The sequence below is a fragment of the Eretmochelys imbricata genome, chromosome 8 (assembly GCF_965152235.1).
Source record: "Eretmochelys imbricata isolate rEreImb1 chromosome 8, rEreImb1.hap1, whole genome shotgun sequence".
Lineage (NCBI taxonomy): Eukaryota > Metazoa > Chordata > Testudines > Cheloniidae > Eretmochelys > Eretmochelys imbricata.
The window spans coordinates 25,269,682-25,413,860 of NC_135579.1; positions in this window are offsets into that span (position 1 = coordinate 25,269,682).

Consider the following 144,179-nt stretch of genomic DNA (forward strand, 5'->3'; position numbering starts at 1 on the left):
CTGAAGTCAATGGATATATTTAGAAGAAGTGTATTTTGATTTTGTTTAATCTTTATTTTATTGTGTTTTTATTGAGTTTAGTTAACAGGAACTGTCCCTTTAAGAGCAGAGTGGACATTTGATTGTATTTTCCAGATGCAATGCACAGGAGATGACTCCTGTGTGTCCACCATTGTAAGCTCTAGAAAGGTCAGAACTTGATTCAACAGACTTATTTTTCAAGAAAGCAATCCTTATTCTTGAAAGAGTAACATTAGTGTTTATTAGGGAATTGGGTGCCTTATGCATTGCTAATGAGCCATAGAGCCATTTAGCCCTGGTCTACACTAGGACTTTAAGTCGAATTTAGCAGCGTTAAATCGATGTAAACCTGCACCCGTCCACACGATGAAGACCTTTTTTTCGACTTAAAGGGCTCTTAAAATCGATTTCCTTACTCCACCCCTGACAAGTGGATTAGCACTTAAATCAGCCTTGCCGGGTCGAATTTGGGGTACTGTGGATACAATTCGACGGTATTGGCCTCCAGGACCTATCCCAGAATGCTCCATTGTGACTGCTCTGGACAGCACTCTCAACTCAGATGCACTGGCCAGGTAGACAGGAGAAGAACCGCAAACTTTTGAATCTCATTTCCAGAGACTGCGGGAACTGTGGGATAGCTACCCACAGTGCAACACTCCGGAAGTCGACACTTGCCTCAGTACTGTGGAAGCACTCCGCCGAGTTAATGCACTTAATGCACTTAGAGCATTTTGTGTGGGGACACACACACTCGAATATATAAAAACGATTTCTAAAAACCCGACTTCTATAAATTCAACCTAATTTCGTAGTATAGACATACCCTTAGATTTACCTTTGGATAATCACTTTGATTCAGCTCAGTTTAGCGGGAATAAAAAAGTTGTTCCCATCTAATGGATGTTTGGTAGCCCTCATGTGGGATAAATTTGGCAGATATAATTTCCAGCACAAACACTGTTATAACTAAGCAAATATATTTTTCAATTCTCTAGTAATTCTTGGGGGGGAGGGAATCAAGAAAAATATTTTTGACTTGAACTGAAAATGCATTTTTTCCAAATTTTTAGTGAATCAGAAAGTTGAAAATGTTTCTGTTTTTGGATCAATTGAAATGTTTCATTTGAAACTAATGATGTAATTTCCATTTTGGACTGATTATTTTTTTTAATGTTTGAAATTACTTTTCATTTAAAAATTTCCTTTAGTTTTATTTCTAAACTCAAAAATCAAAATGTTTCTTTCGGAACTGTCAGAACAATATGGTTTGATTCTGTTTGTTTGTTTGTTTGTCTTTTTTCCTAACTGAAACAATTCAGCAAAATTGACAAGAATTCACGCAGAATTTCATTGCTGCCAAATCTGCATTTTTCACCCAAAAAGAAGAGTACACAAATTTTTGCCCACCTGTACTCTTTGCACCTTACTTTGCACTAATTAGAAGACTTACCAGGTAGGCCAAGTACTTCATGCTCCATGGAAACTTCATTAGCCCTGTTACTTCCCCAGCTAAAGGTCAAGGCATCCTAGCCAGGCAAACTGTATATGGGAAATTGGCCCTACTTCTGTCCTGTAACTAAACAGAAGATTTTAATCACAAGAGTTGTTAAGTCAATACCTTTCACCAACACTGAATCTACATCTTTTTATAATTTGAAGTCTATAGTTATTTCCAATTTATTTGCTTATGCAAATTAACTCATTAAATAATTTGTACAGAATATCTGCTATGTTGCTGTACAAACCCTGGCAGCTGTGCTCTGAGACCTGTGGGCTAGTGGTTGTCCAGAATGGAGTTGTTAATATCCAGTCACAGAAAGCATCGGAACCAACTTTGTTTATTTTTCATATTGTTTATACATATTTGTACACTTATTTCTTTGCTGCAGGTGCCCCTTTACACATTTTTAAAAAGCATAGGCTACTCCAGAAATCCCACTTCAATTAACAGGTATAATAATTCAGCAGCCTAAAACTTGTTTCAAATCTTTATGATCTCCCACTAGAGGCTTCCCAATGATCCAGTCCTTCACAGCTAGGGAAAACAAATGGGTTTAGCAATGTGCCTTGAAGTCTGATGGATTAGGACTTGTTCAGATCAAGGATAAGTGAATGCCAAAGCTGATGTAGAATACCTATTCTACCTAGAGTCTTATACCACCCTTGTCACCATTGTATCTGAGTACCGTCCAGTAGTGTATTAAGTGATGTGACCAACACCTGTTATTTGTAGTGCATTTTCTCTCTCATCGTGCCAATGCCCCCTCTCACTCTTATAAAAGAGGGACTTCAGCTCAGGAGCCACCCTCCCCACACCGCACAACCCTTTAAACAGTAACAAGTGTCCCATTCAGTATGCCATGCATTTGTTCTGCTTTTTTCCATTTCTTTTGCCCTTGTCACCCATATTGTTTTTATGTTTTTCAGTAATTGTTCAAATTGAAATGCGGTGTGATAAAGTGTCATTTTGGGACAGACTTTCACAAGAACATACCCATGGTTTGCACACGTGCAAACTCTTATGCACAAACACCCATATCTAGATGTGTGAACAAACTAAAGGGTGCACATGGGCATTGAGTTTATATGCCCAGTAATTTAAGGTTGCACAAAAATTCATGTGTATTTTTCCTAATCTGGGTTTAATATTTCAGAAACCAAAGACTGACCACTGGCAATGATCATTACATTATGTTTATGTGCATTGTATTATACAGGATGCTTTACCATTATTCAGGTATATAACTGGTGTTCTGTGATTTTTCTACAACAAGGCACTCGGTTTGACTAACTGGTGAATTCTCTATCCAGGTCAATCAATTTGTGATAATCCCTCTGTTGAGATGAAACCAATATTTTATCTACCAATTTTATCTTTTTTCAGAACATGAAAAAAGTCAGAGTAAAGACTATAAAAGAGCAAGTCTGCTTCAAGATGGTGATCATAAGATAATCACACTCTAGGGGGTTGAGATTCTTGAATTCACTTCACAGTTCCTGAGCTATAACTTCTACAGCAGTAATTATTTTGTGATAATTAGATCCCAACAAGACTTATTCCTTAAATGTTTACAATATCTAAACATGCCAAATCATAACCCAGTTAGTATCTTATTCACAGAATGTTAATGTCTGTCCCAATATTTTCTGGCTCAAGTGCACTAAATTCAATCTTTTGTGATTTATTACTGGTTCAGACAATACAAAAGACCAAGAATTGTTTTACAATTCCTACATACAGTTGGAAAAAGAAAAGGAGTACTTGTGGCACCTTAGAGACTAACCAATTTATCTGAGCATAAGCTTTCGTTAAAAATCTGTAGCTCACGAAAGCTTATGCTCAGATAAATTGGTTAGTGTCTAAGGTGCCACAAGTACTCCTTTTCTTTTTGTGAATACAGACTAACACGGTTGCTACTCTAAACAGTTGGAAAAGCTCCCTTATATGCCCCCTGAAGTTACAATGGATATTGTTTTTCACATTGTGGACTAAGCTTGTATGTAGTGATGTGTAACACATAGTAAAAGGGACTGACATAGTGAAGACTGGATCAATGCTAACATTTTTACTGTCTCTGGTTTCTCCCCATGCTCTCCCATGCTGTTTGGTATTGTTAGAACACCACCTATATTGAAAGGCAGCAGCTGCACCTGTATTTTGCAAAACAGAAATTATTTAAATGACAATCATTCATAAATACTGAAGCAAATGAATACCTAAAGATCATAGAATCATAGAATCTTAGAATATCAGGGTTGGTAGGGACCTCAGGAGGTCATCTAGTCCAACCCCCTGCTCAAGGCAGGACCAATCCCCTATTAAATCATCCCAGCCAGGGCTTTGATAACATTCTTCAATTTACCTTGGCCACAGGCAACATTTTCTACCTGAGTCTAACATCTAACTTCCCATAATGATAGATAATACCTCTCTCTCCTGTAATATAAAGACAGCAACCCTGACCTCAACTCAGGATGTGGTACCATTAGTCTTTCTCAAAGTACTTCTCCTGGCAAGAGCCAAACCTCTGAAGAGTCTTTCAATAAACAACTCTTGTTCAGTTGACATATTAGACAGAGATATTTAGTGTACAAGCCTCATCAATGTCTCTACAAGCATATTAGGAGGTAAGCTATTGCCAGTGTGATAGTGTACTAACATGCCCATAGTGTACAACAAGAACTGTGCAAATGAAGAGTTTTTATGGTTTATTGGTCATTGTAAAAAAAGTTTGAGTCCAACTGAAAATGATTTTTTTTTATTTTGGGCTAATTGAAATGTTGAAAAAATTAATTTAAGGTGAAATGAAATGCTTTGTTTCAATGTTGATCACTTTAAACGTTTTTTTTTTTAAATAAAATTAAAGGAAAAATTGAAGGGAAAAGTTAATTCTAACTGAAAAATTGAAACATTTCAATTTTTCTGAAGGTGTGAGGTTATTTTTAACCAAAACAATTTAGCAAAACTGACATGATTTGTAAAACATTTCCGTGTCACAGAATCTAATCCTTTCACTGAAAAAGAATTTTGCCTCCCCAATTTTTCTCTTGCCTCTTTTACTGCCATCTGTTAAATTAAGAACACTGCACTGTCATTGCTCCACAATTCTCTCTCTGCACAGTCCCATGCGCACTACACACACAAATAGAGATAACAGAAGAGGATTTAAACAGCATAATCCTGATGGCATCAGTGGAAGCATCCATACAACTGCCAAATACCATTGTTATTATTGGGTGCAGAAAATACACTTGTGTTTGTAATGCAAAATATACTTTGCAAAAATCTTACATTGCAGCTTAAAATGCACCACCCAGCGACCTTTCTGGAAACCCACACTGAAGACTTCCTGCAGTAGGCCTTTTATTTTAAGGAACTGCTTCAAGTACCCAGAGTGGTTCTTTACTTTAAAGCAACAGGAGCTTGTTTGAATTTAAGTTACATAACACAGAAACCAGAGCCTGCTGTATTCAGTGGCCTGCTGCTATCTGATCTAGAGCCTGTAGTCCAGAACCCTGCCTTCTAAAATGGAGGATGACTCTTGGTCTCTGCAGTCAGATGCTATATCTTTACATAACATAACAAGTTTGTTTTGCCCTTGATGTCAGTAAGAACTTCGCCATTCACGTAAATGAGAGCAGGATCAGACCCTTGTTGTCCAGGAAATCAGGAGTTGCCTATGTGCACTGAAGTTTGCATGTGCCCAAGAAATCTTACATTCCTCCTTTCGTTACAAACATCCTTGCTTCTGGCCAATGATTATATTCCTTATGGATTCATCCTCAAATGGCCACTTTCTGAACAAGAAGGCAAAACTCCAAAATAAGTGTTTTGGGGGAAGTTAGGCGAGAGGGAGGATTTGCCATCTTATTCCATTCATTCTCCTAGGCAGATGGTCTTACTGAGTAAAGGATAGGGTCAATATATATGAAAGTCATTGTATATCATAAATCATTTTTACTAATGGTTTGAAAGAACAAGTTGAAGAATATGAAACTAACAAGATGTACTGAGTCTTTAAATCTTCTCATCTGAAGACAGCAACAAAATAATGTAGTTTTCTTTCTTTCTTTCTTTTTTTAGTAGTAGGTTTTAAATATATATGATTTAACTATAGCAAGCATAATGGGAAGCTTTCTTATCTTTGAAAATCTGTTTGCATTTCAGATGCTTCCTTTTGAAAACAAGCACTGTGCTATAAATGGCAGATGATCACTATTCAATTCTTTGCGAAAGAAATTTCCATGTAGCTCAGTTATGTGCGCTGAAATAGTGCCAAAGGACTTCACTATTCATAGACCAACAACCTCCTTCCTCAATCTGAGATCTTCATTTCTGTTCCCCAACATTTTTCTTCCTTAACACCTTAACTGCAGGCTGACTTATGCATTTTTCCCATCTGCCTCAGCTAACCTGAAAGTTCAATTCTTAGTTGAAACCTAAATGCAGATAACAAGACATTTTCATTATGACATGAAGTAATTACATACTGTACCTGCATAAAAGCTACATACATCTGTACATTTAATGTAGTATTTTGCTTCAGTGGAAGCTCTGGGTGGCCAACCCCTCTGAAAATCAGACCACTTCCTTAGACACCTATTTCAGTGCTGGGATGCCTTACTTTAAACTCTCAAATTTGAAAATGTTCATCTTAACCTCACTTGTATTTAGCTACCTGTCTGCAAAATGGGCACACTCCTCCCCCTTGGCAAAGTAGTTTGAAATCTACATCTCAAAAGCAGATTTCAGAGTAGCAGCCGTGTTAGTCTGAATCCACAAAAAGAACAGGAGTACTTGTGGCACCTTAGAGACTAACAAATTTATTTGAGCATAAGCTTTCATGGGCTACAGCCCACTTCATCAGATGCATAGAATGGAACATATAGTAAGAAGATATATATATACATACAGAGACGTAGCCATACCAACTGTAAGAGGCTAATTAATTAAGATGACCTATTATCAGCAGGAGAAAAAAAAAAACTTTTGTAGTGATAATCACGATGGCCCATTTAGACAGTTGACAAGAAGGTGTGAGGATACTTAACATGGGAATAGATTCAATATGTGTAATGACCCAGTCACTCCCAGTCTCTATTCAAACCCAAGTTAATGGTATCTAGTTTGCATATTAATTCAAATATGAAATTTAATCTATTTTGTTCAAATAAATTTGTTAGTCTCTAAGGTGCCACAAGTACTCCTGTTTTATCTCAAAAGCAGTATTGTAATGTTCCTTTTCCATCCAAGCAAATGGTATCATAGTCTTTCTGCATGAATTCTAGCTTGCTTATTGACTCCCAAAAGTACTGAAAGCTGAAAATGTTCTCAGATGCTGGATGACATCCAATCTGTACACATCCTGTAAAAATTGGAAGCACCATGCATGAAACACCTTTAATTAAGCATCATCAGATTCTTGTTTGTGATCTTTAATAATTCAGCATGTCAAGAAGGGTTAACTGAACTTCCTCCCATCCCTTCTATAGTCTATGTTCTGGTGGTGTCAACTTCACTATAACAGTTATCAATGAAATATGCATAAAGATCTCCTTGCTGGTAGCTCCATACAGCTTCGCCTTTAGTTATCATTCCAACCATCAGACAAAAAAAAAAGGCAACTGGAGATTTTGAAATCAGGCATAATCCTTAGGTCAGAGAAAAATCCATATAGCAGTGAGAGAAAAGTTACCTGAGCAGCCTTCTGATTTTAATAAGAACCTTAAGACACATTTTTAGAAGAAAAATGCAAACTCAAAATAGCCAAAGATTTCAGGCAAATGAGTACAGTTGGCTACCTTAAAGTGGCAGCTAAAATTCCATAATATACCCATGTTGCAGGAGGATAGAATAAAACTAGAAAGAACTAGTAAATCGTTTGAAAGATTCTGGCAAAAAATCCCATATCAGTTAACATGTTTTCCTGGTTCCTAAGACTCTAAAGGAGTATGACTGCACTGCAGCTAAAGCGAGGAGGATGTTGTCCAGGCTTGCTGGAGGAAGACAGTAGTGCTTTATTTGGGAGCAGGAAGGGGAACAAGATCAAACTGCTGCAAGAATTCGGGTGTTGGTCAGCTTTGAAGCACTGATTAACCCCCTGGGAATGCAACAACAGAAGGCTTTAAAGGTGCAAGCCCTGGTGTTTGAACCTGCTGTGGGCATTGCATGAGTCAGTCCTATTTAGGGGGGTTGGGAAGGAATTTTTCCCTCATCACCATATTGGCTTTGGTAGAGTGGGTTTTTTTCGCCTTCCCCACAGTGGGTGCCAGGGAAGACCTATTATGGTGGGCACAAAAGGTGGTAGGATATATGTCGCAACTTATTTTCAAGTGTGGGGCAGATGTCCTGTGAGGTACTCCATAGGGAAGGCAACCAGTGACCAGATAAATGGCCTAGTAAAGGTCTTAAAAAGGAGATGCTGGTTAAAGGAACAGAACGCTGTGGGGTTTGGGGCTCCTATGCTTGGAACGGCAGGGAGCCAACCCCCATTTTTATAGCCCATCTTACCCCTCCTAGGAGATGGGGTGGATGGTAAGGTCCCAGCAATGGATTTGCTGGAGGGACTTGGATGGAAAAATAAGGGCAGCTGGTAAAAGCCCCCTGGGTAATTATGGAATAAACATGGGGTTACCTGTCCTGTACACTTTTATCTGCTGGGTAGTCCCAGACATCTAATAATAAGTTGCAGCTTGATTAAATCCAAATCAAGTGTCTCCTGTCCTTCTTTCGGTATAGCCGGACAACATTGCTGATGAGAAACCTCTTAAATTCAAATATGTAAATGTTCAATATTCCAGAGTGTAAACTCCCCAGGGGTGTTTATAAATATACCACAGGAACTGGGAGAAATTCTAACCGATCATATATTCAGGGTATGCCATCACATCACCACAACCCTAAGTTCGGAGGGATTCCTCCTGAGCCAGCATGGAAGTTCTTTCACCGTTTAGGGCAGTAAACTCAATCCCTTTCAAGACCCATGTGTGGTCGTGGCACCACTTGGTCTATCTTCCTAACCAGTGGGTAGAGCCTCTCATCTCCTGGTGGTAGCTGGGCAAAGGCTCCAGTCTCAGTGCTATTGAGGAGATTTTGTGCCACACCTCTCAGAAGCATAGTACAGAGTTCACAGCCTAGAAAAGAGGGTTTAAGGGAGCTGTGAGCCACCTTTGAAACCTCCTGATTCTGAGCAGAACTTGGGGAGGTATCCACAAGATTCCATACGTAGCCCAACAGGGTTGAGTTCCAGCTGATTCTGAGGGGCAGCACTGCCTGGATTCACAATTCCCACAGCATTATGTGCTGAGGCCCTGACTCCTCCTATGTACAACACATGTCACAATATAGTTCCCCCACCAGGGTTTCCCCTGGGTAAACACCAGCATCATATATTGCTAATGGTTTTGTATGTATTGGAAAGGATCTCAGGAAGGGTTAAAGGTATGAGTGTGGAGCGAAAGGTTTCTTTGCAAGTGGCGAAAGGCCAAAGGGGGAGGAAAGGAGAAAGGAACGGGTTAACTTGATGTTCCAGCTAAACCCAAAGCTAAGCAGCTGACTCCAGCCCAAGGCCATTGCACACTCTGCTACCTGCCAAGAAAGATGGGGAGAGTCCAACCCTCCCCCCGCCCCCGACCAGCAGTGAGAAAGGAGAGTTGCTGAACAAAATTGCAGGGGCTGCAAAAAGAGTGAAACGATGAAGGTCAGTGAGTGAAAAACAACTGTCTCATGGCCATGAAGCCGGTATGTTTTGGGAAAGCTGAGGAAGCTGCGAAAAGCCGGTTCGGACTGATACAAAAAGCACGAGGGACAAAGGCCCATGAATGGAACCCCAACCCCACCCCCACCCCCAAAGAACCAAGGGCTTAAGAATCCTCCCAAGAGCCATGGCAGGTCGGAGATCAACAGCGGACCCTGGACAACCCGTGCACGGGACAAGAACTCCTGTCCACCCTTCCCCCTCTTCTTCTTATGTTACACCTAGGCTTGGCCAGCCACAGGTAGTGCAGGTGTGAGTATGAAAGTGGGTTAGGGCTTGGGGACCTAACGCTTTCTTCCTTCCTCTGAGTGATGTGCAGAACCCCCAGCACTCTCAGCTCTTATTTTATTATTTTATCAATAAAGCTTTAAAACTCAGTTACTTGGTGTGCTCCGTTATCTCCTCCCATAATGATCCTGCTGCCTCAGCTTGATCACCTTATGCCTCAGGCAGATTGGTAACAGAAATCCGTCACACACACTCCGCTGGCCCAGGACCCTACCCTGGATATTTCCCCTACGCTAGGGGCAACCATAAACTGTCTTGAGCAAAACCTGCACTAGGAGGAATTCTCCTTTGTCCAGATCCAGGGCTCTAATGGAGTTTTTACGCTGCTGTAATAGTGTAAAAGGGCTGTTCCATAGGAGAGAATCCCTCCCACCATCTTCACCTTTTGTTAGGACCTTTCCCCCATTCCAGTTCTTAGTGGGCTGTTCTGGGTAGAACATTCTCCTTTTGTCTCCTGAAGATCGGCCATATATATATATATCCAAAGTCCACCTCTTTTTTTCCCATTCCTCTAGAGCCCATGATTGTCTCCAGTATACGTTTTTGAGGCACATCTGAACGTTATTCCTTCCAGAACACCTTACTCAGTAAGTCACTCTATATAGAAAGCTTGTAGTTCCCCATTACAGGGAGATTAAAAAGTTGTCTGTTCTGGCATAGCCTTCTGTCACATCTAATGCTTAACATCAGGCTTTCTTACAGATAAGTTACATCGCTGCAGGAACAGTCCCCTGAGATTTGCCCATCTCCCTGCATGATGTCTTTACTGCACAGCTAAGTCGGGGGTTTAAAGTGCTTTAGCAGAGTTTAAGAAAACTGAATACATGTGGTGAATGATAATCTGTGTTACGCTTTCCTACCTATGTATAGAAATCAACACCATTGAAATGCAGACCCCTCTGAGGCAGATGTTTAACAGGGCACAGCAGCACTACACAATAGTTCAGGAGAGGAGATAAAAGATGAATACTGTATCCCACTGAAAGTGCAGGAGGAATTTAAAGAGGCAGAAAAAGTAATAACCTAAACTGGAATTAAGCCTAGACATCAGCACAAATATGTTTACTCTTGAAAAAAAAACAACCTCACAGCATACATGGCCAATTTGCTAGTGCAAATTACTCAGTTGCCTTGCATAATTGTTACAGTCGCACAAGTAAATTAGGGGATTTGTTACCCTGCATCTCATGTTGTCAATTACACCAGTGCAAAATGAGTGCAAAGTGGGTATAAAACACTACTGGCTCTGAATGGTAGTATTTTACACCCACTAGAGAATCAGACCCTAGTCTCCAGACAGTTTGAAACTTTAGGCCTCATGCTACAAATAGTTCCCCCCAAAAGACAGTGCCTTTTAACACCATGCTGGGATATTGGTTCAGTACTGACTGGAAGAACAGATTCTGATCACTTAATAGATAAGGTGATCACTGCCTGCTGTATTTGCCATATCTGTTAAAAATTTAAATTACATAAATATTTACCACCTGAAGAAAATATTTTCAGAAAATATTCCATGCATGTGATACTGAATAGCTTCTGGTCTTTTCTGGGTATTTTCTTGGATATATCAGAGTCTATATCCACTAATGGCCAAACTGCCACCAAGTCTATAGTACTAGAAACCAGCTGTTTTCTTACTGTTTTCTTTTAAAATTGAGCCTGTAAATTGTGTAGTTTCTTCAGGCAACTTATATACAAGAAAAAAGTGGCTAGAAAATGAAATTATATCAGATGCTTGCAATATGAGTGCTTGTAAAAGAAATGGGCAAAACAAACTCAATTTATTGCAGTTGACATGATAAGCATAAACCTTGTACAATATAATTATAATCATAGCAGGCAACTGGTGAGCTTTAAAATTATTTCAGAAATGGACAAAAATAGAAGGTCCAGACTGATGTTTTCATAATCTTTTACAACCAGAGTAGAGCATTTTCAAAGATTATTCTGTTTCACATCACTAAAGCTATACTTAAAAAATGATGCTATTCAGCAGGTAGGTCATATTTTTTTTTGTTAGAGGAATTTATCATTCTAATGGATCCTCATAGCTGAATAATGAACTGTGTAAGAGAGAGGAAAACTATTCTTGTGTCTTCTTGAAGTAGCCACAGCAAAACACAAAAAGGCATGGGAAATATGGGGATGGAAGCAAACAGGTCTGCTAACTTTTTGGGTATTGATAAATTGTGTCAAAGGTTATGTATTTGAAGTCCCAGGGAAGTTTAAAACAAGTCGCATGTTGACCAATTCCCAGAGCATGACTGACATCATCCTCAAAGGAGATCACTTAGCTACATTCCTGACAAGTCAGAAAAGTGGATACCAAAGCAAATGGGAACAAATGGATAGTCCCTGGAACAAATGATATGGAAAAAACACCATGTTGCTGTTAGAAGAAAAGGAGTACTTGTGGCACCTTAGAGACTAACCAATTTATTTGAGCATGAGCTTCCGTGAGCTACAGCTCACTTCATCGGATGCATACCGTGGAAACTGCAGAAGACATTATATACACACAGAGACCATGAAACAATACCTCCTCCCACCCCACTGTCCTGCTGGTAACAGCTTATCTAAAGTGATCATCAAGTTGGGCCATTTCCAGCACAAATCCAGGTTTTCTCACCCTCCGCCCCTCCCCACACAAACTCACTCTCCTGCTGGTAATAGCCCATCCAAAGTGACCACTCTCTTCACAATGTGTATGATAATCAAGGTGGGCCATTTCCTGCACAAATCCAGGTTCTCTCACTCCCTCACCCCCCTCCAAAAACCACACACACAAACTCACTCTCCTGCTGGTAATAGCTTATCCAAAGTGACCACTCTCCCTACAATGTGCATGATAATCAAGGTGGGCCATTTCCAGCACAAATCCAGGTTTTCTCACCCACCCCCACCCCCATACACACACAAACTCACTCTCCTGCTGGTAATAGCCTATCTAAAGTGATCATCAAGTTGGGCCATTTCCAGCACAAATCCAGGTTTTCTCACCCTCCGCCCCCGCACAGACAAACTCACTCTCCTGCTGGTACTAGCCCATCCAAAGTGACCACTCTCTTCACAATGTGTATGATAATCAAGGTGGGCCATTTCCTGCACAAATCCAGGTTCTCTCACCCCTCTCCAAAAACCACACACACAAACTCACTCTCCTGCTGGTAATAACTTATCCAAAGTGACCACTCTCCCTACAATGTGCATGATAATCAAGGTGGGCCATTTCCAGCACAAATCCAGGTTCTCTCACCCCCCCACCCCTATACACACACAAACTCACTCTCCTGCTGTTGCTGTTGTGTGGCACTGTTGTAGATTAAAAAGTGTTAACTTAACGCTAAGTTGCCCAGGGCCTGCTAGGTTACAGAAAGTGATAGTAAAACTTTCTGAGACTGGTTAGAACCAGCCAAAGGAAGAATGTATAAACAAGTTAGAGAAGTTTCCAGAGAACTGTAGAAAAGCATGTGAACACTGTGGTTGCCAAGACAATGCAGCAGAGTATAAAAGACAGACTGTGAGGAGAAGTGTCCGTTTGTGAGTCAGATGGGGAGGAAAAGTTTTGGACTTTGCTGACGCTGTAAGACTGCTGAAACTCTGTCAAGCCACCATCAGGATCCATTGATACAGACCCCAAGGACTCATACTGGTGTCTGGCCAGCTCTGTTGTGGGACTTTGCTACTAGTTGCTTGCTTGTGTATTCCATAAACTTTGCTTAATCAGAAAGTAGAAGGCTCTTGTCTGATTTCTGGTGTGCCCCATTTCATTCATAAAATTCAGTCAACAGCACCACAAAATACCATCTTCTCTATGTAGCCATTCCAGTGATAGTAATGTAGTGCACACACACACACACATTCTTTACAATATAAATCCACTGCTATCTACCGTATGCTTCCCCAAACTGAAGACCCCAAACCTTTGTCTCCTCAGATGAGCAATGGAGAGCTTAATTAAAAGGAAAGAAGAAATTAAAAATGAAGGGGTCATCACAACATATTAAATGTCAATGTTGATCCCAAAACAATCAGAAAAATGTCCAAATTCTTAGATGGTGTAAATTGGCATAGTTCTATTGGCTACACTAATGGATTTGATCCAGAATAGGTGTAAAAATTAGAGGTTGCCCCATTTTGGTTTTGTGGCCCATACAAAGCAATGAAATGCCTCAACCTTTCTTGAGCCAGTAGAAATTAAATCAATAAATAGTAGACAAACAAATTGTGATTCAAGCCAAAATGGAGAGTGAAAAGTGTGAATTAACTGCAGCCTAATAGGAGAAAAGGGAAATAGAAGAACAAATGTTAGTTCTGTATTCACTGACAGTTCAACTTGGGGCAGCAGAACTTACAGCTCACCATAGACAGCCCACATTTTTAATGTGTATGGGGCCCAACTGTGCACACTTGAAAATACCATCTCCCACTTGTAAAAGCTGCAGCCGATACAGGAGTCTCACTGCTGAACATGCAGAAAAAGATAACATGGAAAGCATAGTAAAATAACATTTCTGTAGGGACAGTAATGGACTAAATGAACTATCCTAGCCAGGGACCTAGACACAGAGAAAGATGATCACAGCAGCAGCGTGATTTAAGAAAAAACTAATACACTTTTTCCCAACCAGAGTCACCCACATGTTATTGTTAAAACATGTTATGGATTGGAAGCACATTAAATAGAATGAACTGATCCAAATGAAAAATATTGTCACCACTCCCACTCACCCAGGTAAAAATATTGCAGACATTTGAAAAACTGTCAGATACAATTCAGCACAACCTAAATGAAAACTAAAAGGGCTGGTGAGTGAGAGTCTTTCACTGACTAACTGGCAGTCTCTCAAGACAGCATTTTCCTATCTTTGTGGCTCTCCCACCAAAGTGAAAGATATCCATATATGGTTTGCTTTGAAGAAGGATGTTGTTAAAAGTCTCATTTTTTTCCCCCTTGCTATGAATTGTTTCAGAGTTAGCTGAGACATGGGCTCTGGGGATCAGACAAATATTTAATGTTGGATCCCCTGCCAGTTAGTTCAGGGCATTTGAGATTATAAAAGGGAGCTTCAGACGGGGTGGCATGGTCGCTGCATTATGACCATGCAGCTGAATAATCATCTACCCTTCCCATGCATTTATGGCTGGTGAAGATTATTCCGCTGTCATCACAATCAATTTTTTGCAGCATCCAGCATCTCCTGCCTCCTCCTTCAGCAAGAGGTGACTTCTTGTACCTCTTCCATGAATTAATAACAACGATAGGTTCAAGCAAAAATGCCAAGATGACTTCTCTTTCTTTCCCCGCTTACTGACTTTGTACACAGATTCTATGTTACATGACATGGTTCAGACAGATTAAGAGAGCAGGAATCATGAATCAATGAATGGGCAACTTTTCATTCTTTTGCATGTCACAGTCATGACATTAGTATTCTTAAAGGTGATATCCAAACTGCAGTAGGATATATTGTGCTTCAACAACTGAACAGCCCTATTCAGCACAGAGAATTTTGTCAGTCACAGATAATGACCCAGTATGAAGTCTGCATAAAGTTGCCCGGGTATAGTCTGATCATAATTACCTGAGCAGAAAGATAGAGCATTCTTCTGAAAAACAGACTTCTCCACATTTTCTTGAGTCAACACAGACACAAAGCAAGTTCCCATTCCTCATTGATATTCTCTGACCATCAGACAGACTCATTCAGACTGTCTGGGCAAGTGACTCCTTAGTGAAGTGAGTCACAGTTTTGGGAGTAGAATATGATTTGGTGATTTTTTGTATTGTGTGTATAAATTCCATAAGAATATATGGAATTAGGGAATACATCTTTGGGAGAATTTATGCAGATGCTTATACTGGAACCCCAAAGATTTTCCCTCTGTGCTCCCTTGTGGTCTCTGGAATTTTTATTTCTTCAGACCTCTGCCCCTCTCTGCACCCTTATTCTCCCATTTCTTGAGCACTTTTTATTTCATCTGAGAATCAGTATCTGATTTTATTTTCTGTGCCCTTCCTTGTGGCTGTAGAACATACATTTAATTTGTCCAGAACTTGATGAGCACTGGTTCCCTCTATTCATAGCATCTTTAGCTTCTTCGGTTCATTGTAACGTCACCATCAGACTTGGCCTCTTTATTTGTTTATTTCATTTCAGATAGGGAAAACTGAGTGGGCTGTTTACTTTGCTTGCTTGTATAACCGATTTTCTCAGCTATGTAAACAGCACCAAGACTGCTGCTCATCAGTAGACAGACATTTTGCTCGGAAGCACCCATAAGAATGACATAGCAGCATTACTATGCATTCTCTCTTTTCCTTGCTGTATCTCTTGGTGGCTATAGATTTGCTATTCTTTCTTCCTTTCTGTTTCTAAGCTATGTGGTCAGGAGCATTTCTGTTATTCAACATTATTTCTTTTACACACAGGCGAAACCTTATATTTCTGAACCTTTTTTCAGATTATGGCAAAAAAACAAAAAAGGAAAATAATACAGTTTCCTAACAGAGAAAGTGACAGCTCTGTATGACTCAACCTGGACCATTATCCACTGGGAGTTAATTTTCACTGAATTAATTTCCTTGCAGGCACTGTTTCTGACAATGGACAGGAGGAGAATGGTGGCATAGAAAAGAAAGGACAGGAAAATCTGGATTAGAGTAATAGAGATTACACATGGAAGAGACTAATTTAATTCATTCCCCTGCTAATTCAGGGAAAATGCAATGCTCCAAAAGGGTCAGTGCCCAGCTCATAACTCATTCAGGGTTTGCAACAAAAGCTCACAAGTGAAGTTCAGACCTGGTTAAAACAGCAGCTGAGGAATCCTAAAGAGAGGGAAGGTGTCTAGGGAAATGCCAGAGTGCTGGGAACTAAAGGTTCTGTGTTACCTGGAGAGTTTGGGGAACTGTCCAGTAGAAAGCTGCGGCACAAATGTTCTATAGCAGTGGAGGGCAGTAGAAATTCGGTTCAGATGAATAAGGAGAAAGGCTCAAGGAGAGAAGGGGCGAGAAGACATTCATGTGCTTATCTCTGACACCTAAAGTCGTGTTTCCGTCTTTCCAAACAACCAGGGCACCAAAAAGAGTCCAGGAAAGAGAGTGTCTGGCTGAGTTTAGTGTGTAAGGAATCAGTTACAGTGTACCAGTCTCTCAGCATTATACATGTCAAAAAATTGCCCAGTGGATGAGTGCACTCCAGATTCCAAACCAAAGATGCGAAGTTTCCCTACTCCACAAGGCAGTTAGATCTGCTTCCCTACTAACATATTGTGGACATTTTCCTGCCTTACCACCAATGCAGGGCTGAAAATCTAGAAATACTATACTATACTGGGTAATACCATAATGGTTCTATTTTTAATCCTTATCTATTATCATTAATAAAGAATGCTGATCATCTATACGGTATCATAAAAGTATCATGCGCATTGTAAACAAAACAACAGGTATCATCCCTGTTACTAACAGCATGCAGTCTTGAGTTAGCTCAGTTAGTTAGGGTATATTTCACAATAATGGGAGAAGGGTCTATAAGTGCAATATCTAAGAGAGATATGCTTTCTGCTTTGTTGAACTCTTCCCGAAAGAAGCAGATTATTAGTTTACTACTAATATCTCTAGGGCGGAACAATACCATATTTTGATTTAGTTTCTCCTGTTACATGGGAATCTTCAGACTCAGACCAGTGATTTCCTTACACCTTTTGTTTCTTGGGGGCTGCAGGAAGCAGCATGGGCTGAGGGATGTTCTGGCCACTGCTTCCCGCTGCCTCCATTTGCCTGGAGCAGTGAACCGCAGCCAGTGGAAACTGCGATCAACCAAACCTGCGGACGCGGCAGGTAAACAAATCGGCCCGGCCCACCAGGGGGCTTACCCTGGCGGGCCGCATGCCAAAGGTTGCTGATCCCTGCTCTAATGACATATTAACTGAGTTTTTCATTAATAGGATCCCAGTCTAGATATTGAGAGTGCTATTTGGCCTAATGATCTGGGTTTAAAGCACAGTTGCCAACTTTCATGTGGCAAATAAGCACCCCAACTTTCACAATAAGCCAAAACTCAAGCAAATCCCATTTCAAACCAAGGCCAAAACAAGCCAGTCCCTAAGAACCCCAACACTGTATGTAATTAGATCCCCACGGCGTGCAGTCTGGGTCCTGTGGTGGACCCATTTGCACCCTGACTCTTTCTCCCCCATGCACCTGCTTGCCCCTTGCCTCCCCTTGACCCTGCTTGCCCCTTGACCCTGCTTTCTGGGAGCTGATCAAAAAAAAAGAAGAAGCAACAAGCTACAACAAGCAACAAGCTACAAGCCAAACAAGCAACAAGCTACAAGCCAAAAACTAACTAACAAGCAACTCACAAGTCAATTAAGCCAAAAACAAGCCCAATTTCTGTGTTTTTTTCGCAGGTTAGGCATGTCTGGTTTGAAGAGATCATGATGTGTAAGGTGGAGAGGATGTAAGATATAAAAGCTCAATACAACAAATATTTCTGTGACTTTTACAGCTTTTTTTTTATCCTCTCCTCATTAAAAAACCTCTTTCATGAACCCAATTAAAAGTATATCATCTGGTTCACCGGAGAGGTTCCTGTGCCTGGTTATTGCTTCTTGGGGGAAATGGATATTTTTGCTTGTGGCAAATCTAGGGCTAGATTCTGCATTGCTTCCCCCGTCACTCTGGAGTCCTTTGCTTTGGGACCACAGCTCGGGCCAGAGCAGGGCCACAGCACAGTGGGGAGCATTCTGCCTCAGTATACTGGCTGGTGAAAACTGTACACCTCCTGAATTCAGACAGCAGCAGCAGGTAAAATTGTGGCAGCCTGAGGAAAGAATGAGGATGTAGTTTTCAGATTGACAGCCCTGGAGACTCAAATCCTCTAGTCATGCATGCAATAGGTACAATATGGTCAATTGGCTTTCCCGCACTGTCCCAAAATATGTCTTAATCGTGTTGTAAGGGATGCATGTAGTTCAATCCACATTTACAGTTCTTTACCTTCTATATTGGACTGCTGAGACTGACAAGGTGGCCACTGTCCACTGGGAAACAGTGGACACTTAGAAGACTAAGTGACAGATCATTAGATAGTGTAAATCAGCACAGCTATGTTAGTAAAAATGGAGTTGAACCAATTTATTATCAGTGAAGTATCTGACCCTAATTCTGTATTTGTTTGTGAGGTTTGCTACTCTTGGTTCTGGCCAATAACATGAGGCTTCCCTCAGAAAGCAAGTGTCAAGTGAAATCTGTCTTTTCTAATGTGCCAGGTTGATCCCTGGTGTTGTTCAGTGGAAACAAGCCAGCAAAGTTTAGTGGCACATGGTCTTAGAGTTCCTCCTTACTGCTGGCCTCAATACTGTGCTGAGGAGTGGGGGGAATAGAATTGTTGGAGCAGCTTCCATCAAAACTGCTCATAAAGACAAATGACAGAAAGAAAGGCTACCATAGTATCAAAGCTGGCAAAGTTTTACTGCAGGAATTAATAAATAAATAAAATAACACTAATGGGCAAGTGACTGAAAGGCAGTAGCTTATAAGCTGTTGGTTGTATCAAAAAGTTCCAATTTCACACTCTGACACCTCACATTACTGAAGAGAAAGATATAAGCTGGTGCACTGACCAGAAGAAAGTAAAACATGAGTGATTCCCCCTCTCTCCCTTCCCCCAACTTGTTGTTAGGAAAGATAACATCAGAACAGTGGGAACTTGCATTAAAATAGAGATAGAATGACATCTACTGGCTGTCATAAATTGGCTTTTGGGGCAGCTGGAAATGTTCTTTATCTTTAAAATAAAAATGCTACACCAACCAGCCCCTCATCATCAATGGGAATTATCTGTGCATGGTAAGGGAAGAACAGAATTTATAGGTTTCTTAAAAAAAGACAGAAGGCAAGTCAATCTTTAATTGATTAACCATGTAACCAGAAGTACGCACATAAATATCTTAAAAACTTGTCTGGATCTTTATTTATTTATACTTGTGAATAGGTAACCACTCTCTTAACTGCTGTTAGATAAAACAAACCAGCCTGATGTGATTCTGCATAGCACACAGGTACCCAGAGCACATTTTGCTAGAATAAATCACAGAAGGAAAGAAATTTTTTTCCTCACAAAAGAAGTGAAGTTAAGAGGCTTACTTTGACTTCAGAATATTTGCTGCATTGCATTGCAAAAGCAATCCTTAATGTTTTCCCTGAATGAATTTAGTGCATTAACATTAATTTGCTTTACATAAAAGACCTACTAATGTCTCCAACTTCAAATGAGTTTGGTTTGAGACTCCAGAATATAGAATATTTGTGTATTTAAAGCTAAATGCACTGAGCCTCTGAAATCTACCAATGAATCAACAGGAGGAAATGCAGTAAACAGCTAACAATAGGGGATTCGATTAGTTAAAATCCTACAGCCTTTAAGTTACAGCAAAGTTGTCATTATACAATAAAATAAAGAGTGAAATGATCTAAACAATGTATAGCCTACTGTATGCAATCTAATTAAATAATTAATTGAAACATTTAAAACATTTAAGAACTGATTATATCTTATAGAACATCTTTCATCCAAAAACACTTAATATATCTACACATACGTTACACCCACCACTAAAATACCGCCACCACTTGAGAGAAACACCTAGCAACACTCTGCAAGAATATCAGACAGAAAATTAATCTTGCCCACATGCTCAGGGTTCAGCTGATCGCTATATTTGGGGTTGGGAAGGAATTTTCCTCCAGGGCAGATTAGAAGAGGCCCTGGGGTCTTTGTGCCTTCCTCTGCAGCATGGGGCACGGGTCACTTGCTGGAAGACTCTCTGCACCTTGAGGTCTTTAAACCATGATTTGAGGACTTCAATCGCTCAGACATAGGTGAGAGGTTTATTGCAGGAGTCGGTGGGTGAGATTCTGTGGCCTGCATTGTGCAGAAGGTCAGACTAGATGATCATAATGGTCCCTTCTGACCTTAATGTCTATGAAGAATAGATCACCTTGAATTGTGTCATCGGTCCTGAACTCAGTCAGACAGAAGAGCACCACCAAATGAATTTTAAGTAGATTACCTTGAAAAATAACTGAGCATCAGGGTTATTTAAATAAAAGCTGAAGATAAGACAATATTTTTAGAAATCTAAGTGTAATGTTATTCATTTTCAAACAGTATGCGGAATATGAAGTGAAGGACATGATGTGCCACTTTGTTTTTATAGAAACAAATTTCTGATTTACATCTTCCAAAAGATTACATAATCTTGGATTACCTGACTGTGATCTTATTTTAATAACCGTAAGTAATTATTGTATAATCTTTGGTTTCAGAGTAACAGCCGTGTTAGTCTGTATTCGCAAAAAGAAAAGGAGTACTTGTGGCACCTTAGAGACTAACCAATTTATTTGAGCATGAGCTTTCGTGAGCTACAGCTCACTTCATCAGATGCATACCGTGGAAACTGCAGCAGACTTTATATATACACAGAGAATATGAAACAATACCTCCTCCCACCCCACTGTCCTGCTGGTAATAGCTTATCTAAAGTAATCTTCAGGTTAGGCCATTTCCAGCACAAATCCAGGTTTTCTCACCGTCCACCCCCCCACACAAATTCACTCTCCTGCTGGTGATAGCCCATCCAAAGTGACAACTCTTTACACAATGTGCATGATAATGAAGTTAGGCCATTTCCTGCACAAATCCAGGTTCTCTCACTCCCTCACTGATAATGAAGTTAGGCCATTTCCTGCACAAATCCAGGTTCTCTCACTCCCTATTTAAACGCAACATAAGCCTGATTTCACTGCTGATTTCTTAGTTTGCATCCATCAGGTTCTATAGTATCTTTTGCCTACACTAGATACCCAGATACTAGATATCTTTGGTCTACACTACACAGTTAGGCCCTGGCTCTCAGTATACAGGTAGGGGCACACCCAGCTGTAGTTACAAGCAGGCTTTCTGACCAGCCCCTGCATGGGAAGGTTACTGCCAGCTCCTCAGGCATGCACCCCCTTTAGAATATAAACCCAGAATTAGACCATCTTGCACTGCACAGGGAACAGTGTAAGCTCATACAATTCGCCCCCACTTTCAACAACCTTTTGCCCCTGAGTTATGATTCTCACACACTTCACTCCAACTCACTGGTTTAGATAAAGAAAAACAAGTTTATTAACTACAAAAGATAGATTTGAAGTGATTATAAGTGATAGCAAACAGCTCAAAGCATATTACCTAGCAAATAAACAAAAACTGAAAACTAAGCTTAATATACTAAATAAATTGGATAAGAATAGCAGATTCACATCCTAAGAGATGATACAAACAGGTTGCAGATTCTTAAGGGGCAAGTTGCACTTGCTTTACAGCTTGGAATCCCCAGGTGTTTCATTCACAGGCTAAAAATCCCTTTAGCCTGGGTCCATCATTTCCCCAAGTTTAGTCTTAGTTCCTCAGGCGTTTCCGTGAGTCTCCTTGGGTAGGGAGTGAAGGACACCAGATGATGTCACTCCCTGCCTTATATAGCTTTTGCATATGGCGGGAACCCTTTATTCCTAAAGTTTGGTTCCCAGACCAGTCTGTGGAAAAATATTGACATCCCAAGATGGAGTCTAGAAACATGTGGTCTCACCACATGTCCTTCTAGAGTTATAGCAGCCATTACTTGTCTGTGGCGTTCTCAGGAAGGATCCCCAAATGAGAGAGAAATAAGCTTCTCCTAAGACCTATTGTTTTTTCCTAATGGCCCATTGCCCGGAATAGGCCCTTCCCCACCCATTATCTAGGCTGAAAGCATCTTGTCTTGTGGGCATTATACAGGTGTAACTACATTTGAAATACAGATACATAGGCAATATTCAGAACTTCAGATACAAAAATGATACATGCATACAAATAAAATAATCACATTCAGAAAATCATAACTTTTCCAATGACACCTCACATGACTTATCTTGCATAAAATACATCATAATTATACCACAATCATATCATAATAATATCACTATGAAGAATATGGGGTACAGTGTCACAGAGAGAATGGGGAACATATGAAGCCCCTGCTAGCTCTTTATGACAGCCACCACCTCAAGCAACTCTGCAATTGTCCATAGATCGAAGAACTAGTTAATGTCACCAATGAATGCCTTACAGCATAACAATACCCCCATCTCATCTCTGCTTATCCACTCAATAGAGTTTAACATGTTGACACCCTGAATGATTTTTTTCCCAGACAGAATTTAGAATAATGGTGTGTGTGTGTGTGTGGGAGGGGGGAGAATAGGGAGTATGGGGAGAAGGTATGAGGGCACACAGAGCCCCTAGCATGAGAGGAAAGTGGGAATGGGGGGAACTCTAGCATGGGCGGAGGGAGAAAAAATGAAATGGGGGTAATTTGGGGTCACACAGAGCCACTGCCATGAAGGGAAATGGGGTACCCTGCAATGGGGAAAAGGGAATGGGGGTCACACATAACCCCTGTCATGGGGGAAGCACATTGAAGAGGTTTGGGGGAATCCCTGAAATGGAGAGGGCTGGGAGGTGGCACAAGAGAGCTTGTGGGAGGTTACAGAGGAATGGAAGGAGCCCCTGGTGTGTGTAATAAGCTCAGCCTGCACAAGCTACAAAGTGTGTGACTCCCCCACCCCCACCCCAGGAAAGGTGAAACATTTATTTTATAATATTAAAACTGGCAGGTTATATCCAGATTATTTATCTAAAAATTCCCCTAAAAAGAGAGACAGCCTGAAAATACCACAGCTTCCTGTAAGTGAAATTGTGGCATTTCAGACTGATTCAATAGTGTACACAATGTGGAGCCGCTCAGCATCAGGGAAACACAATTCTCTCTTAGTAACCCACTGCTCTGCAGCCTACTGCTTAACCAGTTCACTTGACCTGCTCTGTGGGCCAGTGCAAAAGAGGGGCTGGGCAAAGAAGAAGACAAGTCTGAATACTTCCCATCACTCTAGGGTGACCAGATGTCCCGATTTTATATGGACAGTCCTGATTTTGGGGCCTTTTTCTTATATAGGCTCCTATTACCCCCACCCATCCCGATTTGTCACACTTGCTATCTGGTCACCCTACATCACTCTCTATCCAATCAGGGCTGATACATGTCTCAGGGGCACACTAAGGGTGCAATCCGTGTGCTCCTGAAAGTGCTGGGACTGTAAATGTAAGCTGCTCTTATACAAGTTATGCTCTTTGCATATTTCTTCTATCCCCACATCTGCATTATGGCTAGTTATACTTTGGCCCAAAGCAATTCTTTCTCTTCATTAACACAACAACAAAACAATGTCATAGAGGTATTTAGTTTTTACCTCTTTAATAGTTGTGTGAAACAGTCGGTTTTCCCCTGACCACACCATCAACATGGACTCAGTGACTGATCAGTGCTCCTCTCCCTTTGCATCTCAGGCACTAGGGAGGAGATGGAACAAGAAGACAACAGCGTGACAGCCTTCAGTTCCACTGACTAGGGATGTGTGCAAAAAGATCAGCTTGAATCCCTGAGTCACCCAGCAACCAGGTGAAGAGCCCCTCCCAGCTACCAGGACTTAGTAAGCGACAAATAGTGAGGTCTACAAATGACAGATTAAATGTTTGACTCTACTACAGAATCTCTACACTCATGATGTTAAGGGTTCATGGTTCCCTATGAACATAGCCCCATATGTGACCTTAATAAAGTATACAGTTCATAAAAATCTTAAGGTTCAAACTGTATCTGATTGCATACATCACAATTAGTAATTCATGCTAACTATAAGGGACATCACTTTTTATGTTTTTTGAATTGTGGATATAAAATAAAATGGTTTGATTCATCTAATACAGTTTAGAGCATGGTGACATAATTTACACACTATTTTTAATTCATTTTTTAAAAAGTAAATTCATAATGGGTAAAATTTTAGTTACAGTTTCAGAGTATATACATCTGGTGTTGCCATGACAACTCATTAGACACAACTGTCAGGGTTATTGAAATACAACCGTCTGCTTAAACTATTCCATAAAATCATGCCCTAAGATCGCCCGACTAGTATTTTTTCTCTCATATAATTGTGTCCTATATGCCCATAAACCTGATGAGTGTTAGGGTAACTGAAATCGAAGTAATTGATTTTACAATAAACTTGTCATGAAAAGTTTAATCCAATTTAGGGCAGCAGGGTTTAAATGTTTTGTCTATTCAACAATCTCTTAGCTGGAATAATAAGGTTATGTAAAATAATACGATAGATTATATGACCTGCACAGCTGTGTAATAAAAATGCTAGATGATACAGTGGATATATGTCCCCTGGGTTCGAATCTCACTTCAAGCAACAAATAAGAAAAGGAGTACTTGTGGCACCTTAGAGACTAACCAATTTATTTGAGCATAAGCTTTCATGAGCTACAGCTGTTACAGCTGTAGCTCATGAAAGCTTATGCTCAAATAAATTGGTTAGTCTCTAAGGTGCCACAAGTACTCCTTTTCTTTTTGCGAATACAGACTAACACGGCTGTTACTCTGAAACCAACAAATAAGAGTGATTTTGCTGGGCTCACCTTATGCCCTATTTCTCCAGATCACACAAAAACCCCAAACATTTCTTAGGTGATAGCTGCCATTTTGGCTGACACACCAGGGACCTAGGAACCTTAAGAGCAGAAAGCATGAGGTTCCTGAGCTAAAGAGCACAGGCTTTGTACATTAGCCTCTGCATACTGGCACATAGCAGTACCTGCAACACACACTCACCAGTGGCTTTTATTAAGGCATTCCCTCTGGCTAAGTCGAGACAATCCATTACTACACTATTTTACCTTCTCTGGCCAAGATTTTCAAAGTCCTGATCCTGCAATTGATTCTATGCATGCAGACTCCACAGAGAGCTCCAGTGAACGTATTTGATGGCCAGAGCCTTATATCTCAGTGACAATTACAAATCAAGGACAGATGGAATAAAATTGGTTAATCTATTTTTATATCCTGAACACATCAGAATGTGTGAGGGACGTAGCGTTGAAAGAATGGTTTGTTTTTTCTTTGCTCTTACTCAGAAATGACAGACCAGATGTTGATGATTTAAAACAAAACAAAACACTTCTGGATGAGGTGAGGCATGATGAATTCCAGGGATAGAGGACTTTATGGACAGGTTATGGACATGTAGAAATTGCATTCACAATCTTACCTACCATGATCCTTGATAACCCAATGGACAAGCAAAAATCAGTTGTCTTGTAGACATGGAATCTTTAACTAGGAGGTTAAACAAAATTGTAATGGAAACATTGGGATACCCTAAAGTGGTCATTTAAGACAAGAAGTTGTCTGTTGGAAGTAATTCTTAGTGCAGGATTTGCTGGAAGTTTTTCACTGTATCATTATAATCAAGTGAATAAAATCTGGTCAAATTTCTTGCTCTCACATCATTTCCCATTCAATGTTACATCAAGCCCTATTACTATGTTCTCACAAATCAATGCCAGAATAATTTATAGCAACATAGGACAAAAGATAACTTCCTGCGGTTTGCCCAAATGTCGTCATGCCATCATTGAAATATCTCATTTCAATTTCAAGTATACAATATGTGCATTTCCAAGCATGACTAATGGAATTGACCACTGAGCAGTGTTGGGATTTTTTAGTGAGTTTCTGAAGATCTCTTTCTGTAGAACACAATGGAACTTTTTTGCAGAATTCCTCAGATCTCTCCATTCATCGGAACACTTTTCAAAATCTTCACTGCATTTCCCTAATGACACTTCATAAAACCCTATGATTCTTTTTGAAGCTGATTGGTGTTCTCTACTTCAATGACCCTTTTCATAATTTATTTCATTATTAGCATATATATCAAATCTCACAGCATACTTGAGGGATTCAAGGTTTCTCAGACTCAATGAATGTTTAATATTGGCTCTCTCATAGGTAAAAATCAAGACACCTGTGAGATGCTTTTTTGCTTGCAGCAAAATTTGCAACCTATTTATTTCTCCATTGAGCCTTATCAGTTGGGAAAGATGCATGATACATTTTTCCATCCCTTTTAATTTAAGAATTGCTATGAGCATTATAATCTTATATTGAAATAAACACTGCTTAAACAAAGAAAATACCTTTACAGCAACTGTGGTTGTCAACCCACATAACAGCCAAGGGGAGATGAATAATAAAGCTCATAAGCACTGAGGTATAAATAATGAAATGATTGTCATCATGGTCTGATATGGATTATTATATCATATTGTGTAACTTTAAATGCGACACAAAATACTTTGAATATTAGTTCACCTCTCAATATTATCTCAACTGCTAGAAGAAAATTACTTTTTCTTGACCTTCTACTATGGGCAAACCTTTCATGTATCATTCATTGATCTGGTGAATGTATAACTTTATACAGGATAGGGGATGTACCCACAAAGACAGAAATCCTAAATGATTTCTAACTGAAGAAACCTTTCTTCAATAAAAAAAGATTAACTATAATGCATTCCTATTCTTTGTTCAAAAATATGAATGGAAACCGGACATCTAAAGGAGAAAATCTGCAACAGTGTGTGGATTTCAGTTAATATATTTTTTTAAAAATGCAAAAAACTATGTTCTCAATATAAAACTTACTGTTCACAGTAAGTATATAGTATTTGTAAAATTCTATATTTTATATTGCCAGTGTCAATAAAATAGAAAAAAAATGAGAAAAAATGGCTTATACTATATACACCTGCCCCTCTAAAAGCTTTTAAGCTATCTGACCCATCTCATCACTAACAAAATCTGTGAGTTAAATCACTATTAAATTTTTATTTTAATGCAGCCCCTATTTGAATTTTGTTTTAAAGGTAACAGGAGTACATTTATTTTGCCTTGTCTTTTCTAAGAGCTATTTTCTAGAGCTATTTCCTGTGAATCACCTGGCCATTTATGTGCAATGCACACACCAAAGAAAGTATTACTTTATATCAATAGGCCTTTGTTATAATACATCTAAAATCAAACAATGAAGCCCTTTGTCAAATTATACACATTCATTCATTCTCTGCAATAACAAACATGAGTATTTCATTTCCCATAGGGCCTCCAGGGATGGTAAATCTAAGTTATGGTTTCACCTGATGAAGCATCCCTACCTCTTTGTGCCTCCAATCTGTTTCCTTACTCTGCCCGATAAGTGGGCAAATATTGACATCGGTTTGATATCTTCTCCTAGAGAAATCTTGGCATTTGTATTTGCAGTAGAAAGGATGATTCAAGAGCAGGAGACTCAATCAACCTTCTCAACTATGTTTTTAAAATTGGCAGTCATTAAGGTGTAGAGGAAAATCATCCACACTGTTTGAGCGCCCCAGGGGCATTGCAGTCTCATTTTTTCCCTCCAAATTGACACAGGAAGAGAGTCAAGATGAGAGCAATCCAATAAAATCTTTTCTACCTCAGATTCAGAACATGTCATTCATCTTTGGCCCAACCACCCATCTGTCACGAAGAGGACATCCCTCCAAATGCAGCCTTTCCTTTGGTGAACACCATTCTTAAAGAGCTGTTGAGTCGATTCTCCTGATATATTTTGGGCCATGCACTATTTTTATGGTTAGCATCCAGAGGGACATATTTGAGGTACAACCAATAGTCAAATCCTCATATTACTCAAATGAAGGGTGCTGATGCTGCTAATCAGTTACTCAAGTTGCTGTTTCTGCTTTCAGGCCAACTAAAATTTCATGAATAAGCTATTTTCTCCTCCGTCAGGAAAAACTGTCATGATTACAGAAAAATTGCTCTTCTCCTGTGAAACAAGGTTTTGTATGATCTGTTTCCAAGAGCTGAACCAAAGCTCACAGGATCAAAAAGTTTAGTAGAGTGGAACAGTTAAGTCTTCTATGTGCTGTGCTGGTGCTCTCTCTCTTTGGTAATATGTTGCATAATTACATCTGGAATTTATACTTCGACATAGCACCAATGCAAGTTTCAAAATAAAACAAAGTGTAATGTACTGCTGAATGTCAGACAAAAGGGAGCTTAACTATGTTCCCATGATATATATTTGAAATGTGAGATATTGCAATCCAGGCCATTTTGCTCCTGCAGTGCTGTAAATTCACAGCTAGCAACTTTTATGAGGATCCTCATAAACACTTGCCTGGCCTCTCATGTTTTCTGGCAGTATTGCGCTGCTTTTTCTCTCCCCACATCATGGAAATCAATTCTCCCAAGGCTCACACCAGATGGCATTTTTTATGTTCACTGTGATTACAAAGTATGGCTATGACATCTTAGATAAGGACCCAATCTTGTGAGGTATTGAGCATAGCAGAGGCAGTAGCAGAGCTAATAGAAGGGTTGGGGAGGGAGGCAGACTGCCCCCCCACCAACAGCCTTTAGGAATATGTGTGGTGTCTTTTCAAACATACTATACAATCGACAAAAGGAAGTGAATGACACAAATTGTCATATGAGGTAGAAAGCAAGCCTAGCCTGTACTCACCTGGCGGTGGTGGCTCCTGTCGCATGTCCATCTTGGTGCATGGGATCACATGGCACTATAACCCCATGCACCATGTCACAATGCCACTCTCTCAAATTTTGGTGGGGTGTCCTCTTCGTGACAGATGGGTGGTTGGGCCAAAGATGAATGACATGTTCTGAATCTGAGGTAGAAAAGATTTTATTGGATTGCTCTCATCTTGACTCTCTTCCTGTGTCAATTCCAATGGCCACAAACTGTCAATTTGTTGGAATGTGTGGTCCATCCCTAGATGGAGGCATCTGGTAGAAATGCTCTGCCTACTTGACAGCTGAGAATTGCCCCTGTAAAGGTGATCCTTTGTGTAGGTAGCTGAAGAGTTTTTCCATGTTCATCATGAGTCCGAATGTCTCGAAGCAGGAACATGTGCAATATATGTTCTTTGACAGGCCTTTTTGTGATGATGGTTTCTTCAAGCCAATCGTCTAAATAAGAGTAAACAAACATACCTTGGCATTTTAAGCGAGCTGCTAAACTGGATGGGTACTCTGTAAACACCCAGAGGGTAGTAGATAGGCCAAAGCATAAGGCTTTGCACTGGAAATGATCTCGTCCAGAAAGAAAATTAAGGTACTCGTCTGGGTCTGAAAGAGTTATGTAAAGATGAATTTTTCAGGGTGAGACCTGAAAACCAATCTTGGGTAGATAGGGAAGGTATGAGGGATGCCAAGGTGAATATACATAAGCTGAATTTTCTGGTAAATGTGTTGAGCTTCCACAGATCTAACATGGAATGAAGCCTTCCACCTTTCTTCAGTATCAGCATATATCTGGAATAGAAACTTTGTCCTCTGAATTTCCATGATACCTCTCCTATGGCTCCTCCTTCCAACAGAGAGTTAATATCTGATCTCAGAAGGTTTTCATGACCTTGAAGAAAGGTGAATGATGTGGGGAGGGTTGGAGAGAGGAATGGAATTGAATTGGATGGCCTAACTATCTTTCATTATCTTCAGAATTTATTTGTCTGAAGTGATGGTACTCCAGGTGTTGACATAATGGGAAAGTCAGTCTCCAAAGGATGAGGATGTGGGGTGGCTGAAAATTGGTCCATAGCTCCCAATCTTCACATCAGACTCAAGGCCTAGCATTTGGTTTTGATGAAGAAGCTGATAGTTGCTTCCTTTTCATTTTGGGCATAATACGCTTTCTCCTCTGTTGTTGGTCATAATACTCTTTTTTCTCGTTGGAAATGATGCGTTTTTGAAAAACAGGAGGAAGGAGAGGCAGAAGGATAAAACTGTTTGTGGTATCTAAAGACAAAGATCTTGCTGCCAGTCTTGTGCCTTTCATTTTCTTGAGAATTTTGTCAGTCTTAATACTGAACGACCAATTCAGTGTAGCTCTTCTACTTTCAGTTTATATTCAGGTGACAGAGTAGATGATTAAAGCCAAACATATCTACATAACAGGATTGCTCACATGATCACTCAAAAGATGCTAAAGATGCTCATAGAGAATGTTTAGTCACTATTTGATCTTCTGTTATCAAGGCATTGGCCAGCTTCCTTTGTTCCTTGGAAAACATTGGCAAAGATGGCCATTTTATCCCATAAATGGGATTGATAAAATGACATCACCACTTGGACATTTGCTGCTCTGATACCAAGTAATGCAGATGATAAAATGCTCCTTATTATTACACCCATCTTTTTCTCCCTACCTATCAGAAGACTTAAAATGTACTTACCTTCTCTGCAGACAACCATAAAAGATACACAATCTTTTCATCGACATTATCTAGATAGATTAGATAGCACAAAGAGAAAAGTATAAATAAGCAACTATTCAACCCCTGTAAGGGTTAGATTACACTTCTCTAGAGGCATGACTGCCTCCACAGCATGTTTTACACACATTTTAGATGCAAATATCTGAAGGGATGAAACTTAGGGCTATATACACACATTTACATTCCCTGGACCTAGCATCCAGATGGACTGTTCAGTTTGGTAAAGCAGGTCAATTCCTATTCAGTTAAGATTCCATGTCCCACCTTCCTTACATGAGGTACTGCTTATCAAACTATCCCATGAGTGGGAATATGTAGAGGATACTCAAATGAAAGTTACAGATATGTAACCAGAGTTCTGTGAGATGGACACTCCTTTTCTACCTTCCCCTCTTCTCAAAGTCTTAATGAAATCTCAGACCTAAGGAGGCAGTGGAGGAATGGAGGCAGCCAGGGCACCACACTCACTATTATAGCTTCACTCTTAGATCATTCTGGAACAGAGAAGGGAGGGTTAGGAGGGGTGTGTCAGAGTTCCAACAGGTACTGCTATGAGAAGTTTCCTCTGTCAGAGCTGCATCTATCAGCATACCCCATGATTGTGAATAGGCAGAGTCCATCTTAAAGAACTCTGGTTACAGGTAATTACTTTAATTACTTAATTAATTAATTACTTTAATTAATCTGCATTTGCTAGTGAAGTGATCTGGAAACATAAAGGCCATCTCCTCAGTTGGTTTAAAGGGGCATAGGTCCAGTGACTTGAAAGGAACTACACCGATTTGCCCCAGTTAAAGATCTAGCCCTATATGTAAAAGTCAACCTTTTACTTCAGTGAAAGTATAGTGAGGCCAACATTGAAGACTTTTGAAAATCCCACCTTACATGTCCAATTCAGATAAATTGCCTGAAAATTCAATATTTATCTGAAGTTAATGCAAACTACTTGATTTGAAATAAGGCTGGAAATCTCACAAGATCAACCTTACCTGCACTTCCTGGATGAGATGAGCCAAAATTACCACACGAATAGTAGTTTACATGTTATTTCTTTACTTCCTCTTCTGTTTCCTGCCCAGCCCATGAAATGTATTTGCAAATAAAAAAGCTAATTATGTATTATTTGTATAAAGTGTTCACTGTGCACTGTACTGTGAAACAATTGCTGAACACTTGTTTGTGCCCTACAGAGGCTAGCATCTCATGTAATAAACTGGTTCAATGCAGTAGAACACACTATGGAACACAGACTGTGGAGTGTAGGCTTTACATCTGGGGTGCTTCATAGGACAATATACTAAAAGTCCTCAAACATTGTTTAAAGAGGTAGGGCTGACAAAGATGTGTAGTCACAATGAGAGTTCTGAATGAAAGTTTCAATCAGTTTTTAAGTTATCTTAATCTGTTCACCCATCACTTGTCACAAAACTACTGTTTGCAAATTTCTAAAAATCCTGCTGCATTGTCTTCGTATTTTCAAAACTTTCAGACCCCTAGGATGAAAAAAATTGCTCCAGTTTTCTAAAGGCCTTTAATAAAATATTCCATTTACAGAAGATGTAAATCAAGTGCTTCCATGTTTGGCAGACAGAACAATAAAGTAAACATTCTTTAGTCCTACAATTACCACTGCTTCAATTTTCCTGACAGTATTCATCTGCACTCACTGCAGTAACTTAAGCCAATGACAAGTGATTTTTTTCCAGCTAGTGGACATTTGGAAGTCTCACGGTCTGAAATTGTGATGCTTTTGGCATTCTTGACTGAAGAGTGAATGAATTGGTTACTTTTATGACATAGCAGTTGACAATGCATTGCTCACACAGATGCTATAGACTGTTCCATTTCCCGTGCTCTGGAATATTATGACCTGCTATATTCAATAGCTATTTGAGAAGATGATTTCAGAGATCTTGGGTCTGTGGCACTGAGCAGGGGTGGACATGGCACTTTCTGTAATGTGACAAAAATTATTATAGATTAATCTAAAATGTCCTTTCCATTTAATTCCAGGCCATTCTTTGGCTCGCTAAAAAACATCCTGTTCTGAGGCAACAGACTTAAATGATTTGATTCTGCTGTTCCCATTGGACTTCCATGGTACAGGATACTGCCAGGCCTCTCAAATGTCCCTCATTTCAAGAAATATCACTTCATTTTAGTCCCAAAGTTACTTGTTCTACTGTTAAACTTATTTAAAATAGAAATAAAGAATCGTGAAGTGGGGGCTTTAGAAAGTTATTTACAATAGTGGAAGGAATACCACAGTGTTTATGTTTCCTTCAAGACTAATTTTCTTGTGCAATGTAACCTGGGTCTGTCACACATTATTACATCCCACATTTGGGTTTTGGTAGATTAAGAAGTATGAATCAGGCCCCTGAAGATGACCTCTAAAGCCAACATGAGCATGTATTTATTGAAAGCCCCCATTATATATGGTGCATATTTTTTCTTTGCAGGAAATGTATTGGTACTTCCTGATTTACTAAATATGTCCCATAATGCATCATTCTACAATGTAATAGATAGCAGAAGTCCCATATAAAATAACATTCTGGAGCTAGAAATGAAAAGGAGTATTGTAACAAACTAAATCTGACTTGGGTTGGGAAGAAAAAACTATGTATTTTTAAGTCATGCTACTTGGGTAGTTGTTCATATAATTTATAACAGGGATCGGCAACCTTTGGCACGCGGCCCACCAGGGTAAGCCCCCTCACGGGCCGGGCCAGTTTGTTTACCTGCTGCATCTGCAGTTCAGCCAATCGCAGCTCCCACTGGCTGTGGTTTGCTGCTCCAAGCCAAGATGGGGGCCGCAGGAAGCGGCAGTCAGCATATCCCTCGGCCCGCGCTGCTTCCCGCAGCCCCCATTGGCCTGGTACAGCGAACCACGGCCAGTGGGAGCTGCAATCGGCTGAACCTGTGGACATGGCAGGTAAACAAACCAGCCCAGCCCGCCAGGGGGCTTACTGTGGTGGGCCGCGGACCAAAGGTTGTCGATCCCTACTTTATAACAACTTTCACAGTGCATCAAGGTGAGAAGGCAGTGTATATACATAAAACTTTAAACAGAGTACTCATTTCAGGTGTGATTTTTTGTTTACAATATTATTCTTTGGCTGTAGAGAAATGCAATCTGGATCCTATGTTTAAGCTACCTTTTAAAAAAAAATCTAATTTCTGTAATTCACAACTATCTCTTTTCTTTCTCCTTACAAGCAGATGGTTCCCTTTGAACTTATATGGTGTCTATCATCTGAGAATACTAAAGCAATTTACAAAGGGTGGTAGTTAATATCTCAAATCTACAAATGGAACAACTGAAGGACAGACATATTTCTCCTCTTATTCATAGTGGTTTTACACTAGTGTAACTTCATTGACTTTAGTGGAGTTATACCTCATTCACACCAGTGTAAGTCAAGTGTTTTACCCAAACTTACCAGAAAGTCATTGGCAGAGTCAAGAAGATGACCCATTGTATCTCATTTCCAGTTCCATATTCCAACAGCTAAAGTAAACTGTTTCCCTCATTATAGGCACATTAAGCTTTTATAGTCTTGCTAGACAGGGGCTGAAGTGAATGTAATCATTACAAAGTAAGTCTGCTGGCAAGCTGAACTCTTGCAAATCATCCACACTCCCCTTTTAGGATTACTGAGTAACAGTGCTGTACACTTGATTGTTGATGACATTTTCCAACAGCAATATCAAAGAGCGTCCAGTTTCCATGATTCCCCATAGCTGTCAGGATGTCACCTATTTTAAGTGACATTCTATTCAAAAATTTAACTCAAACTCGATATACAAAAAAAAAGAAAATGTATATCTCTGTTTTTGCCTTGAGACCCGTCTGTAATAGAAAAACAATGCGACTTCCATATAATGTGATGTACTCAGGAGAGTACAGAGTCTTATATTCCTAAACTATGGTTGTTTAAGGCACAGCACAATAATGATAACATGAATTTTTAATGATTTTGAGGTCTATTCTGTTCATTGTTTTATTAAATCTAGAGAGATTCATAATGCAAAATAAGTAAAACAAAAAGCACACCCCTTTACATATAAATTCTTCTAACAGTATTAGACTTCTGAAGAGACTGCCCTCTTTTATGTATTTTTAAATTATATACAGCTGTTCTGTCTGTCTCCCTCAATGTCTTATCTTCCCTCTCTTCAGGCAGATGTTGCTTCTCTTCATTAGGCAACTTGAGGCAGAGGAGTACCATGACCGTGGGTCCTAAAGTGTCTGTACCACTTATTAAAGTGCTAATGAGAACTGCAAGGGGATGTCGTCTGTACTAGTTGAAAATATTCTGATTTGATTCAGTTGGGATGGAATCCAGATTCATGCCAAATCTAAGTAGTTTCCAAGGGATCACCAGACCATAATAGGTCTCACCATGCAAAGTGCTGATGCCTCCCATTAGGAGCTAAGCACCCTCGAATCCCTTTTGACTACTGTGACCCAGAAGGCATTCTGCACTTCTCATGATAAGGTCCATATCAGAATGTAGGGTTTATGTATACAGGATTACTTTGTTCAGGCCATCTATCTTCAGAGACTAGAGAAGGTTGTGGTATTTTGTTTCCTCCATTTACCTTCTTTTAAGATAAACTTTTCCTTAATTTTTGTGATCACCAAAGTCAGCAACACTACATCATCCCACAATGTGTTCTGAAGCAACACAACATAAAATAACTGTTCTGTTTTTCTTCTCTGCCAGGTGACAAATTACTTCCACTGGAGCTGTTGTTATGGACAGATCATCTGTTTTGAAGCTTCCTAAACAATGTGTCAACACTTTAAAGATGTGAACAACCCATTCCTATTCTACGTGCAGTGGGTGGAGGAAAGAGCCAGTTGATAATTTTCCCTTTGACCTGCCATTTCTAGAATTTACTACTCTTAATGCCTGGATACTTCTAAAGTTATTTCTCCTGACCCAGCATTTCTAGAATCTATGCCTCCAGTCAGACACAGTATGTATATATCAAAGGGGCAGACTGTGCAATGAGGAAAAATCCATCTGTTCAGATTATTTTTCCATCCTTATCTTCACTGTTGGGGTGCTCTTGTTTTTCTAAATGATTCAACTTTTCCTCACACTTTTTAATCTTGTTAAATAAATTTTAAGTTCTTTAAAACAAGTAAAAGACCTGAGAGAATGATTCAAAATAGCCAGAAAATACATGAACTGAAGGTGACAGCTAAAATCCTTCAAAAATAAATATAGGGTATCCTATAATAATTAAGATATGAGACATTTTGTGCTTGGTTAATTTAACCTCATTTAAAAATTTGTAATTATTGATCACTGTCCAAAATGAATTTAAATAATTTTCTCAAATATTTCAGAGGATTAGAGACTTGTTGAACAATTTCCTAACTCTTTTGGTTTTGAACTAGAGAAGTCTGACGTTATTAAATATTCCTGTTTAGTAGATGATTTGAGCCCCAAACTATCAACAATAAACTTGATTAATACTTTTGTTTGCTTATTTTCTTAAATACAACTGGTACCAACACTAATCACTTAATCATAATCATGGCTATTTATCTGGGTGCTCTAACTGGGCACTTCCATACTTCACATGTTTGTATTTCTTTTAAGTTTAACTTCTCTGAATTTCCTGGGATTATAGTGCTTGGATTCTGGGTAATCGCAACATCCCTGTAATATATTTTACCCTAAATTGCTGATAAATATTCTCAACCTTAATTCCGTCTTAATTTTGTTTGTTTGGGACTATATATTTGATAAAAGAGCAGATCTTCTAAGCACTTTCAGTAATTTATACTTGCCAAATATGTAAGACTGTACACATGGATAAGTGATTCCACATGCAATTACCCTTTGTCATCTGCAGCTAAATATTTTGCCACTTTATGCTTACTCATGCATATTTTGTGGGTACAACTTATGTGTCTATTTGTGAACATTGGTTCCAAAAAATAAGGAAAATATTATATATAGTGCTTACCAAACTTTCATTATACAAATTATACACTGACAAATGTGTTACATTTAAAATGTTTCAATAAATTATATCTAATCTATTAATAATTAATGATTCATAAATGTCTGGTGGTTTAGTTAACATATTCTGGATGGGTAATACATTTTATTAAACGGACAAGACCAGAGCCTCAAATGGTGTATATTAGCATAGCTCCATTGTAACTTCAATGGAGCCATGCTGATTTACACCAGCAAAAAGAACATATATTTAGAAAATATATATTTCCCTCTTATCAGGTCATCTATTCACATATCTTCATGATCACTTTTTAAAACCTTTCCACTTCTTTTTTTCAATCAAATATAAACATCCATATTAGCACTGAAAGTTAAAAGAACTGTCTGAATTTACTCGATTCAAAAGAACACATTCATTTTGTCAAGCATTTGATGGGTAAGCTGGAGTGAGTTGTTTACTTCAGAAGATGAGCTGAACATAGTTTTTGTTACTCCTGATTTGACCATGAAAATTTAAGCTGACAGCTTTAAACCTATAGGCATCCAAGTCCTTCTTCATCAAACTAGCATTGACTTGTTCTTTGAATCTTTAAGATTGATATGAAGTAAACTATTTTAGTACCATTTTTAGAAATACTGTTTCAGATCATGAAACTGAGAGGCCTCAACTTTTATTTTACAAACCTAAGTAGAATCCGAACATACCCTTTGATGGCAAAGTCCATCTGTGGAGAAGGGAGCGAATTTATGGGGCCAATTCAGTGAGCTGAAATTTAGAGCACCCAGCTAATCATTTTAGGCACTATTCACCAACCTATGAAGAGAACAATGAGAGCACCTCTCTCCCACTCCCCCTCCCCCAAGCATTCAGATGTCCCCGCCTCCACAGGGAAATCCCACATATAGTGATGCATCTGCAGACGATCAGGGCAGCCAATCCAAATACAGTGTGACTGCCACAACATACAACTGGAAGAAGGATATTCTTGGGCTAAGGCAATGGTACTCAGGAAATCTAGTGTTGAGTCGCAGCTGTGCCATAGACTTTCTGTGTGATCTTGAGCAAGTCATTTAAAAGTATGTCTACACTGCACCTGGGAGAGAGCCTCCCAGCCCAGGCAGAGAGACTTGAGCTAGCCCAGTAAAAATAACACTGTGGATATTGTGGCTCGGGCCAAAGCTTGGGCTTTCAAGCCTAAATGGTTGGTTGGGCTTGAGAACCTGAGCTCCAGACTAAGCTACATTATCCACATTGCTATTTTTAGTATGCTAGCTTGAGCCCCGCTAGCACAAGTCTGTCTTGCAGGGCTGAGAGGCTCGCTTTTCAGCACCAGTATAGACAAGCCCTTACTCTCTCAGTGCCACAGGTTCCCACCTGTAAAATGGGGATATTGTGAAGTTAAGCTGATAAATGATTCTGAGGTATTCAGATACTACATTAAAAGGTCCATGTAGGTTCAGGTGCTGTGCACAGAGCAGTTTCTGTGATATGGGAGAAATGATGTTTATGCTCTTTTAGGTAACCACTTTGGCCAAACTACACCTCTGTTTGCTTTTTGGTATTCACGGATATGTAACATGTGCTATCATTGGTTTGTGTAAAGTTTATGTTTTTGGCCAGAATTAGAGGGAAATAATTTCAGGTGTATAGATGGATAAATGCAGTCTGCCTACATACAATCATCTATATTTATGTTCATATTCCAATATGGCGCTCAAGCCAGAATTTGGTCCTTCATATTGAGGCTCAGAACAGAGGAGCACCTTAGCTATTCAGTTACTGTGGAACCTTGCAGAAAGTTCAAGTTACTGGGCAAATGCAAATGTAGAACATTAATTTCATATTTTACATTCATGAATCTCTTGAAAAAGCTACAATATATTTTCCTTTAAAACATTTATTTTAGAACACTTGGATGTGGCATTTTGAAAAGTCACTAAAAAGATTTTGTGCTAATCAAAATATACAATAAAATCCACTTCTGTATATAGGATCCAGTGCATTAAAGGATCTATTGATCTTGTAAAGTAATTTTACTGATAGTTACTGATACCCTTTGGTTTGTTAGCTTGTTTTTTCAGGGAAAATAGTGATGTGGATTTTTTTTTACCACCAGAACTTTACAGATTTTTACATTACCCTAACTCCTAAGGAGCTGAGATAGTTTAACAGACAAAACCTAGAAAACTGTAAGCTCACACTGTTTAGACTAACAGTTATAGCTCTGACAGTTTCCTCTTTTTTTCCCCAGAGCATGCATTTGTATTTTGAGATTTTGATAAATAAGGAGAAAAATCTCAATATTCTTTCTATCCAGATGGTCATGATACTAGAACAACCCAGTGCCCTACTTAGTTTAAATAGAATTTTTCCAAGGATTATATAAACTTAAGAAGCAATATTATGGAAGAAACTTAACAATATACAGTACGTATTAAATCAGATTTTATATTAAGAATCCATGTGCTTTCATCCAAGTTGATAGAAAGACGATATGGATTTTTTTCTCTCTCTTTTGGTCCATTACCATAATCTTAGCAGGTAGAATGTCCTTTGAGAGGAAAATTAAAGTTTGGGGAATACAGAGCATTATTAAATAAAGTACATTGAAACTGAAGAGGACATAAACGTAAGTGAATCTTTCCAAGGCAGAAAACAGTTTAGAGAAAACAGTATTCTACTACAGAGAAACATTGTATTTGCTGTCAGGGGTCCGATCTATCCATAAGAAGTTTTTATCCTCATTATAAAAAGGCTTTAATACCAGTTCTTTCCATATCATAATGTTTAGATGTAGTAACACAGGCCCTGACACTAAGTCTGGATCCACTATTGCAGACCTCTTGTGGCCATGTGGCCTCTCCATTGATTTCAGTGGAATTGTGACTTGTGCCGGCAGAGCTGGGCATGCTCACTACAGGTCTGAATTTGCATGGATGTACTAGTAAATATTGATTCTGTTTAGTGAGCTATTAACAAAGACATAGAAAGAAATAAAATATAGGTTAAAAATAAATTTGTCGTCAGAAGTTCAGCTGCGTGTGTGTATGTGTGTGTGTGTATGCTTTCCCAGCTCTGGCACAGCAGACCTCGAGCAAACTGCCCAACAACCACAAGATCCATTAAGGTACGAAGGCACCAGCCATGTTTATTGTTGGCAAAGCACGGTACTAGTATCCCACAGACTCTACCGGACCACTAATACATTATCTGTCTGTAACAACGGACGCAGCTCAGTGAATGGTGAGACTTTCCAATTCTCCCTACTCCAGAGAGAGACACTCCTTCTAAGATACCTGTTTATACCCCAATAGAAACAAGTTACGTATTGCCCCTCTGATGTAGTTAGGTGCCACCTTCTGACGTAGCTAACCACCACCCATTACCTTATACCTGTTGGTTCGATCAAAACATTTTTATCAATCATGCTGTCATCCTGACCTTATTTTTAGGATGGGTCAGTGTGTTCTCGTTACCTTTGAGGGGTGTGTTTGTACCATACTTGGTTTTGGGGTGTTCTGGTACCATCCTTCTGGAATGTGTTTGCGTGAGTGTCCTGGTACCTAGCCTTTCTTAGGAATGTGTGCATTTTTGCAATACCAGCCCTGTTCTTGCCAGATTCTGTGAGCAGGGCCTGTCTCTGGCTCTGTCAAGGTTCCTCCCCCACTCTGAACTCTAGGGTACAGATGTGGGGACCTGCATGAAAAACCTCCTAAGCTTATCTTTACCAGCTTAGGTCAAAACTTCCCCAAGGTACAAAATATTCCACCCGTTGTCCTTGGATTGGCCTCTACCACCACCAAACTAATACTGGTTACTGGGGAAGAGCTGTTTGGACGCATCTTTCCCCCCAAAATAATTCCCAAAACCTTGCACCCCACTTCCTGGACAAGGTTTGGTAAAAAGCCTCACCAATTTGCCTAGGTGACTACAGACCCAGACCCTTGGATCTTAAGAACAATGAACAATCCTCCCAACACTTGCACCCCCCCTTTCCTGGGAAATGTTGGATAAAAAGCCTCACCAATTTGCATAGGTGACCACAGACCCAAACCCTTGGATCTGAGAACAATGAAAAAGCATTCAGTTTTCTTACAAGAAGACTTTTAATAAAAATAGAAGTAAATAGAAATAAAGAAATCCCCCCTGTAAAATCAGGATGGTAGATATCTTACAGGGTAATTAGATTCAAAAACATAGAGAACCCCTCTAGGCAAAACCTTAAGTTACAAAAAAGATACACAGACAGAAATAGTTATTCTATTCAGCACAATTCTTTTCTCAGCCATTTAAAGAAATCATAATCTAACACATACCTAGCTAGTTTACTTACTAAAAGTTCTAAGACTCCATTCCTGGTCTATCCCCGACAAAGACAGACTATAGACAGACACACAGACCCTTTGTTTCTCTCCTTCCTCCCAGCTTTTGTCTCCTCATTGGTCATTTTGGTCAGATGCCAGCGAGGTTACCTTTAGCTTCTTAACCCTTTACAGGTGAGAGGAGCTTTCAAAGGGGTTTACCCTTCCCTTTATATTTATGACAGGCTCACAGCCTGATTTTACTTTATATCAGCAAAGCTTTGACCACTACTTTAGCCCAGGCCTCAGGCCTCATACCAGGCCTCTGATACAAGGCCTTATGTTTCAGGCTCTGTTCCCACTACAAAAACAAGCTAAAAAAAATCTGTTGGTCCAAATATTGATAAACAATACAATAGTGTATTATTTCATGTAGCTTCAGATATTTTGGTGGTGAGCTATAAGTAGCTGGCTAGCTAGTTACTTTCAAACAAACAAATGGCCATGCAGATATGTGAACCACTGGATACACTTCCTTTGATCAAGACGCTGAACTTGTAGTGAGACTAAAGACCCAATTCTAATAGGATCTTCAGTATTCTATCTTGTCATTCAGGGGCACTTTATTATAGATACTTCTAAGAACAGTAATTTTCCATGATATTTGACAGTAGTATAAAATGTTAAATGTTTTGAAGTGTAATCACAAGTTGAGAATTTATTTTTTTTTCCCATTGAACTTAGGTCTTTACTGCCCTCAACAGTAGCAATGCTGTACATGAAGCCATGTGTTGCCTTCCATTAACATACAGCAGAATCACTTCAAACCTTGGGCCTCCGATTAGCACCCCTTCAAATCCAGCTCTGAATGTATTATTGCTCAAATTTCACTTTGCTGATTTTTACAAATAGTTTCACGGGAAGGAACTTGATTGTGCAATAATTCCTTAAGCATCTCTCGAGTGCTTTGCTGCCGTGACATTTTAACATATTTATTCAGCTATGTAGAATGTTTGCTCAGCAGTCGCCTTGTTTGCAGGCATTTGCACACTGTTTAAAGTTCCTTTAAACCCTTTCTGGCATGAAGAACGTGATTCTAGAACTTGATTTTAAGGAAGCTAAAAGTGCTAGTTTATGCTGCTGCGGTAATGCATCTGGCTCCTTGCTGTTTGAATTATTGACTTAACAGTGCAGTACCTGCTCCAAGAACTGAAAGGCTTGGACACTGGACTAGTCTGAAGGGAGGAAAGGCCATATTGTACTTAACAATGACCATTGAGTCAGCTCCATTTTACCTGTTAACAAGTTTCTAGCCTTGGAACATTCAGCTAAAAATTCATTATGATTTTCTTTCTGCATCGCTGGTTTCTTGGGGTTAATTGTTTAATATTATCAAAGCTTTAACACTTTTTTAAAAAGCAAAAAACCCACCACCATCACCATACTATTCTCCCTATCTCCTGGAGATTTTCCCCTACAGTACAAATCTTGTGTTTCTGGTCATTGTTTTTGGATAAGGACTATGCATGACTTACATATCCAAAAAGGATGATATTTTAATTTCAGACACTGGAAAATGTGCTATTTTAATATGTACCACCAATTTCTCCTTTGTATATGCACAGTTAAACTTTATTATAACAATAGTGTTCAGGTATTTGAAAACTGCTTATGCATAGAATTCAAGAAAAACATTGACGTGTCAAGAATAATTAGGCATAGTTGTACTACAACTATTTTCATCACTACTATGTATACAGCACTATAGATGAATGTGATTTCAGAATTTACCCCAAGGATTCATAATACATAACAGTACTGATGCCATGACAACGCGATAGCCAGTTTGGCAGTGAACTTCTATGCAGACTTGCAGCACCCTGCTACTCAACTACTTAGCTTATGGATCCAATCCTATAAGACTGACATCTGTGGGAATTTGCCAATGGCTTCAATAGGATGAGGCTCGAGCCCTATGAGCAAATATTAATACAAGCCTAATCTCGTTTCCATTTAAATCAATGGCAAAACAATGCAACAGTTACAGAATATAAACAGATACTACTGTGTGTGACTAAAACCTTCGAACATATTCCAAGTGTGAAACAGTAAATGTCGCTAGAGGTGACATTCCAATGCATTTTAACTTACTAGCCAGTCTAGTATCCTTTCCTTTTGAGGAAAGTGGATGATAAGAGCACTGAGAACCTTGTAGTTTATAAGTTAGGATGCCTTCTTCATTGATTCCTGCCATATTCTTTTTCAGAAGTTAAGTGCCGACGACCAGAAGAATGGTATCTGGCGATATTCTTTTTATCTGAACATTCTTGTTCCAAGTTCTTGGCCTCTTGTTTTTCAGTCTATTATCTACATGCTGCCAGTGAGTGAGGTAATCCATCAGCACTGTATTAACGTTTATTTCTATGTAGATGACACACTGATTTAATCTCAGCATAGCCCTTCAGCTATTGGTGTGCTGCCCGCTTATCTTGCTGACACTGAAAGATGGATGTGGCACAGGTTTATATTGAATTAAAAATCACTTTTCAAGATTTGAAATGAGGGGACTGCAGTGGACAAAGCTAATTCCCCAATGGCATCAGCACTGCATTGTTCTTCTTTGCTTTATAAATGTATGTACCCAGTTATTATACCAAAGAGTATGGGAATGAATCCCTGTAGTCCTTACTCCAGTAAAATTCCAACTGACATCAGCAGAATAAGATCAGTAGGATCTGGCCTATCTGGAATACAGTGGGCATGTACATACCTGTTTATATAACACTTGCCCCAATTTCATTTCCATTATTGAAAAACAATACCTAAATTCCCCAAGCAATACATATCTGCTCACACACTGCCAAGCAATGCCACTGCTGAAAGCAATTACTCTGGGATATGGTACTGCCAGCTGGGCTAGATAATAGCACTAACACCATCATTTACAGTCAAAAATACTAAATAATGCAAAATCATGCTATCTAACTCAGAGGTCATGTATGGCAAAACTATTTTATGCTTGCCTTTGTACAAGGCACAAAAACATCTTCCTAATAGGATTCCTAATGCTGAATCAAAACACCACAAAAGCCTAGGTACCCTCAGGAAGAGACCTGTTTCAAAAAAGAAGAAAAAATGTCATGAAAAAAGGTTTAATACCTAGTACCTAGGTATTTCAGTAATTGATAGATCACAATGAAACACACGAAGGGCCAGATTCTGCTCCCCCCCTCACCCCAAAAATGGCTTTGTGCTGCTCTGGTGGCAGAAAGTATCTTTAAAGCAAACTTAATTAGCTGCTTTGGGCTTTTTCTCTTATAGAGGAATTCAAATGGTATATAGCTGCAGCAGTTAAGGTGTTGCTGATTCATCAGCTGGTGGAGACGGAAGAAGCAAGGACCTGCTTTCTCTTCACCAACTTTGGGGTAATGTGTACCCATGAAGGGCAAATGGAGGGAGCAGTCCCTGTGTTCTTCTGAATGCAAGGACAGCAACTTTGGTTGGCCCTTATGTGAAAAAGTCAGTGCACATTTCTCCCATCACCCCTTGAATCCATTGACTATTTGGCCCTGGATGTCCACATGATATGTATAAAGGTATTATTACTTTATTATTATTATTATTTGTATTACAGTAGCTTCCAGGAGCCCTAGTCATGGATCAGGACCCCATTGTATTAGGCACTGTACAAACACAGAACAAAAAAGACAGTCTCTGCCCCATGGAGCTTATGGTGTAAATATAAGAGAAGAGACAAGAGATGGATACAGACAGACAGGAGTACAAGTGAATAACGAGACAATACTGGTCAGCATGACAGACAGTGGTCTCTTTCCCCCACATTCCAACTATTGTTAAGATTTTTATTAGGCATCAAAGCAAAGGAGCGGAAAATGAGGAACTTTTGGATGTTTGTAGGAAGTGCCTACCATGTGTGTGCGGCAGGATAGGAGAAAGCACAGAGGGGCATGTTTGAAAATGTAACAAGTCCGCACCGGCATCCTAGGCTAACTGGGGGTGAGCATTGAAAGCTTGATAGCAAATGAGAGATTATATGTGGTTGGGCATTGAGTGCAAAGGGCCTTGGAAGTGAATATAAGCGTCTTCAGTTTGATGAAATAGAGAAGAAGGGGAAGCCAATGAAGGAATGCAAAGAGAGAGGTGTCATGGTCAAAGCAATGGGGTAGGCAACATTAATTTAGCAGTAGCATTCTGGATCGATAGGAACAGGACAAGCTTGCATTTGTCAAGGCCAGAAAGAAGGATTTTGCAGTAACTGAGAGGTGAGATGAGAACATGGCTGACAGTTTTAGCTGTGTGGATGGAAAGGAAAAGTCATATCATAGTACTGCTATGCAGAAGTAAGACAAGATTTAGACACAGTCTGGATGTATGGACCTAGAGAAAGGTGCAAGTGAAAGATGATGGCCAGGTTACTGGTATGCATGACAGGCAGGATGGAGGTGTCCACAGTAATCAAGAAAGGAGATATCAGAAATAGTTTGGGGGCAGAAAGATAAAGAGCACTGTTTTAACTGTATTTACCTCAAGCTGGTGGTTAGCATCCACAAAGAGATGTCAGAGAGACAAGCTGAGATTTAAGGTTGGCCAGAAGGAGACAAGTCTGAAATAGAGAGATCAAGTGGTGACCTGCCAGAATAGAGATGGAATTTGACTTTGCAATTGCAAATGAAATTGCCCAAAGGTAAGATATAGAGGAAGAAGAGATGGGACCAAGGAGAGAGCCCTGTGGAATTCCAACAGAAAACTGAAAAGCAGATGAGGTTACTTGGGGGTATATATCTATGATCTACATGTATGTAGAAATATCAAGAATAGGCTCTAATATGACTGCATGTTCACATATTTGCAATATGCCTGTTGATAATGTGCATTACATTTCCCCTATTGGTAATTAATGCCCTAGAGGCATCTGTTTCACTGGAAAGATACATAAACCATGAAAAGATTAAATCTAATTATCATTATTTCAATTTCTGGGGCAAGGCTTTTTCATAAATAATTATGTCTTAGTGTAAAACTGGCAGGCTTTAAACAGTTGCCCTATCATTCATAATAATGAGTAGAATAATAAGCCACAAGCCAAACTTTCACATGCTTTCATTAGCTACAGAAGGCTAATTAGGACTTTAACCAGAAATGCCACTAAGCATCATGTGCACTGAGGTAATTACAGCATTGAGGATATTAAGAAAGTGAAAGATACATTATCCTACCAAAAGAGCTCCAAATCCGGGAATGGCATGATGTTGACAAATTCACTTTCCACAAAATCATCCTCCCTTTAAATGAATTTAAAGCATATAATCATGTGTTGAGAAATCATGTCAAGCAACTTAAATCTAGATGTTGAAAAAGGACAAATTGGGCCTGATTCTCCTCTCACTTAACACAGTGTGAACAGGATTAAGAACAATGAATTCAGATCAGTTATAGTCATGGAAAACTAGTGTAGTTGAGATCTGGGTCAAGGTCACTGTCTGAAGGCTGACCAAGTCTGATCTTGCTTACATGGAAGTCAGCAATATTTTTGCCATTATCTATAATAAGAGTTCATTCATTCATTCATTATCAAAATGTTGACTTCCACCTGCGATCACCAATGACACCAGCCTTCATCACCCTCTTGTTAAATTTTCAAACAAGCACATTCATGTTTTGTCTCATGCTATCCTCCATGCAAGGAGGAGCATCTTCAAGTCCACTTTACTGGCCTTCTTCAAATCCCTTCTTAAAACTACCCTTTGCCTTAATGACAACAGTTAGGCAGCAGGTATGCTAAAATCACCGCTTAGAATGCTGCCCACTATTGTGTCGTTGACTCCTTATGTTCCTCCATCTGTCTGTATGCATCTGTTCTGCCACCTTTACTGGGGTTAGGCTGGAATCTCACCATTGACCATTTTTGCTGCTGGTTAATTGTAAATGTGGTTGTAAGTAGTAGTTGAGGAGGGTTTAACCCTTCCACATTTAATTGACTGAAGTGGTGGTGTCCACTTGAATCAAATTTACTGTGAAGCGTCCACATCCCTGCTATGTCAATGCCTAAACCATTAATAGCTTTTAGCAAGGTATTTCCTGTCAAGAGTTGTAATGTAGTGGACAGTACAGAGAGGGATGTGGAAAAATAGTAAACATATTATCAGGAGAGATCAAGCCAAATAGCTACCAAAGAGCATTTTAACAAGCTGAATTATTGGGCTTATAGATCCTAAGCCTCTTACATCCTAAAAAAAGAATCAGTTCAAACCATATCTTTTTACCTGTGACTTTAATGCTATGTCAGTGGTGGTGCCCTATAGCTGTTCATAAGCAATTGTTCTAGATTTGCTATTTTATTGTGAATGCAGTTGAACTCAGCAGCAGCTCAAAGTATTCTGCAAAACAAGAAAATGAAAGAAAACTAATAAATGTGGCTTTCACCTCAGCTTAATAAATGATGAAGTCTCCCAGTCACAAATCACCACAACGTAAATTCTACCCCCAAATAAAAAAGCTCCTAACTGGGGTGGCTCATGCAATTCAATATCGTCTATTCATCTAACACTGTTCACTTTGCTGTGCTTTATAATTTAGTAAATTAGCAATGAGGTTTGATCTAAGTGCATTACACATGCTGTTAGGTATAATAATGCACATGGTACGCTTCATTTAAACTATCAGTTACACCCATTACTATTAATTTAATTTTACCTTTTGTTATTGATTGCATTTATTTATTTTCACTGGGTTTTCACTGGGATAAATTAATCCCACAGACAACCTTTCTGTGAAATCACCAGTTAGAAATTTTCAGTCAAGCAGCATGTATTGGACTCTTGGACATGTTTTCTATGGAAGCACACAAATCATTTTCTTTATGAGGGCAGACAGAGCCGAACTGAAGGGCTGATACAACATATGTGAAATCTTCTGAGTGGCTCACAAAATTTTATCCTAGTGCCCATTCAATTTACTAGATATATTATATATATAGTTGCACTACATTTAAGAAAGTAATGGTAGAATATTGTGGGCCAGTTAAAGATGTTCTGAAAGGCAGTATGTTCCAGTGGATAGAATGCTGGTTTTAGGTTCTGACTCTGCCTGGGATCTGGTTTTGTGAATCTGTCTGAGTATGTACTGATCACTCATTAGCATGTGTTTCTTCCATGCCCTGCTGAACAAATCTCAGTGGAGTTCATATTTCATCATCCTCCACATTCATGTTTATGTCTTGTACTCATAGTGGAAATATGTACTTGCAGTTTCTGTGAAATGTATGCCACTGGTACAGTACATGAATGAGGATGTATCTGTTCAACACATGTAGCTTGTTTTCAAGTGCATGATATGTCCTGAGGAAACAGTGTGCCCCTGATAGATTCCAGGTTATAGTTCTGAAAGGTCTTTAGTTTGTCAGTCATAGTAGGCTCTCTCCTTTGGTTGTCTCTCTTCCTTTTGGTCTGTTACTTCTTCCACCACTGGAGGATGTAGCAATGCTGGGGCTACTGGTACCAAGATATTTGCATTTCTTGACATCAAATGTTTATGGGGATGCTATTAGTGCCTTCTGTGGGATTTTTCTCCCCTCAAAGATGGCTTTCTACACATTTTCTTTGCCTATTGCTGCCTTCTTGAATAGAGTCTTAGCAGTTTTAACTGTTGATTCAGCTGTTCCATTTAACTGGCCTTGTTATGGTGACAATGTAGTATAATTTACCATTCCCAGGTAAATTGCACAAAAACACTGCAAGAAACTAGGGTCTGTTGTCTTAAACTATTGTTTGGGATATCATTCTTGCTGAAATGCTTCATTGCTTTGTCTGTGATCAGAGCTGTGGTAGTGTGACAGCTCATCTAGTTCCCAGAAGTCTGAAAAGCAGTTTACAAATAATGAGATAGTTTGTGAAGTTTGTAATGAAAAGCTCCATTCCTACTAAAGTTATGTATTTCATTATCTCTTTTAGCTGCTTCGTCTGCATTTCCCTACATGTATCACAGCTTCTCACCAGGTCTTTGATATCTTTGGCCATGTTTGGCCAGTATACGGTGTCCTCGCTTTCTAGAGAAATGCTTCTATTCCAAAATGGCTGTGATGTATTCTTGAGAGCATTTCCACTCTCAAAGATCTGTATATTAGGATTCCACTGCCTTTACATGTGATGCTATCTTACATGCTCCTCTCATCTCAACAGTTCCACTATTCTTGGGAGGCAAATGTGGTTTTTCCCTTGGTGTCTAGCCATCCTGACAGAATGATGGAGGTGAACTCTTAAATGTCTTTGTCTTATATAGTCTGGATTCTTTCCTACCCCTGCCTTGAAACTGAAATGTAACTGGCTTGGTTCATGCTTTCTATGATTTCTGTATTTGCCAGGTTAAGGAGACCATATTCTTGTTCGGTTGCCATATTTTCATGCTGCAAGGCTGCTCTGGATAAGAAGTCAGCTATGTACATCTTAATGCCTTTCTTGTAGTGTACATGTAAGTTGTAGAGTTGCAGTTTCAGTAGCATGCACTGAAGGTGTCTTGTGTGGCCACTGTTCCCTGCAAGTCCTGTTAGTACAGCACTGATATTCTTCTGCTACAGGTTTAATCTCAAATGGCATTCTCAACCCTCTGTACCTACCTGCTAGTGTCCAAAATATGGTGAAGCCTTTCTTTATCCACTAGCATTTACCAATATCTGTCTTTGGCATTAAGTACTGAGAATATTTTTGCTTTGGCAAGTCAAGTAATACTTTTTTCAGTTGGTAGTGAGTTCTTTTTAGTGCTTTGTTTGATATGCTTGGATCTGTGCAAATGCACAGCTTGACCAGGCTTTGCAATAGCTACCATGCTGCGTATCTAACTTGTGGGCTCTGAGACATTAATAATGATGCCTTCTTTTTCCATTTGCTTTATTGTTCCTATTATTTTTTTTCAATGCAATGGGGTACTTTGTGAAGCAGGTTCTTTACTGGCCAAATTGTTTATTTCCAGCTGTAACAGGACTGGACATCCTAGTCCATCAGAAGCATCATGGTAATCTTTTAGGAGCTTTGCTTCAGTCTATTCTGCGCTCTAGATAGGGTTTTTTTTGTTTTTGTTTTGCTTGTGTGTCTATTGTTTGAATCATTTGTCTCAGGTTTAGTATCATTAGGTTCATGTATTTGCTTGTTTTAGCTGAAAACAATGACTTCTGCATTACTTGTACTACCTAAAATTTCAGCCCATATACTTTTTCTTGGTATTCTGCTTGTAACTTAGATTGTCCTAGTGGTATTATGATTCATGTCATCATATACTTTAATTTGGCTTTGTTTGTTTACAATTTCACTTTCTTCTCTTGTGTAATACTGAGGAAACCTTTGTAGTCTAACACATTCACTGATGTTCCAAGTCTATTTCATATTCAATTTCCTGTTTGTTTGTGTGCTGTTTCCTTGTCTTTGCATCTGGTGCTAGTCTGAGCTTTACAAGCCATTTATTTTTGCTGTTTTGCACTGCATTAATCTCATATACATGCAAAAAAACCCTCCTCTTTGGAGCAAGGACCATCTTTCTATTCAGTGTTTATATAACAGCTAACACTATGGGTCCTGATCCATGATGAGGGCTCCTAGGTGCTATGTTAATAGAAATACAAATAATAATAGTATCTCGTTCTCTGAGTCATTGCTTGCTTTCTTGATATGTTGCTTTTCTTGTCTGCAAGCTTTGGCATAATGATTTTGCTTGCCAAAATCATTTCATATGAACCCAAATGCTCGGTATTTTGCATTATCATTTTTCTCCACAGTATCCACAGGCCTTCTTTTGTATTTTGTCTCCTCTGTTTTGTATTTGTGCATTTACTTTTACACAAATGTTGGTGTATTTTTCCTTGTATTTTCATGCTTCCCCTGTGCTGCTTGCTGAACTCTGTCTGCTCCACCTATTCTCTTTCATTTACATGTGAGTTTGTTCAATAGCTTTGCACATCTATAGTTCTTTGTAGATTTAATGTGGGCTCGGAGTATTCTCCTTCAAACTCTTGCATCTTTCTTCCCTATTACTAACCTATCATGAAGCAGTTCATCTTTTAAGATTTGATAATTGCATCAGTCAGCCACTTTGCACAGCTTGACAATATACTGATCACTAGTTTCTCCAGATTTTTGGTTAATCTTGTTGAAAAAATTGATATGACATTTCTTGTGGGTTAAAAATGTTTTTTGGAGCACTTCTAGGATTTTACATGGGTCCTCCCAGTCTGCTGCTGACATATGCGGATCCTGCTGCAGCCTTTCCCCATTACAAATAATAGTGTGACTGCTCATATTTTGTTTTCCTTTTATTCAGTTTTATTGTTTTTTCCCCTTTCCCAAAAATGTCCACTTGTTGAACACATCCCCTTTCCTGCCATCCATTGGCACGGGACACAAATCTGATTTCTGTTTTCTCTTTATTTGTTTTCCCCTCCACTATCTTAGTTTCTGTTTTGACACACCTGGGAGCTGATTCATTTCTGACACCATGTTCTGTTTGCAAGCATAAAGAGACAAAGCCAAGACACTGTGACATGCAGGCCTTATTCATTATTCTACGTACACTGTCCTCTCTCACCAAGAAAGAACAGTTCTCTAAGTTCCTACACATAATCATACTATTGCACCCCTTATCATAACAATCAGGACCTCTGCTGGGGAGAAAACCCAGCTGACTGGCAGTTCCAGAAAAAAATGCTGGCCCATCAGGCAAATACCTAGTCCAATAGCCTAACCTAAGCATCAAGACAGAGCTACAGCAGAAAATTAGGGATGGGTAAACCTCAAAAGTTAGAGAGTTCAGATATGAATTCTTATGAAAATGAAAGTATGGAGGCTTCGCCAAAGCTTATATCAACTATTGGGACCTCTTATGTTTGCTAATTGGGCTGATCCTCTTCTAACATTGGGCTTTCTATTTCAGATTCCAGCTGGATATAATTACAGAACGTCTTTCATTTTTGCACACCCATTTGTAGCACTTTGCAAGCACCTAAAGCGAGAAACAGTGCTTAAGTATTTCAAAAACTTTTAAATGGGGAAGACTGGAGACTTTTATATAAGACACTTCACCCAACCCTAAGTAAAATGCACATTTAATGTAATTACAAATACTGCTGGCACGTTATGAAGAAACAGCTGGCTTTGTCAAAAAGGGGACAAACTTAATTCTGCATAACCTCCTCAATCTAAAAAAAAAATACACAAAATGACATCTTCCAGTATTCCACTCCCATTTTTCTCCCTCTTCCTCTATTCCTGATTCATTCCTCTCCACCTCCTTCGCTCTTTTCTCATCTTCCTGTCTGTCTGTCTCCTTTCATTTTCTCTTCCTTCTTTCTCCATTCACCTCTCTTCTTTTTCCTCCCTTTTGAAGTTGGATGCCATCATTAAGAACACAGGCTCACCTCTTGTATTGAATTCTGCCATTAGTTCCAATCTGGGTTTGGGTTAGATAAATATTATAAATTATATTTAACCTAACAGAAAAAAATATCTGACAAATCATAACCCCCTGAAAAACTGCATTTACTAGGGACACTGCAGATTATTCTAATTCCATAAATGAGATGATGGTTTTTTAATTTCTTATCTTTTATTGAGAACTTATCTTCACTTAATTTAAATAATAGCTGTAGAGGGGAGACAGTATTTTATTGCATATCAACCCTTGTGCAATATTTCAGTCACATATTTGGCACTATGTTTAGGGGGCACTGCCTCAGCTTAAAATCCCACTCACTTAAACAATGCTAACAGAGGTAAACTAAACCACTGTAGACAAAACTCCGCCAGATCAGCAAAGTTCAGATCCTCCATTGAACCCCGGCAAAACTGCGGGGGCTGGAATCAGAATCAGTATGCCAATTTAGACCCATTCTTATAGAGGAAAGCAAAATGTATACATAGAACTTTGTGTTCTAGTGTGGTAGGAAGAATGAGAACCAATTTGCCACAGTCCATTTAGCTTTATGAAACAGACAACTGCATACAGTGCAGAGGAGTTCAGAAAAAATATTTTTTCACATACAAGAATCAAAAATAAAAGAAGACAGTGTTCGGTTCTGGCAGAAAGCCTCAACATTAAAACTATACATCATTTCATGTATTCAAAACTTGTTTTAATAATCCTCTTGTCATCTACTTCAGTGCTATCTGTATTATTAATTGGATGGAAAAGGCCCTGTGCCATAGGACACGGCTGCTTTCTTTCACCATAATGCATACCTATAACAGAGAGCTTTGGATTTTTCATATCATGGACTCTAATGGGCTATTTAAAAGGGAGCCAAGTCAAGCCTGACGTGTATAAATTGATCTAGGTACCTTAAATATTGTCCAGCATATTAAAGTTCACCTTTAAGATTTCAGGGGTGTTATTATATTATTGCTTTAAATCTGTGTTTGCTGTATCCCTAAACTTGTGTGAGGGTGAGAGTGTGGTGGCTATGGAGTGACTCATGGTAAACCAGTGAGTATACCCATTTGTTTACAATGGGTCATACAAACACAGTATAGAATATTTTGAGGACTGGGGGGAGAGGGGGAGTTCTTTATAGTTAAAGTTTCATTTTAAAAAATGTCACAGAGAATATGAGAAGAGATTAGGGGGCAAAAATAACCAGTGCAAGGGGGGAAAGACTGATTCTGAAAAGTCTGCAAAGATGAATAAACCTTAGCATTTTACTCATGAAAAATGTTGCAAAATATTGTACATTTGTAATGGCTCTACTGATGTGATAATGCAATTGGAAGAGCTATAACATGTGCAAATACCACAGTGCTTCATAACCAAATAGTCTTATCCAATTTGAGTGAACCCTTGGAGCCCTCAAAGTCAATGGAAGTTTTGCCCTTGGCTTAGGGCAAACTAAGATTTTATCTTTAGTGTTTGCTACAAATAACCTGTTCACAGAGACTCACAGCTAATATCCTACCATGGTGTAATCACCCTACATTGGAGAAACAAGAGACAAGCTGTACCCCTTAACAAAAGAGGAATCTGAAAAGCAAGCAGAAAATAGAATATAATTGCAAGTGAATGTACTCTTAGCAGATGGCATATTGTCAGAGTTTGAGGTGAAAAAGAAAATTCTGTCCTGAACTAAAAACTGGTTAAGAAAGAGAAAACAGAGTTGAGGAAGAAGTGGTCAGTTTTCACTATGGGAGATTGTCAAGTGTCATTTAACATTTAATTATCTGAAATCTTTGCTTCTATCCAAATCAGCACAGAGCCCCAGTTTGTCTGTATAAGTACGCTACAAAAAGTGTGACATCTTATACTGATTTTTAAGTTCCCGTTTAGTCACATTTATTTAGAGCATCTTTAATCACTTACTAGAGAGGATGACTCTTTTGTATGCCAATGTAACATGTTTTGTCAAACTGCAATTATGATCAATTAAGAAACAGTGTTATCACGAATTCTCTCACAACTTAATTTGAACTAGGTGCCATTAAAAAATCATTAGGTTTCCAATTCACCTTCAAAATTGTTACTTGACACTTAAATCCTTTTATATTTCTTTTGAAATAGTTGCAAAAGCCTTCTTCAAAACCTCATTTCCAGTATATCATTTTTCACATTGGCATGGTATCAAAATATCTGATTTTACATTTTCAATTACATATTAAAACTTTAAAATTCACATGGTTTACAGTGAGGCAGTGAGTATCATTCTGGGTATTGTCAAACTGACACCTTTCTAGGGCAATAGATTCATTTTAGAAGAAAATAAATACATGAATAAAAGAAACACACTGAGTGTAAACCAATCAGACTTAGCTTTACATAACCCCCTTTTTTTTTTTTGCTTCTATAGGACAGTTAACTTCAGTGAGTGGAAAAGCTCTAGGATGCAATGACTCTTCGTATTGAGACTCACTAAGCAAGCAGTGTAAAGTCTCACAGGTAACCCAGTCCTTTGTAAACATGTCCCTTAATATTAGATTTTTCTCTAGCAGAAGACAGGGAAAGAGTATGTTCTAGTATCATTGATAGTATTTAAACTATTTGGTTTTTACAAGAGCCAGTACAAGTGAATCTGGAAATACACCCTCCATCTCAGCATCTAGGGATGTTGGGGAGAAACTATTGCTGGTTGATTTTCTTTTTTTATCCAGAGAATCATAGCACTGAGACTGCTAGTGACACACAGACACACCTCCCTCTTGCATAGTCCTTGTCAGTACAAACTTGTGGTCTCCACCATGAGAAACCCTTGTGTACTCATCTTCCCCGAAACCACTTCCCCAAGACATTCACCATAGGCTGCTCTCCCATGTATGATTCTTCCCATGATCACTCTACTTTCTATGATCACCCCTTTCCCCAGGAGGACTGTCCCCTTCGATATATCCAGCCTCGAGATACTTCTAACCGTGAAGAGAATCTCAATGGACAACTGTCCACCTGCAGAACATTGTACCCAGCTAGCCTGCTGGACTCCCTCTGTGAGTTAGAGGTTGATCTTTTATCCAATCTTCCCACTAAAATATAAAATGAGGCCTTCCATGAAGCAACCCCCACTCTGCCATCCACTAAAGAAGGGAACTGAGGGTTTAGCATAATCCAGTCTTTCCCTCTTTCTGAAAATTAAGAGAGACCCCATCTTGATCCCACCCTCTTGAAGGTTAGAAGCAGCAGATAGGAAGAGTAGACAGTGAAAGATCCCCTATTGATCCTGCCCTTGCTTCCCCACAGATATGGAGAAAAGGGGGATTGCATGATTATAGCTAATTCTCCTTCCACTAGGGAAGAGACCTTAAAAGGGCACTCACACTTGGCAAGCTCCTGCTCCACCTGTGGAGAAGAGAGGGTGGAGAAACGTCTTTTCTTTCTCTTCTGCACAAGAAGTGGACCCTTTAGCTTTTATCCTCAGGGTTTGGCAATCCTCATTTTCCTAAGGAAGCCCACATAATAGAAATGCACAGGTAGATAGTAACTTGAATACAGACTAGGTTAAAGAAAAGGAAGAAAATACTTTAGTTTAATTTGATTGTTTTCCCTTTGCAGAACTATTTTTTCAGTCATCAGAAAAGCACCACTGCACACTAGTTATTAAGCTATTGCTATTTTATTAACCACTTTCTGAATCAGGTTGACTCTGTCTGACCAAAAGAAAAGGTTTTAGTTAAATAAGGTATTAGCTGGGTGCTAATTCTTCATGTCTGTATTAGGGAAAGTTTTCTGAAGAGAGCTAACAGGTGCTATTGAAGAGATACCAATGCATTATGGCAAAAGTGATGCAGATTCAGATTATGTGTCTTTGCTTCCTCTGTACTTGACTAAACTCTGGATGTGAATGAGATCACACGGATTTAATCCCGACAAGAGAGAGTGGACTGGGAGAAGGATGGTGAGTGTTTTAGTGAGATTTCAGCTCCTAGTACTGCGATCTGTCTGCTCTTCATTCAAGTCATTCACACTTGGATGGATTTTGCATCTTGATCTGTTGCTGGTGTCTCAAGTGGCACTAGTGGCCAAACGCATTGCCTATGTCTAGTTGGATGTTTCAAATCCAGGCCTTGTGATGGTAGTCCCAGAGTTTGTTTTTTTCTACATCAGATTAAGGCAACTTCACACAAATCGACACATAGGCTACATATTCAGAAGCCACAGCGGATGCACAGTGTGGCTGTTTACCTATCAGGATTGTTATTGATGCATTTCAAAGGAATTAGAGTATTTCATGTTTAATCCAAATTTCAAAATTTGTAAAGTACCAAGGCAAGGTGGCAAATATCTGCCCCACCTTGAAGTCTCTAAATAACCCTTTCCATAATCCCTCTTCATAGCTCCACCTGCCTCCTCATGTCCAGGGCTCACTTCTCTCAAATGTGGGGAGAATCAGGTAATGAGAAGGTAAATGCTGGTACTACTTTTCAGTCTTCAGGTCTGCCCTTTTGTCTCCTCTGAAATAATCCAGTCATATGAGCCCTTCCAGAGATCCAGGGCCAAAGGATCATTCAGCTGAGCAAGTCAAGTTAGAAAGTAATTTATCAAGTACTAAAAGAATGTGACAAAAGCTCAACAAAGCTCAACTAACCTTAACCATAACCCTAAACCCTTCATTCATTACCCTAGGTGTTTTAAACAATTTCCACAGTAGAAATCCACAGTTAGAAATCCTCCTGCCATCTCTGTGCTGTAACCATAAAGTAGTTCTTTGCCTGAATATCAAGTCTGAATACCAAGGCACAGAGCGAGGGTGTGCATGAGAGGCAGATGGGACATCAAGGAAGGGTAGGATCTTTGCATTCAACCCCCTCCCATGCAAATATGCAAGCAGAAAATACTAGCGTTTCTGGTTATTGTGCAAATCCAACATTCATTCTGGCTCTTATTTGGGAAGTGGTCACCAGAATCTTAGAATTTCTGTCTTCACTCTGGGAAATCAGGGAGGGTGGACATAGAGTGGATTCAGAGAAATGCTGGGTCTGTCATTGCCAAACAGCAGAATATCCTTAGCCAGTTTGGGCTGAAACAGTCTGCATAAATATGTTTATTATGGTTTTGTCTACTGCAGGGGATCCAGAGAAATAGAGTAGAAGTGGACACCAAGGTGAAATGGTCTGAATTTGTCAATCAGGCACCATATAACTTGCTTATATAGCAGTTGATAAGGGATGCAACCAAAGTGGCTGGTGTGGTGCTCCCTGACCTTCAAGTGATGGTATTTTCTAAACCCCAGAGTTCAAAAATTAGAAACCAAAACAAATAAACTCACAAAATTGATTTCTCACCCCAAGCTGTTCCCAGTGTAAGCACCACCAGCCTGGACTCATGCATTACTCACTAACTGATCCTAGCTATATTGTGTCTTGAAAAGAGCAATAAATAGACAGGACAATCCTCCCAAAGTAATACTGGATGATGTTATATTCCCTGTTTTTCAATGGGGAACATTGACCTCACGTCCAGCACCTTGTCTTAGACCAAACACTTTCAGAGACCTACCTACCTGAATGGTTATATAAATAACTACTTATCAGTATAGTATTTGAGAACCTACACTTTGTAATTTTTTGCCAAGACTACAGCCAACAATGACCCTACCTATTAAAGGCCTTGGGGACAGAGCACTTCATGGCAGAGAGAATGTTTTTACTGGTGTGGCCACCCTCTGCCCTATTTTATGACCGGCATGAGTGTTTGGGTCAGATGTTTACTAATCTGTTTGTTCTGATACCTGTTATGATTTCCCCCCGCAAAATACTTCTCCAGTTCCCTGGTTGACACTTATAATGCATCTCAGAGGCCTCTGTCTGTCTTCTCAGATTAACTTGAGCTAGCTGCTAAAACATGACTGACAAAACTGATATTTCCTACTTGCAAAATGATTCAAGCCAAGTCAGCTGTTCATGATCCAAACTATTTCAGTGTCTGCTGTGCAGTAAATTTTCCACACAGCAAGTCTATCAAATATCACAGATAGTACTTTTAAATGTACTTGTTAAAATAAGTATCTAGAAAATAGATCCAATTTATTTCTGCAGATCTCATCTCATCTTCATTTATATTAAGGTAACACCGAGGAGGCCTTCAACTAGGATTAACACCCCACTGTCACATTCACCCTACAAAAGCATAGTAAAACATAGTCCTGGCCTAAAAGCTGACAAATTACACAGATAAGACTGATGGTGGTTAGGATGAAGACAGTATACACAGAGGCACAAATAGATTAAGTGTCTTGCCCAAATTCACAGCAGAAGTATCTGGAACATCCAGGAACTAAAACCAGATCTTCCGAGTCCTAGTCCAGTACTGTAACCACAAGACTTATCCTTCCTCCCACGCACCCTATTTTTGTCACATTTCAGAGTGACTGCAAATGGCAAGACAAACTTAGAAGTCAAACATAAGGGGTTTGTAACCCACAAACATTTTGGAGTTTAGGTTTAGTTTAGAAACACAGTCAAAATGCCTATCTGAATTCTATGAGCTTCTTTGGTATATACAATTGGCTTCTGTGTGGGCACAGGCAGAGGTATTGTTAGTTAAACATGGTGACTATTTTCAGGCAGAGGAGAAAAAGCCCAGGAGTGTGCAACACCGAAGAAATGCGAAGATTGTTCAGAAGTGTCTCGGGGCTTAGGGTGAGGGGCAAATAAGATGTAAATTAGTGACATTATGTAATTCTGTAGCATGTTCCATCCAAGAATCTGAAAGCACTTCATACACATTAACTAAACTAACCTCCCAATAACCTGAGAGGTAGGTAACTCCATTTTACAGGGACTTCCCTTCAGGCCCATAGGACTAGCTTGTAACTTTATTATCTACTCTGAGTAAGGGATGGTGTGTAGCTGGAGTGGTCCAGAAGCAAACCATAGCATAAACAATGACTCAGAATCACAAGTCCTGAACATTTGCTCTGGGTTGAGCAGGAGGGAGAGTAAGTAAGTAAATAAGTAACGAACCAACCACCCACCCACCTTTTTCCACAGAGCAGCTTATTTGCCTCTTTGTCCTATCTCCTCACCCTGGCTGGTGAGGTATGAGGAATACAGAGAGGGCTCTCCGTGCATCACTCCTCTTTACTTCCTTTCTTACAAGATTGGGCAAGTAGTTTCTGCTTTCCTACCACCATAGTCAGAGACACAATCTGAGCAGGATCACATAGAATGTCCCTGACTCCTTTGAGAGGCAAGTGAAGGCTGTGGTATGCTAATAAATGCCAGAAATAAAATATAATCCAGTGTTTATAATTCTCAGTCCTGTTCTCTAACCATTAAACCATGCTTCTTCCTAATTATACCAGTTTGAGATTTATTTAAGAAGCTTGTGTTTACTGGGTAATTTTGAAATGCATATAGTCTCATTGATAGTCACTAGAAAGCTCCATTTGTTTTCAGCCATGTGCCTCCCTACTCCAAGAACAGTATAAGGAATAGTATGTATTAACTGCTTATGCACTGTGCTTTTTATTCTACATCCCCTTGCTTTATGAACAACTATAAAATGTCATTTTAATGCTTGTGTTTAAACTAGCTTTTAGTATGTGCTTTTTGGTGGGGGAGGAGGGTATGGACAGCACTACAGTGCAGGGGTAATGTCCCTGTGATGGGGTTACAATCACAGAATAGTCTGGAAAAAAAAATCACTCTAGTATTTTGCTCTTGCTTATACACTGCCCTTTAGCTAATTAGGAAGCAGAGCACAATTCTTGCAAAAATATATACAATGAAAACTACGAGATATTTTCTAGGTGGAGTCCACCTTATTAACCTCCTTTTCTCAAGCCTCTCTTGTGAATACTAAACCACCTCCACCCCCAAACACAAAACTGTCCCCCACCCTTCTCCAAAATTTCAAGCACTTTCCTACTAATCTCTTGGCTTTTTCTAGTCCTAATGCCTCATTGCTTACCCAATCAGCAGAAAGCTTGCTTGCCCCAGTCCTGATTTCTAATTATCACTTTCCTACTAAGGGGTTTCAGCTGTTCCTTATCTTGGTCATGTGTCTATACCTGCTGAAGTTCCTTTATCTTGGTATGGTGCTGCAATGCTTCAGAATTTGCTATGAGACTAGCCTTTACAAAGAAAAGCCTTAGAGAGGTCCTCAGCAGATAAATGTCCCTCATTTAAACCTGGTAGAACTGCAGAAGGCTCTTTGTGGTGGCATGATAAATGTGGTGAGACACCCTCTCCCTGAGGAAAAGCACAGCACACACCGTAGTGTGCAAAAACCTAACACAGCTGGATTCTTTCTTTCATAAAGTAATGATCACCTAGAACCTTCACAAACATACGGAAGTGGGGTGTGTAGTTGCTCATGATGTTTGTTTTGCCCATTGGCATGCCAAATCCCACTTGCCCTGGCGTGGCTTATTAGGTACCATGCCAATGAGTGGCACCACCAAGCAGGAGCAGATTGTTTTTTGCTACCCTCTGTGATAGAGATGATTGTAGATATTATATTATACTAGGCTGAAATTATGGAAAGGGGCCTTTTACTAACAGCAAATATTTTCACAGGAAACAATTTCTTTTCTACAAGTTGCATTTTTCCCCAATAAAATTAGACAAGTTGTTACCGTCTTTGCTTTTTGTTGTTGTTTTCATTTTTTTCTTTTATTATTTTCCTCCTTCCCCTTCTACCCTCCTTCCAAATGTGAAGGAGAGCTCACCAGTTTGGGTTCCTGTCACAGGTTTTGGCATTATGTGGTGCTGTGACATTGCATCTTTTTCGAGTGATTGGATGTGGCTAGAACAACAGAATAAGAAGAAGCAAAGAAATATATTCAGAAGGTGTTCACAGGTCAATTCCTCTGATGGGTCAGACCTCGGCGGGCTAGCCTGAGTATCCACTGGAACAGCTATTTTTAGCACCAGCTAGGCAGATACTGGGGGTGGCTGAAGTCTAAGAAGTGTGGGAAGGGAATGGGATACATATTTAGGCGATTAAGGTGTTGTGGAACACAAGTTGGAAAATTTTAGTGTTGTGTACTAAATTCTTTTTGTACAGATAAAGCCTATTAGTTTACTTCTGCATTTGTTGTTGGGCTGCATTTTTTTCAAGAATGTCCACAGCCCAGAACTGGTCTCCTTTTATGTTTTAGTTGTCAAAATTGAAATAAATAAATAAATATATTAAAAAGTTAGGAATTGAGTTTTTAAGTTCATGGCAGGAGTTTCCCCAGCACAGGATAATTATCCTCACTTCTATAGAGTAAATCTATGGGTAAGCTGTGTCTTCTATATGAGTAATAAAGATATTCTATGAACTATATGGGTATTCTTAGTAATAAGGTGAGTTACATGCCCAGAAGCATGTTGTTAATTATTCAGAAGACTAAGTGTATGTATACATGAAACTTATTAATAATAAATTTTCAGCTGAATGTTCTGGAGCTGGCATTCAGTACAGCGGCTGAAAAGAAGCTGAATTCTGAAATTAATGCAGCATGCACTTTCCTTCTTCACTCTTATCACTGTGTTCGTTGGCTGAGCCTTAGTCAGGGGCGGGGCTATCAAGGAGGCCAGGGCTTTATAAAGCAGTGAGCAAGCGACTAGGGAGCTTTGGGAACAAGGGCTGCTAACAGGAAGTTTCAAGAGGGAGTTAGGAAGAGCGAAGGTACACTTGTCATTCTTTAAAACCTGTACACTAAACTATAATCAAAACTTCTTGATTTAAACAAAAACCCTATCATTAACCTAGGTAACTGTAGGAGAAAATGCAGGCAGAAGCCCAGCAGCAGAGTGGGGGCTATACTGTTTATTGCACTCGGTGTAGCATGTATGATTACCTGCTCTGTGGGTGGGTGGAGTATGTGTGCATTCGGTGCAAGGAGCTCCTGTCCCTCAGAGACTGTGTACGGGTTTTGGATGCCAGGGTGGCAGAACCGGAGGAGTTAAGGGAGGCAGAGAGGTGTGTTGATGCGGCTTTCCAGGACACTGTAGATTTGTCCCACCTCTGGTCAGACAGCCCCTGAGCTGTTAAGGAGGATGAAAGACCCAGAGAAGGAGAGCAGTCAACAGGAACAGAGGGAAACCTTCCCATAGTTGGGACCCTCCTTCCAGATGATGTTGTGGTATTCTCTTGCATTGAGGTTACCTCTCCGGGGGAGGGAACTCCAGTCATTAGGAAAAAGCGGGTGTTAGTAATGGGAGATTCCATCATTAGAAACATAGATAGCTGGGTTTGTGATGACCAGGAGGTGACTTGCCTGCCTGGTGCAAAGGTTGCAGATCTCTCAAGGCATCTAGATTAGTGGTTCTCAAAGCCGGTCCACTGCTTGTTCAGGGAAAGCCCCTGGCGGGCCGGACCGGTTTGTTTACCTGCCGCATCCGCAGGTTCGGCCGATCGCGGCTCCCACTGGCTGCGGTTCGCTGCTCCAGGCAAATGGAGGCTGCGGGAAGGGCAGCCAGCACATCCCTTGACCTGCACTGCTTCCCGCAGCCCCCGTTGGCCTGGAGCGGCGAACCACAGCCAGTGGGAGCCGCAATCGGCCGAACCTGCAGATGCAGCAGGTAAACAAACCGGTCCGGCCCACCAGGGGCTTTCCCTGAACAAGCAGTGGACCAGCTTTGAGAACTACTAATATAGATAGACTTATGTTTAGTGCTGGGAAGGAGCCAGTGGTCGTGGTACAGGTAGGTACCAATGACATAAGGAAGGGTAGGAGAGACGTCCTGGAGGCCAAATTTAGGCTGCTAGGAAAGAGACTGAAATCCAGGACCTCTATGGTGGCATTCTCAGAAATGCTTCCAGTTCCACACGCAGGGCCAGGTAGGCAGGCAGAGCTTCAGAGTCTCAATGAGTGGATGAGACAATGGTGTAGAGAAGAGGGGTTTAGATTTATTAGGAACTGGGGAAACTTTTGGGATGTGAGAGCCTATACAGGAAGGATGGGCTGCACCTAAACCAAAGTGGATCCAGACTGCTGGCACTTCACATTAAAAGGGTTGCAGAATAGTTTTTAAACTAAGAGATGGGGGAAAGCCGATTGCTGCAGAGGCGCATGTGGATCAGACAGAGACTTCTCTTACAGAAGAGTCTATTGAGAGAGATTCTCTAGGTTTTAGTCAGGAGGAGGGGATGAAAGACGACAAAGGGGATCAGACAAGCAACATTCACATAAAGAATCTGACACATCAGAAAAGGGCAGACAAATAAACAGTGACAAGTTTTTAAAGTGCTTGTACACAAATGCTAGAAGTCTAAATAATAAGATGGGTGAAACTAGAGTGCCTCATGTTAAAGGAGGATATTGATATAATAGGCATCACAGAAACCTGGTTGAGTGAGGACAATCAATGGGACACAATCATTCTGGGGTATAAAATATATTGGAAGGACAGAACAGGTTGTGCGGGGGCAGGGAGTGGCACTATATGTGAAAGAAAATGTAGAATCAAATGAAATAAAAATCTTAAATGAATTCATATGTTCCATGGAATCTCTGTGGATAGTAATTCCATGCTCTAATAAGAATATAACAGTAGGGATCTATTATCGACCACCTGACCAGGACAGTGATAGTGACGATAAAATGCTAAGGGAGATTAGAGAGGCTATCAAAATAAAAAATTCAATAATAGTGGGGGGTTTCAATTATCCCCATATTGACTGGGTAAATGTCACCTCAGGAAGAAATGCAGAGACAAAATGTCTCTTAAATGGCTGCTTCCTGGAGCAGCTGGTACAGGAACCCACAAGGGGAGAGGCAATTATTGATCTAGTCCTGAGTGGAGTGCAGGATCTGGTCCAAGAGGTAACTATAACAGGACCGCTTGGAAATAGTGACCATAATATAATAACATTTAACATTCCTGTGGTGGGAAGAACACCGCAACAGCCCAACACTGTGGCATTTAATTTCAGAAAGGGGAACTATGCAAAAATGGAGGGATAGCTCAGTGGTTTGAGCATTGGCCTGCTAAACCCAGGGTTGTGGGTTCAATCCTTGAGGGGGCCATTTGGGTCAAAAATTGGGGATTGGTCCTGCTTTGAGCAGGGGGTTGGACTAGATGACCTCCTGAGGTCCCTTCCAACCCTGATATTCTAGGATTCATTGATATTTATTTTAGGGGGGAGGGATAGCTCAGTGGTTTGAGCATTGGCCTGCTAACCCAAGGGTTGTGAGTTCAATCCTTGAGGGGGCCATTTGGGATCTGGGGCAAAAATTGGGGATTGGTCCTGCTTTGAGCAGGGGGTTGGACTAGATGACCTCTTGAGGTCCCTTCCAACCCTGATATTCTATGATTCTATGAATAAATGAACAAAAATTAAAAAGTACGGTGACTAGAGTGAAATCCCTGCAAGCTGCATGGACACTTTTCAAAGACACCATAATAGAGGCTCAACTTAAATGTATACCCCAAATTAAAAAACACAGTAAAAGAACTAAAAAAGAGCAACCATGTAAAAGAAGCAGTGAGAAATAAAAAGGCATCTTTTAAAAAGTGGAAGTCAAATCCTAGTGAGGAAAATAGAAAGGAGCATAAACACTGCCAGATTAAGTATAAAAATGTAATAAGAAAAGCCAAAAAGAAGTTTGAAGAACAGCTAGCCAAAAACTCAAAAGGTAATAACAAAATGTTTTTTAAGTACATCAGAAGCAGGAAGCGTGCTAAATAACCAGTGCTAAACAACCCTGGACGATCGAGATACAAAAGGAGCACTTGAAGACGATAAAGTCATCGCGGATAAACTAAATGAATTCTTTGCTTCAGTCTTCACAACTGAGGATGTTAGAGAGATTCTCAAACCTGAACCGTATTTGTAGGTGACAAATCTGAGGAATTGTCACAGATTGAAGTGACAATAGAGGAAGTTTTTAAATTAATTGAGAAACTTAACAGTAACAAGTCACCGGGACCAGATGGCATTCACCCAAGAGTTCTGAAAGAACTCAAATGTGAAATTGCAGAACTATTAACTATGGTTTGTAACCTGTCCTTTAAATCAGCTACTGTACCCAATGACTGGAAGATAGCTAATGTAATGCCAATATTTAAGAAGGACTCTAGAGGTGATCCTGGCAGTTAGAGACCGGTAAGTTTAACGTCAGTACTGGGCAAATTAATTGAAACAATAGTAAAGAATAAAATTGTCAGACATGTAGAAGAACATAAATTGTTGCGCAAAAGTCAGCATGGTTTCTGTAAAGGGAGATCGTGTTTTACTAATCTATTAGAGTTCTTTGAGGGGGTCAACAAACATGTGGACAAGTGGGATCCAGTGGACATAGCGTACTTAGATTTCCAGAAAGCCTTTGACAAGGTCCCTTGCCAAAGGCTCTTACGTAAATTAAGTTGTCATGGGATCAGAGGGAAAATCTTTTCATGGATTGAGAACTGGTTAAAAGACAGGGAACAAAGGGTAGGAATAAATGGTAAATTTTCAGAATGGAGAGGGGTAACTAGTGGTGTTCCCCAAGGGTCAGTCCTAGGACCAATCCTATTCAACCTATTCATATATGATCTGGAGAAAGGGATAAACAGCGAGGTGGCAAAGTTTGCAGATGATACTAAACTGCTCAAGATAGTTAAGACCAAAACAGACTGTGAAGAACTTCAGAAAGATCTCATAAAACTAAGTGATTGGGCAACAAAATAGCAAATGAAATTTAATGTGGATAAATATAAAGTAATGCACATTGGAAAAAATAACCCCAATTAAACATACAATACGATGGGGGCTAATTTAGCTACAACTAGTCAGAAGAAAGATCTTGGAGTCATCATGGATAGTTCTCTGAAGACGTCCACGCAGTGTGCAGTGGCAGTCCAAAAAGCAAACGGGATGTTAGGAATCATTAAAAAAGGGATAGAGAATAAGACCGAGAATATCTTATTGCCCTTATATAAATCCATGGTACGTCCACATCTTGAATACTGCGTACAGATGTGGTCCCCTCATCTCAAAAAAGATATACTAGCATTAGAAAAGGTTCAGAAAAGGGCAACTAAAATGATTAGGGGTTTGGAACAGGTCCCATAAGAGGAGAGATTACAGAGGCTAGGACTTTTCAGCTTGGAAAAGAGGAGACTAAGGGGGGATATGATAGAGGGATATAAAATCATGAGTAGTGTGAAGAAAGTGAATAAGGAAAAGTTATTTACTTGTTCCCATAATATAAGAACTAGTGGCCATCAAATGAAATTAATGGGTAGCAGGTTTAAAACAAATAAAAGGAAGTTCTTCTTCACTCAGCACACAGTCAACCTGTAGAACTCCTTGCCTGAGGAGGTTGTGAAGGCTAGGACTATAACAGGGTTTAAAAGAGAACTGGATAAATTCATGGAGGTTAAATCCATTAATGGCTATTAGCTAGGATGGGTAAGGAATGGTGTCCCTAGTCTCTGTTTGTCAGAGGATGGAGATGAAAGGCAGGAGAGAGATCACTAGATCATTACCTGTTAGGTTCACTCCTTCTGGGGCACCTGGCATTGGCCACTGTTGGTAGACAGGATACTGGGCTGGATGGACCTTTGGGCTGACTCAGTATGGCCATTCTTATGTTCTTATGTTTATTTTTACTCTTTCGTAGAATATAAAATTAACTTCCAGATACTCAGTAACCTAATTCTGCCCAGATGCTCATTTTAGCATTTATAATTCAATAAACAATTGTGTTTCAAAATGTTTTATTCACCATTGCAAAGATTTTTTTACTCAGCTGAAAAACTGGCATGGTTTTTCTTGGAATATTAATGGTCAAGTCAGCCTGTTTGAACTAGTTTGTGGAATGACTGAATCAGGGTCTATAATATATTGTAAAGCAGTAGGGATCACAGGCCAATCAGAATGAATGACACAGCCAGTAGTGTTAGGGCTTTTCAGATCATTGTCCAAAACAGAACGTGTGTAGTTTGTTATCTGGACTATTTTGTAAAGGTTCAGAGAATGGATGGATGTTTTATTATATGGCTGTAGATAGTATTGCACTTAGAAATTGATTTAGATTTTCTTGAGAGCATGAGGAAGGTGGGAATGTATATTTTCTCCTTCATATGCCCCATACTAACTATTACACTGCAAAATTGTGAGACACTATGATCAGGAATAATGAAAACAGGAGTTAAATTCAGGAAACCCAAGATGTAATCCCAGCTCTGCCACTGTCTCACTGAGTGGCCTTGGGCTAATCACTCCCCCTCTCTGTGCCTCAGTTTCAGGCAGGGATAATTCTTCTGTCTCAAAGGGATTCTATATGGACTAGTTATTTAATGTTAGTACCGGGCTTTAGACAATATAAAGTGTTAAAAATTATCAACTTAGAATCATTACAAAAATTGGGGGAAACTCAGGTCTCAGTTGTATCCACTGTGCATGAATAGGAGGGGAAATCAGCCAGTTCTAAGAAATTCATTGTCAGTACACCAATATGCAGTGTCACATTGCAGCATGCTTCAGCAACAGAAAACTTCAAAGTTTGTTCCTACACATCAATATTTCCTGTTTAACCATGTTTTTAAAAATACCCATGGTGCATGTGGAATCATCCATATTTTGCATTTTAAAGAGCATCTTAGAAACTGTGAATAGGTCATATATTCCACTTGACATACAGTGCACTGTATCTTCCTCAAGGCACTGACGTTCATACATAATTCAACTGTAAGAAAGAAATGCTTGAGAAGATGTTCAAAACAGTTCACAGAAGATGCATAGCAAATAAGTCGTTGTTTGTTCATCTGGTGTCATGTTCTCTTTCCCTTGTTGTATCTTGAAACACAATTTTTGGCGTAATACTTGATCCAGTAACTTTTGTTGCTGTTGTTCTATTACCTTCACTAAGCAAATTACACATAAAGGCTACAAGAAGGTACTTACTTGCAGCTACATTCAGCTAAAGAAATATATGCATTGAAGTCAGTGCTGAGATATTTATATAATGGGAATAAAAATGTGTCATAAGACAATGTTTGCATGGTAAAAGGTTTGGGGGGAAGCTGAAGAGTGGGGAAGTTTGCTGAATGACATAGCTTAACTTTATGAATTTTCATGAATTAATCTACTGGAAAATAAATGATGGGATATAGTAGGTTTTGTGTATGTGTCACTACTCCCTACTGCAGCATGATGGGCCTATTCATGTATAACAGTTAATTCAACAGAGTCTGAGCTTTTCACTTCCTCAGTAGCTGCTTATGTTTTGGGTGCCAGAGGTCTTTTCTCCTGATGTTCCTTATTTGCACGTATCTGATTGAAAACATTTCCCAAATATGGGAAAAAATCTGATTTAAAGATAAAGCAGATGAGTCATGAAATAACACAAACAGACATGCTAGAAAGAAATTGGCCTTTTCAGTATAGCTGATTGTCTCTGATAGTCACACCGCTAATCCACAAACCTGAGCATCGGAGCACAGACACATCCAAGGATCTATGACATTAGGTCCTATCCTGTCCTGCTGTCATTGAAGTCAAGGGCAGGTGTCAGGGCAATATCCCAGATGCCCCAAAGGGACAGATTATTGTAGGGTGTCCATGGGAACCAAAAGGAAGCGGGGCGAAGTTACAAAAAGCCATCCTCCTTGTACCTCTAAATAAGAGCCAGCCTCAGTCTAGCTTCTCATGCTGGGCTCTCCAAAAGGTTCAGGAATGGGCCAGGCAAGGGCAGGACTATGGTCCTGTACCCGTTCCGCATCGACCAGTGGAGCAAACCTGACACGGGGGAGTGCAGGCTGCACCATCTCAAATGTTGGTAGAGTTTATGCTTCATAGAGTGCTCTGGCTGAGTCAAGAATTCCTTCCTCCAGGGACTTCTGATGCTAGGATGACCAGATGTCCCAATTTTATAGGGACAGTCCTGATAGTCGGGGCTTTGTCTTATATAGGTGCCTATTACCTCCTGCCCCCTGTCCCAAAATTTCATACTTACTACCTGGTCACCCTATCTGCTGCTGTGCTGCTCATTCTTACCCCTGACTGATCAGTCAGTGACTTAAACCCACCATCTGACCCCAAGCTTGAGCCTGTATTTGGGTGACCAGACAGCAAGTATGAAAAATCAGGACATGTTTTTTTCAGGGTCGGGGGAGGGGGAAGGGAGGGGGTAATGGTTACATATATGAAACAAAGCCCCTGATATTGGGATGTCTGGTCACCCTATCCTTTATAGCTAGTAACAGCAGTGCTCTTTTTCTAAACTCGGAGTACTGTGGCATTTAGTATGAGCATAACTTGTCAGCAGTGTCTTCTCGCTAGGGAGAGGTGAATGGGTTTAGAAAAACAAGAATCCTCTGAACCACCACCTATTTTTAGAACATACCTCAAACATAAGACCCTTGCCTCATTTCACCTCTGTCTCTCCAACACGTGGATGAAGGAGGTCAGGCAATTCCCCCAGCCCATCCAGCAATCCCCACCATCTGCTTTAGACATAGATGGTAGGATCTTATTGGGGAAAGGCCAGTTACTATTATTATTGGTGGTCCCCAATCAAGGATCAAAGCTCCTTTGTAATAGGAGAACTTTCCACTTAGGTACAGTGTGACCAACCTCTGCCATCATCAGGGAGGTGCAGCCGCGTCCTGTCCAGGATATTTAAAGATTACTTAGTTGGTCTTCTCTCCAATCTGTGGACAGTGGGCCAACCCCCTGCTTCATCACAGAGCAGCAGGATTCAAAAGCTTCCTGAAAAGTCCTGTTGTTGTGACCTTTTAAATTGTAAATGCCTCTTCCCTTGAACTTTGTACCTCAGAGGACAGCAGAGGATTGTGGGTTTCAGTTCTCAGGCATCAGTGAAGTGATACATTAATATAACTCTGGAACACTCTTAAATGTTAAAGCAATAGGAAATGAATTTCTGAGTCCCATTGTTCTAGAACAGGTAAGTCGGTGTGAAGCTGTACACAGAGTAAATTATGAGGTGAGGTGGGCTGGAGAAATAAGCTTACTGAACAAGCCTTACTCTCAAGAGATGCAGTCTATTAAACTGTCCTTAGACTGTACTGCCGTTGCTCATCCTTCTGGCTGCCTCTTGGAAAAATGGACAGGTGGAGTAGCCTGTTAGCACCTTAAGAATTGGTCAGGTGGCTGGGCTGTTGTTCCTAGAAGACAACATCAGGGTGGAAGGAGCTGGAAACAGCTGAGGGGAGAAATAATATGTGGCCAGGTGGAGAAGCATTGATTCTGTTGAAGGGTGAGTGGAGATGGTCACTGTTAAGTTCAGGTAAGCCAGCTGATCTTTGCATAAACATCCAGACTTTTTGAATGCTTGCACAATATGTACCTGACCTATGACATTTTTGATATTTGACCAAAATTACATTCAAACATTGGACTGATTACGGTGCTCTGCTTTAATCTAAGAATGGGGGATAACATTTTCAAAAGTGCCTAAGTGAGAAAGTGTCATTTAGAAGCCTAAGGCCAATTAACATTCAAAGACTTTTGAAAATGATACTTAAGTTCCTAAGTCGGTTAGTTCTTTTATTTTTATTTTTTAAATTCAGGATCCTTTTACAACAGGTTGGGGAGGATATGGGGTATGAAATGGACTGTCTTGTGCAATTAGATACTACTACCCTCTCCTGGTCAGAGACAGACCTGCTTCTGCACAATGGTTTTCCTTATGGTTGATTAGTAATAGTATAGAATCATAGAATCATAGAATATCAGGGTTGGAAGGGACCTCAGGAGGTCATCTAGTCCAACCCCCTGCTCAAAAGCAGGACCCATCCCCAATTAAATCATCCCAGCCAGGGCTTTGTCAGGCCTGACCTTAAAAACTTCGAAGGAAGGAGATTCCACCACCTCCCTAGGCAATGCATTCCAGTGTTTCACCACCCTCCTAGTGAAAAAGTTTTTCCTAATATCCAACCTAAACCTCCCGCCACTGCAACTTGAGACCATTACTCCTTGTCCTGTCCTCTTCCACCACTGAGAATAGTCTAGATCCATCCTTTTTGGAACCCCCTTTCAGGTAGTTGAAAGCAACTATCAAATCCCCCCTCATTCTTCTCTTCTGCAGACTAAACAATCCCAGTTCCCTCAGCCTCTCCTCATAACTCATGTGTTCCAGACCCCTAATCATTTTTGTTGCCCTTCACTGGACTCTCTCCAATTTATCCACATCCTTCTTGTAGTGTGGGACCCAAAACTGGACACAGTACTCCAGATGAAGCCTCACCAATGTCGAATAGAGGGGGACGATCACGTCCCTCGATCTGCTCGCTATGCCCCTACTTATACATCCCAAAATGCCATTGGCCTTCTTGGCAACAAGGGCACACTGCTGGCTCATATCCAGCTTCTCGTCCACTGTCACCCCTAGGTCCTTTTCCGCAGAACTGCTGCCTAGCCATTCGGTCCCTAGTCTTTAGCTGTGCATTGGGTTCTTCCGTCCTAAGTGCAGGACCCTGCACTTATCCTTATTGAACCTCATCAGATTTCTTTTGGCCCAATCCTCCAATTTGTCTAGGTCCCTCTGTATCCTATCCCTGCCCTCCAGCATATCTACCACTCCTCCCAGTTTAGTATCATCCGTAAATTTGCTGAGAGTGCAATCCACACCATCCTCCAGATCATTTATGAAGATATTGAACAAAACCGGCCCCAGGACTGACCCCTGGGGCACTCCACTTGACACCGACTGCCAGCTAGACATGGAGCCATTGATCACTACCTGTTGAGCCCGACAATCTAGCCAACTTTCTACCCACCTTATAGTGCATTCATCCAGCCCATACTTCTTTAACTTGCTGACAAGAATACTGTGGGAGACCGTGTCAAAAGCTTTGCTAAAGTCAAGATACAATACATCCACTGCTTTCCCTTCATCCACAGAACCAGTAATCTCATCATAGAAGGTGATTAGATTAGTCAGGCATGACCTTCCCTTGGTGAATCCTTGCTGACTGTTCCTGATCACTTTTCTCTCATGTAAGTGCTTCAGGATTGATTCTTTGAGGACCTGCTCCATGATTTTTCCGGGGACTGAAGTGAGGCTTACTGGCCTGTAGTTCCCAGGATCCTCCTTCTTCCCTTTTTTAAAGATTGGCACTACATTAGCCTTTTTCCAGTCATCCGGGACTTCCCCCGTTCGCCACGAGTTTTCAAAGATAATGGCCAATGGCTCTGCAATCACAGCCGCCAGTTCCTTTAGCACTCTCGGATGCAACTCGTCCGGCCCCATGGACTTGTGCACGTCCAGTTTTTCTAAATAGTCCCTAACCACCTCTTTCTCCACAGAGGGCTGGCCATCTATTCCCCATGTTGTGATGCCCAGCACAGCAGTCTGGGAGCTGACCTTGTTCGTGAAGACAGAGGCAAAAAAAGCATTGAGTACATTAGCTTTTTCCACATCCTCCGTCACTAGGTTGCCTCCCTCATTCATTAAGGAGCCCACACTTTCCTTGGCTTTCTTCTTGTTGCCAACATACCTGAAGAAACCCTTCTTGTTACTCTTAACATCTCTCGCTAGCTGCAGCTCCCGGTGCGATTTGGCCCTCCTAATTTCATTCCTACATGCCCGAGCAATATTTTTATACTCTTCCCTGGTCATATGTCCAACCTTCCACTTCTTGTAAGCTTCTTTTTTATGCTTAAGATCCGCTAGGATTTCACCGTTAAGCCAAGCTGGTCGCCTGCCATATTTACTATTCTTTCGACACATCGGGATGGTTTGTCCCTGTAACCTCAACAGGGATTCCTTGAAATACAGCCAGCTCTCCTGGACTCCTTTCCCCTTCATGTTAGTCCCCCAGGGGATCCTACCCATCCGTTCCCTGAGGGAGTCGAAGTCTGCTTTCTTGAAGTCCAGGGTCCGTATCCTGCTGCTTACCTTTCTTCCCTGTGTCAGGATCCTGAACTCAACCAACTCATGGTCACTGCCTCCCAGATTCCCATCCACTTTTTGCTTCCCCTACTAATTCTTCCCGGTTTGTGAGCAGCAGGTCAAGAAAAGCTCCCCCCCAGTTGGCTCCTCTAGCACTTGCACCAGGAAATTGTCCCCTACGCTTTCCAAAAACTTCCTGGATTGTCTATGCACCGCTGTACTGCTCTCCCAGCAGACATCAGGAAAATTAAAGTCACCCATGAGAACCAGGGCATGCGATCTAGTAGCTTCCACGAGCTGCCGGAAGAAAGCCTCATCCACCTCATCCCCCTGGTCCAGTGGTCTATAGCAGACTCCCACCACTACATCACTCCTGTTGCTCACACTTCTAAACTTAATCCAGAGACACTCAGGTTTTTCTGCAGTTTCGTACCGGAGCTCTGAGCAGTCATACTGCTCCCTTACATACAGTGCAACTCCCCCACCTTTTCTGCCCTGCCTGTCCTTCCTGAACAGTTTATAACCATCCATGACAGTACTGCAGTCATGTGAGTTATCCCACCAAGTCTCTGTTATTCCAATCACGTCATAATTCCTTGACATCACCAGGACCTCCAGTTCTCCCTGCTTGTTTCCAAGGCTTTGTGCATTCGTATATAAGCACTTGAGATAACCTGCTGATCGCCCCTCATTCTCAGTATGAGGCAGGAGCCCTCCCCTCACAGACATTCCTGCCTGTGCTTCCTCCCGGTATCCCGCTTTCCCACTTACCTCAGGGCTTAGAGCTGTGGTTTTCAAGCAAAAGCTTCTGAGAACTGTGTGTAATTTTCTATTTTCATTTTTTGAATTTTTGCTTCAGGAAAAAATTACAGGGATAATCACAGAGAAAAGAGGGTGAAATTCTACACTAACTGGTAGAGAACAATGTTTTACGTTGGAAAAAGTGACAAAATCTATCATGAGGCAAACCACATTTTTGCCCCGGATTAAAATTTGCCATCCCTCTCCATGAAAAACAGCAACCAACTTCAAGGCAAAGCTGCAGAATGTATTCTTTTTCCTGAAATTGGCAACATCTGGGATTTCTCACCCCTTCAGCCCTGTCAATTTTCATGATGCTCTAAATCTCTTTAATATAGATTTGCAGCTATGTTCCCAACTGGTTGCTTCTTCTTGATGTTCTAAATGCATAAGATTCATTATAGTACTCACATAGATGTAACAGCCTAGACAATTCATATCACAGTAAGATCTGAATTTTGCATAAAAATGCATTTGTTTACTTGTTTGAATAAAGTATTTGTATAAAAAGCTATAAAATCATATGCACTCACATACACACACATGATAAAACTCTGTCAAGAGGATTGGTACACCTTTGACATTAGTTGTTTTTATATCCCTTAATATGACAGTAATTAAAATCCATTCATGCAGATTTTCCTTTAAATAAACTCCATTAGCAAAAGCATTTGTCAAATCTACTTCCAGCATACAATGCTTAATGATATCCCTAAGCGTTAAAAGCCCTAATCTTCTAATTTATTGCTCAAAGCAGTTTACATGTATTAGTCCAAGAAACTGCAAGCAGTGAATTAACAGATGTCTGCTTGTGCACGGAATAATTTACTAGAAATGCATGTATATTACAATAACAGTATGGGACAACTAACTATAGTGGTCCTGCTGACATGAAAAGTAGCTGTGAATGGGACACTGTAGGCTACAGGTGTGCTGAAGACTCCACTCTTACAGCTCATCACTTTCATTTTGCTGTAAAAAGAAAAGGAATACTTGTGGCACCTTAGAGACGAACAAATTTATTAGAGCATAAGCTTTCGTGAGCTACAGCTCACTTCATCGGATGCATACAGTGGAAAATATAGTGGGGAGATTTTATATACACAGAGAACATGAAACAATGGGTGTTACCATACCGACTGTAACAAGAGTGATCAGGAAAGGTGAGTTATTACCAGCAGGAGAGTGGGGTGGGGGGAGGGGATGCCTTTTGTACTGATAATCAAGGTGGGCCATTTCCAGCACTTTACAAGAACAGTAGGAGGGGAAATAAACCAGGGGAAATAGTTTTACTTTGTGTAATGACACATCCACTCCCAGTCTTTATTCAAGCCTAAGTTAATTGTATCCAGTTTGCAAATTAATTCCAATTCAGCACTCTCTCGTTGGAGTCTGTTTCTGAAATTTTTTTGTTCAAGGATTGCCGCTTTTAGGTCTGTAATCGAGTGACCAAAGAGATTGAAGTGTTCTCCAACTGGTTTTTGAATGTTATAATTCTTGACGTCTGATTTGTGTCCATTTATTCTTTTACATAGAGACTGTCCAATTTGGCCAATGTACATGGCAGAGGGGCATTGCTGGCACAAGATGGCATATATCACTTTGGTATTAATTTGCAAAAGGTGTTTTCCCTCCCAGCCCACCCCTGCTCTCCTGCTGGTAATAGCTCACCTTTCCTGATCACTCTTGTTACAGTCGGTATGGTAACACCCATTGTTTCATGTTCTCTGTGTATATAAAATCTCCCCACTATATTTTCCACTGTATGCATCCGATGAAGTGAGCTGTAGCTCACGAAAGCTTATGCTCTAATAAATTTGTTCATCTCTAAGGTGCCACAAGTACTCCTTTTCTTTTTACGGATACAGACTAACACGGCTGCTATGCTGAACCTGTCATTTTGCTATGCAATTTTTGTTTGTAATCCAGGCCTCCCCCATGACTGCACGGAATACACGCATCAGGCCACTATTATTTGTTATGTTGATACAGACAGTGGCCATGTCATGTCAAAGGCCTGGATATACCAGTCTTGGTTTCTCACTCTCCTACTGTGAAGTCAGGGCAGACACAGCTCAAAGGGCTAATGACTAAGCAGTACTTGTAGATACAACTGGAAGTCCACCTAGTACTTGATAGATGTTCTGGTGACTGCGACATGGAGTTAAACTGGTGGGGAAAGGGGTATATTTTCTTGGTAGCCAGTTAAAAAATTGTCATCAGGGGAAAGGACATTATATGTAGTGGCACTATAGCAATAAAACAAACACCCCATTGGTGAAAATAAGAAATACCTGTTTGATAGCCACTGGGCATGCCCAGAGTTCAATATCCACAAAAAAGTTTCCAGGTGAGTCAACAGATGTAGCAGAGGGTTTGAGCAGCATTATATTGTACCATGCTATTAACAAGGGTTTTATCTGCCTACTTACCTGCATATAAACTCAAACTTTTGGAAAACTATGCGACTGCCTCCAGAGATCAAGGCTAAGGGGCTGTGGCTAATGCTAATACACCTTCTGAATCAGGAATTCAAGGTGATGGAGGTCGTGTCTACATTTGGGGATAGTTCAGATTCATGTTTGATAGTACATGAGTATATGTACTGAGAGTAGGAGTACTTGTGGCACCTTAGAGACTAACCAATTTATTTGAGCATGAGCTTTCGTGAGCTACAGCTCACTTCATCGGATGTTACTCTGAAACCTGTACTGAGAGTGATGATATAACTATGCTACCTCTTCGATAGACATTTCTCACGCAGAAAAATGGGATTTTGATGTAATGGGAGTTTGCCATTACATTTTTAGAAGCAGGGACTAACCCCAAAGGGCCAGGTAGCCTGCTCAAGTTTGTGTGGCCCAGATTTTTAAAGATATTTGGACATTGCTCCACTGTTGCAATGCCTAAGGTCTAGATCCACAAAAGAAGTCAGACATTGCAAAGCTGAGGACATCCTGGGAGAGTACCCTAACCACGGGGCTAAAGGTTATAAGGGAGGCCCCTGCACATTTTATGTGGAGACAGACAGAGGTGTAAGTCATTCTGACAAGAAATGGGTTAAGAGCCTGAACTATCTGACTCCATGACTGTGAATTGTGAGCAGCTGTGAATTGTGAGCAGAGATAGGCACCTCCCTGAAGCCCAGACTCAGAAGCCAAATTTCCTGAGAGAAGTGGGCCTTCGGATAGACCTCTCTCAACAGTATCTCCCATTGGCTACCTTAGAAGACTCCCCACCTAGTGTGCTGGTTTTTGTAGATCCCATTCTCAGGCACCTAATCTCTCTCCATTCATTGTGGAGAGAGCCTAGGTACCTAACTCAAGCTTTGTAGATTCCAGTGATTTTCTAGGCACCTAAAAGTTAGGTGTTGTGCCACTCAACTTTGCAATGCCTTAGTGTCTTTGTGGAGCTGGGCCTAAGTGATTTAGATTGCTAAGGCCCGTTTTCAAAAGTGATGTACTTAGGCCCAGATCCTCAAATATATTTAGGCACCTAACTTCTATCGAAAACAGTGAGAGTTAGCCTTTAAGTTCCTGAGAATCTAGGCCTTAGGCACTTAAGAGTCAGAGTCTTGCTGACTTTAAATGAAAGACATTTTTGATAATGGGACAGTGAGTATGTCTACATTGCAAAGAAAATCCCATGGCACTGAGTCTCAGAGCCCAGAGCAATTGACTTGGGCTCATGGAGTTCAGGCTGCGGGCTAAAAATAGTAGTGTAGATGTTCCCACTCAAGCTGGAACCCAGGCTCTGAAACTTGGCAAGGGGGGAAGGGACTTGAAGCCAGGCTCTAGCCCAAGTAGGAACATCTATACTTCTATTTTTAGCCCTGCAGCCAAAGTCCTGTGAGCCTGAGTCAATTCACCTGGGCTCTGAGACTCTGTGCCATAGGTTCTTCTTGGCAGTGTAGACATACCCTTAGCTGTCTAGGTCACTTAGGGTTTGAAACGCTGAGCAGAGCAACATCTGAATACCTTTAAAAATCTGGGCCCTCATCCAAATGACAATCTGGCCCCCAGTATTTTTTCTTCAGCTGCATTATATCATTCTGGTAAATATGCTACATATAAAACCTTTGGTAACTTTGATGAAAAATACTTGAAAATAGGCCTTCTTCTTTATGGTAACTTGACAAATGCCTTTTGTTGTCTCCTGTGGATTATGCAATGATTGCATTTATTGTGTTATTTTTTTAAGTAATTTTAAAGTGCTATAAATGTTGAATCATTTCTAAATCACAAGCATTTAAGAAATATGGTAAGCTATTAGCTTCACTGCAGCCCCTTAAACTGCTGTGAAATGTGCTCTAAAGTGATTTCCAAGATTTATAAACCTCCCCTCATTAGCCTTGAGCAAGATATAAATGTTACAGTGTACCATTGTAGCAGAAGAGATAGTTATTCACTTTCAGGATGGGTGATCCTTAGCAGTTTGGATTGAAAGCCAAATGACTCAAAAAGGTTTGTTAGTTTCATATTTGTTTCCAACTGATTGCTGTTGGAGCCAAAAAAATTGCACATCAGCCATGAATCTTTTGGGGTTCTTGGGCAGAGGTTAATTTTTATTTATTTTTCTTTGTGTCCTGTCTCTGAAGACACCCTCCACCATTCCCCCCACACAAACTCCCATTATTACCATTCTATCTATGACACTCATTTGGCTTCCCACTATCATAGTCTCTGAGCACCTCACGATCTTTAACATGTTTATCATGTCAGCATGTCTGTGAGGTAGGAAAATGCTATCTTACAGCTGGGGAACTGAGGCACAGAGCAGATAAATGACTTACCCAGCATCGCTCAGGAAGTCTCTGCTGGAGCAGGGACTTGGACCCAGCACTCCCAAATCTTAGGCAAGTATCCTAACCTGTTGGACATTTTCCTCCCCTTTATTCTAGGTAGAGCAAAACAGGAAGGTCAGTCTACCAGTGTGGATGCACACTCCTGAGTCTTTGCTTATTTTCTCAAAAAGCTCCTGGTGGCTGAAGTAGTAGCTTGGATTTCTAACCTATAACTTTGGATCACCTGAGCTTGTGTCTTTCAGTCACATCAATGAAAACCTATAGGAATATTTTTTCTGTGGTCTGATATGGAAGGCATCAACGGCAGACACTCAAAGTCAATTACCTAACAGCATTCTTGAAAGCTACTTAAGACCAGGATCACTGACTTGATCTACTGTCCAAACCTCCCACTTCCACTGTAACATAATTAACCACTAATCAGTGCAGGGACCCCTTTGACTGGTAGTTAACTTTTTTATTATTCTTCTCTCCTCCGCTCTTCCCTCTGCTAAAACCCACCAAAACCAATCAGTTTTCAGGATCTACGTAATTCAACTATTTGTATGTTAAGGCACTGCAATCTGAGAGCTGAGTGACTGCAGAACTTTTGTGTGGACTTTTTTTAGATATTTCCATCAAAAATGTGAACATAAGTAATGTGGCCTGAATCACTTCTTTATGTAACTATTTAGGCTTACTGATGCAGCCATTCAATTGGAAGCAAACCACACAGAACTATTAAATTAGCATGAACCAGTCCCCATTGGTAGGGCAACGGGCACCGATTAAAACTGCTGCATTTATATATATGACTATCTGCATATAATGAGAGTTCCATGTATACAACAATATGGATATGCATTCACGGGGTATGTGGGTTAAATCTTCTGTTTCATGGCTCATGAGAAATCCAGTAACATGAGGGTGGGCCAAGTTCAGAAAAAAAAAAAATGCAGATCCTGATGAACCTTTGTCTCTCTTGAGAGCCAAATATGAATACAACTTTTCTGAGATTCTGAAGAATTTAGATACAACTTTTTTCTTCATTTCACACACCCTTTGCACTTCTGATTTCCAAATAGGACTGGAGGTGCCAAAATATTGGGAAAAAAAATCTTCTCATTGTATTTCAGGCAAGCATTAACTGGAAGTGCCAGAAATCCCTAGAGAAATGCGTTGTCATAGGGTCAAAATTTGCAAGGTTTGGGTATGTTCCGGAAATCATTAAACTTTTGGATTATCCAAACCAAATCAAAGTGCTGAACATTTTAAGATGCACCCATAATAATTATGACTGGAACTCGATGAAACTTGATACAGGATAACATGTAGAACGACTTGCTTAACAAGATGTCTATAGAAATGTATGACATAGTTAATAAAAGTCCATTTTTAAAATAACCATGCCCTAAAGGCATCTTTGAGTTTTTTTTTATCTGGTTAAGGACTGAAAGGCAAAACAGGGGGTCCATGAGAGTCATGCTTTTTCCTCTCTTATAGTCTATCTGTATTTGGAAGATTGTGCAAAGTATTTCATTTCCAGAACCATCTCACTAGTTCATTGCCTATGCTGCCTTGTGCCTATACAAAATTAAAGGGCAACACTTCGGATTCTTGGAATGACATCAGGTCAACTCTGCCAAGTAGTTTCTTTGTCAGCCTTTGTTCTTATGGAGAGGGTTAGACCTAACCAATTATTCCAGCCTTCTCCAGTACTTAAGAACCAGTCTATTTAATGGATACTCCAGCCAGTTTTCTATATAATTCGGTCCTGGACAATCATAACATGGACAAAGAACCACCTCCTGCATTCTATTCTTCATCAAAACACGTATTTGATTGTAGCTGGTCCTTTAGATAAATGTAAAACCAAGATATAAACCACAATGCATATTAATATTTACTAATTTGCTGGTAAAGCTTCTGACATTTTTGGAACTTCATTTTCCAACACTTAGGATAAATATCTACTAAGAAAGGAGCTTAAGAATTGGATACAAAGAAGCAACTATGTGCCTTTGGATATTAGTTAAATAAATTGTAATCTATGCAGGTAGCTTTATACTAGTTATTACTATATCATGTAGAATTACAAATTTCTAGCAGTGTATGAATTGACAATTGAGTATCCTCAGTCATTCATGCCATCAGCTGCATATGTCTAACCTATCTTGTGTCTGCTGGACTGTTACCCGGACAGCATTTAACAAAAACAGAGGCCCATGCTTCACAGGTTTCAGTGGGAGACAGCTTTTTTCACTTTTTTTCCAAAGCAGGAATTAGTGATCCTTGCAATAGTAAATAGTATAGATTCCAAACTGATAGCACATCTTGTACACTACTGCAGAATTTATTTCTGATCATTTATTAGGAATGAAAAACAAGATTACAAGGAGCTTTGTTTGTATTGTTCTCAGACAGATAAAGCTTTTAACTGAGCTCTTTATGTTCTGGACAATCTTTGTGTGAACTAGGGAAGGATAAGTAGTTTTAGCTATAGCACCTTTTTATTACACCTTCCAAATCTTTCTTTGTAGTTGACTTAACGACACATCATAAACATCTTTCAGTCTTTGCCATAGTGCCTTTATTGTGTTTGTCTGTCTGAGTGAGAAACAACTAGAGGGAAAAAATGATCAGTTAAAATACTGGTCGCTGAAGGTTTGGAATACATGAAATGATCATGCTGCTGGTGGAGAAAGAGAACGCCACTGTAGCAATTGTCTATCTCAGAGAATTCTCCACAGAAGGATGGGTCCATGGAAACATGCATTAATGAAGGGATATAATTACAGTACAGAAATAACTGATGGTATTGTCTTAGTAGAATGATCTTTGCTTTGGATTTTTCCCGCCAGGCATCATTTAAAATATATTGGGGGGGGGTGTTATTTTTACTTCCAATATTCATTACTTCTGGTTACTTCACCCAAGTGAAACCTTCCAAACAGGAAACCATGTGCTCTCTTTCATGCTTAAAGCCACTAGTCCATCTCCTTGTCCTTGCACATCAGGCAGGCTGGTGGGAACAAGTAGCAAGGACATGCAATGGAAATTTCTGGCAAAAGCCTGAGATTCACAGAAGTACACAAAGGAGACTGTATGGCTCTCAGGCTCTGTGCAACTTCCTCTATATCATTCCAGCCCCAGCTGGCTCTCAGCAATAATATCATGACACCTACTATGGACCTGATAGCTCAGTGCCCAAACCAGCACTGTAGTCTGTAAACACTATAGGTGAGCTATTGTTCTACAGTGTAGCAACCACTTAAAATGGGAATTGCACTGTAAATCCCACTTAACTAAGAGTGGAACATGCCATAGCTGTTTTCCCAGGTATTCTTCCCTTCGTCTAGACCTGGCCTCTCAGCTTCACAAACTTAGCTTCTGTGTAGAAGACACAAAGTGGAGATAGGTGACTACAGTTTATAGGGGGGAGAACACAATACATAGCTGCTTTTCTCTTCCATGTGCAATTATTGACCTCCAGCTACAGTATTAGGACCATTTTCTCTTCTGCACTCTAAGAAAATGGCATTGTCTGATGCAGGACTGAGTTATTTATCTGTCATTGGTCAAAACCAGAACAAACACCACAATGGTGAATCACAGGAGCACTCATTTTAAAACAAACTGGATGCAGCTAGACATTTCACTTACACCAGGTACTAGGGTGATTTTAGAATCCAGTGGTCCATTCTTTTTCATGAAATAATATAGGCATGTTATGAAGTATTGTTATTGTAGAGGATGAACCTTGTTCTGTAATACTGAAGGTGCATATTTACATATGGCTAGAAATAAATAGGCAGACATCTAAATAGATAAAACAATACTGATATCATTCAATACAACCCATGTGTGGTAGTGATGTACATGAACTAAATTATAGAGCTCTGTGATACATTGCATTCATCATGCACCTTTGATTAAAACCTGAATTTTAACATTCCAAACCTCTGAGCAGCTTCTATGATATTGCTTCAGAAAATAACAAAACAGTTTGACAGAGATACATTCCCTTGTGTTCCCCCTGAAAAAGAAAATACACTGGATCCGAGATGAACAATGAGCAATATTCAGTCAAGCATCAGAAACAGGATTAAGGTCTGATGTCTTGAGATGCATCAGGGCTAGGAAGTAGAGATTCCTGCCTTTCCAATCAACACTCACTTCTCAACCTGCTAGGTCCCAAGCTATTGGACATTCAATTGGAGCATTATGTATTTTACAGCTATTTTAGGTCACTTTTCGAGGTTTCTACAATGTATAAATTTTTCTTTCCTTCCAATTCAATAGTAAGGTGGCTTTATGGACAGAAGCACAGAGAAAAGAATTTGAGTCATTTTCATTTCTAAAAGAGCTTTTCTTTATAACATGATGAAAACCTTTTATAAATCATAGCATCATGATTACACACAAACTTACTATATGTCACCACCGTATATGATCATAAACCTGTAAGTATGAGAAAATACCACAATTCTACATGTTGCTCATATTTTTTTTTCAATAATAATTATAATACATAGTATGCAGCTCTTTTAAAGAGCTATAAAATTTAACTTGATATTGTACTGTATTACACAGAACATAGCTTTACAAAACAATGAGTTGTACAACACTATTTTAAATGTGTATATTATACTATTATTACCTCATTTTCAGAGTTTCACAGGCCAGCAGCTCAGCACCAGTTACAATGGATCAAGCTTTCCTAATGATCATTTTGAGCATAAGCCACCTGCAAAGCAAGGAGTCAGTTGGAAATGGATTTTAAATGCCAAATTGCTTATCATCGAACAGAAGGACATATTTAAGCATTCAAATTTCTGACCTTACCTGCAGGAGATGTTCAAATAATCAGGTTACGTTTTTAGGAAAGTATTTCAGTCACTGAAATAGTTCCTCCCAGGGTTTTATCCCTGGACACTTTTTGGAGAAATCTGTAGCTTTCTGCTAGAAAGTCTCTCATAAACGTGAAATCCCCACATCCCATGCAGGCTGCTTAAAAGTAGGAATATTCTCTTTTCTTTTCCCTCACATCTCAGAGCCCACTGGCTACAGTAAAGTGGTCTCCACTAATATACCCCTCTCCGTTTTTTGGGGCCTACACAGTATGTGTTTTGTGCCTGTCTGCAACCATGTGAATATATTGTCAATTTCACTTCTGTGGTAATGTTCTGAATAGCAGCAGTGGAAGCTGAGAAGGCTGGCCAACTTTGAGGGAACTGACAATCAGAGGGCAAGAGAGGAAAATTTAGATCAACACAAGAATGAAGATCCCACGCAGTGTAAAAAGAAGGAGAGGAATGACGGTGCTGACATTACAGAAGTGGGCAAAAGTAGTAAGCATTCAGATGAAAAATAATCCAGGTTGAGATCATAAACCATAACTTATGTGATCAGTGGAAGCAGGCAACATATTTTGTTTCTGTTTCTCTGCTTTCTGTGATGAAAATAAAAATTTAAGGGCTGTGCTGTAGCTTCCCTTGAACTGGTGCCTTTTAAGGTAACAAGGTGCTCCACCCCCTAACAAAGAAATAACCATAATTTAAATGAAGGGTTTAAAGAGCACAAGGAAGGGAAGCTGGCTAGTGCTCCCACTATCTATTAGTGCCCCACAGCATGTGTGGCCAGAGTGGGAGCATAGCCATGACACAGGTGGAGGAAGACGTGATCACTCAGGTAACTAAGGCCAATACCATCTGACAAATCCCATAAGCCACTTTTTTGGGAAGCGAAAAAGAGCAAACTAGAGATGCCTGAAGGCCTAGGGAGTCTCTGCCATTGAAAGGAGGGAAATGATGGAATGAGATTCACAGAGATCAAGGCAAAATACCCATCACTGTGACATGTAACAATTATTTAGCATGTTTTGTTTTTCTAAGATTTTGTTCCCGATGCCTACAACTTTTTCCTCCTTCTCTAACCTCCCCTCTTGTTGAGTGTGAATTTGGCATGTCATTTGTACCAGATTCTGCTTGGAAAAACAACGGAAGTAACCTACACGCTTCAACTTACCTTCCCATATGCTTTTTGCCTCCCCTAAACAGCAAATAGTTTTCACGCTTCCTGAAATCAACAAAGTGCAAAATTTTGCTGGTTTTCAGTTTGTCTCTTGGAGGCCATATTTTGTTTGTTTAGGGAAGTTCATGGTTGGGATTTTCAATGCAGTCTAAGGCCAATACCTGACATATTTTCCATCAATAATGGATTTTAATGAAAAATGTGGTTTCAATCTGTGCCTTTAATAGAGCAATATAACAAGGAAGCCAAGAGCAAGAGAGACAGACAGACCAGAGAAGGAGAGTGATTCACTGGTTTTTCTGCCTATTCTGATTCTTCCAAGGTACATGTGATAATTGAATAGGTTTGTTCAAAACACTTATTACATTAAGTCAATTCCTGAACAAAGTTTTCACATTTCATTACCATTTATATTAATAACGCTCAAGGTGGGGGTTTGACACTGTGATACATGCTGGAACATGAACAGTTAGTAAATTTAATTGTGCTGACTATCACTTTTCACTTACACTGTGATCATCAGCAACTAATGTGCAACCTTCAATACCGAAAACTTAAGATTGCTGTCCTACATTGGGATGCGTCTCTGTCATGAGATTCAGTAGATTAATACAGGAATATATATGTGTATGCTTCAGTTTAAAACATAGAAACAATCCCGTATAGCCATGTTCTAATACCTTTTAACTGGTAAGTACCTCACTCCTCAGGTAGTCCCATAGAGTCCCATGGGACTGTTTCAGAAATAACGTACTATTCAGTGTAAAGATATCAGAAACTGGACCATAGGACAAACTCACACACTTGCTAGGGGATTGGTTTGACTGGTAACTCAAAACAGAAACACAGTATAGGCCTCGCCTAAGCTTCCTCCCTGAGTTTGCCGTTCCTAGCATTTCTCTCCTAAATGCATTCTATCCTAGTTTCCTCTGGCCCAGAGACTTGCTCCTTCCATTAACAGAGCATTTTTTCCCAAAGAATTATATGCGGAAAAAGTAGAAAGAGGAGAAGAACCAAATTTGATAGGAAATTAAACAAGGAGCCTAATGTCTAAATCTCGTACATGTTCAGATACCTTCTGGATGGGTGCAGTACAAAAACCTGAACAGGATATAATTTTAGAAGTGCTTTGCAGCAACCCTCTGTCTAGATTGAAAGGATGGCTTTGTGGAGAAAGCACTGGACTGAGATTCAACAAATCTGGATTAAATTCTTGGCTTTGCCACAGACTTCTTGTGTGATCTCAGGCAAATCACTTAATGTCTGTGCTTCAATTCCCCATCTCAAAGATGGGGTTGACAATACTTCCTTTCTTCCATCCTTTGTTTGTCTTTTCTATAAGCTGTTCAGCTATTGACCCTCTTTTACAATGGGTATGTCCAAACTTCGAGCTGTCTCCTCAAGCTGGTTGTGAATCCCCGTTTGAGGAGACATACTCACGCTAGATCAGAGAGGTAGTGCACAAAAAGGAGCGTAGCCATAGCATCGTGACCAGCAAGAGAGACCAGCTGCTCCAAGCACTTAGGCACATACTTGGAGAGGCTAGCTTTTCCTACTGCTCACACCTCTGCAGTGACACCCTATTTTTAGCAAACTAAACTGGAAATTACACCACCATCTCAAACTGTAGACATACCCACAGTGTCTGTAAACTGCCTGGCACAATGGGGCTCTGAACTCAGTTGGAGACTTTTGGTGATATTGTAATATAAATAATATCAGTTGAAATCCTGCCAATACTAGGGTGAAACGTGATAGCTATCCTACATGAACAGCAGTACTCAATAGTTATTTTCTTAGCAGCGGTACTGAGTGATTATGTCTCCAAGTCATAGAGGGAGTATTAGGCAGGAAGAATACAATTATTACCCAAGATGATACCAGATGGATAATATCCTAACTGCTGTGAAAAGCGCTCTGGGATCTTTAACATTAATGGTCAATGACCTCATTTCTATGTCTCATTTGAAAGACAGCATCTCCAAGAGTACAGTACTCCCTAACAGAAAGTTTATGCTTTGTTTTTTCTGAAATATTCAATGTGGTATATTGCCAGAAAGTTACAGAGGTCAAGTCCTCAATCATCTTGCCAATACAGCTCTCCAAGGTCTGACCCAGGCTTTGTCCAAAATTGAGACTGATTTTCAGCTACTGTTTGCAAACATGCTGTATGAGTTACATGATTATCTTAACTGTTTTCTTTGACAACATGAAGCCAAACTCATTTAATATATTTGTTTCTAGCCAAGATAGAGGAGACCATAAACTATTATTTTACCATGTACTGATTCTAAAATATTTTAAATCCTTCCCTACCCTTAACATGGCTGCATAATAAATATTTCAATTTTCTTTCCCAGAGTAAATGGTCTAGTAATCCCTGTGCCATGCTTAAGTGTTTTATGTCGCTTTGGCCTATATTATTGCATTAACCTTTACCTGACATTTATATTTAATCATTTTGGGAGCTTTCCAATAAATCATTTAGTAAAATGGAAATGAAATGGTCTACTGAAAAGAGATATTACTGAGTCTAAGTACTACTCAATTGATACAGAGATATAAAATGCCCTTCTCGACAAAAATAGTTTCTTGTGTACATCACAGGACAATATAAAAATTGATTGGCACTCAGTAATAAAGCCACGTTGTTAGCTGAAAGGCAGAACATTTCTCAGTGGTGTTCCTCCATAATAAAAGTGTGCTGCTGCTCTCTGGCCCCTGTTATTTCTCCTCTAATTTATTTACTTGGGGTCTGATGCAATGCCCATGGACATCAATGGAAACTTTTTCATTTTTTTAACAGTCATTGGATCAGACCCTAGAGCTGATAAGGTTTTTTTCTCACTAAAGTTCATATGAAAATAATCCCTTTATATACAAGGCAACTCTGCACCCTCTGAAGTCTCTTGTTGCATTTTTAAAGGCCATTTTTACACACTAAGTCATATTTTTTGGCCAATATATCCATTTTTGCTATTGAATAGACCTATTGTTTGGAACAAGCCCAATGGATTTTGCTAAGAAATGGCTCCATTTCTAGCAAACATATCACAGAATTGAGCACAGGGTTTTGGTTTGGTGTATTCATAAAACAGAACAAAACAAAGGAAATCCTAACTGGTTGGCAAGGAGATGCATTTTCCAGACAACAAATACAATAATCTATGGGATCTACTTTCCTCCAATAGTAAACTACAGTATCAATTATATTCACAAAGTAGGTAAATGGATGATGAAGGCAGAAAAAGATAAAAAGATGGAAATGTGCTTTAAAACAGGGACTGTCATTTTGTTCTGAGTTTATACAACACCTAACAAAATGGGGTCCTAGTCAATGACTAGGGGTCCTAATACCACAGTACAAACAACAAATGAACAACAAGACCACTGAGTCAAACCAGTCTCTCTCACCATATTGGGCACTCCTAATGGCTTTCATTAATTCACATGTTAACAATAGACATGGATTCTCTTTTACTTTGGGAAGCAATAAAAACATCAGCTCCTCATGTAATTTGCAAACAAATCTCAAAATGACCAGACAACTCACCTTGTATTAATATAATCTCTGAGGGTCTAATGCAACTCTCACTTTTACCTGTACTGCAGCAGTGTAATTCCATTTACACTGCTTCAGTGGTGTTATTCCTGATCTGCTCTGGTGCAATGGAGAGCAGAGTCAGGCTTACTGTGATTGGACCCATGTGGGAAAAGTTTCTTACACATGCCTCAAACTCTGTAACAAAGAAGCAGCTACCATACTTTTGAATAGATATGGGACTATGCTGGATGTCACGGAAAAAAGAAAAATCCGGTCAACAGGTAAAACCGCTGGTAGTTGGAAGATTGGCCTGGAAACAGAGTCCTATGTTTATCTGACTACTCTCTCTAAAGTCTTACTTCTTTACATGCTTACCAAGGCAGCTTACATATCTATCAAATATATTCCATATATTAATGAAACCCATGCAGTACTGTACTAATCTTACTTAATGCCATAAAACATGTGTGCTATCAAAATCAATATATTTTGATGTAATAACTATTAAATTAACATGTCTTGATTTACATTTTATAACTTGAATGTGTTTAAATGGCTGTGGTTTCATATAAAACACTTTATGACTGGAAAGTGGGCCAGTTCTTTGAAATGCAAAATGAAAAATTTCTAAACACATAAAAGCGGCAAAACAAAGTTTATTAGAGAGATGGTCAGTTTTGTCCTATTTTCAAAGATTCAAGAAATTTCAGCCACTTCTATAAATGCATTTTAAAATGTGCATTTGATAGGGTGACTATTGCACTAATACTATAAGGATAAGCCACCTCCTTTTGCTGCAGAAGATTGTTATTCAAGTCCCTGAAATATCGGTGCAAGTTACCACAGTAAACACTTAGGGGCAGATCCTCAGCTAGTGTAAATAGTTACTGCCCTCATTAACTCCAATGGAAATAGGACAATTTACTGAGCTGGGCATCTGCCCTCATACCTTACAAAGAATGCCAAAGGACCATTAATGTTCACAAAGAGTAGATAGAATTTACATTTTCTTTTTCATTAAGGTCTCGTCAAAAAAAAACGAACCATTTTTAACACACTGTATGGGAGTCAGTTTTTCTTCCTCAGACACAGAAATGAGAGATTCACTATTGAACAATGAGCAAAGTGGAAACTGAACCTGTAGTTTTTGGTGTTCCAGATATATTTTTTCGTGATGTGTGATGTCTTTTAAATACAATGCTTAGATCACTTAAACCACTGGATCAAGCCATGGACCAAGCCATGAGACTGAGATAAGCTTCAGATAAATAATTGAATGCCAACCCATTCTGAAGTTTTCCATCATAGAAAATCCCCTGGTTCATGTCAGGAAAAACTTGCATTTTGCTATTTAAATTCTCTCTTCAACTCCCTTCAGGGAATTCTAACACTTTTCTCCTAACTCAAACCTGCCCATTTAGTTGTCAACATTCACATTTAATAGCAAAGCGGGTGATGTTTTTCTCCTCTAACAAACCTAGGCAGTGACCTGCTGTTGAAGCGCTTTTGAATTAGGTGCTATAAAAGTAGTCTTGTTATCTTCGCACTTTTATAATCAGCCCAAGTTTTTAAAAAAATCTGCCTTTTTTCCTGTCAGGGATCCCTCCTAAGAAACAAGCTTGAAGGGGAAAATTCCCTGTGGCATCTGCCACAGAATGCTGTGGCCATAGAAGCAAGGGATACTGTCACCATAATGGTATGTCACAGCCAAAGAAACCCTATCTAAAAAGCAGTTCTGCTTTTTCCCAAAGGCAGCCTATATCATTTTGTGCTTTCCTCACTTCCTCTTGCCCTGTCAGTCACCCCAGACACCAGCAGCTCTCCTCCTAGTAATAAGCAAGGCACGCAGGAGAGTCAGCGATCCAGAAGTGAACAGAAAAATGAAACCGAAAGTAGGGTAACCAGACAGCAAGTGTGAAAAATCAGGATGGGGGTGGGGGGTAATAGGCACCTATATGAGAAAAAGCCCCAAATATCACAATATCTGGTCACCCTAACTGAAAGCAGCCTTTTGAGCTTTTTTTAGCAGAGTGCTCATGCGCAGAGAAGAGGCTTGCACAACCAAGAGCCAATCACATTCTCCAGCAGGAAATTCAAAAAAACCACAAAACCAAGAAAAAAGTGGAAGCCCCACTCCCCAAAAAGCACCAAAACAAGCAACAAGCAAATATAGACACAATAGAACAATTACCCAAAGAAAGAAGCCAAAATCCGCTTACTGTGAGTGGGCTTGGCAGACATCTCACACTTAAATAGGAGCCTTAAAAACACCTCTCAAGTCAGTATCTAAGTCCTGGTCTACAATACAGGGGTAAGTCCGCCTAAGTTATGCCACTCCAGCTATGTGAATAATGTAGCTGGAGTTGACATAGCTTAGGTCCACTTACTACAGTGTCTACACTGTGCTGGGTTACCTTACGCATCTCATACCGGTGGAGTTCCAGAGTCGAGGGGAGAGCGTTCTGCAGTCGATTTAGCGGGTCTTCACTAGACCCGCTAAATCGAGCCCCCGTGGATCGATAACCGCAGCTTCCATCCCCAGTCAGAACATACTCTTAGGAATGTTAGGCCTCAAAACAGGAAAACACTAGAGCACATACTTCAGTGCTAGTTAAGCATGTGCTTATGTGCTTTCTTGAATCGGGATGTTTAAAGAGGTCTAAAGCCAGCTGCTGAGCATTGCATCTGGAAACTGAGAAAGGGACTGTGTTTCTTTGACACGGCATTACAAGCCATTGCTTTCCCTCCCACAGCAGTGCTACAAAGGCATCTTCACAGCCTTATAGTTTTCAGAAGCTGAATTGGGAACTGTATTGAGCTTCCCAAGTCATTTAAAGAGGGGAAGTTTAAAAAAGCAGCTCAGCACAGAAGGGAAAGGGTAGGAGAATGGTAAATTGCAGTTTTAAAATGTTCACCCTACAATCCAGGAGAGCAGGTTGCTTCCAGAAGTTCTTTGTTTCTGGCTTTCTGGTCATTTTTATCTTACATTTGGGTATAGAGGAAGTGACATGGGCCTTGAGGAATCCTGAGAACCTGAGAGAACAAAATGTTTTAGGGAAAAAATACATAAAGTCAATACTGTAGAAAAAGACTCCAAAGCGATTTACAGATGATATGCATAGGGATCATATTCACTCACCACTGAAATCTAACTACAACTAGAGAAAACTTAACAGATATTTTATACCATCAACACAGTTTGGTTTCCTCCAGCTTGAGTTAAAGCAGGAAATTTCAGGATGCACAACACAATTACCTTGTTTGAATTTGGCCAGGATGCTGGGCTTTGCTCTTGTGAAAAGTATTATGATACTTAGACTCCTGAGCTGTAAGGAACTTGGATTTACATCTCATCCAAAAGAGAGACTTAGAGGAACAGCTCAAAAGCAGAAGCCAGCTTTTTGTAGCTTTATTTGGCATGAACTGAATTTAATGACTTGACAACAATGTAGATTATGTAGCTATTTGTGCAGCTCCATAACTGCCTTTTACATGGGTCCCTGGTTATTACTTAGTTAACCATGCCCCCACCCAAAAAGAAAACATACACTTAATACCGCAGCATTAAGCATCCTGGGTGCAAGTCTTGCATTCTCTGAACCTTCAGAATGTTCAAAATGACACTTTGTGATTCATAGTTGCACAATGGAACCCAGGGTACGCAAGGAAGGGGAGATCAGGATCTATCATGATACAGGTATAACAAAAGTAGAATGGAGTAATACTAGTAAAGAAATTTAATGGTGTACAATTTATAACAGAAAGTTGGTCAGGTCATTGTCCACTTCACTTCTCTGTGCTTCTGCTTCCCTTCTAAATAGTATTGATTGAGACTGTAAACTCTTTGGTATAGAGACAATCACTGCCTAATGCAATGAGGTCCCAGTCTCATTTCAGGCCTCCAGGCAGTACAGCAATACAAATAATAGATCATAATCATGAAATCTCTTTCCTTAACAGCTTCAGCTGATGAAAACTCCTGCCCACTAACATACAAAGGGGAAGGGATGAAGTGTTATTTTTCTGATAAAAACATGGCTTTAGTGTAGCACACATCAAATTATTTTATTTAGTTGCCAGAAGAAACAAAAGGGCAAAGAGCATCTGTGATTGAAATCTCTCCTGTGTGTAGAGCAGGGTCTTGGCTTTTCCCTGAAGGAAGCAGGTAGCTGATATTTTGTTGAAAAGCTCTCTAAAAAACCAACTACTGCTTGGGAAATTGTGTTGTTTGTTCATAATCCAGCAGTGGATTACAGAAGGCTTGGTAAGCAAACAGTTTCCCTCTTCAAATAAGATCTAGAGGATGAACATAAATAAGATAATCATAGAATCATAGAAGATTAGGGTTGGAAGAGACCTCAGGAGGTCATCTAGTCCAACCCCCTGCTCAAAGCCAGACAAACCCCAATTTAATCATCCCAGCCAGGGCTTTGTCAAGCCGGGCCATAAAAAACCTCTAAGGATGGAGATTTCACTACCTCCCTAAGTAACCCATTCCAGTGCTTCACCACCCTCCTACTGAAATAGTTTTTTCTAATATCCAACCTAGACCTCCCACACTGCAACTTGAGACCATTGCTCCTTGTTCTGTCATCTTCCACCACAGAGAACAGCCTAGCTCCATCCTCTTTGGAATCCCCTTTCTGGTAGTTGAAGGCTGCTATCAAATCCCTCCTCACTCTTCTCTTCTGCAGGCTAACTAAGCCCAGTTCCCTCAGCTTCTCCTCATAAATCATCTGCCCCAGCCCCATCATCATTTTTGTTGCCCTCTGCTGGACTCTCTCCAATTTGTCAACATCCTTTCTGTAGTGGGGAGCCCAAAATTGGATGCAGTATTCCAGGTGTGGCCTCACCAGTGCTGAATAGAGGGGAATAATCACTTCCCTCAATCTGCTGGTGATGTTTCTACCAATGCAGCCCAATATGCCGTTAGCCTTCTTGGGAACAAGGACACACTTTTGACTCATATCCAACTTCTCATCCACTGTAATCCCCTAGTCCTTTTCTGCAGAACTGCTGCTTAGCCAGTCAGTCCCCAGCCTGTAGCAGTGCATGGGATTCTTCTGTCCTAAGTGAAGGACTCTGCGCTTGTCCTTGTTGAACCTCATCAGATTTCTTTTGGCCCAATCCTCCAATTTGTGTAGGTCACTCTGGACCCTATCCCTACCCTCCAGCATATCTGCCTCTCCCCCCGCCCCCAGCTTAGTGTCATCCACGAACTTGCTGAGGGTGCAATCTATCCCATCATCCAGATGATTAATGAAGATGTTGAATGAAACCGGCCCCAGGACCGACCCCTGGGGCAGTCCACTTGATACAGGCTGCCAACTAGACATCGAGCTGTTGATCACTACCCGTTGAGCCCAGAGATCTAGCCAGCTTTCTATCCACCTTATAGTCCATACATCCAACTCATACTTTTTTAACTTGCTAGCAAGAATACTGTGAGAGACCCTATCAAAAGCTTTGCTAAAGTCAAGGTATATCATGTCCACCACTTTCCCCATATCCACAGAGCCAGTTATCTCATCATAGAAGGCAATCAGGTTGGTCAGGCATGACTTGCCCTTGGTGAATCCATGTTGACTGTTCCTGATCACCTTCCTCTCCTCCAAGTGCTTCAAAATGGATACTGGGACCTGCTCCATGATTTTTCCAGGGACTGAGGTGAGGGTAGCAAAGGAAAACATATACAGTCCAGCCAAACCAGAGTGGCATTTTGATTTGTGTTTGATTTGTTTGCTCTTTCTTAGTGAATTAAGTGCTTGATTGATAATCCTGAAAAATGAAAGACCAAGGAAAGGTTTTATTCAGCACAGATAAAACAAAGATTTCCCACCTCATCACCTCTGTGCTGCAACCCTGATCCAGTAGTTCAATCCTTCTCTCCATTAAGACCTTGGTTTTGAAGGTCTTCTCATAGAGAGACGACAAGCCAGTATGTGCTTCAATTGTAGTGACTTTCATGTCAGAGGAAAAGACAGAAGACTCCATGATCAACGATTTTGTCTGTGTGTGTGTGTGATAGAGAGGGAGATTCTGTAACAGAAGGAGCATCTTCCTGACTGGATATCATCAGAATGCAGCAATCTGTGGCCACACCCTCTTGCAACCGTGGCATACCCCTTACTGGTGACAGGATTGGGTGCCATCCAGCTAGCTATTTTGGCTTTCTGCCAGAGGGGGATTCCCCCGTTCTGGAAGAATCTTTGAACAGTTCAAAGGGCTGGTATGGGTGTGCCAGGCTCTGAACCAATATTTTTTTTTAAATCCTATGAATCTGATGTTCATAACTGTGGAGGATTAAGAATATTTCTCACCTCCTCTCCTCCCCTCCCCGTTTTGTTCATTATTTCACTGCCCAAAGACACAACCTGGAAGGGGTCCAGGGAATTCAGTCCTAGGCACAAACCTCAGATTAGACAGCGAGTCAGCTGGGGAAAGAAGCTGCAAGTCGAGGGCACATCTAGGAAGTACCTGTGCTCTGTTGCTCTTGGTCACCTATCCTGTCAATGTTCCCTCATGCTCCACCAGCTGAAGGCACCCAATGGATCCTTGAATTTCAACTTTGTGGGTCCAAGGGCCCCATCCCAGCCTGGATCCATCCCTTCTGCTCCGTGTACTGCAGACTGTGTGTACTGAATTTTGTTATTGGCTTGCTAGTTTAACATACTCCTGGAGAAATGAGATATCATTGTAAGGCTATTTAATTTTAGGTTTTGAATATAATTGCACTCAGACATCCTGACTAGCACAGAATAAAATCATGCTTTGAATGACTAATCTATCAAGCAATATGGGGGGGGGGGGGAGGATGGGAGAAGAGATGGAAGTTACTTTACATATGCAATTCAAATAAAAAAAAATGGACTACATAAATCACACAGTCACAAAGGACACTGAGAAATAATAACATTTAATATTTGTTTTTACTTTCATTTTTAATAAGTGTTTGAGAATGATTCTTTCCCTGCCCCTTTTATCTTTTTTCCATTTGGCGAGCAATGATTTTCTTCCTGTGTTTTCAATTAAACTGAAATTGACAAAAAAAAATTGGTATAACGAAATCAGCAATAACTTCAGCATATTTCTTTTAACATTTTAAACACCACTGCTGTTCACCAATATAATGTACCGATAGCAGGAGGGCAGCATTTGAGAGTTACCAGTTGCTGTAAAACCAGGCTGGGGAATTGATAACACTCAGGGCCAAAATATGGCCATGCCTAGAACAGGGGTGTGTGTTCATCCTTCGTCCTTCTCATACACCTACGCACAGCAATGCAACACACAGTTTGGTGCCTTGCTTACCTGAGTGAAGGAGGAAGATGGAGCTGATAGTCCTGCCAGAAGTGCTGAACAGCCCAAAGGCTGGGGTAGGGTGTGATAGAAGTCCTATCTTCTTCTCTGGACCAGACAGGACAATGCTGGGGGAGTACATGCTACACCTTCACAAAAGGTATGCTGTGGTTTCCAATGTGTTCACCATACCTTGAGTGCTGGAGGCTTTATATCTGCTTTTATCTAAGGGCAGCTACATCTTAGGCTAGGGCCCATGCAACTGTACCTTCTCTTCCTCTCAGAAGTAAAGAGAATAACTATGGTAGGTCATTTCTTTGCAACACAAACCTAGTGAATCTTTGTCTCAGAGAAGTAATTACATCATCATTCATTCCAGCCTTGTCAAGGTGGAAGTGTCTCTAGAGATGCAGAAGTCTATTGCAGTCTATTGGTTTCAATTTAAGGTAACCACAAAATCTAGTCTAGGGCCATCATGTTCAGATAGGTTTACCAAGCCTGACAATCTACTAATTTAACTGGATTTAAGAAATATATATCATGAAAATAACCTTTTGAAATTATAAATCAAATCTACTCTCAATCACCAACTCAAGTAGTTTTACTAATGTTACTTAATTAAGCTTCACAGCACCCCTTTAGGTAGGTAAAAATGTATGTACCTATTACACAGATAGATAAAAAGGCGCACAGCTGGTGAACAATTGAAGCAAAGTAATGTTTCAGAGCCAAGAACAGAACTTATCGGGTCATTTATACTATTTGTCCATCTACACTATCACTTATTTATTTAAAGATACAAAAACCTTCACACTAATTATTCTTATTTTAAAACCAAATTCTCATGTGGAGATTTTTTACATGTACTGTATCAACCAAATAAGTTTATTATAAGGGCATCATCAACAAGTGGAGATCTCGGATATTATTATTGCTACCATTAGTGGCATCAGGATCTTTTAAATAAACTTCAAAAAGTGTTTTGCCCAAGATAAATGAATGACTGTGAAGAGCTGAAAACCTCTAAGTTTCAAAAGACTTGTCTATATGGGTTTGTTATTTTTATGACAGATTGAATTGTCTTTTTTTCCTTGGTGTTTATAAGTATTGATCCATTTTTTTTTCTTCCCCTAAGTGATGACCCACTATGTTCCTGTTCTCATACTCTGCAGTATAACTGGAATACTTGAAGTTGCAAACTTCACTTCACCAAAATTAAAAAAAGAAAATGGCATCACATTTCCTAGTTTAAGTCACAATAAGTTGAGGCTAAGGTGCTACATCATTTCCCAGTGAAATCAATGTGAATCTTTTCACAATTTCAGTGGTACTGGACCTAAGGGAATGTACTAATTTTTAATCAATGAGGTTTAAAGTTATTAAAACAGACTTTTTCGGAAGCATTAAAATAAATTTGACCGTAATGTGACATTTTTGTGTATGCACCTTCATTAGCAACCCCTGGGAAATTCAGGGAAACTGATCTTAGGAAAGTGATAGATGAATGAGAATTGGAAAAGAAATCCTTAATAATAAAGAAAAGATATAGTCAGTGCCACACTCAATGGTTTACCCCAGTCTTATCTAAAGTGATTCAGGGTAAACTGCAGAGGAAACATGAATCATTTGCATATTTTCATGTCAGAGATATTTAAACTTTTTTACCTGATCAGCTTCAAAAGATGTGGCTTACAACAGTGACTTTCAATCTTTCCAGACTGCTGTACCTATTTCAGGAGTCTGATTTGTCTTGTGTACCCCAAGTTTCACCTCACTTAAAAACTACTTGCTTACAATATCAGACGTAAAAATACAAAAAAGTGTCACAGCACACTACTACTGAAAAATTGCTTGCTTTCTCATTTTGACTATATAATTCTAAAAGAAACCAATTGGAATATAAATATTGTACCTACATTTCAGTGTATAGTATATAGAACAGTATAAACAAGTCATTGTCTGTATGAAATTTTAGTTTGTACTGACTTTGCTAGTACTTTTTATGTAGCCTGTTGTAAAACTAGGAACATACCTAGATGAGTTGATGTACCCCCTGAAAAACCTCTGCTTCTCCCCAGGGGCATGCTTACCCCTGGCTGAGAACCATTGACTTACAACTTGACGGCCAAGCTGAAAAATAAACGATCAGAAATGAGATACTCATTTTCTAATACACTGGACACTGCTGTGTCAAAATACTGCAAACAGAATGACCATGAGCTAGCCAATGACATCTCTATTATGGCCAGTCAGGCAACTGGAAAATCTGGAACATTACCTGCTGTGAAAACATACTGGTACCCTCACTGCAAAACTCTCCAGCATTTTGGTTAAATATAGTGGAATGAAAAATATTACATAAATGCTAACTTTTTTCACACTGTCACTTCATGAGACCATTTGTTCCACATGGTTGTTTTTACCAAAAAATATATTGTTTTCTGATGAGCGCGTGTGAGATCAGATGAACAGACTACCTGTGAAGTCAGAGGGACGCAAACTTTATAGCTCGCATTCCTAGGGTTCATTGTGTGTGCTAGCATTTCATTGGTTGGTCTGAATCCAGTGCCTGCGCTGGCTAAAATGTTAGAATTTGCAGTTACATGCCATGAAGGATTATGCTTCAGCAGAAGTTTAATAGTGCCACACAAGCTGCTGGAGACTACTATAGGGCCATGTTTCTTGTTGAATGACACAGATTGTCTCAGAGGGAAAAGGTGGGCGAGGTAATATCTTTTATAGACCAACTTCTCTTGATGACACAGACAAGCTTGGAAGCTTACACACAGCTCTCCTTCAGGTCTTGGAAACTAACAGACGAATGTGTTTAATACTTATGCTAAACAATCCGTTCCACCTTGTTTTTAGCTGTGATACGCTGAGTTAGTTTCCCAGGCCTGAAGAAAAGCTCTGTGGAGCTCAAAAGCTTGTCTCTCTCACCAACACAAGTTGGTCCAATAAAGAGATATTACCTCACCCACCTTTGTCTTTCTAATATCCTGGGACCAACACAGCTACAACAACACTGCATACAGATAGTCTCACACACAGAAATAGGTAGCTGTTGCAAAAACAAAGAGAATGCAGACAGGTTAGATCACAGCAGCATTTATTATTTACATTACAGTAGCACTTAGGATTCCTGGAAAAGTGACCTGTGACAAACACCTAGAAACCTTTCCTGAAAATTTAACTCATTACATCCAACTTCACCATGCCCACCAAACTGCCCTAATAAAAACTAAGTAATAATGATCATATTCTCTTTTACCCTTTACATCATTTTGCTGATGCCCAGATCTCACTGCAATGGGCACATTACAAATATACAGACAGATAGATGGATTGTTAGAGCTTTCCAAGCAGGGTGCAACTTTAAAGAAGCAGGCATCAGAATTATGGTTTGTTACTTTGTTCAGCAACCAAATGGATGTTGCTATAGCAACATTTCAGCGCTGATAAAACAAACTGCCAAGAGAATGCCTGAATAAATGTTACTTTATATGAAAAAGGGTGGCAATTCCATCAATTGAATCCATAAGATCATTTTATATTATACATTTTAAAGCAAAAAACACTAAAAGTTTACTTTAATTGTGATTTATAGTGTTATCGGCACAGAGTACCCGAGGCAAGCAACAGGAAGGTTCATTGCCCAGTGTGCGTCACCCAATAATCACAACGGGGTGGAGAAGCAGAAAAGTTTATTTGAAGCTTCAGGTGGTACAGGGAGACATTCACCTCAAATCCTGTACACAGAGCAGGAAGTTACACAGACTTTTATACATTCTTTCTTCAGCATACTTATCCAATAGCAAGCTGCCCTAAGTATCCATATAGCCAGCCAATCCGGACACCAGCTAGTTCCCTTTTTCTTTGTACCATCTGTTAAATCATATATAGAGCTGCTTTGTTCAGCATTGTTTTGCCATATCTGCCCTGTCTGGCCTTGTTTAGTTTCAGACAGTCTGACTTTGCAACATATTGTTGCAAAATCCCCAGCATGACTGTTGCGAGTGCCTCCGGGCGGGGGGGGGGCCAAGGACACTTGGGCCTAGTGCGCGGGGGCTTCATCGACACTCATGGTCTTCCATCCCCTTGAGTTACCTAGTGGCCATGCCCAGTGTCCCCAACAATAGTTTGAATGAAAAAACCCATCATACTACAATATGAGCTTTTTTATTGTACAGCTTAAAATGGTAGTTTCAAGGATACCATCATTTATTTTGTTGTTTTTTGTTCTGATATTTAAATCAGAATCCAAGCAATTTTAAAATGTCATTTTTTTAACACTTCATTTTTGGTATGGTGAACTGCAGTCAAACAACTAGTAATTTATTTTGCATTTTAATTGCCTTATTTGTAATTATAAATATGCTAAGAAAAACCTATACATTCCCAATTATCCAAAACCATGGTGGAGATGACCTATCTTCAATTTAACCTTAATTTATTCCCCAAAGGCAGAGTTCAGCGAAGCACTGTTGTGCATTAGCACACAGGCTGTGTATTACTAGCACTCTCTGAAATATTCTTTCCAAAATTCAAGATAAGCAAAATATGCCATTTTACAAATCTGCTGAGCTTTCTTGAAAAATCCAGTGTTTCCTGACATTTTTCATGAAAGCAGAAATGTGGTCAAAGCTGAACTTGAAGTATTTTTTTTCTCCCCTTTCTTTTGAAACTATCTGGATGTCTTTGAAAAAAAATACAATTTTACATGGTGGAATTTCAAGTTTCAAACTGGGTGAAGTAATAACTTTTTTTGAACCAACTTCTGCTGGTGAGAGAGAGAAGCTTTCGAGCAACACGGAGCTCTTCCTCAGGTCTGGGAAAGCTACTCAGAGGGTATGTCTACACTGTAGTTAGACACCTGCAGCTGGCCTGTGCCAGTTGACTTGGGCTCATGGGACTTGGGCTAAGGGACTGTTAGTTGCATTGTAGACACTCATACGCTACTGGCTGGATTACCGCATCCAGTGGGATCACTCTGCCTGCGGTTGAAGCTATACAAGGATGGTGACTTTTGCTACATGGAATGTTCACACCCTGCTGGATAACAAAGATAATGTATGGCTGGAAAGAAGAACTGTGATCGTAGTCGTGGAACTTGCAAGATATAACATCGATGTCGCGGCCCTGAGTGAGACAAGGTGCCAAGATGAAGATCAATTGAGAGAAGAAAGTGGAGGCTACACCTCTTTTCTGGAAAGGAAAATTTGCAGAGGACAGGCGCATTCATGGTGTCCGTTTTGCAATTATGAATAAGTTTGTCAGTCAGCTTACAGAATTTCCTGTAGGAATCAATGAACATCTTATGACCCTTCATCTTGAGCTCAGCAACAACTAGTCTGCTGCTGTAATCAGTGAGTAAGCCCCAACGCTTGATTCTATTGAGGATATCAAGGAACAATTCTATATAGATCTTGACAGAGTCTTGACCAACATTCCCAAGGAGGACAAGATCATTCTCCTTACAGATTTTAACGCTAGAGCTGGGTGGCAATCAGATGTCTGGAATGGCACTACTGGAAAAGAAGGAGTCGGAAAGCCTAACTCCAGTGGCTTCCTCCTCCTGAGCAAATGCCTAGAATGTGGCCTGGTCATCATGAACACTCTCTTTAGACAAAGTGAGAAGTATAAGACCACCTGAAAACACCCTCGTTCCAGGCATTGGCACATTCTTGACTATGTTATTGTTAGAGCTTGAGATCGGAAGGATGTCCGCATCACAAGGGCCATGAATGGAACAGATAACTGTCGGACAGACCATCGCCTTGTTAGATCAATCATGAATTTCCAGGCATTGCAAGCAGGCAAAACCAGTATGGAAGAAATTCAACATCAAGTCCCTTGAAGATATAGTGACTCAGGAGAAATTTCAGCAGTATTTCCAAGAGAAGTTTGCAACTCTGCTTACAGCTGATGATGATAATGAAAATTTGTGGTAGGGATTAAAGACTGCCATTCTCTTGGCATGTGCTGAGTCCATTGACTATGTCACCTGCCATCACCAAGATTGGTTTGATGAGAATGATGCTGAGATTCAGGGCCTTCTCATCCAGAAAAGAAAAGCTCATTGTATGTGGCAAAATGACATATCACACCAACAAAAGAAAGAGTCATACAAGCAACTCAAGACTGAAGCCCAAAGGAAAATCCATGATGTCAAAAATAAGTGGCGGTGAGAAAAGGCAAAGGAGATTGAGCTTTATGCTGATAAACATGACATGAGGAGTTTCTTTCAGGGAATAAGGGCAACTTTCAGTCCATGCTCCCATGGACCCACACCACTCCGAGCCCAAGACGGTCAACATATTTTAAGGACAGATAAGCCATCAAAGCCAGATGGAAGGAGCATTTTGAGTTACTCCTGAACTGTCCCTGATGCCACTCTCAAATCTATACCTCAACTACATGAAAGAGAATCTCTTGCTGATGCCCTCCACCCTCAAAGAAGTAACATGAGCCATTATGCAAATTAACAGCAACAAGGCAGCAGGGCCAGATGGCATACCAGCTGAAATCAACAAGTTTGGAGGTGAAGAACTGTAAGAAAGCTCCACAAAATTTTTATTCATATCTGGTATAGTGAGAAGATTCCAGAAGACTTGAGAAATGCTAACGTTTTTACAATCTTTAAGAAAGGTGATAAGTCGGAGTGTGGAAACTATTGAGGCATTTCCTTGCTATCTATAGCAGGGAAAATTCTTGCCCGTATCCTCTTAAACCCATTACTTCGCCTTGCAGAAGAAATATTGCCGGAATCTCAGTGCGGTTTTAGACCATCCTGCAGGACAACCGACATGATCTTCATTGCCCGCCAAATCCAGGAAAAGTCTCGGAAGCAAAATCAGAACCTGTATGCCTTTCATCAATTTGAAAAAGGCCTTTGACTCTGTCAATCATAAAGCCCTGTGGAAGGTGCTGGCTAGATTTGGCTGCCCTCCAAATGTATTAAGATCCTAAGACTTCTCCATGATCAAATAGCTGCCCTGGTTCTCTGTAATGGCTTTGAGATGGAACCTTTCGTGATCAAAACTGGGGATAAACAAGGATGCGTTATTGCCCCAACCCTGTTTTCCATCTATTTAGCAGTCATTCTGGTCCTCATTAAAGACCGCCTCTCCAATGGAGTTGACATTCAGTATAGAATGGATGGGCAGCTCTTTAATCTAGGACATATCTGCTCAAAATCTAAAGTCTTCAGGGCATCCATTACTGATCTTCAGTATGCTGATGATTGGGTCATCCTCGCACACAGTGAGAATGTGAGAATTACTGATCTTCAGTCCATGCTGGATTTTTTTGCACAAGTTTACAGAAGCCTAAGACTCTCACTCAATAGTGAAAAGAAAAGGAGTACTTGTGGCACCTTAGAGACTACCAAATTTATTTGAGCATAAGCTTTCGTGAGCTACAGCTCACTTCATTGGATGCAGCTTCATCGGATGCATCCGTTGAAGTGAGTTGTAACTCACAAAAGTTTATGCTCAAATAAATTTGGTAGTCTCTAAGGTGCCACAAGTACTCCTTTTCTTTTTGTGGATATAGACTAACATGGCTGGTACTCTGAAACTCAATAGTGGGAAGACTAAAGTGCTCTATCATCCTGCTTCAGGCCTTGCACATGACCCACTACAAATCATCATCCAGGGTGAGACTTTGGAGACAGTTGAGCACTTTTGCTACCTTTGTAGCCAAATTTCTCAAAATGCAAAGATCAACAGTGATATCTAGCACAAGATCCATTGCAAAGGGCATCCTTTGGGAAATTTCTCTGAGGTATTGTCATGGACCACGACCTACGGCAGGACACCAAGATTCAGGTCTATAAGACAACTATTGTTCCTACACTCCTCTATGGATGTGAAACCTGGATGACCTATTGACAGCACCTCGAGAGGTATCACCAACGATGCCTCCAGAAGATCCTTCATGTCTAGTGGCAAGATCCCTGCTCTAACACCAGCATCCTTGCTGAAGCCAATGTCACCAGCACTGAAGCAATGATCCTCATGCACCAACTTCACTGGGCTGGACATTGTGTGTGGATGCCAGACTCTCACCTCCCAAATCTCTAAGCTCACCCATGGTCAGAGATCCTGTGGTGGTCAGAGGAAATGCTACAAAGACACACTGACAGTGTATCTTCAGAAAACTGATGTGGACATCACAAGCTGGGAGAAGCAAGCTACCAACTGACCCCAATGGCACCATATCCTCCATCAGGCAGTGGCCCACTTCAAGGACAAGTGCCTTGCCCTTGAAGCTGACAAGAGAGAGAGAAAGAAGGAAAAAAATAACTTTCTCCCAGCAGGCAGCTGGCCTGCCGCAAAATGTCTGTACCTACTGCAGACAGATTTCTGGTTCCAGGATCGGACTCCTGGGTCATCTCAGAATCAATATGTAAATCCATGGTAGAGATCATCCTCAAATAGAGGGATCGCCAATCAAACACTCGGGCTGATGCCCGGGTTCTAGGACTTTGTGAGGTGGCAGGGTCCCAGAGCTCAGGCTCCAGGCTGAACTAGGGATGCCAAATCTCCAGGATTGTCCTGGAGTCTTCAGGAATTAAAGATTAATCTTTAATTAAAAATTATATCATGTGATGAAACCTCCAGGAATATGTCCAATCAAAATTGGCAACCCTAACTCCAGCCCAAGCCCAAAAGTCTATACTGCAATTAGCCTAAACCCCGCAAGGCTGAGTCAGCTGGCACAGGCCAGCTGTAGGTGTCTAACTGAAATGTAGCCATACACAGAGTGTCACAGCTAAATAAAAGGGTGAACAGATAGTTTAGCACAAGTAACTAGCACGTATTCTAAGAAACCATTCAAGATGAAGTGGCCTATTAACACCCCTGTAATCATAGGACAAAAAGGGGGACAAGTGGGTTACAGACTGTTGAAGCTTAAATTCATAACTTTTCTAGACACTAAAAATCATAGCTTTAATTAAAACACTGGATTTATTACTTATTACTACAGTTAACCTACCTAACTCCCTTTTCTCAGACATGAAGAAGAGCTCTATGTAGCCTGAAAGCTTCTCTCTCTCACCAACAGAATTTTGTCCAATAAAAGATATTACTTCACCCACCTTATCTCTCGAAAACCCTGGGACCAACATGGCTACAATGACACTGCATAGAAATTTCAAACTGGCTTTGTAAGTACCTACTTGTTCATGTTTGGCCCATGAAAAAGCCTTTGATTACTTTGGGTTAGAGCTACATGGACAGAGCCTCATATGGTGTAAATTGTCATAGATCCACTAATTTCAACGATATTGAAGATATGGATTGACTTCAATGGGGCTATGAAAACACCTATAGAGAAGACCTGACTTGGGTAGTTTAAGGTGACTTGACTCATTTTGTAATCAGTTTAGTTAAAATGTGTCAGGCCACGTTAATCCAGGTCCATGCTACAGTTCTAACCAGTTAGAAAATTCACCTCGTGTAGACAGACCTACAATGGAATGCCCATGGATAAGATAGATGGATGGTGTTTGTGGGACATGTTAGTGTTAACAGAATGCCACATAGCAGGACAGATAGATGGAACAGTTGTTCTGAATGTCCCACTAAGGCCCAGTTTTTGAGAAAATAGTGTAGCAACATGTGAAGCCAAAAAAATTGGATTAGTTTTGCCTGTTAAGTTTAAGATTGGTTACTGTACACCAGAGGTCTCAAACATGCAGCCCACAGTCTGCATGCAGCCCACAGGGCTATTTCCTGGGGCCTGCCAGCTCCCCACGGTCTCCTAGCCCCCACGTTTACCTACAGCGGCTCCGGCCGGCACACACCGGAGGCAGGGCAGGCTCCCTGCCTGCCGTGTCCCTGTGCTGCTCCGGGGGGAAGGCCGGGGGGGAGGGCAGGGGTCTGTGTGTTGCCCTGGCCGCTCCTCCAGGTACCTCCCCCGAAACTCCCATTGGCCACGATTCCCCGTTCCAGGCCAATGGGAGCTGCTGGTAGCTGTGCCTGGAGACGCGGCCAGGGCAACACACAGACCCCTGTGCCTCTCCTCCCACACGTTCCGTCCGCTTCCCGGAGCAGCGCTGGGACACGGCAGGCAGGCAGGGAGCCTGCCCTGCCCTGCCCTGCCCTGCCCCCGGTGCATGCCGGGCCGGATCCCGCCCCCTGAACCCCTGCTGCACTCCAAACCCCTCCTGCACACCAACCCCCTGCCCTGAGCCCCCTGCCACACCCCCGAACCCCTCCTGGGAATGGGGGCAGGAAAGGGGTGGGAAGAGGCGGGGCCTCATGGAAGGGGTGGAGTGGGGACAGGGCAGCAGGGGGCGGGGTGCCAGTGATGCGGCCCTAAGGCCAATGTACTGATCCTCATGTGGCCCTCGTGGTCATTTGAGTTTGAGACCCCTGCTGTACATTGATGATATGTGGTGGGGGTGGTATTTTTTTTTTATAGGGCTTTCTTTTCCCTTTTTTCCCCTCTTCTAAATTAGGAAATGGAATATTTCAAGAGATTAAGTTTTATTTTGTTTTCAATTCTGCTCTTTGGAATTTAAATGAAGTATTTTGTGATAGCTATGTATTGTTTTTCCAACAGTCAAGCTAGAGTCATTTCATATTCATCCAATTTTCATTTCTTAGTCAGACAGAGCTGGAGTTGGGTGAAACTTTAATAATAAAACCCAAAATGTATGATGTTTGTCAGCTGTTTACAAGTTTCATTACAAATCAAAGATGTGGGACAGGTTTGTGATTTACATGAACTGTGGCTGAATTTCAAGCAAACCTGGACCAAATTAGTGACCCAGTAAAGGCAATATGAAACTCAGAAGACAGCTGAAATCTTGCAGTTTCTGTTGAATTTCACTTTGAATATTGTTGTTTTCGTTGGTGTTTTATGTAATAAGAAGTTTAAGGGCTGTCAATCCAATTGAAGCAGCATAGAAGAAAAGGTTGACATGAACCCCTGCTAACCAAAACCACCTCAGGCCCTCTTTCTGCAGAGACATATGCATTTTTTTGTTTATGCCAGGGATGGGATCGGCAACCTTTGGCCCACGGCCCACCAGGGTAACCGGTTTGTTTACCTGCCATGTCCACAGGTTCAGCTGATCGCAGCTCTCACTGGCTGTGGTTCACCACTCCAGGCCAATGGAGACTGTGGGAAGCAGCGCAGGCTGAGGGATGTGCTGGCTACCGCTTCCCACAGGCCCCATTGGTCTGGAGTGGCGAACCGTGGCCAGTAGGAGCTGCGATCGGCCGGACCCTGGTTTATGCAATGAGAATAAATCCCATTGGACTACTCTCATTGCATAAATTAAAGCATGCTTGTGTGTCTTTGAAGGATTAGGGCCTCAGTTTGCATGACTTTATGCACAGTGATGAAAAACCCATCAAGATATCTGGGAATCCCTATTGCAAGTTATACTGCACTTAACAGTTCTTCTTCCCAGTGACAAATAAGGTTATGAGTATTATAGACATTTCTGAGACCTGAAAATACATAGGAAATTGACCAAATAGTTATGCAATCTGAAAATATCATGCAATTAAGTAGTGTCCCTGTTGTAGTGAATTGCTCTGCCTTAATTTATACTCAGAAGCAAAGGCCTTAAGATTTAACTTAAAAAAACACAGGACTGTAGATTCAACGTATTCCATATTGCTGTAGAAAACCAGTTCCTTCAACACCTTGAGGCAGATCTTCATCTGGTACAGGTTGTCATTGTTCCAGTGTAATCAACAGAAGGCAATGGAGGTATGACAATTTGCACCAGCAGAGGATCCACCCCAATTTGTCTTGTTCAGTAGAACAGGTGCTCATATCATCCATGTGCCATTTAGGAGATATAAAAAAGCATCTCTCTCCTAAGAAGAGAAGAGCTGAGCATGGTTCTAGGTGAGAGAATGAATACACACAAGAAGCAAGAATGTCCCAGATTCCCCACACATTTATTAGAATTAATCTTCTCATCTCTTTCCCATGGTCCTTTGTGCTTGTTGTATATCGCTCCTTTAAAATTAAAATATAGATTTAAAAAAAAATAAATTTTAGAAGATGAAAGCATACTTAAATCACAGATAACATAAGTCCTATACCCCATTACGAAAACAAACAGTCTAATTCATAGTTAAAAGATTATATTTATCCAAGAACATTATCAATTTCAGAAAGAAAATATTATCATAATTTATAATCAGAGGATCTTTCATCATCACTTACAGTCCATAGACACAAGTGCTTTCCATCTGCACAGTTAATTAGTCTGTCTTGGCTGATCAGATGATTCTATTTTCACCTAGTTAAAATAAGAAACGTTGATCTTCATAAGTATGTTACTGCCTTCTCTTTGCAATTATGGATAAGATTCTTTTATGAATATAGGCATCTAAAATTGATTTAGGCCATTGCCCTTTCTCTTGGGAATGCTACATCAGACTCCAGTCCATCAAAGGACTTACATGTACATGTTTCTTTAAGTGTTCCCATAGTTAATTAGGGTACTTGTATATTTAAAGTTACATGCATGCTTGAGTGCTTTGCTGGATAGAGGTCTTAGTCATCTGGGCAAATGACCAATCAAATTGACTAATAAATGAATTCTCAATTTTTTTTTGTGAAGTGGCAAACTTTTTTCCGCCTGCTTTGGGTCATTGGAAAAACTAACCATTTTGATCATTTCTAAATGTTTTGCTTTGACTTTGACCTTTTAAAACCCATTTTAGTCTAAATTTACTAAATTATCTAAATAAAAATTTATGTTGACTCAAAAAATCAAATCTTTTCATTTTGGAAAATGTTGCAACAGAGATAGCTGTTGATGCAATCACCTGTAGGGACTCTATCTTGAGAATTCTTCTCATCCCTATAGCAGGAGTCCACTTTCTTTCTACTTCTATCATTGCTATGCCAGAGGATAAAGGGGATGCTGTTTTGATAGTCACTTTCCTGGTTCATATAGGAAAGGTAGATTATTTTCAAATACATGCACCCCTAAGAATTAATTAGCTAGGCATTTGGTAAGTACCGGTGGTCTGACAGGTGGAGTAAATAAAATTATGGATATTGTTCTGACTGTAAGCAATTCAAGAAACTTATAAGACAACTTGATAAGACCTTCCACAAATCATAGCCAGTATATCAAACCATTGCATCTACTTCTATTAGTCCTAACTAGCATTTTTACAAGTATAAGCAATATGGAGGTATTTTATAGATATAAGCAGCATGCCTTGTAGATGGAAGTGTTACCTTGAAGGAGAGGCACTTAAGTGCTACACACATTTTTCTTCTTTTAAGTGGGGGGAGAATTTATTATCTGAATTCCCCAATAGAATCCCAATAGTCTGCTGCTATTTTATGTTCTGTCACTTACCTATCTGTCAATAGTTGAGGAATACTAGGAGCTCATTAAATTCATGAGCATGGAACACCCAAGATTCCCTAACCTGCTATTAATTTTGCCTGATTGAATCATAGGATACTTTCTGTACCTGAATTTCATCAACCCTTAATTGTTTGTGTGTTTTGAGATCTTCAGTGCACTTCTTATTAATTTGAGGGAACTGTGGAGCCCTTGGTAATAAAATACAGTGAAACAACTAATCACTATTCCCTCCACAAGAACATTCATTTAATATTGTGCATCTTGAACTAAAACTTGAAAAATCCCTCTAGTCCTATCTCTCATACATGCTAATTTTTTTCTGACACAATCCATGGTTCTTTTACTTCTGCATCCTGTGTAGTCTCTCACTATTTTTCACTGGAAATTCTACTTATGTTACAAATTAATTAAATGCAGAGCCCTAGACTGATATTTAAAAGCAGGAGGGTAATATGGGATTTGTCATACCAGATCACACAATTAATCTGTTTGGTATGGCAGAGGTTAAAACATACAGCTAGAGAAGAAGGCTAAAAAGCCACAGCTACAATGTTGTGTACAAGGTTTGTAATGCTGTGCTAGGGAGATGGATTGAAGGAAAGATGTGTCCTTGAATTCTCTGGGTGAGCAGTTTATGCCCTGAAGCATCAGATCTGATCACCTTTATTATTGTATTGCATTACCGGGTGTCATCAAATTATTTAGCATATTTTAAAATCCCATGGCAGAATGTGACTAAATGACCTTAGCAGTGAGCTCCACAGCTTGACAGACTGCTGCATAAACGTGTATTTCTTTTTATTTGCTTTTTCCCTGCTGCATTCCTCACCTTGACATCTATCTCCTCTCACCTTAGTTACTGAAACTCCCTTCTTTATGACATCCTCAGCTTCCAAGTCTCTGGGCTCTGGCATAGGAAGAATGTCAGTTATCACCTCTCAAACATACAAAGAAGTGAAGCCTTAACAAGCTCACTCTCATGCAATTCCCATTGGTTTGCCATTCATTACAGGATTCAGGACAAAAATGAACTTTTGAGGCCAGGTCCTCAGGTGATGTAAATTGGAGATTTACACTAACTAAGGCTCTAGCCATCTTTAAAAAATATATCTCTGAACTTAATTTATCTTCTCTCTCTCTCTGTCCTCCAATCCTTACCTGGTCTCTAAAGAACTGTACTTTTCTACAGAACTGCGATGAAAAGAGTCTTCTCCTCTACATCTCATGTCTGGAATAGCCTTTCTGTATCTCTTCCACTGATCAACAACATTCCATTTCATTGCCAGCCTCAAGAGCAATCCATTCCCAATGCCTGCCTTTCCAACTTCTTTCTCCTTCTGCTAGTTAGCCCTGTAATTGCAACATTGAACTCTGTAAAGCATTATGAAATAAAATTTATACTGAAGGTATTATGTAAAATAAAACTTTAAGACACTAGTTTTTAAAATAAATACTCCACTTGCTCATTTCACTAAGTGATCCCTTCTCTTATTAAGGGAGTTGGTAAAAAGAAAGAGCAGATCCATTTCACCTGTCCCCTTTATTCATCATTTAGAATAATGACAAATCAACACCTAGTTTTTATATGGCCATAGATCTCAAAGCTCTTTACAAAGGGAGGGAGGTATCGTTATATCCATTTTACAGATTGGGAAACTGAGGCACAGAGCTGATGTGAGCTTCCCAAGGTCATCCAGCAGGTCAGTGACGGAGCCAGGAATAGAACCCAGGTCTCCTGAATCCCAGTGTAGTGCTCTATCCTCTGTCTCTCTTCATTTAAACCTCCCCTAAATCTTCATTTATTTCACAATGGTGACCACAAATAGACATTGGGTTTTATTCTCTAATCTCTAAATCTTCTTTTGTTATATACTACAAAGTGCCCAGATGTGCACATGCCTAAACTAAGTAACAATAGATAATATTGCTGTACCACTCACCCTCTCATTCTGTTCCTGCCTCACTCTGACCCCAATCCCACAAAAGACCTGAAACACTTGTTTAACTTTAAGTTTCTGAGTACTCCTGCTGAAGTCACATGTTTGAAGTTACAGACGTGACTGAGTGCATTGCTGAATTGGGATTTTAGGACCAGACTATGCCATCCTTACACACTCTGTAAAAAGTACCATTGATTCAATGGGTCTGCACATGGATTCATGTACTACTCCATGTTAGGAAGTGTAGTCCTAATGTCTCATTTCAAGATTAGGACCAGTGTGTACTACACTTAGACATACTGAGATGTACCTTACCCCACAGTTAGTCCTATAGCTTTCACAGGGATTAACTCTTGCCCTTGACTTTCCTTACTTTCCCCCACTAAAACTCTCTCCTCCTGCTCCAGGATGTCCTTCAGGATAGGTTGTAGATCCTTGATGATGCGCTGAAGAGGTTTTAGTTGGGGGCTGTAGGTGATGGCTAGTGGGATTCTGTTACTTTCTTTGTTGGGCCTGTCCTGTAGTAGGTGACTTCTGGGTAGCCTTCTGGCTCTGTCAATCTGTTTCTTCACTTCACCAAGTGGGTATTGCAGTTTTAAGAACGCTTGATAGATATCCTGTAGGTGTTTGTCTCTGTCTGAGGGCTTGGAGCAAACACAGTTGTATTTTAGAGCTTGGCTCTTTAAGATAATGGATCATGTGATGTGGTCTGGATGAAAGCTGGAAGCATGTAGGTAAGTATAGCAGTCAGTTGGTTTCTGGTATAGGGTGGTGTTTATGTGACCATCGCTTATTTGCACTGTAGTGTCCAGGAAGTAGATCTCTTGGACTGGGCCAGGCTGAGGTTGATGGAAGGGTGGAAATTGTTGAAATCCTGGTATAATTCCTCAAGGGCCTCCTTCCCATGGGTCCAGATGATGAAGATGTTATCAATGTAGCACATGTAGAGTAGGGGGGCTAGGGGACAATTGCTGAGGAAGCGTGTTCTAAGTCAGCCATAAAAATCCCTCAGACAGAGACGGGATCTCTATCAAGAGTTCTTAAAACAACAATACCCACCTGGTGAAGTGAAGAAACAGACTGACAGAGCCAGAAGGCTACCCAGAAGTCACTTACTCCAGAACAGGCCATACAAAGAAAGTAACAGAATGCCACTAGCCATCACCTACAGCCCCCAACTAAAACCTCTTCAGCGCATCATCAAGGATCTACAACCTATCCTGAAGGACATCCTGGAGCAGGAGGAGAGAGTTTTAGTGGGGGAAGGTAAGGAAAGTCCCCATCATTTAGGAAACACTGAGTTAGACTGCTGATGTGCAAGGACTACTGTGTGGCATGCTGACCAATATTTTCCCACTGTTTCTTTGTACTCCCCCATTTGTCTGAATGCATTTGTTGTCTCTTACCTTATACTTAGATTGTAAGCTCTTTGGGTGGAGACCATCATTTCATTGTGTCGTTGCATGGCACCTAACACAGTGAGGTCCTGGTCCATGACTAGGGTTTTTAGGCATAATGGCAATACAAATAAATAATAGTTGTGGAGTAAGATAGTAATCATATTGAATTAGATTAGCACAATTTGGCCCTTAGATTTTTAAGATCTTTCAAGCAGACATTATGGGTGATAGAGTGCTGCATCTCCTGCAGGCACAGCACACACAGATACAGCCCAAGAGCAGGTGTCCTCATGATTCTGGGCTGGTCAGGGCAAGAAACAGCCCCCAGTGTAACACAGGCTGCCTAGGGATCTGCTCTAAGATATGAGGCCTTGTTTGGGCTGCGTATGGGCAGCCCTGCAAACCAAAGCTACCCAAAATGGCCATCGTGCTACAGCTCCACCCACCCCCTATCCTAGACACCAACCCCCAGTACACCTCCTACAGCAGGGCTTGTGAGAAGCTCATAGGTTGTCCTATATGGTGCCTGCACCAGGGGAATTCCTCTCTGAACAGCTAAGGAACTCTTACAGCCCCGTATGCCACTACAGAAGCATACAGAGGCTTAGTAAAGTGGATGATCTCTCCCTGTGTCTTTCTAGGTTTTCTGTAATGCAAGAAGCTCAATAACTCCTCTCTTTTCCTTGTTAAATGATCCTACATTTGAAGTTCCTCAATGGATGTACAACCTGCATGTCTCTAGGCATTTTTTTGTACTTCCAAACCCTAACACTATGATATAATTCCTAATGTGAGAAAACCAGAATTGGCACATGTCTCCAGATGAGTGTACTGTACCTGTGTTGCTAGTTTGATGAGCAACAGAAACTGTATACTTCAAAGTAAAATAGACAAGATTGCTTGGATACTAAAAAGAAATTCATTTCATGTGTGTCTCTTAAACTACCAGACAGATTTCCACCTACACCCAACATTACTGAACATGTCCAAAATTGGGAATATGAGGAATCTGGAGTTTTGTGGTATCACATTCTTTTCAGCATTGAAGTCATGAGGTAGCCTGTGAGTGTTGTCAGAGGAAAAAAAGGAGCTGGTAGTCAGAGTGAGAGCAAGGTGAGTACTTCACTTATATGCTGCATTAAGCAGGCTTAGCCAAGGTGACACTTATTTCTGCTTAAATATTATTTTAGAATAAAAAGTGTCACTTTTCCTAGTGTGTTTTTAAGAATAGCACTATTACTACATCTTAAGGAAATGACACAAATACTGCATTTTAAGTGCCTTTAGCCAACTTGGAAGAAATTAGGATACTGACTTTTCATTTTATTACTGGCTTTATGTAATTCTTTAGGTAGAAATCATGTAGAGCCATGTGGTTATGTGTTTGGGTGGTCATTTAGAGCCATCTAAGAGAAGTTAGTTGCTGACCCTTTTTTACCAGAGCAGTGAAAAAGGAATGGTTATCATTTCACGGTGACCTTGAAACCTGCAAAGGGGAATATATTTAAATAATTTAGCTATGCATAGAATCTGAAGTGATTATTATAAGGGTTCTGATTTAAAAAAGCTTAACTCATGTAAATGCTAATGAGATTTCAGGTTAAGTAAATCCTATCTAATTCTCGATAATAGTTTGTTGACTGCAGCTGTACAGGTTCACATTTACATCTATTACATTATGCCAAAAATCAAAATCTATGTACAAAATATGTATAAAGTGCCATACTAGATGTATGTTTATAAGTTCCAAAAACAAAAGCTTTGTTTCAAAAACCTATAAAGTTACTAAGTGATAGCAATGTAGTTACTTATCGCATCTTTTGCAAAACTTAGACACTTAAAAGAAAGGAAATGAATAGCTTAAGATGTCATAAATCTTGCACTCATCCTATAATAAGCAAATTATTCTTATTAAGTATCAAGAATTATATATTTCCTTACAAACCAACAAGAATGATATTAATTTTGGGGCAGAATTAAGATTTTTGTGTTGTGAAGTGATATAGCACACATAGCCCGACCTAACTGGCATTGAGGTCAGTGAAAAGAGTTCCACGGACTTCAATGCATGTTGGATCAGGTGTGTAGTGCTTGAACCTGTTCTCATTGAAGTAAATGGGGTTAAAAAAAAAAAAAACACACACACCACCCTCCCATTTATATTGATGGGGCCCACTAGAATAACTGATAGATTTACTAATTACTATTTTCCTCAAATATAGACAGTACACAAGTTTTCAAGTTAATGTAACTAAATGACGAGTTTGAAAGTAAACAAAACAGCCCATTATTGAGCTAGAGAGCCCCCCTATCTTCCCCACCTCCTCAAGAGAAAAAAGATAGGAAGATATTAAAGTCAACCTATAAAATGAGGGCCATTTTAATTACCTGTAACTACAGCTGGTCAGGAAGGGATTTGTTTGGGTTCTTTTTAGTAAACTAGAATAAAAGGAATGGCATTTGGGTTTTCAGTGTTTAAGTAAAAAGAAAAGGAGTACTTGTGGCACCTTAGAGACTAACCAATTTATTTGAGCATAAGCTTTCGTGAGCTACAGCTCACTTCATCGGATGCTCAAATAAATTGGTTAGTCTCTAAGGTGCCACAAGTACTCCTTTTCTTTTTGCGAATACAGACTAACATGGCTGTTACTCTGAAACCAGTGTTTAAGTAAACAGCTATTTCTAATATTGGATATTTTGTTTCTTTCTTCCAGCCTCCTCTTCCCATGTAAATTCCCTCTGAAGGTTAACAAAATTGTAATTGTTGGCTCTCGTAATCCAATAATCTAGTTTGCTACTTTACCAGAGGATTGCATGATTTGCCAGGTGGGACTCATGGTCCAGCAGTCTAATGCTCTTCTGCAAGTTATGGCCAATATTTGGTGTTTCAGAGGAAGGCAAACACAGGCCATAATAAATAGCTTTAGCCATATTATGCAATGCTATACTTGGGGGAGTGGAGAGAAAACCACTTCCTAAACCCCACAAGGTGATCAGCTCTTGCACCAAAGCATAAGATTTAATAACCCCATCAATTTAACATGCACAACTAAAAATATTATTGGTCATAAAATGATCCCACCTTTTTAAAAGCTTGCTTTATTAGCTGAGTCTATGCCCTCCTGCAGCTGTAAAATTCATAGGCTGGTTACACACTGTATGAAACAGCATTTCCTTCCATTTGGTCTAAATTCATTTGTCATCAGTTTAATTAAGTGACCATCATCTCATGTCTTGGTGAGGTACATTTATGTAAGTACCTTCACTAATCCATAGGAATTCCCTCACTACTTCACTGAAAAATTATATATTACATACCAGGTGTGCACAGCAGGTATGCAGCTCCAGTGTTTCATGATTTCCCATTTATTAATTCTAGTGAATGTCCATTGCAAATTGCAACACCAGAATAAGCAACGGGAGGGAAGAGCACAGCAATGAGTGAGTTAAACACTCTCCCGTTCCAGTTTTTCTTGCATACAGGGCTGACAAATAGCTTCCAAGCTTCATGTCTTTGCAGTAAACAATTTCCTAAAGAAAATAAGAAATAGATATCAACCCTGTAAATGGTGGCCGCAGTTAGAATGAGCAGGCACATTCATGTGGGATGGAAAATGACTAAAACATGAAAATGCACAAGTGGGGAGGGAAGAAAAGGCAGGAAATTGAAAGACCATAAGAGAGAGTCCTTAAGAATCTAAGGAATTCTCAATTCCATTTGATAAAAATACATTTAGAGTTGGCTCACTTGGCTGCACAGATATCATAAGTACATTTGACTACACCTGCCTCAGAAAGCAAAATAAATAGCTTCCCCTAGACATCAAATGCAAAGTGCAGGATTGGCGATGATGAATGATACATAAATGCAAATAACTATTAGCAGGCAAAAGAAAGCTATCAGAGACTGCTTTCCCATGGCAGCCTTCTTTCTGTTTCTTTTTCCTTTCTTCTTCCCATCTCTCCCACCCTATCAAGGAAAGAGACATCTTCAGGTCAGCAGACATTAAATTATTATGCTGTTTATGGCTGCAAGTGGCTGGTGAATTATGCAGTTTCCTGGTGGCTAAATTATTCTTCAGAAGAGATTTGATACGGTCAAGACAGCACCAGAATTAATTGTGTGTTGGTCCCAGAAACACTCATATACATTGTGTTGCCTGTCTTTGGGGAAATATTAATATCTCTGTTGGTTTGCAAATGGAGCATGCCAAAGGTAGGCTGTCATCGTGGCAGGGTAACTGCACCCATGTTCCCCCTGTATGGTGCCTCAAGGGTACCCAATTAAAGTTCCAGCTTCCAGCCATCATCTCTCTCCCTCCTGACCAGGGTTTTAAGGCTATACGGCTCCCTGCCTTACATTGCAATATTCCTAGCCCACAGTACAGTGCCTGTGCTTTGCTTTCTCTCTGAGGTCTATGAATAGTGTATTGCTGGCAGTTACAAGTTACCACACAGCTCCTACTAAGCACACATGCTTAGGGCAAAAGCATTACAGAGAAACCATATAAAAGCAACAATAGCAGTTCCCATACACATGCTAAAAGGTTACCAGAGGTCACCCATGCAATCCTTTCACAGGGATCGTGGCCCAGGACAGAAGGTCCTGTCCATTTGCTGAGTCATAAAGAAGGCCCTGCATCAGCTAAACACCACTTTTTAAAATCAAAAGCCCCTTCTTTATTTTCCTAATTTCTGGAAACCCAGTTTGAACCAGTATATGTGAACCTCCCCAGGCAGTGATCCCTCTCTGGAGTGATCAATGGGAGTGAGAACACAATCATACATACAATCCCAGGCCCACAGTGATACCAAAATTTAAAACAATATATTCCCCCAAAGATAGTGCATGAGGTTGCAATATCTGTCACAGAGAGCATCTCAGTGTACTTGTCTGAAATGAACAGAACTGTTTTAGTATAAAGGTTAGCTTCACAAGAAAATGTTGTCAGTTAAGAATTGTCTCTCTCAGTGCTGTAGTTCCATGAAGCTGCATGGCTTTCTACACTGCCACGTATGATATTATTCTCAAAAGAAGGCTAACTGGATTTTTTTAAATTGATGCACACTAACATTTTCAGCAGGTCTGCTAATGTCATTTCAACTGCCCAAAGCGTATTTTTTATGGGACGCTACAACTTACATAGGTGATGAGGAAATATTATTATTAATGTACCTTTGCAGAATTATAAAGCAAATAAAAGTGTCCAAGAGTGCATTCATATTAATGACCATGGGCCAGACTCAGCTCACAGAACTTTACTTCTTGCACTGTCCCTTGATTTTATTAGAATTATAAGGTAGTGATAGGGAGCTTGGAGGGCTGAGCAGCACAGCGGTTAGAGCACCCAACTTCTGGTCCCTTTGCCTCTCTCTCAGGGTGGTACCGGTACCTTTTCCTGACTTTAAGCCAGGGATCTTCAGCTTTCCACCTACATCTGGGCCTCATCCCTTAAGGGGGTATGGTAGGGAACCAAGGCCCTCCCTCTCCACTGGATCCCAGCCCAGGGCCTATGGGAAGGGACACCAGCAGGTCCTCCCTGAAGACAGTCTAAGTTGCTTCCCTGGGCTATTTCCTATCTATAGATCCATTCAGTTTGTGGCATGGTCCGTGTAGTCAAAACAGTCAGTCAACTCACAATCAAAAGAGTCCAGAGAAGCACGGCCCTGCAAGACATGTGAGTTCTCTAAGGGAGTGATTAGAGAAGGATCTGCCTGAGGGCCTAACCTGTGGTCCCCTCTTAGGCACACTCTTCTGTCTAGCTTCTTCTAGAAGGATTTCTCTCTCCTACAGCCTGTCCACCATCCATTGCCTGGGCTTCTGAGCTCCATTTAACCTGCTCCTCCAGTAGGAGCATTTTCATTGTTTGAAGGGGTGGGACTACTTGGGCTTAGTATTGCCATTTAACCCCTTCAGGCCCAGTGTGAGGTTTGTATACCCCATCACAAAATTACTAAATATAAGGGTAGCAGAATCTGGCCTTTTGGACCACAAGAGCATAATATGAACATGGCTGCCAGCCCTTTCCCTAAAGCAATATGAATGTATAGGCTGTTCATCTTTAACACGTGATACTAGGCTGCAGAGGTTTCTATATCAAATGGGCGGATATTGGTAACACATGCTCATGGGCAACTACTACATTCTGATAACCAGCTAAGAGTCAGAGTGATCACTGCATCCAACGTGTGATATCAGCAAAGTCAAACCAAAAAAAGTTTGTACATTTTTTCTCCCTGAAAAAAATCATTTCCTTAAATTCCAGTAATCCACCTATGTGCGAGGCACTGTGTTGTGGATTGGAGTGATTGTCGCTTTGTGGTATGCCCGCCATTGACTAGGATCTTGCAAAAGTCTCTTCCTGGGGACTAGGCTGGACTGCGTGTTAGACTGGGGAATGGTTGCTGTGCAATCTGCTCCCCCACAATATTTTTCTCAAATGTCACAACCCAAGAAATCTCAGGTAACAGAAATGACCCTAAATCCTCCTGAATGATTCCCTATTCCTCCCCTTCCACTCCTAGGCTTTGTTTCAAGGTTCGAAAATAGGGTCCATGCAAGCCAATCTTTACACAGGAAGATTTCCAAACAATAGGGGAATCCTCAGATAACCCACAGCCGTCTTTATCCACTTGTTTGTGGCTAGGATGTGGCTGGGGAAGAAAGCATGGCTGAGGCATGCCAACATCTCAGCACCACCACAATATACATCTGCCCTGAGTTGTGTCAAGCTGTCTTCAGTCAGAAGTGAGGATCTGGCCACTAATTTCTCTGGTTTAACATTTAGTTATAAATTGTCCTATTTAATAAATGTGGCCTATTGTCCATCAATAATTCATGTTGAAATAAAACCATGGAATCTTCTTGCCTTCTAGGAATCACAGGCATTTTGCTAGCCAAGATGTATGAAAACTGCTTTCAAAAATTTCACTTGCTAAACATCCTGCAGTAACCTCCGTGGCAGAGAAGCCTGAGAATCAAACTGACCAGAGGACAAGCCTAATAGAGGCTGAGACTGAAGTACATTAAAAGTCTCCATGTTCCCCAGGTTCAATAGTCCAGAGCTATTTTAATTAAAGCCAGATTCATCCTCATTAGAGCACACAAATTGTGCTGCTATGGTGCCCCCTCACCCTGATGACTTCTAATCACCTGAAGCTCCACATCTGGAGCCATGGTGGCAGAGGCCACCATAATCCTGGTCTGAATCTAGCCCAGTGAAGAAAAAACCTCAAGTCACTGAAAAGCAACTGTGTGACACTGTCAATTGTTTTTGGCTGGACAGTGGTTTTTGTTTCTTTTTTCTTCAAAAGAGAATCCAACAGAAAATAGCCACAACCTTTTGAGTTGCATAAACCAGTAATTTTGTAGGAATGGCATCTCCCAGTGATTTTGGGAAAGGCTGCATATATATTTTTTGACGGACTCATAGCAGTCTGATGCCAATCTCATATTAGAGAGAAAAGAGGCCTCATTAGGGCTGCCAATGTTTGAAGCTGCAATTTCACACGAAAGTAACGCAATGTAAGTGGTTGGTGCACATCTTCCTTTATCAGTTTCAGTTAGAAGCATTCTTTGCCTGCAGAATTCAAAACCTTTTCTCTCACCCCCTGAAAACACACTCTGTCCTAACTTACAAAACACAAGGCAGGAATTTTTAAATGGAATGAAAATACATAGACTTGCTGCAATGTATAGCATGACAAGATAAATATTTGACTGTGTGAATATTTTCAGTACAAAGTTTAGTTATGCATTGTATGAGCATAACGTCAGGATGACACATAAAACAGATGCAATTGTGTATCTGGTAGGGCGCTATGAGAAGGTAAAATAGTTATGCCACTGTGCCAAGAAAATTGAGTATCTTGCTTATTGGCGTGCTAACATAAGGATGTGCAAACATAATAACACATACCATATATTTTCTGTTAGTAAATTAAATTGCTGGTGAAATGTTTAAAGTAAGTAGCATTTTCACTGATGAATAAATCTTTTCTATCCAAAATTAGCATTATATTTCATTCATCCAGATGTCAGTTCATTAATATGAGCAACATAAACTGGTGTAATTATTCAGTTAGCCAGGAGACCATATTTGACTGATAGGACTAATGTCTTAAGGCAATATCAGGCTAAGACATTAGAACTCGCACTTATGGGTGCTGATCAACATAATGCAAATATGATTTGAAATTAAAACAGTGCGCTAGATTCTAGAAAGTCAGCCTGAAGCAGCTGGTGAGATTGTTATTCCTTGGCTCTTCTGTCTGAGCATTAGTACAATGATAAAATCAGCATAAAATGTTAAACTTTTACATTTCTTCTCAGTGATGTATAAATATTCAAGAAAACATATATATCCTCCAAACATATTGGAAACTGACAAATAAATGAGAAATTAACTTCTCCTCTCCCTTATGTTGCAGGCCTTTATTTATACATCTCACTGGTTCCCATATTCATTTTGTTTGTTAATACTTAAAATTAAGGTTGACAAACATATTTTAGCTTGGCCTGTTGTATGGTAAATAAAATGCAATGTTCCCATTCAAAATCTACAGAGATCGGACAACTTTGTAAGATGTTGCCTATACCACAGTAACAAAAGCATATGGTTGTAATCTTTTTCTGAGATTTAAATCGGGCTGGCTGGACAACAAGAATTCCATTTCATGAAAACTGTTAAGGTTTCAACAGTTGGTTCTCTTCCAGCATGGAATGTAACCAAGACCTTTTAAAAATTTTCACAAAATTGTCAAGAGAAATCCATGTCTGTATAACCCAGTGGGTAGGGTACTTAGCTGGGATGTGGGAGACCCAGATTCAAGCCCCTTGTCTGAATCAAGTAGAGTTCAGTGGAGAACAGCTTACAACCACGATCTCTACAGGTTCAAAAACAAGAAGGCAAATAAAAAAGACCCTACATTTATTTATTTTTTTAAATGTCATTGTGTTTAAGCCTATTAAGATATTTTAGGTCCTGACTCTTGATTTTTGAAAACTTGGGGTAGGCAATATTGATAACTTATGGGCAACAGAACTTTAATAATGCTTTGCATCTATATAGACTCTAGTGCTAGCTGTGAACACTGCATCTGTTAATGCTCTCTTTGTGCATGGGAAAGAGATAGAATGCTTCCTTGTGCCATGCCAGTAAGTTGTTAGGCATGTTATATTTCTCATTTTAAGTGCTCTTCTGGGCATTTTTCCAGGATATTTTGCGATTACTCTCAGTCCTTCCTCATACAGAACCTTGGCACCCCACTCAGATTATTCCAAATATTTCTGTTGGACAGAAATGCTATTTGATGTGCCAAAAATTGTTTGTGGGTATATCTGAGAACTGATTACAAACAGACATATGAGTAAGGGTTATATCTTACTTGGCATGTCCATAAGGAATGAATACTTTGAAATAGCCTGGACTACCCCCACATTTTACTGTTTCAACCTAGACAAATGACTTCAGTGGTTTTTATCTGGCTCTTTGTGGCAAATATGGAAGACCATGGTTATGGGAGTTACGGAGGCATGACTTCAAAGGTAACAAATTCATATCGCAGGTTTATCAGAGGGTTGTTCTGTACATACTGCAAACTAAAAGTAAACCAAATCACCACAACAAAGCATGTTAGATCCCAGATACCCTAAACTGTGCCATACAACCTTGAGATGGCTCCTTCAGCTTTTTAGCACAGACAAACCCTTACATCAAAGTCCATGGGGCCAGATCTTCAGACCAGATTGACATTGACATTCAGCTCCACTGAAGGCAATGAAGTTATGCGAATTTACACCAGCTGGGGAATCTAGCTCCATACACCCACGACATAAGCTGTTTGTGGCAGAGATTGTCTACTTTTTTCTGTGTTGTTATAGCACTGAGAACCGTGGGAACCTGGTCTATGATTCTACCCCAGTCCAAATAATAAGTAATCAACTGCTCTGGTGGGATTTTCTGGGGGCAGGAGGAAGTTCCTCCAATTATCTGATTTAACCCTTTCACTTCTGTAAATATTAAAATGGTCTGCAACACTTTATGTTGTCGTACTTGAAGAAAGTCATTTGAAAAAGCAGTGCCCATTCTTCTTTCTCTGAGATTGTCAATTAGAAATTTCTATATACTTTCAAATTGTGAGGCAGAAACTCTTGAAGTGGAAGAATAAGGATTGCTATCTCAAGTTGTTCTTCAGTGTCAATAGAGCAGTGGCTACACAATAGTCCTTTATACAGTGCTAAACTAGATGTAAATCAAGCTCAAAAATGTGCCTTATTAATTATCTAGGTATTAGGAAGACATTTTCTGGGCAAACTTTGCCCATACCCTTCAGTAGTTTCCTTTGTTATTGCTGAAACATTGAATTATGACACTAAGGCTATGAACAACCATGATTTGTATGTATCTAGGATGACAAGATGGTTTAATTAAAAGTAGACAGAACACTTTATGGGAGATGATAGCACCAGTAAGGGAACTTTTTACAAAAGGTTCATTTCTTTACACTACTCTGATTATGTCAGTACAACTATGCTAAAATGTACTACCGATGGTTTGGTTATTCTCTAGGCAAAGCCAAGCATAAACATCACATTGCAATGCAATTTGTTTCTCCTGTGTTAGAGTTCAAAATACAGTACTTATGAGCCAGATTAAATTTTAGGCTATTAAAAAATCAGACTCCAATCCTGAAATACTTATCCATGTGCACAACTTTAGACAATAGAGTAGTGGCATCCACTTTAATTGGACTACTCATATGAAAAGAGTACTTATATTTGCATAACTGAGATCTACATTGGTATCACATATGTAATGTGATTTAGTATTTACCCACATTCCATGTACCAGACTTTTATGTAGTTTAGTTTGCTTCTTTTATAGGAAATCATTGTATTGGTAGCAAGAATATACAATATTTTACATGCTCACTATCTTTACCTGACAAGATAACTTATAAAAGATGAGCTTTGTACCCTCATGTGAAAGTTTTCTTCTATGTATTTTCACCTTGGTCTTCTCCAGTGCTGAGAATGGTTGTTTTGTAATCCAGGTTACTTTGGCTATCACTGCTTTTGGGGTTGTCTTTATGTCCTCCACTTTAACAGAAGAAGAGTTGCTGTTAAACAAATATGTAGATTTAAAATTAAGAAACTAATCTACCATCACACAAAGCAGAGCTTTCTCCTAGCTACAGCAGGCAACTCTCTGTTCTGATCAGCATTCAGACTCAGACCATGGCAACACGATTTAAAGGGTAATCCCTTTGTACTCTCCACAGTCAACACCCTTAATCAAACAATAGCAGTTGCTCCACACAGTGACTGGAGGTGTTCAGAACTTGCAACCCCATAGCTGATTAAGCATTCCATCCTTTAAAAAAAAATGTACCTGCTTTCAGTTTCATTATCTAAGTAATCTCACAGGTTCTGTAGAAGAGGTATACTGCACTGGCTGGCTAGGTCTGTATGTAGGCACAGTCACAGACAGCCCCTAAAGGGTGTGTCTCCTGCCACACTGGAAGGACTCCTGATTCAGGAAGTATCCCAGAGAGGACATTCATGGTGGGATGTGTGCTTCCTGCCTGGGGAAGAGGGGAAAGTGTTTTCAGTCAATAGCATCAGTAAGGCAGGAGCTGATTCCGTCCTCAGTTCCCATATCAAATATGCATTCCACTGCTTATGAGTTCATGCCAGTGTCATCATTCTAGGGACTCTGCCTGCTTGTGCTAATCCTCCAATAGGAAGTCCACATATGTGCCAAAATTTAAAATGCCTAAAGCAGATGGGTCCAGTTCCCGGGGGGGTAGAGTTACAGAGCAAGCCCACCTTGCACTCACCCCACACAGAGGTCCCACAGAACTGGCTGGGCTCAGTTTCCTGCTTCAGGTGTGTGGCCTGGCCCTTGGTACACGGGGTCACAGAGCTGCTTAGGTTTGGCCCAGTCCCCCTAATTGACAGGGGGAGCTGGGCCAAATTTGAGTGAATGGCATTGTGATCTCATGTGCCATGGGCCAAGATGCAACACCCAGAGTAGGGAACCATGTCCAGTCAGCCCCGTGGGACAGGAGCCACTTCAAACATGACAAGAGGTTTTGTGGGTCAAAGTGGGACAGTTCCACAAAACCCAGGAGTATTCAGAGGTCTGAGACCATGAGCGTCATGTAACCGTTCACATGGGCCTTTGCAGTGCCTCTGAGCAAATTTAGGCTGGCCTAGAAGTCACGTTGTCTAGAGCCTCTTGACCTTGCTTCATTCACTTTTTACCACTTTTGAAGGAGTCCATTAGCCTTCAACTCCCTTCCCAATCTTTTCAGGGGTTGCTGGCTGGCTCACATCCATGTACTTGCCACTCTTATGTACTTTTCATATTAATTATGGAAAAAATTCCAGTGGATTGCCCTCAGGAGCGCTACTAGGTTTCGTACTATTTACCTCATCATTCATGATTTGGAATAAACTTTCTTCTAATAATGATCAAGATTTTTAGTAGCATAAATATTATCCCTAAAGCTACTCTATCTTTTTCTTCTGCACTGTAGTACTTCTGCCTTGAACCTTCATCAGGTCATCTTCATGCTACAGATTTAAAGTAGCAGCATGCATATCCAGAAAGCCATTGCAATGAGGAGGATACCAGAGTAAAAGGATCTTTGGTCTGATTCCATATGGCCATTTTTAAATTCCTGTTTATTTTTAATTCCACCTTATTAATTCCACCTTATTTTTAATGGAAAAATGAAAGGAGACTGACCAGCCATATGTAACTTAAAAATATTATCTAGAGATCTATAGCTGTCTTTGGCACTTTACACAGAAACAATATACAAATTTCTACCCATGGAACTTATAGTCTAAATAGAGAAGGGGAATATGATGGCAAATGCCATGCCCATTCTATATAATTTATATTTGTTATGTGAGAGTTATGAAAATTATTGTTTAGAGCTATGTGATGGTCTCACAGTTACGTTATGTAACAGTTAGCCTGCTGGGAAATGGGTTATTTCCATTTGCATGGTAATGGGACTTATTCCATCAGGTGATAAAGAAAAACATGTTAATGCGTTTTCATGCGTATACCTGATGGTCAGCTTAGTCAATGGAACTGATCAAGCAAACCTTTGATTAAATGCAAATCAGTCTGGTTGTAAATATTGCAACAGGAAAAGAAACTCAAAACATTATGAGAGAGACACCTGTGCTCTATCCAAAGTAGGAGGAGAAGAAGAAATGAACTGGGCATGGACTCAGAGGACAATCAGATTCCTACACAATAGGGTGTTCAGTTGGAGGAAACACTTCATTTCCAGATCAACGGAAAGAATTCACAGTAGAACACTGAGTGAGTCCACTGCGGCTGAGTCAGAACAAGGGCTCCTCATTATCTAGGCTTTTCAGCTTGTTAAACCAATATTTTATATAAATTCAGTTCTGCACCTGCAGAAGCTACAATCGCTGCAGTGATTAGTCCAGCTGTATTTATATTTTGTTTAACATTCATTTTATTTCTGGTTTTTCTTTATTTCCTATCCTTTGACAGTAAATTTACTTTTATGTAAAATCAGTGGGATTGGATGTGGGGGCTGTTTAGTGAAGGTAACTGCTGTTAGGAGGAACTGGCACACCAAGCTCAGATAAAGCTGAATTAGTAGAAGAGGGAACTGCCAGAGCATTGGTCCTGGTTAACAGTGGTTTGTAATCCTTCCTGAAACAATGCTGGGAGGAAGCTGATGGAGGTCAATGGATCCTAGGGAGTGCCAAATAAAAGATTCCCAAGCTAATTATAGAGAGGCTTTTGAGAATGTCTGTTTATCATCTCATTGTATGAACCCAAAACCAGAACTGGGATGTTACAAACCGTGTATATAGTTTTCCCATTCTGAATCACAGCTCTGGATATTAATATTCTTTAAAACTATGATCTCATGGAGGAAGAAAGTATCTTTTTAACAGCAACCTATTTGGCTATACAATGGAATTCACTCAACATATTAAAAAATCCCTAATGAAAATGTAGAACTTTATAGCTCAAGTACTATATAAACACTATGGGCTTGTCTACACTGGCAGTTTACAGCGCTGCAACTTTCTCACTCATGGGGTGTGAAAAAACACACACCCCCCGAGCACAGCCGTACAGCGCTGGCTGTAAAGCGCCAGTGTAAACAGTGCGCCAGAGCTGCTAGCTATGCCCCTCTAGGAGATGGGTTTTTTTAGAGCGCTGGGAGAGCTCTCTGCTGTGAGCACACAAGCCATGGCAGCACTTTAACATTGACAGTGTAGGCTAGCCCTGTTTCTATATAGGTTTCTATACTATGCTCATTTCATAAATATAAAGGGAAGGGTAACCACCTTTCTGTATACAGTGCTGTAAAATCCCTCCTGGCCAGAGGCAACATCCTGTTACCTGTAAAGGGTTAAGAAGCTCTGCTAACCTGGCTGGCACCTGACCCAAAGGACCAATGAGACAAGATACTTTCAAATCTGGGGAGGAGTGGGGGGAGGGGAAGAGTTTTGTTTCTTCTCTTCGTTTTACATGGTTGATCTCTCTTGGGACTGAGAGAGGCCAGACAGAAATCCATCTTCTTCAGCCCATCCTAATCCAAGTCTCCAATATTGCAACCAGTATAGGTAAGCCCGGCAAGGCGGATTAGTTTATCTTTTGTTTTATGGGACTTTTCCCTATGTTAAGAGGGAGGTTTATTCCTGTTTTCTGTAACTTTAAGGCTTTACCCAGAGGGGGATCCTGTGTTTTGAATCTGAATACCCTGTAAAGTATTTTCCATCCTGATTTTACAGAGGTGATTCTTTTACCTTTTCTTTAATTAAAATTCTTCTTTTAAGAACCTGATTGATTTTTCATTGTTCTTAAGATCCAAGGGTTTGGGTCTGTGTTCACCTGTACAAATTGGTGAGGATTATCATCAAGCCTTCCCCAGGAGAGGGGGTGTAGGGCTTGGGGGGGATATTTTGGGGAAAGATGTCTCCAAGTGGTCTCTTTCCCTGTTGTTTAACACGCTTGGTGGTGGCAGCATACTGTTCAAGGACAAGGCAAAGTTTGTACCTTGGGTAAGTTTTTAACCTAAGCTGGTAAGAATAAGCTTAGGGGGTCTTTCATGCGAGTCCCCACATCTGTACCTTAGAGTTCAGAGTGGGGAAGGAACCCTGGCAGCTCATAACAGTAGTAGCTGAGCACATTCCAGTAATGCATTAAGCTATGTGACTATACCTCAGTCACGTGTTGTTTGTTCTCTCAACCTCTCCCCAGAAGAAGCAGCATGTGGAGTGGAGTTTCATTGTTTTGAAAGGGTGTTTGTTTATTTATTCATTTATTCTGTTATATATACACTTCTGTTGCTATACTAGTGAAGACAATATCAAATAAATATGCCTTGCACTTGGAACAGAAAGCAATGAGGTTTGTAATAGTCTTTAGTCTATTCACATAGCTTGAAGTGGTTTCCATCATATTTGGGATTTACAGTTTGATTCAGTGGCTCTCACCACCCCCACTATAAAAACTGTTCCAGCACCCCTGCTGGCATTGTAAATGAAGAAAAGAAGAATGTTGGAGAACTTGGAACGGCTAATTGGACTTTATTAGCAGCTGTGATGGCTGCTGCCTAGATGGATAATAAAAGGATAAAGGGAAGGAAAGAGAACATAGGAGTTTTGTCAAACACCAGAGACGCAGCTCATCTATGTTTGTCTTCTCATCCCAAAACAAATTGTAACTGTGGTAAATGATCTGAATGAAAAGTATCTCTCTACACGGTGAAGATTTATATGCTTTTTGTTCTCCCTTACTGAGCAGGAGAACTGAAGTCTTAATGTCAAAATAAACTGTTCAGAGTAAAGCAAAAGTCAATGTAAGATCCAATTTGTTGTCCAGCTAAAACATGCGCTGGCATGGCAGGATGGCTGACAAAGTAGGCCTGTTTTCCCAGGATACACCTATGGTACCTTATGGAACTGAAGGCACTTATCAGTAATTCAGGACACTTATAGCTGCTGGAGCCAAGCAAGCAGCTTTAAAACACAGAACTCCTATGAGTTCAGCACCTAAGTCTAGGCTGCTGGGATGCACCTATCTCTATTTAGCAATCTATAAACAGGAACCCACCACTGAAGTCAGGAAGTTTAGGCATTTCTTGTGGGAATGAATCAGGAGCCTGTCTGGCTCCACAGAAAATGGCGAGAAGAGGAGATGCTGCTGCCACCCAGTGGAAAGAGCATTCACTAGAATGGAGTTCCTCCTCTGCTGGAGGGGAAGAAACGGGATGGGTTCAACTCCTAGGAGAGTGTTTAACCACCGGGCACATGGAATATTGTGATGTTGGGTTTCCTCAGTCTCTCCTGTTGAAATTGTTCCAGATCTGGCTAAATAATGAAAGAGCAATTGAAACAGGGGGACTGAACCCTGGGTCTGACACCTCCCAGGTGGGTCCCCTAACTACTGGCCTATAGAGTCACTTCAGTTTGGCCCAGTGACTGTTCCACTGTAGTTATAAACTTAACCAGTCACTCTAACTGCATTTTTATCAGGACCCAATCTCATAGGTGGCTGCTGAGCATGCTTACTGGATCAGGCCCCTTATGCAACTTAGGGAGCCAAACACCTACTCTCTCCCAGTTCATGAATCCCTCTGGATCTTAGGTGGGAGGTAAGCGGCCGGACACTGAGTGAGGCAGCAAAGCACATGTCCAGAGGCAGAAACTTAGATGCCCAGGGAACATTTGCCCTGAAAAGTTAGGCACCAAGTGTGATTAGGTGCCCACATCATTCAGGGGCAGCTGAGTGGGAGCTTTGTGGATCACACACTGGAGCCTAAAACTGAAACTTAAGTGCCTAAGTATTTTTGTGGATTGCAGCCTAAGTGACTATCCCAGGGTCACACAGGAAGTCTGTGGCAGAGGAGGAAATCAAACCCAAGTCTTCCATGGCCACTTTCTCATAGTGGCCTCATTTTTTGGTTTATGCAGCAAAATTCCAAATTTACTACAATCTGCTTTGTTCCTCCTGCTTGTTTTGAGCGTCAAAGCCCTGTTATTTACAGCACAGGTACCCCTGGCCATACAGATAAAGAAGTAGATAGCACAGGGTTTACGTAAAAAGAGATGCCAATCCTGTCAGCTGTTGGAAGCCAGGCCACAGTATAGCATTTCACACATGCTTATTGAGTTCTGTAGAATTTCAGGTGCCCACAAGAGTCACTTATGTCATGTAGGAGTATTACTTTAATTTTCAGAGGTCCGGGGAGAGAAGTTTGTTTTGACTGAACATCAATAACCAAGAAATATCAAAAAAATCATTCGTCTGTTCTGTAAACAAGTTTTAATTAAAAGTCTGAATGAGAATCTTGTAGAAAGCACACACTTCAATGTTAACAGTCAGAGTTATCTGACATTCTACAACAGAGGTGGGCAAACTACAGCCCGTGGGCCACATCTGGCCCAGCTCCTGAGTTCCTGGCCGGGGAGGCTAGCCCCCGGCCCCTTCCCCATTGTTCCCCCTTCCCTGTAGTTACCCTGCCACACAGCCAGTGCAGCTGGCTCCATCCGGGCAGCGGGGCTGCGAGCTCCTGCTGCTCTGAGTGGCATGGTAAGGGGGCGGTGCGGGGAGGGTTTGAGTAGGGAGTCCTGGTGGCAGTCATGGGACAGGAAGCAGGGGGCGGTTGGATGGGGCAGAGGTTCTGGGGATGTGGGAGGGTCAGGGAACAGGGGGGGATGGATAAGGCGTGGGAATCCGGGGGGCCTGTCAGGGGGCGGGGGTGTGCATAGGGTTGGGGCAGTCTGGGGACAGGGAGCAGGGGGGATTGGATAGGTGGTGGGGTCCCAGGGGGCCTGTCAGAGGGGGGGTGGGTAGGGGATCCTGGGGGGGGCAGTGAGGGGACAGGGAGCGGGGGCAGTTGGCTGGGGCAGAGGTTCTGGGGGGGGGCAGTCAGGGGTCAGGGGGGTTGGATAGGGATCGGGGCAGACAGGGAGCAATTAGATGGGGGTGGGGTTCCGGGTGGGGTTCCGGGGGGGGCGGTTGGGACGGGGGTGCCAGGAGGGGGAGGTCAGGGGACAAGGAGTGGGGTGGGGTTGAATGGGTTGGAGGTTGAGGGGGGCAGTGAGGGGGCAGGAAGTGGGTGGAGTGGATAGGGGGTGGGGGCCAGACTGTTTGGGGGCACAGCCTTCCCTACTCGGCCCTCTATACAGTTTTGCACCCCGATGTGGCCCTCTGGCCAAAAAGTTTGCCCACCCCTGTTCTACAATATATCACCAGGGGACGGTAAGCACCAGGAAGCTGAATTATCCTACTATTTTGCCTTCATAATCAGACAGTCTTGCCTTAACAACATTTATTTTAGGTGACCACAGAAAATAATATCATCCAAAAGCTGTCCATCATCACAATTTGCAATCAATATCTTCTGTTGAAAAAGTCCTGTTTCCTCGAGTATTTGTACAGTGAATACATCATCATTTCGTTCTGCAATATTTGCTCTAAATAAATTAATACAGAACTTGTTCTTTGCTTATCGATGGCTTACTTCTTGTTACCACAATTGTATTAGCATCTGGACAGTGAGAGAAACCTCAAACATTTTTAAACCTTAACAGGTGAAATCAATAACTATACAGACAATCTGGAGTGTCTATAGTCCAATTTACACTATAATATTTTGCTGAGTGGGAAACCATTTAGCAATGTGTTTGCCTCTAAGTATAGTGCCTATCCATGCAAAGCAAAGCTAATGTTTGTTTAGTAATCATGACAGCTATAGGCTGTCATTACTAGTTGCTTATACTAGCATGCAGTTGTCTTCCTGTTACTAGGTCATCATAATTTATAAACCTGATTTCCCATTACAAAGAGAACCAGAGCCCTTTTTTTAAAAATGCAAATCCCCAAACTTCAGAAACTGGACTAAAATAGAACCTTAATTCAGCACTCCTTTTCGTTTGGGTTTCTTTGATTTGTGGGTTCGTTGTTTTTACAAAACCAAAATCTAACCAACAAAGTTTAGCATAAATAAACCAGAGCCCCATCAGCTCTGCTCTGGCTCTTATTAACAATGCTGTCGAGAAAAGAAGAATTATTTGTGTCACCTTCTAATCCATTATATTTTATGTAGCTATTTAACTGGGCTGGTCTTCACAAGGAAATTTAACTGTGCTTAAACTCAACTTTTGACGTTTCTGTTTAGTGACAACACTGATCACAACTGACTGGATGTATAGCTGTCTACATCGACAAGTTTACCATTACACCAGCAAGTCATGAATAAACCTTATGACCAATACTGTTTGCTTATGATGAGTTGACACAATGATCATTAATATCTTGTCTATATGGACCATAATGTTGATAGGAAAATGGTGGGGAGGGTGCTCCATAGAAAATTAATTTTTCATCAAAAAAACAAAACCTTTTGGCTAAAAACTCAAAGCTTGCACTGGGAAAAGTCAAAGTGAAATATTTTGATTAGACTCAAGCACAAATCAAAATATTTTGGTTTTTCAAACCAAAATATTTGGGGCAGTCTGACATTACACAGTGTGCTGCTGCAGTGCCTTGTGGGAACTGTACTTCAAGTGCCTCAACCTCCCTTTTCTCCTCTTTGGGCCCAGCTCACTGGCTGACCTACATCTCCCAGGATGCACCCAGGTTTTCAGTCTTTTCTTCACAGTACGTCATAGGAATCATGTGATTGTGATGCATCATGGGGGATACAGTCTAGCTGGGAAACTGGCTGATAGCCAATGGGAGTATTGAAGCATTCGAACTACAACTCCCATGAAAAACAGGAGCTTCTCAAGACGCAGTTTAATGTTGAATGAGCTGAAATAAAAACATTTCAGTTTTGGGAACAATGTTTTGACAACATTTCTAAATTTGAAGATGTTTTAGGTTTTGGCTGAAAAAGTTTTCAAATATTTGTTTTTTTAGACAAAAAGTCAAACTTTTCCACAGAAAATAATCACTTTAAGTGGAAATTTCTCTTTAGTCAAAAAACTCAATTTTCCTTTAAAACACATTTGCAAGGGAAACTTTGAACCCGCCCTACTGACCAAGTAGCATCGTGCTGTCAAACTCATTTGTTAAAAATCTAATTCAACCATGATTCATTTTCCTAGTAGAGAAGAGGCCACAGCATACTTACAAGATTACATGTAAAAAGAAACCTTCTCGACTTTATAAAGTATCTGAAAGGCAACAATAGTAAGGCCCCAATCCACCAAAGTACTTAAGCACCTGCCTAACATAAACGAGTACTCCTCTTGATTTCTTACAATATTCATACTACTTCCCGCTCTCCTACCCACATTCACAATCCATACAGCAACTTTTAAAAGTGAGCACCAATTAATCAACTTCTCTGGCACTACTTATATGCTTATTGTTAAACACAAGCTTAATTAGGACCTAAATAATATGCTCATATATTTAGAAATAGGTACATTTATGGCTGACATTTAGTCAGGGGAAATAAATCAGGAATTCAAATTAGAGCCTTGGGACAAGTAAGCCTGATAGCATATACATATATATTTGGGGGGGGGGGGGGGCTTGAGAAATGTTGTTTAGGGAATTCAGGAATGTTGAATTGTTTCAGAGTAACAGCCCTGTTAGTCTGTATTCGCAAAAAGAAAAGGAGTACTTGTGGCACCTTAGAGACTAACCAATTTATTTGAGCATAAGCTTTCATGAGCTACAGCTCACTTCATCGGATGCATCCTTTTCTTTTTAGGAATGTTGAAGTATCAGACTTTTAGACAATTCTCTTTTAACTGTGCAGTACCTTAGAATACCTTACTATATCGTCACCAGTAAAAGCCCATAAAGCTCATCTGACACTTTTTCTTTATGAGCTCAGGCAGAAAAAAACATTTTGATTATTTGTGAGACAACATGGTTAAGGAAATATAAGGTTCCCACTTTTGTAACAAATAATGGTTCTTTTCTTGTTATGTAGAGAAATGCATGCCTTTGTACAGGATTTAAATCATCACTGCTCTTCTAAAGTGTAAAGAAGAAAAAAGGTTTCTATGCTTGAAAAGAACAATAGCACCACAGAGCTAAATATAACTAGATGGGTTAGATGAGGATTTGGGGTAGACTGATTTTTTTTTCCTTCTATTTAATTACTTCAGGCTTTCCTGTGGTTTCAGAGGCTGGTGAATTTAATAAAGAACACTAAGTGATCTTTATCAAATTTAAGCACATGGTAGGGCTGATCACAAAAAAAGTTTGCAAAGAAATAAGCTTTGTAGAGCTTAATTTAATATTCATCCCATAGTGCTTTCTGGAACAGTTACAATACTGCATAAGATTAATTGGAACTTACTTTTAAGGATTGTTATATAGACTGTGAATACCGGGGGAAGAGTAATTCAAGTAGTATTAAAACTACTGTATGTTTTCTAATAGGCATTAACAGAAGGGTTTAAACAGGAGTATTGGATTTCGCTGTTAGTCAAAGAGTTTCCTACCTTACACTATTATTCTGGAAGTTGTTCCACATGGGCAGACCCCAGTTGACTTCACCAGCACAGAACAACTTACTGGATCCATGCCTTAAAGCCCAATCAAACTCCCACTAAAGTCATTTGAAATGTCTGTCCATCATTAGCCAATCATGTTATATATCATTAAGGTTTGTAAATCAGAAAAAGCAACCCTGGAAATAGTGATTAGTAATTCATTTCTGGACTCCCAAAAGCTAGAGTCTACAGAGGTAGGCATGAATAACGGCTAACAGCCTAAGTGAATAGGCCCATGAGTTTAATTGCAGAAGGGCTTGAAATTGACCAGCTTTGAATAAAGGGCTTGATTCCTTACTGCCTTGCACCTTGTGTTATTTACATCTGTGCAAATGAAGTGCAAAGGAGGTGTAAAACACTACCAAATCAGTTTTTTCCAAATTGTAAAGGACTGCAGAAAGTGCAAGGGAATGGGCAATCAGACACCAACTATGAAAGGCAAAAGAAAAGTTTAAGGAAGGTTTGTCATTGTAGAATTGTTCATAAAAGTAGGCCAAAAAAATAAAAAAGTCAATAGAAAAGAAAAATGAGTAACTTATGAACAGTTAAAGGATCAGGACAAGGCACCTTTAAAAATATCAGCTTTTGAGTCTTATTTAGAGGAGAACCCAACAAAAGGACCACTTTAAAGAGCACAATTGTGCTATAAGCCTCCAGTGACAAACAGGGAATTAGCCTAAAATCAAGGTGAACAACAAAGGAGAGGTGGGAGATCCAGTCTGCACTCTGCATCTTCACCCACTAGCTAAGCAGATTCATAGTTACCCTGCATATTTTCACTGAGGTAAATGACTACACAAGACAATCATACACCAAGTCCTGAGTTGCCTAGCTCATTGATAAGAAAGATCATATGGGAAATAGAAGATTATGTTATGGCAGCTGCTCCTACTTAGGGAAACAGTGGTGTTTCTCCAAGCCAAAGCTCTGAGAAGGTCACAGTCTGAGTTGGTAAATAGTAAATACCATAACTGCAGAGTGTATAGAAATTAGGATTTAGAAGAGACAGGCAAACTTTAGTGGGGAGGATAATACAGCTAACAAATCAAGGTAATTCAGCAATAAAGAGGATTTATCCCAATTGTGACGTATTGAGTAACAGCTTCTGTAAGGAAGGCAGACACTTTTCATAGGTTAATATATAGCTGAGACAGAGAAGATGGAGGGTAGGAAGGTATAGACCTAGTGGTAGGCCCCCTAAGTATGTGAAGACCATTTCTTCATGTCTGGTGAAATCTTTTTAATGAACTAGTCTGGAATGTGGTCATGTGGGACCTTTAAAGAGTCAGAAACTCCCTCAAAATCAAGAGTTAAGGGCTCATCTGTCAGAGGAATACGGGGCATCTGTATGTCTGTTTATAAATGTTAATAGCATGTCTATTAGTCATTAGTCCACTCCTGAGTATTAACAAAATTACTACATTTGTATACGTTTAAAAATCCCACCATTTGGTAGATTTCGATTTAAATGCTATAAACTGTATATTTGCCAGTCTCCCATAAATCTAGAAATCAATCATTAGCAACGGAGTCATCTATTAATATTCCTCAGTGGTTTAAATAACAAATAGCAATGCCCGTCATTAGAATTCAAACAAAAACCCCTCTCATTATTCTCTGGATGAATCCAACTCTGACTTTGGATTCTGGCCCCTTCATTGAATTTCAAATTCATAATAAATGACTTGGTGTGCTTGGAATACAAAGTGAATGGACATCTTATTTAATGAAGCCTTAGAGTAATCCCTTTAGCCAGGAGCAGAGAAACTTTTCAGACCATCAGAGCCCAGATAATAAAGCAGATATACCTTTTCTTGTCATCCAGCATATTTTACAGGTACTATTGAAGTACCATGGATTTATTTAAAGAACTCCAGAAACAAGTATTGTATTTATATTGACAATGGAGCTTCTCATTGCCAACTAGAAAAAGATGGTGAAAGAGCAATGAAATTTAATCATAACTACCTTGATGGAGTTCTTTGAAGATATTGCTGCCATGAGAGATAAGGCAAATTCAGTGGATGTATTAAAACTTGGCATTTTCAAAAGGCATTTGACAAGGTTCCATGTTAGAAATTTAAGGTATTTAAGGTAACAAGTTATTAAAACAGGAGTGTATATTAATTACCAGGGCTCTATCAATATAGATTGTTTTAGGGTGCCCATCCTAATGGCAACTGGGCACCCCATATTCTTCAAATCAGTTACCACAAGAGAGACCGTGTAAAAACAGTTGAAGCAGGAAAGGATCTTGTATGGTGAGTGAAATTTAAACATTTTGTGGTTGGCTTTATTGTAAAAAATACACCTTTAAAGGCAAATCAAATATACTCACCCAAAGTCTAGGAATAAGGTAAGGCTTGCTTCTACCAACTGCTCAAGCCCATTTCTAAATTAAACTTCATTCAAGTTCCAGAAAGCAAGTAAGTCAATCTCCCCTTTCTCCTACCCTTTTCAGAAAACATTCCTGAGTTTGGCAGGAAAATCCTCACCAGCCCTCTACTATTGTGTTCTGTAATCCCCCACAACTGGTCTAGCCCTGCTGATCCATGAACCCAGGGCACGCAATATAGCTCATAGTCTGGTCAGATGAAAGGCTTGTCTTCAGTACAAAGATTTAGTATATTAGATTGTGATTGTAAAGAGTTGAGTTAGTCAACATGATGGTACTAAATGTGACTTGCACTTGTTTTCACTGACCACAAAGTCATTGTCAGTAGAGCTGACCAGACGATGACAATTTCATATCACGGTGACTGTCAAGCTTTCAAAATTTGTTTTCATTTTCCACTGGAATGAAAACGAAAGCTGTCAAACATGTTTGCAAAACACAGAATTGTGTCATATATGCACATCCTGGGGTTAGTGCACTGGCCTGTGATTTGGGACAAGCAGGTTTAAGTCCTTGCTCTGCTTGATTTTGAGTGAAAAACTCTGCTCTTAATCCAGTAGAGCACAGGACTTGAATCTGGTTTCTCCCATATCCCAAGCTTGTGCCCTAGTCACCAGGATACAGAGTGGAAGAGTCTCACTCTCTCTTAGTTATTGTGCTGGGTTGCCCTCCTTTAAGGTGCCACCTGAGGTACTGGGATACCACTGAGCCCACCTGTTCTGCCAGCTTGGGCCCCCTTTTAACCAGTCTTTCTGAGCCAGGCTTTTAAGCCTCCACTAGCACACACATAGGCAGGGCCACACGTATCTGCAGAAAGACACAGACCCTGAGATCAGTTCTGGGAAGACTCAGTTTAAGGGACTTGCCCCAGTACTCAGGTGCCACGTCCCTTGGAGTGCAGAGCCCCCTCTCTCAATGTGAAGGAAGGTATGCACAGCCTCTTACCCTCTTCCCTCAATTATGAATTGCACAAACTGGATTTCAGAATAAACAAAAACAAGTTTATTAACTAGAAAGGGTAGATTTTAAGTGATTATAAGAGATAGCAAACAGAACAAAGCAAATTACTGAGCCAATAAAACAAAACAGACTAAACTTAATACACTAAAAAATTGGCTACAAATAAGTAATTTCTCACCCTAAATGTTGTCTCAGTTAGATTACAGAGATTCTTGAAAGCCAGATGCACTAACCTGCAGCTTAAAACTTTAGGAATTTTCACTCACAGGCTGAACACCCTTCCAGCATGGGCTCAGCTCTTCTCTCCCAAGTTCAGTTCTTGTTTCCAGGTCTTTCCTAGTGACTCTTTGGGTGGGGAAGCAGAGGAGCACCTCGATGATGTCACTCCCCTGCCTTACATAGTTTTTGTATGTGTCAGGAATCCTTTGTTTTCCAGTGGAAAAACACTGGCATTCCAAGGTGGGGTCCAGTACCAGATGACTCAGTCACATCTCTGCAGGATCATAGCAGCCATTACTTGCAGGCTGTTTGGAGCATCTACATTGTTATGCTTATAAGAAGCGCATGGGAAGACTAAGGGCTTTCACAGTCCATTGTCTCTGCTGATGGGCCATCAGCCCTGTCTGACTTTTTCATTGTTGTACCTGAAGGACTAGTAGTAGGTGTCACCCAAAGTAGCACATTTGAAATATAGATATATGGTCAATATTCCTAGCTTCAGATACAAAAATGATACATGCATACAAATTGGATAAACAGATTCAGTAGATCATAACCTTTTACAGTGATACCTCACATGACCTCTCTTGAATAAAACATATCTTAGTTATGCCATATTCATATCATAACAATATTTCTAAGAAGAATATGGGGTGTAACATCACAGTTCTCTCCTGACATGATAAGATATTGTCCTGAGGGTAAAGCCAGAGAATGGGTAACCCTCTCTATCAACCCTTACCAAGGACTCATTTTTCCTCAGGTCAGACTGTCAGGGACCACGGTAGGTTTTCACCTTCTGCAGCCTGGGGCACAGGTCACTTGCTAGGATCATCTGAATACATCTCACCAATTCAATTTTCTGCCATTTCAGGAGTCTCGGACATTGATGCACAATTGTCGCTCCTGTTCTCTGCCCCGGCATACAATAGTTTAGTCTCCTGAGGGCTTAATACTTTGGTCTAATTTTGGTTGATGGGCTTGGTATCAGGGTGGCTGTCTGATATTTAATGGCCTGTGATATACAGGACCTCAGACTAGATGACTAGTTGTCCCTTCTGGCCTTAAACTCAATTATTCTATTCTGAACATCATCACTTGAAAAAGAGAAATATCATTTGTGATTTTATCATCGTATTACTGTAATCTCTTCAATAACAATAATAATTAATTCAAGAACTAAATAGAAGAGTAGCTTCCCACCCTCTGACTGGTCTATTTAGACTGTAAACTCTTTGGAGCAGGCACTATATGTGCTGTACCTGACACAACCAGGTCCTGTTCTCAGCTGCGGCCTCTGGGTATTGCTATAACAACAAAAAATAATCAAAGACATGTTTATAAAGATGGAAATGGGTTAAGACAACTCAGAGAAGACCATCCTGTCTGTTAGTTTTAGAAAAAAAGTGGTTGTGTTTTCCTTTTTGTTTTTTAACAATTTTGTCCAAAAGTCTCTGGTTTAAAAAAGAAAACAAAAAAAAATATTTTATGTAATAGCTCTTAAAAATGTTTAAGATTCCTGTACTGTTTTCCTATCAAGTCTTATTTTGGCCTTTTTCTTTGTAGTTTTGTAGTAATTAAGGCCCTCCAAGTTATGAGTGATTATTATTTAAGAATTGCCCAGGCATCAAGCCCTTTCAGAAAAGATAGACTGGTGGGCTAAGAAAATAAAAATCTATGGTCTAATGGCTAGATTTTCTTCCATAGGCTGAGGAAACTCAGAGTTGCTGCAGCCTTTTGCAAGCTGATGCACCTAAAGAGACTTTCCCCTCTCCCTGTTTGTGAATGAATGAATTAAAATAGTAATAAGATTAATATCAGACTTTGATATTTATATGATGTGCCAGATACTGTAGTAAAATGGGGATCTTGATGGAATCTAATATTCTAAACAAACTGTGTATAAGAGGGAAGTCAGCCATAAGGGATGCAGCTTTGGGCAAAATATTGTAAAGTTTAATGCCAGGGTTTACCTCATGGGCAATCCTGTTAGGAGAGAGGGATTGTGTTCATATTGATTTCTTTTAGCTAAATAGATTCTGACCCTAAAAAACCTCTTAGGGCAAACAGGTTCAGTATCTTGTTGGCAACTGCTATCGGGTCTGACAAACTCATTACACCTAATACACTGTTTTAATAGTGTTTATCCAAAAAGTGTCTTGTGAGATATCCAATGAAAACCAGCGACACTCAGGTCATTAATATCTCTGTGAAATGTATTTATTAATACTATGTGATATTATGCTGTAAAGTCTGTAACAAGGTAGAGTGGACAAACAGGTCTTCTGCCAGACAAAACATGTCTATTCATCTATCCCTGTCTCTAATGTAAATTAAGCATTGTGAAACCAAGTACAATGGGAGTTGTCCTTGCAAATGAAGTAAACCGGGGTGGGGGGGGGGAATAGAGAGTTAACAGGGGGATGTAAAATCAGCATGTCACTGACACACCAAAGAACCAGCAACTGAGGGAGGAGAATCTTATCTCAGGCTATACTTCAAAATTATATTTTCAACTATAACTCTTTGGGGCAGACTTTGTTTTTACTATGGATGATAAGAAGAAGGACAAAGAAACCCTTAGCTCTCCATTTCATTGGTGAACACTCGTGGCAGTGGTACTCCTGATAATCTGGATCCTGATTGGATTGAAAATCAACAAGCTCTGTTAAGTGACTTTAAGGGTGAAAAATTATTTTGGAGAAAAGAATGTAGCCTGTCAACATTATGTTTAGTCTCTTAGAAGCATTTTAATTTTAGTAACCAGTTCTGTTTCCATTATTCTTACTCAATACTCACTTAAACCTGTGAATCTGTTCGTTGTTAATAAACATATATTTGTTTTCATCATAAATAATTTACAGTGCTACGTTGTTATAAAGGATCCAATCCTGAGTGGTGACTTTCCAGTTGTGTGTACACTGTCTCTTTGGAGACAGCAGACTTGCCAGTTACTCAGAGTGTCCAGTGACAGGGGCTAAACTCTACATAAAGATGCTTCTGAGGTATTTGGGAACTGGAGTACACCAAGTGCTACCTGCATGGCGGAGTGAAAGACTGGCAGAGCTTCTGAGGAGATTATTTGGGGTGGCTAACAGACTGGGGTGACAGGGAACTGGCATCTAATTTAACACCAGCAAGTCTCTTTTCCACTAAGACAAGGGGATAACATGGTAGCCCACAGTCCTAGACATCCCAAGAAATAGCACAGTGACAAAGTGAAGAAGGCTAATGTTTGCAGTCAGGCATGCTTATATTATCTGTTAGTGAAGTACAGCTATGCTGAAAGCAGCAGTAAACAAAAGGAACTGAAATCTAACAGTATGTTTATAAGGACACTTGACAACACAGTGGAATAATCAGAAATGTAACTGTTTGGTTAATAATGCAAAGACTCAGCTCCACCATACATACGAAGGTCCAACTATTGTTGTTAAAACAAGTATACTGGAAATGGAATATTTATATAACTCTTCTGACCTGCTGTTCTTGAACAGTTCTTGAAGTGACTTTGATTGTATAATGAACTGTTAAAACAAGTTTAAAGAGCATCAAAGAATATGGACAGACTTTGTACAAATTATATGAACTTTAAACTGGACATTTCAGCAGCTAGCAGAATGTTGATGGAGATGCTGCAACTTGAGCATGGATAACTACAAAATTGGCCAAAGGATACATCCCAGGGGCCCACAGAAAGTTGCTGCTGACTGGAGCAAATGAGTCAGTGTTCAAGGTATGTCCCAGGATGGATGTGCCAACAGCTATGGCCTAACTTGTCTTACACAAGCTAGTGTAACAAGACATATTGCACAAAGAGACTGAAAAATTCCAGTCCCACTTACAAGAACTCAAAATGTGGTGTTCTGACTGGATGGTAAGAGAGGACATTTGGAAGGACATTGTACATCTTCTGAAGAAGTATGGGTCACTAGCTGATTGGTCCACACTAGCACCTCCATGAAAAGGAACTAAATTGGACAACCCATCAGTAATAGGATAAAACAGCCTGTCTCCTTCAGCATATGGCTTCCCAAAAGCAGAAAACATCTGGAAAGGAGAAGGTCCTGGGCTAGCCAGCTGGGAGTTCTCCTGGTGACATCAAGTACCTATCTTGGATAAATATCTTTAATTGTCTCTTTCCATTTTCCAACAAGTCAGGTTGCCTGCTAGAGCTCTGGTCAACAGTTGTGTCCGTCCTTCACTCCATCTATGTTTGCAGTGCCCATCCTTGCTTTGAACAGCAATTGAGCTGAAAAGCTGAGTTTAATAGAATTCATTGGACAATAGGTTAAAAGGGTCAACTACGATAGATCCTTTGGGAAGGAGATTTAGGTGAATTGGCATGTAAGTAATTGACCAACCTATTTTGTGATATAGCTTTGGATTATTTTTCCTCTCTTGTGTTAGCAACACTGGAAGAAAAAACTGGGCTATTCTGAAGGACTCAGTCTGAAATCTAAACTGTCACCTTCCCAGCATAGGGACTATGTAATTTGATTCTGAAAAATTAAACGGTTTTATTGATCAATTTTCTAGTGTGTTACTCAAATCATAGTCCAATACCATTTTACCATCTCATATCCTATATTGTTAAGGATATTTAATAAAACTCCATAAAACTAAATTCAACACTTGAGTCCTTTTTCTTTAATTAATCGAAATTAAAAGTACCCTAGGAAAGATAGTAGAGGTAATCAGTTAAGCCGTTGTTTAACTAAGGTCTATTTTATACCTTGTCTTTCTCAGTTTCTATCTTACACTACGGTTTAGTTGTCCCAAGAAGATTTTTTTTAAATTAACACCGCCCTGAGGTTAATGGAGCAGAAGGAGTGTTCACTAGTGACTTGAATAAAATCAATGTAATGTGGAATTCACCCCAAGCTACCATTGCTTAGCGAGAGAAAGTTTCCTGAAAACTATGTTAGCACACTGGTTTACAAGGGAATGTTTGAGTCAGTTCCTACAGCCTCAGAACTTACAAATGCACAGACCTCTCTACACAGGAGGTGTCATAAATAGAAAGGGAAGGGTAAACCCCTTTGAAATCCCTCCTGGCCAGAGGAAAAATCCTCTCACCTGTAAAGGGTTAAGAAGCTAAAGGTAACCTCACTGGCACCTGACCAAAATGACCAATGAGGAGACAAGATACTTTCAAAAGCTGGGAGGAGGGAGAGAAACAAAGGGTCTCTGTCTGTTGGTATGCTGCTTTGCTGGGGACAGAACAGGAATGGAGTCTTAGAACTTTTAGTAAGTAATCTAGCTAGGTATGCATTAGATTATGATTTATTTAAATGGCTGAGAAAAGCATTGTGCTGAATAGAATAACTATTTCTGTGTATCTTTTTTGTAACTTAAGGTTTTGCCTAGAGGGGTTCTCTATGTTTTGAATCTGATTCCCTGTAAGGTATCTACCATCCTGATTTTACAGAGGTGATTTCTTTACTTCTATTTACTTCTATTTCTATTAAAAGTCTTCTTGTAAGAAAACTAAATGCTTTTTCATTGTTCTTAAGATCCAAGGGTCTGGGTCTGTAGTCACCTAAGCAAATTGGTGAGGCTTTTTACCAAACCTTGTCCAGGAAGTGGGGTGCAAGGTTTTGGGAAGTATTTTGGGGGGAAAGACGTTTCCAAACAGCTCTTCCCCAGTAACCAGTATTTGTTTGGTGGTGGTAGCGGCCAATCCAAGGACAAAGGGTGGAATATTTTGTACCTTGGGGAAGTTTTGACCTAAGCTGGTAAAGATAAGCTTAGGAGGTTTTTCATGCAGGACCCCACATCTGTACCCTAGAGTTCAGAGTGGGGGAGGAACCTTGACAGGAGGGGATTTTATTCTGAGAGTAATAGAGTGATCACTGAAGTTCTTGGAGAGAGCCTTATCTTAGCAATGGAAAAAGAAAAACTACTTCACGGACATTAAAGCTTAATCTCTCTAGGAAGCAGATATGACTGTAACATGGGGGTCTTTACTGATTAGTGTCCCCTTGTAGGGAGATAGGGAGCTACACCCACCAAGCTCCGTCCGACCCAACTCTAGATTTGTCAAGTCCTTTTCTGGGCCAAACCCTCTCCTGGCTGGGTCCTCAATGGTCTCTGCCACCTTTAGAATAATAGTAATAATTTAGCATACTGGGGAAATGGACATTCTGTATCTCCAATGAGGGCTAATCAGCCCTAGTTCTCCTGGTTTAGGGCCATCTTCTCGAAGAGTCCCTGGATGGACTAGGCAGGGGATCCCAGGCCCACCCCCACTCCATTCACTGGGTTCCAGCTGGGCTCATGGTTTGGACTAACCAGGACCATTTCCTTACTGTTCCCTGAACTACTTTATATCTCTGTAGTCTTTCCCAGTGTCTCCCTCTTAGGGCATGTCGACACTACGAAATTAGGTCAATTTTATAGAAGTCTATCTTTAGTAACCTATTTTATACAGTTGATCGTGCATGTCCCCACTAAGCACATTAGGTTGGCGGAGCACGTCTTCAATACCATGGCTAGCATTGACTCACGG